This window comes from Protomyctophum parallelum (genome assembly GCF_964188405.1).
Source record: "Protomyctophum parallelum genome assembly, chromosome: 9".
NCBI classification, from domain to species: domain Eukaryota; kingdom Metazoa; phylum Chordata; class Actinopteri; order Myctophiformes; family Myctophidae; genus Protomyctophum; species Protomyctophum parallelum.
In genome coordinates this window covers 19814912-19943350 of record NC_139706.1, presented here as the reverse complement: position 1 = coordinate 19943350, position 128439 = coordinate 19814912, and the positions used below count along the sequence as shown (strand labels likewise).

The 128439-nt window shown below is 43.2% G+C and overlaps 1 protein-coding gene and 1 long non-coding RNA gene across 3 annotated transcripts; both read left to right on the top strand.

Annotated features, from left to right (window-relative positions):
- The first annotated feature begins 17439 nt into the window (after positions 1-17439).
- axl (AXL receptor tyrosine kinase) lies at positions 17440-74044 on the top strand. Of its 2 annotated transcripts, none has more exons than XM_083774052.1 (20): positions 17440-17939; positions 31212-31422; positions 32281-32381; positions 33860-34045; positions 41687-41767; positions 41908-42023; positions 47359-47542; positions 58276-58415; positions 58671-58815; positions 59537-59554; positions 61397-61526; positions 62172-62263; positions 64921-65016; positions 65874-65951; positions 66180-66272; positions 66796-66917; positions 70370-70479; positions 70873-71032; positions 71408-71544; positions 72494-74044. In XM_083774052.1, exons 1-20 carry the CDS (start codon positions 17792-17794, stop codon positions 73017-73019), a joined length of 2874 nt encoding a protein of 957 aa, XP_083630178.1. In that variant the 5' UTR covers positions 17440-17791; the 3' UTR covers positions 73020-74044. The 2 variants fall into 2 exon arrangements, with proteins under 2 accessions (XP_083630178.1, XP_083630177.1); XM_083774051.1 differs by having other exon boundaries at positions 41908-42032; positions 47365-47542.
- A 187-nt stretch (positions 74045-74231) lies between these two features.
- Positions 74232-80670, top strand: LOC310865071. The gene is made up of 2 exons (XR_014569795.1): positions 74232-78447; positions 79099-80670. It is a non-coding gene; the product is annotated as an uncharacterized lncRNA (long non-coding RNA).
- Positions 80671-128439: the final 47769 nt, after the last annotated feature.

Below are 128439 nucleotides of genomic sequence, written 5' to 3'. Positions count from 1 at the left end.
TAGGGCAATGTTTGTGTTAGGGCAATGTCTGTGTTAGGGCAATGATTGTGTTAAGGCAATGTTTGTGTTAGGGCAATGATTGTGTTAGGGCAATGTTTGTGTTAGGGCAATGATTGTGTTAGGGCAATGTTTGTGCATTAGGGCAATGTTTTGTGTTAGGGCAATGTTTGTGGACAGGATATGATATGCACGTTCCCACAGTTATTTAACAAGTGCTGGACAAATAATACTTAAATGAGAGAGACCTATAGTCTGTCTGCCTGTCTGCCTGCCTGCCTGCCTGCCTGCCTGCCTGTCTGTCTGTCTGTCTGTCTGTCTGTCTGTCTGTCTGTCTGTAGAGGCTGCTAGATGGACAGATGTTCCCTTCTGTAATAATGATAATAGACACAGAGTGTCTGATCTAGTTCGACATGCAGGGATTATAGAGAAGGACAAGTGGATTTATCTGATACAGAGAGAGAGAGAGAGAGAGAGAGAGAGAGAGAGAGAGAGAGAGAGAGAGAGAGAGAGAGAGAGAGAGAGAGAGAGAGAGAGAGAGAGAGAGAGAGAGAGAGAGAGAGAGAGATAGAGAGAGAGATAGAGATAGAGTGAGGGAGGGAGGGAGGGAGAGAGAGAGGTGGGGGGGGGGTCCAGTTCAGGTATATGTACAGTAGGTTGCATGACTATACCATAGTAATATATACATTTCTGTAGTTGGATTGGAACTAATTGACAGGTGTTAGATACTTTTATGAACACAGTGGTGAAGAAAGTTATTGGTAAGCATTTATTTTAAATGCTAAAAACACTGGTTTATTATAATATACGGATGTGATCGTAATGGCAGCATATATTTGCATACCGGAATGCCACAGGTACATCACTTTACTAATAGTTTCATTGTGATCCTTGACCCTCAAAACGTCTTATTTGTTCACTTAAGTGCAATGTTGGCTGAGATATAGTGAAAATAGATGTATTTGATTGTGTGACATTAATTTGTAGGGATGCACAATATAATCGGTAGCATAATCGGAATCGGCCATAAAAATGCCATATCGGTATCGGAATGGTCTCAAAATAATACTGATTATTTCATCGGTTTTCACCTTTTTTTAATGAAAAATGTAAAAATGAATCAATGAGTTCAGTTCAATATAACTCAAACGTTTCTAGTACCTCTAGTCTAGAACAAAAGCCAAGTCAAATATTATATGTATTGATTGATTGAATACTTTAACAGGTTTTGGGCCAAGCCCCTTACCTAGGGCCTAGGCCTGTTTACATTGGGGTCCTCTGTATATTCATTGAATACACCCGTCATTGCTTTTTGAGCAGTGCCCAACCGCTCCAATGACTGGCCGTGTCTGTCTGTCTGTCTGTCTGTCTGTCTGTCTGTCTGTCTGTCTGTCTGTCTGTCTGTCTGCCTGCCTGCCTGCCTGCCTGCCTGCCTGCCTGCCTGCCTGCCTGCCTGCCTGCCTGCCTGTCTGTCTGTCTGTCTGCCTGCCTGCCTGCCTGCCTGCCTGCCTGCCTGCCTGCCTGCCTGCCTGCCTGCCTGCCTGCCTGCCTGCCTGCCTGCCTGCCTGCCTGCCTGCCTGTCTGTCTGTCTGTCTGGGGTACGACCCATTGACCCCAGCTGCATTTGATTGGGGTCACACACTTTTGAGCAGAGTCATTCACACTGAGCAGTATAACTATAACTGCAGCCAGTTTTTAAATAAATTAAAAACTCACACGTGTGAAGTGAGGCGTGCTCTAATCATCAACAGAGTGTCTGCACATTTATAAAGTGACAATAATTATACCCCTCTGCTACATCCTGTTCAACGCAGTAGGCCTACACCATTATGGTTTCTTTGGGGTTTTTAATTGATTTCCAATAACATACTTCGCATAAACCCAGCACATATGTTTCCACTCCCATGTTACTAGGCGTATAAGGTACATTGTGAACAGCTCACCTATTGCGATTAATGAGAAAACCAGTTGGACTAGATGAGGACTAGCTTGCACATCGATGATAGACTCAGCTGGTAAAAAGTAAATTTATAAGAAAAATGTAACAAATCAATTCCAATTCAACACTTAAAGAAGAAGAAACAGCTAGACCTTTTTCTCACCAATTCAGCTCGCACGCGCTCGCACACACACACACACACACACACACACACACACACACACACACACACACACACACACACACACACACACACATGCATGCAGTACATCACACACACAGATGCAGAATAAAGAACAAGCCTACAGTACCATATTTCCTCAGGAAGCCGCGATGGATACCTACTGCTGCGTTCATATCTGACTGATGAGACAGACCACCAGGATTTCATGCAGTAAAAACAAGGTGAGAGAGAGAGACACACACGCACGCACAGAAAGTGAGAGAGAGGGAGAGAGAGGGAGAATAACAGTGTGTTGGAGAGTGATAAGAGAGGATAAAGCCAGCTGATTTAAACGTGCAGGGTTGCGTGCTGAACGTTTAGCAGCTCTACAAGCTCACAATGGGCCGCAGGGCGACAAGTCGTGAGCTTGTAGATCTGCTTATTTTGGTGCATGAAACCGCGGCACACAGCCATGCATAAATCACTAATCCTTTTCCTAAAGCCATGCTGGTGTGAGTAGAAGTGCAGCCATAAAGCATGCACATTAACACTGCAATCTGGATCAAGTTTTCATGAATACAATGTTACGTTATCTTATCTGAACCCTATAGAACACTAAACCTGGGTGATTTTCACCCGGGCAAATATATTTTATGGAATATATTAGGAGTGAAATATCATATGTGTGACGTGTCTGGGTAGCGGTGCCGGGAGAGCTCTTGCCTTTGGACCACAAGTTAATGATCCCATGCAGGCACCGCCAACGGTACATTGTACATTTGCTTACAGACCTGTCAGAGACTTCTATCTATATGACTCTGAGATACCACTTTGTTGACACTGACAGTTGTCCGAATCTTAGAGTGCAAGACAAGTAGAACCTTTTCAGGTGCATTCATCACAATGAAATCTTTCTTCCCTCTCTCTCTCTCTCTCCCCCCTCTCTCGCACGCACACACGCACGCGCGCACACACGCACACACACACACACATACACACACACACACACACACACACACACACACACACACACACACACACACACACACACACACACACACACACACACACACACACACACACACACACACAATTAAGCCCCCCGGATATGCAATTGCTACATATGCTGGTCCCAATAGCTTGTGATTAAATCTCCTTTTGGAGCCATTTGTCTCCTCTGTGTGTATAGTGAACGTATGACCTCTATACACAGGGATCACCAGATTAACCCCTTAAGCCCTGTATATATATATATATATATATATACTTTGTTTTATGACGAATAGCAAACAAAAATTATGACAAGATAAGTACAGTACATAAGCCAAACCTCTACCAAAGTGTAGTTCACCCCCAAAATGACTAATTTTCTATAATTTACACACATCCCATGAAGCCTTGAATTCATGGTGAATTCATGTTTTTTTTGTTTTTGTCACATTCCTATAAGCCAATTATTTGATGATCAGCTGCGTCTCAGTAGCTGCGTTTACATGGACACCTTTCTTCCAATCTGATTAAAATAAACCCGATTGAAGGTTTTGGATCAAGTGTTTACATGGGGCAAGTTCAATCCGATCAGGTGTTTACATGTGCCCACTTTTAATCAGGTTAGCTGTGTGTATAATGAAATCAGACCCATCTAAACAGAGTGGTGATGTACTCAGGGGCAGCCTTAAGGATTGGGAGGCCCTGTTCATGACATCATAATTTTAATAATTAATAATTATTATAAAAATAAAAATAAATAAAAACTTTTTTCCATTTTTTTGTCAGTGTCTCAGCGCTACTAGTGCAGTGAGTGCACTACTTTGAAAATGTGTCATCTCCTTGTTCTGTGTGGACCCAGTCTGGTGTGGCTGTATGTCCAGAACTTGCTGTTTGTGTGGAGTGGACACAGGTTAACCTTGAATGACTTTGTGTTATTCATTGTTGCCAACTGTTCTGATTTGTGTGTTCCTGTTACCTAGGGGTTTATTTTTATGGGAGGGGGTGTTACGGCCCTATGTGGCCTCATATGGTGCGTTAACCCTCTTGACTGATTCCTGTGATTTCTGTGCCCTATATGGTGATTGGTGGGTGGAGTCGAGTCGAGATTGGAGGAGTGGCTTGGTGTTTGGAGACACACCTGGGCCTCATCTCCTAATCAGCCAGCAGTATAAAAACCTGTGTGGAACACCACTTCAGCCTGAGTGCTTGATAAGTTAACTTTAATACTGAGTGTTTAAAGTAAAGACAAGGGAAGCTTGGTAGGGGTGTGCTGCCATTTAATTTAATCCATTGTTTTTTATTTTGTTTGTTTAGTTAGGGAGCTTAGATTGTCATTTTTGTTGTGTGAGTGCCATAGCTTAAAGGCTCATACATAGTCTGGATTTTCGGTGGTTAGGTGACCACCGAACTACAACATGACGTCACGAGCCGCGGTGAAGAGCAAACCACCGCCACCGCTCCAGCCCTTCTCTCTGTTTTTACTCGCCACCGCTCAACGTTATTTCAGCTCCGGTGGTCAGCTCAGCCCCGGAGCGATGGTCACTTCACCACCAAAGGGTGGAGTTTTGTTTGTTGTTTTGGCCTTGGCCTCCCCGATGATATATGCTTTCCCTATTGACATTCACATACGTGTGTATGTGGCAGCTCCGCCCACAGAGGTTGTCTTATTAAAAATATATATATGAGGGGGAGGTATGTAGGTGCGTGCGATAGTTATGTCACACTATCAGTGTTTATTTCATTGGCCCGTTTGACTGTCAAGGGTTCAGCCTCCAGGAAGAAACCCTAAATAAATAGTTAATACACCATTGCACATAAAAACAACTCCAGGGTGTCTAATGAAGTATACTGTCACCTCATAAACACATGAAACCGGAACCGATCCAGAGCCTGTCTACAAATACAAGTCTTTATACACACTATGAAATGGGAGGACACTCTCACAACCTGTGAGTCACAGGAAAAGGCACCAGATGTCGTTCCTCCCGAGAGCGTACAAGCTTTACCAGAAGTAATAGAAACTTTTTAGCATTGTCTGATAGTTGATTATTTGTATTTTTATTTTATTATTTTTAACACCTCTTGTGTCTGAAAATGTAGGACACATAATAATTCATATTGTTTTACGCAATGATGTTTTTCAAATAAACTTGAGCCTGCAGGGCTGTCTTAATCTCAATAAGAATCCTCCAAAGTCAGAGTGCCTTGTGTATTAATCAGAATTGCATAGAAGCCCGCTCCCCGGGACAAATGTTTACAGGTAGTTACTATTTAAGTGCACCAGAAATGGAGAATAAAAGTCAGGCTCACGCTGCCAAGGACTCCCTGCCATGAGTGTTCTTAATCCTCCGCTGCCTGGTCAGTCCGGCACTGCGGCACCTGCCTCTGGACTGTGTGTCACTGTGCGCCTGCGTGCATGCGTGCGTGCGTGCATGCGTGCGTGTCTGTGGAATGTGACTTGGGTTCATGTATGATTATTCTGATTAATCTGATGTTCAGGGTTTAACTACATTTTTGTGATTTGAAAAGTGATTACAGCTTTGGGTCTCTTCAAACCTCAGTAATTAAGGGGGATGTGGTGTAACATTACCTGGCTGAACACATTACTGATGATGTCAAATTCATGTGCCCCGGATGTCTCTTGCAAAGTTGCACACACACATGCACGCACAGGTCCCCCCATGCAGGCAACACTCTAACAGGCAGACAATGACGTGTGAATGCTCTCCAGTTGGACTCCAGTATTTGTAGGCGTGCAGCGCAGCAAGTTAAGTGAATTCGGAGGGAATGCTGTTTAGCTTTCAGCGGGAACCAGTGTCCTATAAAAAGAGGAACGAACTGGACTTGAACTACAAAGCTGTGGTTTTCCTTACATGACAGGCAACTTGAGGCAAGTCAACAAAATGGTGAGTAAGTCGCTGCTGAATGCTGATTCATACTGTATGTACGCTATATGCATGTAATGTGTGCATGTGTGTATAATGTATTATAGGCTATACAACTTGAAATACTACATGCAGGTTCAGGGAAGTGGGTTTAGTTTACAAAATAATAATATGGCTTCACTTACCAAATGAATTCCAGCAATTAATACTATGATCCATACTCTCATCAACTCTCTCATTTCAACCAATCAGATTGCTTCCTGCTACAACGACCTGTTGTATAATTAAGCAATATTACACGAGAGGGGGTGGTTTAACGTCATTAATGCATGCCTGTGATGCTGCAGAAAGGCAGCACAGAAGTGCATTAATGACGTTAAAGCCCCCTAAAACTAAGATAATCACTAAAACTCTGATTTTTTTAATGACAGATAGGCCTATAGCTATTACGACCACAAATATTCAAAGAAACTAGCTAGCCTAGCCACCGAGTCTGCTGCACTCTCAGAGCGATTTATTTGTTTTGATTAGGTGTTCCATCATGGCCACTATATTTCCACACTCACTCCAGAGGGCCACATTGCATATTTCTGTCATAGCAAAAATTGCCGATCTACAAGCTCTGCAACGCGTATAACTAAAGTTACAAAGTAACTTTGTTACTAGTTACTTTGTAGATTTAGATTATTATCACAAAACATACATTAACCACTTCAGCCCATATACATTTCGACCATTTGAAAATATACGATCAACAAGCTCACCATGCAAGCATTGCAAGCTTGTAGATCTGCCTTTTTTTAAGATTTGTATACATTTGAAAACTTGTGATACGCGACATTCTGTATAACGACTACTTTCTACTTTGGTACTTTAAGTACATTTTGATACCAAATACTTTCGTACTTTTACGCGAATTTGGAATAACCGGACATTTACTTGTAACAGACTATTTCTACATTGCAGTATTTATACTTTTACTTAAGTAAAGAATGTAAGTACTTGACCTGCACCACTGCTTGCAGGAAACAATGACCTCCAGCAACGAGCTCCTGCAGCAGCACCTCCTTCACGCTGATCCTCGGCCTCCGCAGCATGCTGTCCACCTCCTCCAAGCCTGACTTCTACAGAGGAGAAGGGGAGACAGAGGAGCAGAGGGGGTAGTAGGGGGAGGCGGACAGAGGGTGGGGAGGTTTCTTTTTAAGGAAACTGATGGGACTTTACCGTTGTATATTAAATCTCTGCTGGATTGGAATCCTAACATATAGGACACGCAACTGGCCTCTTTTTGTTTTAGTGCCCCAACCACTTGGAATGATCTACAGCTTAAATGAAAGTATACCTGTTCTCCCATGATTGCAGACCTAGTAGGCCTACACACAAATGCCTGCAACTGCTTCACACCTATGGGAAGGTTTCTGTTTTGTTTTGTTATTGATGTGAACATGACATTGTACTGCAACGTATCTCGACGACACTGCAAATGAGGGCAACCTCAATGTCTTTCGAGAATAAATGAAGGTTTGGATGAATTCATGAAAAGTAGAGGAGAGGATAATCCTAGCAATAAATTCCATCGATTACTTAATCCACCAGAAAGTTCAGTTCTTAAATCAGTTCCTTGGCAACAAAGAAAGGGAGCATGAAGAATAGACAAGAAATTATTATTTGTCAGGTGAAAGAAGTGCTCATGTCTCCGTTGTGTTCTTGGTTCTTTTTTCTTTTTTTTGGTCCCATGATTAAAATTGTTATTTTAGCAACGTGTGTCACAACCTCGTGCCTCGCGGCCATTGTTTGCGTTTGTTTCCGTCGTTCTGTGCGTGGTTCAATGACTGTGTTTTGTTGTGCAGCTGTTGTCACTTTGAGGCTGCGGTGGTAAAGCTTTCTCTGCTATAGGTTCGTTAAGAGTTAGACTTGGCACAAACACTTAGAAGGAGACCTGGTCCACACAAGTGTCGGACAGTTGAATGAGTCTGTCAACGTCTGTTCTTTTTTCTGAAATAAGTTTTCGGCAAGATTGTGAAAATAATATCCATAGACTTGTGTGTGGAACTGAACTGCAAGTAAGCTACAGTGAAGAAACTACAGAGGTCACTGCGTTTTGTTGTACAGTGTTTGCTGATAATGGATACCTAAGCTGCAGCAAAGCCTAAACAGCTATTTACTCTTTGGCAGAGTCTATACGTGCATCAGTTACAGTATGGATCACAATCAGTGTAGTAATGATGTGCCGCCGAGTGACTCGGACACTGGTCCTGTCCGATACGCTTTCATGGGGGACGGAAAAGAGGACTTCTCCTCTTGGTGCAGAGGCTTTGAGATAGCTGTGAGTGCTGCTCCTAATTATAATGAGCACAGTTTGACTAGGATGCTGCCTACATGCCTGGGTGCTTCTGCTTTAGCTTACTGGAACAGTCTATCCACCACAACAACGGGTGATTACGTAGAGGTGAAAAGAAAATTGGAAATTATTTTCAGATCCATCCGCCAGCCTGATGAAACAATTAGCCTACGGAGTTTGCTGCAGCAATCGACATTTTGTGGAGTAAGCCTTTCCCTCATATGGACAAAATGCCAAGGCCAAAGAAAGGTTCCAGAGGTTCATTCACGGAATCCAGCCATGTCTTCAGCTGCGTTGTTACGAGCAAGGCATGAATACAATTGAAATGCTTTATTGTTCGCATTGGAGCTTGAGAAATCTCTTTGCGCCAATTGCGTGATTTCTTCACCTGACACTCTGCAGTATTTCCCACAGACACCGGGCTTCCCCGCGGCCTCTCCTCTGACCCCTATTGGGTCCATGTCTGCCTATTACGTTGGTACCGCGGACCAATTAAGATCTTTCTTAATTGGTCCGACTCGTCCGAGGACGGCAGAAGATCTTTCACGTATGGATCGACTTGAGCTCAAGGTCCAGCGCATGCAGCAACGAGAGGAACACAGCAACAACAGGTCTCATCTGCAGAGCCCCACTGATCATTATCCCTCCTCAGGGATACCCTGCACCACCCAAAGAAACGACGGGGGGGCTTTTTGACAGGCCAGCCCCCACGCGAAATGGCCCCACACAGGAAGACTACGAACAACGTGCCCGCTCTCTGCAAGAGCCAAATGAGTCATCTGTGTTCTAATGACACAGATGCAGTCACTCAATAGAGGAAGTGTTCCCAAACTTTTAATTTGACTCCACATAACGATTGGCTATATTTTCACAATTTAGGTAGAAATTTGAAAATTTGGCCAATATAGTTTGTTGGTGCTATACAGTGGTCAACAAGGCAATAAAAACAATCAAATTAAAACACACGATTAATAACACGACAAGAATTAAGTAACAAAAACAAAACAGCAAATAGGTCAGGTAGACATTTCACAGATCAAAGTGCAATCGAAATAAATACGTTTTTAGCAACTTCTTGAAAATGTCGGCAGACTCTGCCTTCTTTATAAAAAAGGGGGAGGGCATTCGACAGTGTGGAAGCAACCACTACAAATGCCCGGTCTCCCTTAGTTACCAGTTTAGTCACCGGAATTTTCAAAAGGCCCTTATCTGATGACCAGAGTGATCTTGAATTCGTTTTTGAAAGCAGAAGGTCTGAAATGTAGAGAGGGGCCAGCCCGTGTAATGCCTTATATGTGGTTAAAATAAATTTGAAGTTGATTCTGGATTTGACGGGTAACCAATGAAGTGCAGCGAGTACCGGTGTGATGTGTGATCTGCGGTTAGTGTTTGTAAGGATCCTGGCGTCTGTGTTCTGTATTAACTGTAATTGGTGAATAGATGACGCGGTGAGGGAAGTATAGAGTCAATTACAGTAGTCGATTCGGGAAGATATGAAAGCATGAATAATTTTTTCTAGGTCTTGAGTGGAGAGGAGTGCACAGTACTGCACAGTAGTGTGAAGCCCTATTGAAATCGCAATGATTCTTCATTATTCCCCCAAATGAATTGCGTTTTTGAGGCGCTAAACGTACTTGAAAAGTTGCGGAACTTTGCACACATCACAAGTGGCAAAAAATATGCCTATTTTAATCGTCTCAAAAAGGGGCGTGGACTAATGGCTCAATAGAGCCCCCTACAAAAGTTTGTGCTGGAAGCCCCACAATAAGATTTCACATACATGTATGAAAATTGGTACACACCTGTATCATGTCCATACCTGGTACATGGTACCATGGTACATACCTGTACCTAGCAGCTAGGAGGAGTTGGCCTGACCGTGTTGACAGACAGTATACCCGCGCCATGTCAACCACACAGGAATGAGCAGGTTCAAGCTGACCTAGGGCCTGAGTAGAATCTAATTAAAACCAACATGGGTTTATGGGCATATGTGACGATCCAACCAGAAATATTTTCCTACAAAAAAGATAATGTCAAATGTTAAAACGGGTGCTATGGCAATGTATATATCATTAGGTTCCCAAGTTGCATCGTTCCCAAGTAGGTCGGTGGCCGACTGCGACGGGCACGTACAGGTCTAGTCAGTAATGAATTCTGCTCCTTTAAATAGGCTGTCTCTCCACGTCAACTCCCTTCACTCTCATTCGCTGCAAGCTAACTCACTCACGCCCACATTCAATCAGGTGGTCCTTTTAAGCAGCACTACTCTGTGTTCAGTAGTCTACATGCCAAGCTGACTCTGGTTGTTCAAATGTCAGCGTTCAAATCCCCTCCACCTCCCCGGACTCCTCTCTGTGGCATTTGTTCTGTAATGGGTGATTCTGTGATTATAAATGTGATTTATGGATTGTACTATGTGGTATCTAGTTGGCTTGTGCCTAAGTATTAAGATTATAAAGATCGCTTTGGGCCTTTTGACTGCCAGGGACATTCCCACCCATTTCCCATGATCGCGGTGGTTTGACTCATATGGATATACTTACATTCTATACTTACATTCTTGCTTAATGTAAATCGCTCTGGATTAAGAGCGTCTGCTAAATGCCTAAATTGTAAAGAATCAACTGACTGAGAGAAAACGCTAATGTTACTGCCGTCCAAATATTCAATTTTTTTATTTAGGCTACAGTTGTGATGACACAAAGACCTGACAATATCGCTGAGACAGTTTATTAGTGTGGTTTCCCCAACAGGGCAACTAGACTATAGTACTTTACTTGTAAAACTTTATTATTTACTTTCTAGAGTAACCTTTTTTTGGAAATGCTACTCCTCCCACAGTTTGGACGGCACGCACTTGACTTGAGCCATATGGCAAATCGACCGGCTTCATCGGGAATGGTGTGCTTGCATTTTGCTAATAGAAATGTTGTAGAGTTTAATTGATTTACCCATTCTTGACATTATTCCAGTGTCTCAGCCTTAGTGGTCGCTTTCTCGCCTTTAAGGCGTATTACTGGTACTATATGTGGTATCTAGTTCTGTTATGGGTATCTGTGATTATAATGTGTTTTATGGATTGTATGATCATATGATATGCACAGTATCTATGTGGTATATGGAATGCATGTTGTTGATGAAATGTCTTTATCTTATGCTCTGCTCTGGGGCTTGTTGTTGATATCAGAGCTGTGTCTCGGGAAACAGATAATCTGGGATATTTGAGCAGAGTCACACCGCCATACTAAATGCATTAGCTTTGCAAAAAATGGTTAATGGTCAATCTGAGCTGAAGAGTCTTACTGATTATTATTAACCAGACTATTGTTATTGTGACACTTTATTTTTCCTCCGGAGTAATCGAATAATCGAATCGAGTAATCGAATAATCAAATCGAGTAATTGAATAATCGAATCGAACTTTCATTGTGATTGGCCGAGCTTTGCATAACGTTTGTAGCAGCTAATTGGCTGTTGTTGGTTATGTAACCAATCTATGTTTTACAAACAGACTATTCCGGAGTAATCTAACTTCCGCTGTGATTGGCCGAGCTTTGCATAACATTTGTAGTAGCTAATTGGCTATTCCGGAGTAATCTAACTTCCACTGTGATTGTCCGGGCTTTGCATAATGTTTGTAGTAGCTAATTGGCTGTTGTTGGTTACGTAACCAATATATATTGTTTATACAATCGTTTATAAAGACATGAGTTCCATTGAAGGGGCAGAAGACCAAAATATTCAAGCGTTATAGAAGTTTTCAAATTAGGGAGGGGCCTATGTAAGCGACTGCGGCAAACACACTTTGCAATTTAAAAAAAAATGTGACTTTTCTAGTTATTATTATTACTTGCGCAAGCAGAGTGTGCAAGTAATGTTTTTTGTCGGGTGCTCCGAAGCGTATGTCCCGTGGCAGCGTATGACGTAATGATTAATTTGTGCTTGATATGGTATTGGTTTCAGATTACATACATGTATACAGTACATAGGGGCATTACCTTTAATCCACCCAACACTGAGACATATCATTATTACGTCACCATCGAGAGCCAGTTATACCCTGGCATTGGTACATATCTTCGTCACGTCATATGCTGCTACGGGACATGATACGCATCAAACATGTTCGAATTTGGGATGGATTGGACATTCCGTTCGTGATTTGTGGAATTCTTTGTAAAATAGGCCCCTCCCACTAACGTTGGACGACGATTGAAACGCAGTCCGATAGGTCCAGAGATCATGTGTACCGTTTTCTGTGACATTCTGACAAAACCTGTAGGTTTAGAAAATAAAAGTGTGTTTTGAAGAAAATTCTAAATGACGGAAATTATTCAAATCATTTTGATTTTACGACCTACGGTTCAAGAGTTATAAGCCAAAACGTAAAGTAGGCTGTTATAGCGCCACCATGAGGCCGACCGATATAATCATACGTTAATTATTTTAGTAATTATTATGAACATCCCCTCCAAGTTTTGTAACTATAGCGCTTACGGTCTCCAAGGAAAAAATACTTGAACGTGAATTTTCGCATTTCCCATTCATGTCAATGGGGACATTTTAATGCACGAATAAATTCATATCAATTAAACTATACAATATTTCTCTTAGCAATGAGCAAGCACACCATTCAAAACTGTGGAAGGTGTAGGTTACTCCGTAAAGAATAATAAAGTGTTAGAATCACAATAGTCTGGTTGACTGGTTAACATTAACATACAATACATGTCAACCAACACAGGGGGGCAGGAGTGTGCTTAACAAAAAAATAAGTTTGGCCAACCTGTTTTTCAGCTTAGCTCCCCTGGGTTTTAGTGGAGCCAGTGCGTGTGCGTGTGCGTGTGTGTGTGCGTGCGTGTGCGCGTGCGTGCGGAGTGGGAGTTGGCTCCAGCAACAAAGGCAGAGCTGCCTTCCTCATCAGGTAGCCAAAAGGAGCACAAGTGTCTTCTCAAAAGGAGGCTGACCTCAAAAGCAACAGGTTGCTTGCAGTGAAGCAGATCATAACATAGAGTAGACCCTACACAGGGACATATATGTTGAGAGCCTTCAAATAATACTGGTCTTCTGCAATAGGCTAATAATAATTAATATGCATAGCTAAAGTATTTCAGTTTTGGTGTGCAATATGAACTCTATACACTTTGATTGATTGATTGATTGTACCGACAAAAATGCATATACATGAACACATATGAGCATATCTGTATTTCAATTGTGGTCCTTTAGTTGCCTGGGACCTTCCCACAGGGCTCTACTATGGTGAAGACATTTGATGTTGACATCAAATGTCTTCACCCTGAGCTTGTAGATCTGCTATTTTCTGCCAAATCGCCCGCAGAATAGAGGATTTGATAAAATTGTCATGTAAAGACAGTTATTAGTAAAATATGTAATATTGTCCATGTCCAATCTGTATGGAGGTAGAGTATGTTAATACAATATAAGATAACTTAAACAATCTGTATGGTGGAATATTAATACAATGTATTTTATACAATCTGCATGGTAGAGTATGTTGTATTTTGTCTCCCTGTTCTTCAATTGAGACGTTTAGATTGTGTCACTTATAGACACAGGATCTGACCCGAATTTTGACCTGATGGTCAAGATTCAATTTATCCCCTGAGCAAGCAGGTATAGGCTCTATTAGCTCAATGGTAAAAATGTCAGCACTTGCACAGGAAACCGGGTTAAAATCCAGGGCAGAAGAGGACATTTACATGCAGTGTTAAGTCCATAAGTCCATGTACAGTCATGTCAGCATGTCGTGTAATTGCTTTATGTTTGGCTGCCTCCTTGCATGAACCTTGTACTCGCTGATAAAATGTGTGTGATTCTCGTCAAAACAGATTCCAAGATTCTCAGACCCACCCACCCATCCATCCATCCCCCACCACACACCAACAGAACAAAAACACTCACTCCCTGGGGGCCATCCAGCCCAAAAACTTTGTGTTTTTGGGAGTCGAACACCCCTTGGTCGCAAAACAGGATCCCTAGACCCCCACCCCCCTTCTCTCTCTCTCTCTCTCTCTCTCTGCTTCTATCTTAGGGAAGCAGTGAGGGCTCCATTGCTCAATCCCCTCTATTGAAATGGGGAGCAGCATACAATGGGGTCTTTCTGAGTTCCCTCCTCTGTCTCCATTAAAGAGCCTGGGAACATAACATGGTCTTAAAGGGACAGTGGTGGGACCTGTGGGGGTCTCCTCCCCCTCCTCTTCTTTCCTCCTCCCACTTTAATAAAGTCTCCCATCAGTTTCATGGGAAAAATCAAGGATTTCAATTAATCAATTATTCATGAGATTGATCTGAATTGAACTGAAATATACACCGCCATACGTATATGACACCGTCGGTTGACGAAAATAGCAGATTTTTAAAGATCACAAAACAGTGCATTCAAAAAGTCTTGTTTCCTCATTTCCCTGAGTCATGTCCAACCCCAAAAATAGCTGCTTTTACAAGCTCACAACGTGTTGTGGATTACGAGCTAATAAAATAGGCTCTCTCTTTTTAGCCTGTGACACCGTTGTACGATGACGGTACACAGGTGTGTACACAGGTCATATAAATTAGGAACATTAGGAACAAAAAAAAGCCTTAAAGTATTTGGCTACTATAAAATTATTATAATAACATCTCTCTCTCTCTTTCTCGCGCTCTCGCTCTCTCTCCTGGTGGTGCCACCTGTCTTGCAGTGTCTTCCATGTTCCAACTTGCCTCAGAATCCCATCATCTCAGATCACAGACTAAACAAACCACAACAACAGTTGGCTCCCTACCTCTGTTGATTTTTTCATTTGTTTGATTTTATTTAGTACAGAGTTCCCAGTGGTGTCTATCTAAAGGTGAATTCATCTTATGTAGACATTTTTAAATTTCAACTCAAGACTCACCTCTTGACTCTTGCTTTTAGTTGAGTTTTAAATAATATGTGCGTTCCTACTCTGTCCTGACTGATTTGCTGCATGTTGTGTTTTTATTTTATTTTTTCTCTATGTTTTTATACTTTTATTTTGTTCTTTCCCATTGTTCTATCATTTTAACTACTTGGCTGTGTTTTATTGTATTCTATTTTTGTGTCCTGCCCTGTGAAGCACTTTGCGCTGCATTTATGTATGAAAGGTGCTATATAAATAAAGTGTATTATTATTATTATGTCCACTTCAGAATCAAATAAGTGATTTCATGGATTGCATCAGTGTGTGTGTGTGTGGGGGGGGGGGGGGGGGGGGGCTGTTGCATGCCAAAGGGGGAAGCGTGGAATGCACCACCTCTAGAGACACATTCTTTGTACACATGCAGTCAAATCCAGACTGTTAGTCCAACTCATTTTGGATTATATGTGCTGTCAAAGAAGACCAGGCCAAGAACCTCTCTCGAAACAAAAATGGTGCTAAAATAACAAATAAGGCTCTTTGTTTGGCTCATAATCAGGGTGACCTCTTTTGCTGCTATATTTGGCACCTATCTTAAAAGGTGCTATGTAGCACCTAAAGGTGATATATGGCACCTTTGCCAGTTGGTGATAGTTTAACCATTAGAGTTACCTAAAAAACAGTTGTCCTCAAACAGTTTCATGTCAAGGACCCCACATTTTAATAGATTTGTTGACAGAGCCCCCCGAAACGATCTTAGAGTTGTTAGATAGACAAGGTGGTCCCTCTTGTAAACAAGTGTAATGCTTAATTGGGTCATCCACTCACAGTTAACAGTCTTTATATTGAGTTTGTGCTTGAAATGTACTGTAATTCTGCAGACTTTTAATAAATATTTCAAATTTCAGTGTGAACTGACAATAAAGTACTATATCATATCATATCACTCACTTTTTTTTTACTAAAGGAAAAGTATAAATAGGCCTAATGAAATATAGAAATACTATAAGGTCCATAAATGCACTTGAGTAAAAGTATTGGAACCAAGTACTTAGAGTACCAAAAGTAAAAGTACTCATTATGCAGAATGTCCCATTTCCTTTAGGCCTATGCACATCTTTTTAAAATAGCAGATCTACAAGCTCACAATGAATGTAGTGGAGTAAAGTACAATATTGTGGATCCGAGATGTAGTGGAGTAGATGCTTAAATTAAAAATATATATATCTAACTGCTCCTCACGCATTAGGGAGAATATTCACCGATTTCAATGCAGTCTAGTAGTATAGGATCTAAATATCTACATAAGTATTGAATCAAGCATCTTAAAAACTGTCTGGGGTGCATGCACCACAAGCCAGAGTGGAAGTTAAAATGACTGCAGAGGAGTTTTTATAGTGAAGGATTGATTGATTGAAATATGTATTAACAGTTTGCAGAATTACAGTACATTTCAAGCACAAACTCAATACAAAGACTGTTGACTGTGAGTGGACGACCCAATTAAGCATTACACTTGTTTACAAGAGGGTCCACCATGTTCAATTCATAAAAACATTTAGAGACGTACAAATAGACACTTCTATTAAGTTCTATATAGACAAAGATCAAAACAGGAATTCATCATAAAGGAGGTAAAAAAGGAAAATAAACATATACCGTGGGGGGAAAAGGAGGGGGGGCGGTGTGTGGGGGGGTTTACTGCCCCTTTAACTTGTACAAGCAACTATAGCCTAGCACCCAAAACACCACAAATTATTTACTTAATTTGATAGAAAATCATTCTAATCAAAACGAGTGGACAATTTCCCATTCCAACAGGACAATACTTGCTGAGGTAATTAGTTATTTGTGAAGAATGTGAGTGCAGTCAGCAGCCATGGGAGATGTTTACAACAGGTTCTGACTGGGGATGTCATTAAAAAGGAGAGGGATTTGTCCTGAGACCCCTGGGGGGGTTCTCACATCCTCAGAGAGAGAGAGAGAGAGAGAGAGAGAGAGAGAGAGATTGATTGATTGTAGGCTACATTACATATTTCTTATTGTGGTTGCTTTTTATTTCACAATTAGCCTACATTATGTCACACACTAACACTGAGACCCTTTTAACTGAATGGAATTGAAATTAATTCAGACAGGGGGGACACAGAGGAGGGGGGGGGAGGGAGCAAGCGGAGTGGAAAGAACTCTTGAGTCGAGGAATTTTTGAGTCCTGCTGGAAGAACTGAGAGAGAGAGAGAGAAAGAGCGAACAAGAGTCTTCAGGAGTAATCAGAGGGAGAGTTAAAAATAATACTCCAGGCAGTTCAGAGAGAGCAGGTCTTATTATTTCAATGACTTTTAGTTAACAGAGCGCCCGGACAAACTTTTTTCCACGAGCGCTTTCCTTATCTGAGCTTTTGCTGTGCTGTTTTATGACTATTATTGATTCCGTACGCTGCGGGGCGGATTAACACAAGACAAGAACCCAATACCCATCCATCCGAACTCGACAGACAACAAGAAGAGCCTGAAATACCTGAGGAGCCGCACTCGGCAGAGAAGAGCTCTGATTTGTTTAGCCTTTTCTTTGCGTTACTGTTGAGATGCGGTGATGAAGCCGTCAACAAGGATGGATTATAATCATAACTTCATCAAGAATTTACGGGCGGAACGTTTAAGAAGCGGGACTACTATGTTACTGCTTCTAGCAGTCGTGCTGCTGGCTGGTCTGAGATCTGTGACTGCTGGTAAACTGACAGGTACGTTACTATGTTTAGGTACGCCAGTGTGATTTGAATTTGAGTCTGGCTTATTAGCCAATAGCCAGGCTAACGTTTAGGTGCACTTTACACCAAATGTTGTGCCCGTCGTACACGGTACACTACACCCCCAGTCCCAGGGGTCCTTTGGGGAGGGGGGGTCCAGGGGGGTCCCTGGAAAAGTATATCCATTTAAATGTTTGCTATTCAAAAAAGCAGATCTACAGTACAAGCTCGCATGCAGTGAAGCAGTGTAAATGTTTGATATTTCTTTGAAAATGTTTCATTGTTTTAACACAAATCGACTCTTCTGGGGGTCCCTGGCTCATGTATAGGGGTTCTTTTCTTTTCCTGCACTCACAAAAACAGTTTTTGGTTTTTTATTTCTCTCCCACCTACCTTTTCTAATGAATTGTAAAAAGAAAAAAAGTTTGAGAACCACTGACACACACACACACACACACACACACACACACACACACACACACACACACACACACACACACACGTAGGCTACACAGCCTACTCCTTGTTTCCCTGGGAACTTTATTGTTTCATCTGTGCGCAGGTAGCTACTATAAGAGTACAACTTTATTTTTTCCTCATTACTCATTTCCCTGAGTCACGTGACATCTAACTCTGGAATTGTACAAATGTAACCAAAATATCATAAATTTTCAGTTTACACTCTCAGAGTTGCAGAAGGTTAGGGTCCATATTTGATTCCATTGGTAAAGCCCACTCTAGTTAAATTATCACTGTGTGTGTGTGTGTGTGTGTGTGTGGGGGGGGGGGCTGGTAAAAACGTGAACATTTAATGATAAAACTGCGTGATGAGCAATTAGTGAGCTTTGTTCTCCACCCATTAAATCAATTAGCTCTGGGCTCGTTATAGAGCAACCGCTGCAAAACATCTGGGCAATTTAAAACTCATAAAACCCACACAGTGCCTGCACTCACAAAACTGTTTTTGTTTTTTCTCTCCCACCCACCTTTTTTTAATGAATTGTAAAATGCCAAAAAAACAAACAAACAAAAAACTAGACAGGGGTGGAAAAAAATAAACGGATGCATGCAAGGAGCCGGGCTGAAAGTTTTGTTTTGGGAATCTGTAAACTGTGTTTTTGTGATGCTGTGGATGCTTTGACTGATTGGCTCAGTGATTCTCAAACCTTTTTCACTTCAAAGACCCCCAAATGATACGGATTTGTGGTCTCTGGGACCCACCGCGATCTAAGCATAATTATGTTTTATTGTTAGACCTGATCTTGTTGTTGATTTTGTGCTGCCATTTGGTCCTGTACTGGTTCCTTTAGCCTACTACTGGCCAGTGTATACTCTATGTATGGATACAAGAGAAAATTGTTGTGCATTCTCTTTTACTTATGCATGTAACAATGGTGAAGCTGATCTACTCTACTGTATAACTCAGCTGGGGACCCATGGAACTTCCTCTAGGACCCTTGTGGGGTCCCATACCCCGGGTTGAGAACCACTGCTCTAACGGAATTTACTGCATTTTATTCAGTTTGATTCTCAGGTTAATTCCAGTGTATCATGTCCTTTTAGAGGATTTAGAGTTCACTCCTAGAGCCATTTCACTGCGCCATGACCTTTTGAGATCAGGTGTGTGATTTCAGCCTTGTTGAGGCCTCCACCTGTTGGGGGGCCCGTGGTGGTGGTCATGTGTTTTTATCATCACGGAGATTCTCCTTCCTTCTGATCTCAATGCACAAGGGATGCATGCTTCATGAGGGGCCACGGACAGACAGACCCCCAGTCCCATTCCCCCTGGAACACAACACCATGTCTGCTCATCTCTGCTACAGACGAGGAGATGGAGGCACTGACTGTACAAAGAAACACTGCTCCTTTTTTAACTGCTTCTTTTAGGGATGGTTGAATATCGTCTCGGGGTAGAAACCTCATCATGTGCAAAACTGTTACTTTACAGGATTGAGGATTAAAAATGAGCAAAAGTGGCAGATCTACAGGCCCAAAAAAAGCAAGCTTTCGAGCTTGTGGATCTGATACTTTTGATGCTTTTATGTGACGCTGTGGTATGATCAAGTAGGGGGTTCATTTATGAAAAAAACACAACAAGTTAGAATATGGAGATAAGAGGTTTCTGGCCGACAGTGGCGATATAGAAACACTGTGGTACAAAGATCCCGTTCAGCCCCTGTAGGCTATTCTTTAGACTAGATTCTCTACTGGATGTTGAGCTTAGCTTGTAGTCTACACTGGTTCTATAGTCCTACTGTATATATTTGATAAAGGTGTATAGGGCACTTCTAACATTCGTACGACAAATGGTGACAATAGCCAATGCCTCACAACGTGTCTTGGCTTGTGTTATTGTGTGTGTACGCACGCACAGACACACACACACACACACACACACACACACACACACACACACACACACACACACACACACACACACACACACACACACACACACACACACACACATTTGAAATGTTTATTTATGTCCACATAATGAGAAGTACAGGAATACCTTGTACAAAGGACATAAACACTGCCAGTGCAGTTTGACAGTAGGAGAGCAGCCAGTTACAACGTGCATGGACGGCAAAGCATCGTTACATACAGTACAGCTGACATGTCGAACACAGGGCAGCAGACATAAATCATGGATAAAGGAAACAACGCCTCCTCCAAATTGAGCGGCTTCCTATAATGGCTGAAACTGAGCAGTACCTCTGCTCAGTTTCAACTGAGCAGAGGTCAGGAGAGCCTCTGCTTGGCTCTCCTTTTGGAAAGGCCGGCCATTTGTAAGCCCCTCACAACCAACTTATGCACATGCCCTAGGCTGCCAAAGATACAAACTAAAAGTTAACATCTGTAGCCTAGCTGTGAGATGGTCTGCACTAGAGCTGCTGATACTTCAGCACTTTGGTTAGAAAGGCTTCTTCAAGGCTAAGTCAAAGGTACAGCCGACCTCGAGAATTAACATCTCTCTATGGTTTTCATTTACAACAATGGCATCAGGGGTGTTCGCTGAAATGTTAGTGAACACAGAATCATCATTACACAGGTTAAACATCCTCTGCTTCACAGTAGAACGCTTATGAAGCATGATGGAGGACCTGAAAATGGAAGAGATGTCTTTCAATATCAAATCCACTATTCTGTCATTCCTACTTATGTAGAGGACCCTGTAAACATGGCAACCATTTAAGATGTGTGACATAGTTTCAGCTATTTGTTCATGGCCGTGATGAATACAGTGAGGAGCATAATTGCCTGGAAACCAGATGGAGAGATTAAGTTTAGAAGGTAGAACCTGTAATCTCACTTTCAAAGTAAAAACAACAATGCACTTGACTCATCAATGACAACATTTTTTAACACAGAGACCCCTTTTTCCACCGGTTGGGAACCGGTTCAGTTCAGAAACAGTTTTTAGTCCATGAGCCAGACCTCCAAAATGGGAACGTTAATATGAATTGAGTGGGCAAAACCATACCTATATTAAATTGTTTATAGGATCAATATAAGTAAATTAATGTTATGATAACCCTTCCACAGTAGTAGCTTTTTCTTTTTGCATATCTTCCTATATAATGCCTAATTAGCGTATTTTCATTTTTAATATTTGTAATACAATACATGATGTATTATCATTATCCTCATTGTCTTTGTGTAAGTAATCAACTGGGCAAGTTTCAGGGTGATAACAATTTAATATAGGTATGGTTTTGCAGACTCAATTCTGTGCTCTGGCTCATGGACTAAAAACCAAAAAAGAACTGAACCGGTTCCCAACTGGTGGAAAAGGGACCAGAGTGAGAGACAGAATGGTCCGCAGCAGGAAGACATGCAGTCTTTCCTTGTAATCTCAACTCAGTCCAATGTCACACACACACACACACACACACACACACACACACACACACACACACAGAGAGAATGTTTTCGAGCGCGAGTCAGAGCCATGATTCAGACCAGAACAGCAGCATGATGGATGGGGGTAAAGGGGGCACACAGAGTGTGGGGGGGGGGGTCGGGAGGAGAGGGGAGGTGGCAAAATGTCTAGCGATGAATCCCAAGAATGGCATGAAAAGGAGGGTGAATGGAGATTGTTGGGGGAGGGGGAGCCCTATGTGTGACCTGAGTTATGCGGCTTTAAAAGGCAGAAAAGATAAAGTAGTGAGTGTGCGAGTGGGAGCAAAATGCAGGGCCTGTGTTTGGATGTTTCGGGGAGGCCCTGTGTGTGTCTCTTCCACTGACATTTAACATCTGAGGACTGGCTAGTGGCTATGCTGTGAAAGACAGGGGAATAGAGGGGAAGAAAACAGAGAGGAGAGGTGAGAGAAGAGAGGGAGAGAGGGGGGGGGGTGGGGAGAGAGGGGAAGAAAGTGAGACCTTAGGGGGGAAATTAGGGAACAAAAGAGTTTAGATGGAGCAGTTAAACTGCTGTGAATCACAAACGCACGCGCGTGCACACTCTCTCTCTCCCTCTCAATCACAACCTGTCCTATCTAGCAACGTTAGCGTTCTTACAAGAGCTCTGGATAGTGAATGTGTAACTATGAAAGAGACAGAATGTCTGGTATTTCTTTCTGTTTCTTTTCTTTCAATTCTTTTCTTCTCAAAGAAATCAGCCGAGCTTAAAGGCAGTGGAAAGAAGAGAACAAGTTTGTTTTTAAACAGCCAGGAACAGAGCGAGAGAGAGAGAGAGAGAGGCGCTGGAGCAAAGAGTCAGAGTCGGGCCTCTTGGTTTATTGCATGCTCCCAGAGCTTGTGTGTGTGTGTGTGTGTGTGTGTGTGCACGCACAGTCGCACACGCACACGTGCATGATTGAGTGTGTCTGTCCGTCCATGCGCTGGCACGTCTATCCCTGCACACATGATCATGCTACACGTTACCAGGATGGATTGCACAGATTAATGTTCCATACATCGGTATGGAATGGACTGCTTTTGGCCTTGTTTGAATTTAACCTAAGCAATTGTCCCTGTGTTCCTGCAGATCTACAAGCTTGTAGATCTGCTATTTTCAGCAAATGCAAAAGCAGTCATTACGACGGCATCAAGGCCCGCCAAAATACATTTTAGGTGACTAAAATATAAGTCCTCCATGGCCAGGCACCTCCTTATCTCTCTGACCTGCTCCAGCCGTATGTGCCCAGCAGGTCACTGAGATCCACATCACAGGCTTTGCTGGTTGTTCCTCAGACAAAGCGGAAAACCAAAGGCGATCAAGCCTTTGCAGGTTTTGCCCCTGCCTAGGCTATGGAATGAGCTTCCACTCCACCTAAGAACTGTGGACTCTGTGGACATTTTCAAAGGACTGTTAAAAACTCACCTTTTTAAACAGGCCTTTCCATAGCCGGCCTGGTTGAATGTTGATTGCTTTATTTTTACTCTACTTTTTTTTCCTATTTGTCATTTGTCTATTTTGTCTTACTTTATTAATTACTTAGTTCTTAACTTGTTTTATTGACTATTGACTTGTTTTCATTTTATTGTTGTTAAAGCACTTTGTGACTGTAATTGTCTGTGAAAGGTGCTCTATAAATAAACTTTACTTACTTACTTACTAAATCAACTGCAGATTTAGTCGACAAAAGTCTTATTATATTTAGTTGAATAAAACTAGACTAACATTCCAGGTGACTAAAATGTGACCAAAACTAAATGAAAACTATTCAAAAGACTATGTCTACAAATCAAAACAAAATGTGCTGTCAAAATCGACACAGGTTCTGGAAAACCTCAGTACACCTCATACACAACAGCAATGTACTACTAGAGCGTCGCAGTCCCGCCCCCCGACGAGGGCCCAGGAAATAATTCCCCGTTCATTTTCCCCATAGACTTTTCAAAAAGTATTTATTTAAAGACGTTTACTCCGTGGACAAAGAAAGCCAACTCTTGTTGTGACAAATCATGACAATAATAAACACAATGTTTTGGGCAGATCAAATAATTAGTAAGAAGAAGAAAACACATTTTGTTTCGTTTTTCTTCACCTAGAATGCACAAACTTTGGGAGAATGGGATCTCACATCCCAAGACACGCTCAATGTGATCGTCTCCCCCCAATAATCACGTATTAAAGGGCAGTCCCATAGCATGTGCATGTGAGTGCCTCCTCCTCCTGGCACTAACAGCATGTCCAGCAGTTTCGCAATTTTGCTACTGTTTAATTTGGAGGGGGTCCAAAAAAATGTATTTAGGATCTTGAATTGGATAAGTCTGGTTTTACGTTAATACGAATACAAATCCAATCATTGCAATGTGAAAGCTAGTCTCTCTTCTATACCTGGTGGATCAGTCTGTGTTACGCCTTATTCACACGTATTTACGCACCTCTGTCGTGCACATACCCAGCAGACCTATCCTATGAGCTCACAGCGCATTGCAATGCCACACGTTGTGAGCTCATCCATAGATCTGCTATATTTTCCACGTGTGGCACTTGGCGCGCCGACTACGCATAAATCAGTCGCGGTCGCAGAGAGCGGCGACCGAGTGTAGCTGAATGAAGTATGTGTTTATATATGACACACACAGAGTCGGGGTGACACGAACCCTCTGGGGTCACAGGCAAAGGGGTCACAGGTCAAAGGTGGGCCATGAAACGGGCTCGGAGGGCAAGGCTGACAAGCTTGAGAACGTCTTTACAGCCACCGCCGTCTCAGTGAAAGAACCTCTATGCTGCTCACTGACTCCCAAGTCCACACATATGCCTTTATCTGTCAGTGATGCCTATCATCTGTGTGTATGTACTGTATATTAAGAGTGTGTGTAGCCTACCTGTAGCTTTTCCAGTGTTTGTTAAAGGAGCACTTTACTTTTTAACATTATCGTCATATAATTTGTCCTCGGTCTGTGTGGAGTTCAGAACCCTGTGACATAATCAGTAGGCATTATAGGTTTGGTCATTTTATTTCAAACATTATTATTTCATGATGCAAGAATAACTGCTTCTATTCTGCATGGGTCATTTCCATCAAGGGAAAGGCTGTAGATTCTAATTACCGGTAGTATAGACCAAATCTGAGAGGATACGGTTAAAAATTGGTGATGTGCTCCTTTTGAGTTCCCCTGGTCTTCCTGTGCGTAAGCCTGACTGTCCGGGGCAAGGAGCTATTGGCAGCATACGTGGCCGGTTAAGACTCACCCGTGGCTTCCACGTGTGGTTAGGGTTATGGTTAGTAATGTCAGATTATTGGGACGTCAGACTAAGGAGGATGAGTCCTCCTATATTAGATACATTACCTGTGCTTGGTTTCCAGTCTGGTGGGGACTATGGCGTTGAACTCTGAGCTGTAATCTATAAACTGCATTTTCACATATAAGAGTTCCTTTTCTCCAAGTGGCAGAGGGCAGTGTGTGGTGTAGTGTAATTGTCACTATGGCATCGTCTATGGCAAACATTGTGGAAATTAGCCAATCTACCAGCTCCCAGCACCTCGCATTGCGAGTGCTTGTCAGGGTCCCTGGATCTGTTTGGCCTGTAAGCAAATTGGTGGGTGACAAAGCGCTGTTAAATCAGCTCTGACATGCTTCTCAACGTAATTCCAAGGAGGTATTGAAAATATCGCTAAAGATGCCTGATACTGTACTGTGTTGTGCATGGTCTAGTAGTCTGTACAGTACACCCCCCCCCTTCCCTCTTTTGACAGTGGACGTATGTACGTCTGTGGGCCTTGCCAAGCAAAGAAATGCCTTACATTGCTCTGAGATGCCGTAAACGACTGTAAAGATTAAGGAGATATTTATACTTGTCATATTTTGGAATCCCACGCATACTAACCTCCTGTCTGGGACATTGAGCAGATGTCCATTTGGTTACATCCGTACGCTCTCAGAGTTAGAAGACTCAATTCAAGGCAAGGCAAGGCAGTTATAGCGCCACCTTGAGGCTGAGTTGAAATTGTTCATGTGGCATTTTGTCCTCGGCCTAGTGGGAATGTGCGTGCACAATTTCAGGGAAATCACGCGATGTGTTCATGATTTGCAGCATTTTGTTTGAAACTGAGCACTCCTGTGAACTTTGGAAGCCAATCTTAACCAATCAGGATGGAGTCTGAGAAATCTGAAAGACCCGTTTCGTTGAATGGCTCTAGAGAGACTGTGTACTAATTTGCGTGATGTTTGGACAAAATCTGTAGGTGTACTGTGAAAAAACTTGTTTTGCACAAAGCGGCCTCCTGGTGGCGCTATAACAGGCCGTTCTGGAAAGTTTGGGGCAGAGGTTCATGGTTGGCATCCAGGGAGTGTGTGCAAAATTTGGCATCGACCGGGTTAACGGTGGCTGAGATTAGCTGGTCACGGACGGACGGACACACGGACACACGGACGGACGGACGGACGGACGGAGTGCAAAACATACTCTCCCCATGCCTTCGGCTGGTGGAGACAATAAGAGTGGCAGCAGACCTGCAATTTTTGGGGAGTTTGTTAAAAAACTTAATTCTGCTTGGCGACTTTATTTTTTGGTTTAATAAGGACTCAGAGAAATAAGGATATGACTTGCAGGGGAAATAAGGATGTGACTCAGGCCGGGGAAATACGGAACCAAACAGATTAAATTACCACTGAGCATTTCGCTGTGCAGTGCTCATCATCACTGCCGTCTGATTGAGAGACATCGGGGACTAGAAAGGCCTGTTTGGTGTGTTCCCACTTCCCACCCATCTCGACCAATCAGACGAGGCGTCTCTGTGCAACAAGGAGCCATTGTCCCGCTATCAGTCGGGTCCTCCTCTACAAACGTCCTATCAGTCAGGGTCAGGACACAGGGGGAACATCAGTCAGGAAGCGTTTATTTGATACTGGGGAAAGAATTTGAGTTGGAGGTTATCAAAATCGTTAAGAGCGGAAAAAGTGGAAAGGGTTTAGAGAAGTGGATTTTTCTGTGTGGATTTAACTACTCTTGAGAATCAAAGGTGCAAATTGGTCTGTTTAACATTATGGTCCCTAAGGGGTTAGTTCAGATTTCTGGACTTAAAGCTGTAGAAAATACTTTCCATTAATATATAATAATAATATCTCAAACTTATATAGCGCTTTTCTGAGTACCCAAAGACGCTTTACGGGGGGGGGGGGGGCTTTACAGAGGTAACAACAAAAAACTACTTTATTAGAAAAACAAAAAAACACTAAAAGCTAAAGAACAATAAAAGACAGTGAAAAGGGTTATCTAGGGAAGGCAATATTGAAGAGGTGGGTCTTGAGGGCGGGTTTGAAAGTTTGGAGGGTGGGGTGCCTTAGGGAGGGCATTCCACAGGGTTGGGGCAGCAAAGTATATAGTGGTTGTAAAGGTATTAATTGATTGCCTGAGTCCCGTGGGAGTTCTCGTCTGGTTTTGGTGAATATTAAGTAGTTCCGTCTACTTTGTGGGGGGGCACTGCCGCACTGGGGACCATGCATTATAAATAAATGAATCCACAAAAATAGCGTCATTTGTATATTTCTACCATAGTGCAACTTTCGTTCAACCTTGACCCCCCTGTCACATGGAACTATAGGTTTGTGCTGCTGCTGGCGTAGTGATACTGGTATCCCCTTTTATGCCCATATATGGAGTTCTTTGTCAGGCATGCCCAAACATGGAGTCTATGCAGATGTCAGAATGATGTCGGAAGTCGGTGGGACGAAGCCGTATTTAGGCATGCCTAAATATGGAGTCTGGCCCGGGCAGAGGCCATGTGATGTCAGCTGTGGCCCGGGCAGAGGCCTTTTGCTGCGGTTCTGGACAACCGTGGGTCCGACCGACTCCACACTCCCTGCGGGGGTGTGGAACGTGTGTGTCGAATTTGAAGTAGGTGGGGCGAACGGTTCTCGAGTTATGTGGATTACAGACGTACACATATACAGTACACAGACTTTTGCACACAGAGGTGCATTTATAGTTAGATATAATCTATTGATTGATCAATATATATTGATTGTTATGGAAGTCTGACATTTAAACCTTATATCGTCTCTGTCGGGTGGAAACCTCATCTCCAAAACTGTTACTTTACAGGATTCAAATTCAAAAGTAGCAGATCTACAAGCTCAAAACACGTCGCTTCTCGCTTCGCACCATGTTTTCGAGCTTGCGACTTTTGATGCTTTTGTGTGACGCTGTAGTAGATGAAGTACAGCATTAATTTACGCAAAAACCCAAAATTACAATAAGGAGATAAGATTTTTTTAAATTATTATTATAATTATATTTCACATACACGTTTCATACTAGGCTACAGCTTGGTTTCAGATAACGTTCTGGACTGGTCTGGATGTGTTTCCATACGCTACGGCTCCTCTGTTTCAGATAATGTGGGCCCTGCTCATGGGAGGTGGTACTAACCCCTGAGTTTTGGGAGTTTTTCTTAGAATTTGTATGGCTCTGGCATCCTCTTGAGTTAGAACACCTTTAAAATCTAATATCTTTATAGTTAGATGTCAATGGATCCACAGGCACATGCCAAAAAAGATTGCCATGCTCCTTTAACCCATTTACAGTATACCTGAGGCCGAAGTTTAACTTGTATTTTTCATTCAAAGTACTATTTATCATCATCATGTTGCTATACATTGTTGTTGTTGGGTGAAAACCCAGTAGGCCTACTGTATGTAAAAAATCTTTCCTTTATTATTATTTTAAAAAACGATAAAAAATAGTGAAGCTCTGCTTGTAGATCGGCTATTTTCCCTACCTTTGTGCGACACTCTCGTGTGATTAAGTAGAGCTAATTAATTTATGAATCTTTGGAAAATGTGAAACACATTTTCTGCCTGACTGTGACGATATACAGTAACAACTAAAATGAGTCATGACACTGATGAATTCCCAGATTGAAAGGTATAACAGCGTCTAATAGGCATTCCATCCATGTCTAAAATGGTGAAGTAACGCTGTGTAGACTGAGCAGTGTGCGTGAAGCCGTGAACCCAGAGTACTCTGTCCTGTCCTTATCATATCAGTGTAACATCAGTGAGTGCATTTTTACCACCACAGGACGATGAAGTAACTAGTTGAAAGTTCACAACCGTTTGCTTCCCGGTTTACTTCTAGGATGTTTGGGACATTTATGAAGCATTTATTAAGCACCATAACAAGCATTAGTGAGGACCAGTTACACGAAGATAAGTTGAAAATGGGTGAAGTGGTCCTTTAATCAATTAAGGCAGGGGTTTTCAACAGGTGATCCGTGGACCACTGGTGGTCCATGGAGGTGTTGTGCATATTGCATGTGGTCCCTGCATTTAGTAATGTAGGATTTGTTGATTTAAAATAGAACAAAAACAAACACACAAACAAACAAAAAAAACGTTCCACTAGTTGAGAAAGCGTGAACTGAATGACCTGGTGACCTATGAATGATGACTGTCCACTCCATCAGCACTGTGTGTTGCTGAAACCACACTGAATACATGAAAAGAATGGGATGAACCAGCACAGCTGAATGAGTTCTTCCCTCTACGTAACATAGAAGGAATTGTGCTGGGAGAGCAGGATGAGTGGACATGGTGAAAAACAAAAACATGTGAGTGACTGACGTGTCATTAATTAGAAGCCAGCTCAACTTTTTGTTTTGCAGCTGGTCATGCAACGTGTCGCACAACGTGTCACACGACGTGTCACACAACATGTCACACAACATGTCACACAGTGTTAACCCATTGTCACCTGAGATCAGATTCTAAAAATGTCTTCTACATCCGGACAGTTTTCTGAAAAAGCTATGTTTCTATGTCAGTCGTTCTTCGATTTTTCAAAAATAGCAGACCTACAAGCTCGTAGTGCGCCACTCGGTGGCGCGCTATGGGCTTGTAGATCTGCTATTTTTCAATAGCTAAAGCATGACATAATAACCAAAAGGGGTTCCCGCCCAAAATGCGTTTGACAGATTTATTTGATACATAGTTGCATGCTCGTGTTGTATGCCGTAAATAGCAGATTTACAAGGACACAACGCGTCACATCGGTAACGCGTTGAGAGGTTGTAGATCTGCCAATTTACTGAGCACAACTGAGGCTTCAGGTGCCAGTTAGAAGTATCTTCATGTTGTCATGATGGCTTCCGTTGAAAATGACGTGCAGCCTGTTGCTTTGTAGTTGCAACTGTTCTGTATTGATTGGCCACGGCAGCAGTCAGGTGACCATGCCAGTGAGTACTCCCTCCCTGGCAGCTGAGCCTGGTCAGATGCTTTTCCTTTACTGATGATAATGTTTTGTTTCTGTTGAACTACTGTACTTCATTGCCATTATCATACACTAACGTTTATTCCATTGCTTCGTTTTGTTTTGAACCTGTACACAGTGTACAGCAAGTTGGTTGACTTGGTCATGTTAATTGTGCTCTATAAATCAATAAATATATTAGGTTGAGCAGTGGGGGGGGGACATTAAGCACAAAGCCTATAACTGGAGTTTCACCAAATGCAGACTTTAGCTTACCTTCAAGTCAAGAAATAAACGGGTAAACCAGACTTATTCTTAAAGATTAGTCATGGAAAATGTGAACCTTGTTATCTCCTTGTTGCCAACACTTCTCTGGCATCATGTGACTGATGGGTCTAGTTTGGTCCTCACCGAGGGGGTTTCACAACCCTCACCGTGGGGGGGTTTAAGTTGCTACCAGGGGGTCTCCAGCTAAATGACTGATGGTTAGGACCAAATGCCACTTATGGGTCTGTAAAATGGTAAATGGTGCATTTATATAGCGCCTTTATCCAAGGCGCTTTACATAGATTGTGCATTACATTCACAACCGCCGACCCATGGATCATTGGACGACCTGCTCTACCTCCTGAGCCACAGTCGCCACAGATCTGTAGATCTTAGAGGATAGTAAATGGAACCGAATGGACCCCATTGTACTGTATGCTCTCAGAGTTAAACAAGGGATACTAATGACTTTCTTTCTATCGATTACCTACCCCAGGGAGACTTGAATTCATAGATATTTTTGGTGGTTCCATATGGATACACAAAGGTGACTTTGTGTCTCCGTATGAAACCCACTGCTGGTCATCAAATTATTGGCTTTTGAATGCAAAAAAGAAAGACAAATGTTTTCACTTTCACTTTAATTATATATTGGACAATTCTTTTTTAAATCACATCCAGTATTACAACTATTATTATTTTGTTGTATTGAGTACTGAGTGAGTGGCAACCAAAACCCTTGACTAAACCCTGCGGATCTCACAGTGTATAGAATAGAAAGAGGACAGCGCCGATATCGGCAATGTGAAATTCCCTCCAAATTCACCGACACTCCATTTCTCTCTCCACAGAGCTGGAGTTTGTGCGGAGCCCCACCACGGTGGTCTCCTCCCTGGGCAAGCCCGTGACGCTGCTGTGCAGCCTGAAGGGCCACGGGGGCGAGGAGGAGGACCCGCCCGACGTGCTGTGGCTGCGGGACGGCCAGGCCCTCGACTACGCCGACACCAACCAGGTCCAGTTCCCCGTGGACGGAGACCGCTGGATGATCATCAGCACGCTCAGGTTGGGGCCGGATGTTCTGTTCTGTTAAATTTTTTTTTTAAGATATTTTTTTGCGGCTTACGCCTTTTTATTGATTTTTTAAGGGACAGACAGTAGGCTGACAGGAAACGGGAGAGAGATGGGGGGATGACATGCGGTAAAGGCCGTGTCGGGTTCGGGAGTCGAACCCGCGGCACACCGCGACTGGATCACCAGTCCGGTGCCCAGACCGTTACGCTACGGCCTGGGCCGTTCTGTTCTGTTCTGTTCTGTTCTGTTCTGTTCTGTTCTGTTCTGTTCTGTTCTGTTCTGTTCTGTTCTGTTCTGTTCTGTTCTGTTCTGTTCTGTTCTGACTGACTGACTGACTGACTGACTGACTGACTGATAGTGTTAAGACAGAGGTCATTTCAGGACATGATGATCCAGTAGCTTGCAGGATAGAGACGGTGCATCTTTCAGACATGTCTCTCATGGTTTTTTTTTATTTCATGTTTTGGTAACAAAATAAATCCTCAGCATCCATTTGTTCCTTGTTTCCAAGACTCCTATACTTATTTCTAACTCTGAGAGTGAATTAAAAAGCAAGGCTTTTGCACGCGACAGGTGCATAGGAGAAAGACAACCAAGTGACCGACTGAAAAAGGAATGGACTCCTCACAGGGTCCAATAGACCGAAACGGTGCTGTTGTTCCCATAATAAACTATTCCACTGCATTTGAAGACAGGTGTGCAGGAGTTCTTCTCCTTTTTCACTAACTCTGTTGAGTGAACTAATGGTATCCCAAATGTCCTGTGTCTCTGTGTGTGCATTTTGTCTGTCTGTCTGTCTGGCTCTCTGGCTCTCTGTCTCTCTCTCATGGTTATGTTGTGTCCATGCAGGATAGAGAAGGTGCATCTTCCGGACATGGGCTCCTATCGCTGTGCTGTGCTGTCAGAAGAACACCAGACACTGTCTGACACGGGGAACATCCAGCTGGAGGGTGAGCAGTGGATTCATCCAACACGCACTGCCACGCACGCACACACACACACACACACACACACACACACACACACACACACACACACACACACACACACACACACACACACACACACACAAAATGGACAAAATGAACAACATACGTGGAGGCAAAGGTTATGCATATCCATCCTTGTGGTTTACATATCTGGTGTTTTGAGCTATTTATATACTGTAATTATGACATACCCGCGAGTTTTGTAAGCTTACTGACAATAGGGCTTAAAAATTTATCCTATATAAAATAAATAATGCCTCAATTTGTCATACATCTTTGATAAACACACTTGGGGGATCATTGCAGAAATTTGGACCGTTCTATCGATCGCTGTATTGTTTACTCCCTAACATCGGCCACAAACCGGTGGGATGTTGTGTTATATCAGCGATGTGTGCCACTCCTCACCACATCTACATCAGTGGTTCCCAATAATCTTTACGTCAAGGACCCCCAAATTGACACTTAATTAGCCCGCGGACACCCATTTGAAAAGATTTGCCAGCAACCCCCATAAGAGAATATTTTTACGGCTCTCAGGACCCTCAGTTTGACATGCATTAGGCTACGGACCCCCATTTAATGGTATTTCTATCTCTGGGACTCCAATTCATAAATTGGTTCCATTTGTACACTCTCAGAGTTACAGACCCATAAGGCTCCATTTGATTCCAAACTATCATTTAGCTGCAGACCCCCTGGAACTCCCTCAAGGACCCCTGGGGGTCCCAGGAACCCCACTTTGGGACCCCACTTTGGGAACCAAATCACTGTTAGAATGAGAACCAGCTGCACTATATAGACCCCCAGGACCAGAACCTAAACCAACCCACTGAGGGGTGTAGCATGACACACCCCACGGAGGCAATCATGAACATAAACATACACACTCCATTTACATGAAGTCTGCTCCAGTCCTGTGCTGACCAGTGCTTCTCAAAGTGGGGGTCCTTCAGGGGGTTCCAGCCAGGGAGGGTCCCCTAGCTACATCTGGAACCGTTTAACCATGTAGGCACTATTTCAGAAATAGCTAAAATAGCCAATCTACAGTATGAGCTCACATGTTATGAGCTTTCAGATCGGCTTCTTTAACTATTTTGGAAATGTTTTGGCCTATGTCATGCTCAAAACAGGTTAATGTCGCTATAATGTGGCCAGCTAGAAGGTAATCCACTGAGAATGGACTGTGTAACAATGACTATTCAAGCGCTGGGCATAAAAGGGACACAGACAGATGGGTGGAACGGGTACAACAGGTATTGCATAGCCGGGTGGGGCATCTCCAACTTCCATCGTTTCCGACTCAGTGCTCTACAGCCGGGCACCGGACACCGGTCTAGTAGTACGTATCAATTTGGGGGTCTTTCCTTGACATGAAACGATTTTTGAGAACCACGTATTAGTGTTTAACCTGTCTGTGTTGTGTTCCGTTCTCTCAGGTCTGCCTCACTTCTCGGTGGAGCCCCAGCACATGTCCGTGGTGGCCAACGTGTCCCTGGGCCTGCGCTGCGTGGCCCACGGGCCCCCCGATCCGGTCCGGGTCATCTGGCTCCAGGACGGGGCCCCGCTCAACACTCTCACGGACCCAGTGGCCCTGTCACCCTCCACCCTCAACATCACCGGCGGTAAGTGACTAATGGCTTTCACACACATGTCACGTAACACACTGTTTCACATTACTCAGGGAGGGGTGGCGGTGGGCTCAGGGGCAGAGTGGCCGGATGGTAACAGCAAAGGTTCCCAGTTCAAACCCGGGCTTCCCCAGAGTTAGTGTTGAAGTAGCCTCGGAAACCCAGACGTTTTTATTTCCAGGGAGAAAAAGAAAGGCTGGGTCCGAGTCCGCTTCAATTCGGCATAGAATTGCGCAAACGTCGATCACTCTGCCTGCTGATTTCTGATCGTCTGCACCTTTGTTAAATTGACGCACACCCATACACACACACACACACACACTCCTCTCTCTCTCTGTCGCTTTAAATAATTAGTCTCATGTCCACCAGCTGCGCACAGTTTCTCCCGGCGGATCCTGCCGGGAGCTGCCTATGCCATAGAATGCATAGGTGAGTTCCAGGCTAGTGTTGAAGTGTCCTTGAGCAAGACTCTGAACCCCTAATTTCTCCTGATGTGCTGTTTGGTGCCTTGCATGGTTTCCGCCACCATCTGTGTATGTATGTATGTGTGTGTGAATGCGTGAATGTAATGCACAATCTCTGTAAAGCGCTTTGGATAAAGGCGCTATATAAATGCACCATTTACTCATACTGTATTGCTGTTGTCGGGCAGAAACATTATCTCCCATATTTTTACTTTGTTGTGTTTTTTTTTTTGTAAATTTACACCCTACTTGCAGATCCACAAGCTCGAAATGCGGCGCAAAGCTATGTTTCGAGCTTGCAGATCTGCTACTTTTGCTATTTTTTCATTAGAATCCTGAAAAGTACCAGTTTATGGACATAAGGTTTCCACCCAACAGAGACGATACATGCACTACAACACAACCGTTTATACACACAGTAAACTGTGCTCAGTCTCAAAGGTGCTGTAAGTGATATCTTGTGGGTTAAAACAGAACATGAATTGTTAAAATGTAATGCTCTACGTTGTGATATTACTCTTTGATTCCCAGTAGTACAGCGGCTAACAGCCATATTGTGAGAGAACCTTTCACTTGGTGATACAAGCGTGAAATTTGGCATGAACATGCCTCTGGGTCACCTCTTTAACTTTTTTAACCGAGCCATCCAAGAATCCAATATGGCGGTGCTATTTCAAGATGGCCGCCACATCTAAATGTTAGACTATGTCTACATTTCTTACAAATTTTAGGAAAATTTTCACCATTATAGATAGATAGATAGATAGATAGATAGATTTTTTTTATTTTTTTAATATATTTTGTTTTATTCTTTATATTTTATTTTTATTTTTTTGTCATTATTTTTAGTTTTCATACTGAAAATGGTAGCATGCTAATGCTACCATTTTCTAATGCTAATTAGCATGTTAGCATTATCATGTTAGCATTAGCATGCTACCATGTTAGCATTAACTTAGCATTAGCATGCTACCATTTTCAGTATGAAAACTAAAAATAATAACAAAAAAATATAAAAATAATATAAAGAATATAAAAAATAAAAATAAAATAAATAAATAATAAACTATCTATCTATATATAATGGTGAATTTTTTCCTAAAATGTGTACAAAATGTAGACATATGCTAACAATTAGATGTGGCGGCCATCTTGAAATAGCACCGCCATATTGGATTCTTGGATGGCTCGGTTAAAAAAGTTAAAGAGTTGACCCAAAGGAAGGTTCATGACAAATGTCACGCTTGTATCACCAAGCGAACAACCGTTCCAATGATCTGCTATATTGCACGAATTTTGTGTGCGTGTGTACATCTGTAATCCACGTAACTCGAGAACCGTTCGCCCCACCGACTTCAAATTCGACACACACGTTCCACACACCCACAGGGAGTGCAGTGCCCGGTCTCGAGTCGGCCGCACCCATGGTTGTCCAGAACCGCCACAAAAGGCCTTTTTTATTTGGCGGCCATCTTGAAAAATGACCGCCATATTGGATCTTTCGTTGGCTCGGTTAAAAAAGTTAAAGAGGTGACCCAGAGGCATGTTCATGCCAAATTTCACGCTTGTATCACCAAGTGAAAGATCGTTCCTATTATCTGCTGTACTACAGGGGGTCTCCCTGTCCCCAACGCACATTCATCAGCTTGTTTTCTAATTCCAGAATTTTGTCTGCTCGTTTATTTGTATCATCACTTGGTCACCATCGTGTGCTGTTTCACAGACTGACAAAATACACGCATGCATGCAGCCATGGCATGCACACAGACTGCAGGAGCCTGCAGTAGAGAGACTAGAGAAACATAGCTACAGTAGCTGTCTCAAGCCCCCTTATTTTACCTCGAGGAGCGGTGGGCTGAGTCAGAAAGAAGAATGGAATTAGGGAAGGAAGGAAGAAGAGATAGAGTGGTTGCGTAATAATGATCAAGGGTCCGGGTCTGACTCACTACAACAGGTTGTCTACTTCTGCTTCAACAACACACACACTCACTACTCTGGAATGGACAGCTGCACACCAGCCCACCACACTCCCGCACACACACACAAACACACGCACGCACGCGCACACACAACCACACACTTCTTAGGGTCAGTTGTGGCCAAGGCTCAGGGACAGGGTCATTTATCAAGGCTACAAAAAGTAAATAATTTATTTTACAATTGTGCAGTTCAGATGTTCTGCACAGTAGCATATGTTTACATATTATTGTCTTATGTCATATAACCACCACATGAAAAATAGTGTGTGCAAAGAAGGGCATGACCAAAACATATGTATATACATGGCAGGGGCCGAGCGACATTTATCACACAGGGGATCAATATCACCATATATTTTGGATAACCTCACTTTAGTGAAATGTACACAATGGATATTTTTGCATTGGATTAGCCCATGCCTTGCACAAAAGGAAGAAGAATGGACAAGATGTAAAATATCTTCCCAATCATCACCTGAGATTTCTTCTCCCAAATCCTCTTCCCATTTATTCTTAATATTTTGTATTGAAGTAGACTGCAAAGAGAAGATACAATTGTACATAATAGATATTATGCCCTTTGACAATGGAGTTACAAAGGAATCAACCTCTGTGGCCTCTGGAAGGTTTGGAAATGGCAGGGTTAAGGCTGCGCACAAAACTGCGAACCCAGATAGTTTGACACCAGTGGGGAGCGATGCACACGCGATAAATCTTCTATACACGTAACATCCAAGAAGACAGACAGCCTCTGTCATGACTCATGACAGGTACTGGCATCTGACTTTCATCTTGTTTATGTCCTCCTTGTGGATCTCTGTCTCTACCACATGATGCAGCAAGACACGGCAAGCACTTTGTGTGGCTTCTTGGACATCAATGACTACTTTTGACCTGAGTCCTTGGCTGTCTTCCAACAATTACAGCTGTCACACACACATTAGATCACAACGTTGTGCAATTCACTTTAAATGCAAGGACTTTTACTTATAACAGAGTATTTCTACATTGTGGTATTGCTACTTTTACAAAAGTAAGCTTCCACCTCTGGAGTTTACCCTCAGTAAAAGTCCACCTGTGTCAATTTGTGGCACTCGCTGAGTCGCTAGATACTTTCGTTTTCATCACAAGCGCTGATACGGTACGGCGAGGTCGCGGGTAGGCTTGGGCGATATTGATTTTTGGATATCGGTATTGATACCGTGAATAATATCGCGATTATCGGTATTATCGATTATCAGCCTTTTTAATTTGGCTGGAACCCGAAATGCTGCCAAACAGCAGTATTTCCAGATGTTTTTTTATGAACCAACTTGCTAGGACTCGTTACTCTCACCGGCGCCATGTTTTGTTTACTTTCCTGGGCGGAGGCGGTCCGACAACGCTGCTGTCGCCTCGTTGCCGTAATTCAGCGTCAGTGCCAGTCAATGCATGGACACTAAGTTATTAGGCAAATTATAGTCGTTTAAAATGAAATACTTGTAAATTCATCACACAGACACACACATACAGTTATGTAGATGTTTATTTAAAAGAAAATCCATATTTACATGACGGTAAAATTATGATATTGGGTATTATTTTCGATATTATTCGATATTCGATTTCGATATTATTTATATAGTCCACGATATTACCGATATTGATTTTAAATATCGCGATAAACGATAATATCGATATATTGCCCAAGCCTAGTCGCGGGGAGTTTTTATTGAGCTCCTAAAACATAGTTGTTTTGTATGATCATCTCAATCTGAGCTTCAATTCCGAGATAAATGCCGCTAAAAGATAATCGCTAAAGATAGTGTGGACGGAAGTCCTAGGCGATCTAGGACTTTTATAAAAGGTCGTCCAATGTCGCCCTAGGCATAGAATGAGTTTAAGACTGAACATTTAAATGTTGTGCGACCAGGTTATTTCATACTGGCAGGCGACATGATCTCATAGACGTCTCCTATAGTGACCGGTGATGACACTCTGTCATCATCGGATGTTGGCTCCTCTGATGGAGTGAAAGAAAAAAAAAAGAGGAAGGAAGAGCCGACACAACGGAGAGTGGCACAATCGCGTGTGAGAGAGAATGTACTTTTTGCGATGGCATGCTCGTCCAGGGCTCGTGCCCTCTGTTCTTTTTCAGGCCACCACACTCCACACAATGGAGGCATGCTCTCCTCAGCACGGCAGTGCCGCACAACACACTGTGTGTGTGAGGCAGGGGGGACACTGTATGTGTGTGGCAGGACTGGTAGTGTTGGGATGTTATATAATTGTGTGTGTGTGTGTGTGTGTGTGTGTGTGTGTGTGTGTGTGTGTGTGTGACTGTGTGTGTGTGTGTGTGTGCATGGAATGTGGTTTTCAGTGTGTGTGTGTGAGTGGCCCTGTGAGTCACCATATCTTGAGAGAGGGACTCATTCACTTGTGAATGTCAGCGTGTGTCAGAAGGTTCTGCTCCCTGTCGGAGGCCCCAGGCCTGTTCACCCCGAGCCAATAATACAACTGTTCAACTCTGAGAGTGTTCAACTAGAACCCGTGAAGGGTCCATTGACGCGACTTTGAAAGAGACTCTCAGGGTTACAAATGAATAAATTAACCTTTACTACTGTATGTAGCCAAGTCAGTATATTGTAAGTTGTCACTGTCGGGCAGAAACCTATACTTCATCACACGGAAGCATCAACAGTCGCAGATCCATAAGCTCGAAACACGTTGCAAAAGCGACGTGTTTTGAGCTTGTAGATCTGCTACTTTTGCTATTTTTTTAAATGTACATCCTGAAATGTCACAGTTTTGGACATAAGCGGCTTCCACCCGACAGAGATATAATTTCGGTGCACCCACACATACACACATTATAGACAGACTTGAAGACTCACCTCTTCAGAGTCCACTAGCACTTGACCTAGTTAGTAACTGTATGATGACCATGCAGCCTTACAGTGCCTTGGCCTTGTTCTCATGTTTGTGCTACTTTCTTTATGACCATGAGGTTAAAATGTAATTTAGATTGCATGTTATTTAGATAGGTTCATTGTTTACCTGGTAGCCTATAGTGTCTCTGTAAGGATTATTATTGTGAAAGTATATTGTTTACTTTAGACTGATGCTAGGTTATTGGTTTACCTCTGATCTAGTTTACTGAGGCACTGCACTCTGTTAATTTGCATTTTATGTTTGTGTTTGTGTTTACCTTGCTAAAAGTGTTAATTTTCTAGATGTTCTAGGCTTCACTCACACCTTCACATCTAGCATACAACATTGTTGCATGCTAGATGTAAACAAAGGGTAGGTGTGAGTGAAGTCGTACTCAGCTCTTGATAGAATGACTAAAACCATTACACAACCACTAAACACATTGCATTTTGAGGCTGTAAAGGTTTTGTTTACGTTGGTAATGTGTGCAAACATAGTAGTGTGAAACTGATACGAAAGTTTCGAATTGCTGCATGGGGGCCTGGAGGCACAAACCACATATAGGCTCTAATGCACAGTGACGGCGAGCTGTGGGTCTGATTTCCGCGTCCCCGACAACCTTTGTTGTGTTTCACCGTTCACCGTTTCCAAATAAAGGAAAATAAAAGCCACCATTTTTTATATTGAATGTGAATAATATAGCTCTAATGTATGTGTTCAAAGTAAGTTAACCAATCCTGGATTGGGGCCTTTCTAAGTTGGTGTAAGTTATATTTTCGTAACGGGGGTCTACGTGTCTCCCCAGGTCTTTAGTGGAGAACAGAAATGCGTTTTCAGGTCGGGATGCCAATTGTATCCATCCAGGATACAGGATAGGCAAGTGAAATTGGAAGTGTTTGATGAAAACATAAAATGAACGGACACATTTGGAACCGGAACACTGTCAAATTGAAGCTGTTTAAATAGGTTCTCTCTACTGATTGGATGACATGAAAAGTAATTTTCTGTTGAACAGCTAAAATCTAGTTGGGAAGAGATGGGAAGATCCCTAATACTGAACAAACACTATTATAGCAATGATTACTATCGGAATATAGAGCGGAAAAAAAGAACCCCCCCCCCCCCCCCAAAAAAAATAATATTAATTTGGCGACCCCGAGGGGGGTCGTGACCCCAGGTTGAGAACCCCTGACTTACAGTACATTTTAATATGACACTGTCAACAAACATTCTGTTTAGATTATTTTACATTTCATACAGAAGGAGATTCCATGTGCGTCAGAGGAAAATACACACAAAGATCCATCCAAAATATACACCATGGAGTCAGCCTCTCCACAGATGAAAGAGCACACCTTCAAAACGTTAAAAATAACCAAAAAAATGTCAAGGTTGACAGCTGGCTTCCATTTCCAACTAGGGATTATTCTCCCACACAAACACCCTTGTATCAACATAAAAGCATTAACGCTAATGCTAACCATAATGATCATAGATAAAACCCTCTCGCCCTTAACGGGACACTGAACTTTCTCTGAATCCTGTAGCCTGTGTGTGAACTGTGAACTCTTAATGTCAGCGCTATATACGCCCGGCTCCAGTTGCTGAGTCGGGATTTTGAGTTTAAACGACACTTCGGGGCTTTGGTTTTCGCACCTGTGTGTCTGTTCCGTTTTGTCTGGCCCAGGTATGAACAAGATCGGTAAAATGCCCCCAAAAAGGCAACCCTCAAGCTCGCAACTCGTTGTGACGTGATGAGCTCAGAGAGCGACTATTTACGGCGCACGTCGACAGCCACATACGATACGGCGGCATATTAATCTGGCTCTGTTCCCAAAACTGGAGTTGCTGTGTGAGGATTTAAGAGTTTCAGGGCTTTCCTGTTCTATGTTGTGACTCGTTTTCTTTTTCTTTTCTTTTTTTTTTGGGGGGGGGGGGGGGGAGCAGGTTTGAACGGGACCAGAAAATATAAAAAAGATTACTGTATAATATGCTCACAACACGTTGCATCACTTGTAGATAGGATGTTTTATGGCACTGTACAATTTTATGTAAATTATATTTTCATTGTCAGCAGCAGTGGGACAAATACAGCATGGTAAAAGATTTAGCAACAGAAATGTCTTGGGTTGTGAAGCAAGAAGAACCCAGGCCTTCTAGCCTGGCAAATAACCTACTGAATTATGAAGCAATCTGTCATGTGTAGGCTACCACATTCATTCATATGTGTGTGTGACGTGTGTTTACACTTTCAATTCAACATATCCAATGTGTGTACGCAGGTTTGAACCGGACCAGCACCTTCTCCTGTGAGGCTCATAACGACAAAGGCGTGGCCACCTCCGCCTCCGGGACAATCACTGGTAGGGGTCCTAACACGCTGCTTCTCAAAATGGGGTTTCCGGGGACATAATAATTCATAATAATTGGTGGTTCTTGTGTTGAGTTTATTTATAGGATTGATAATACTGTATATCCTATACGTTTCTATAATCCCCTCCAGTTCTCCCATCCGGGCCTCAGAACCTCAGGGCAGAGGAGATCACACAGAGCAGTCTGCTGGTAGCGTGGCACCCTGGCTTCGGAGGAGACTACCCCATCATCCGCTGTTCTGTTCAGGTGAGACGCGTGAGGTCGACTGTAGAGGTAGAATGTAGAAGTAGAGGTAGAGTGCTTGCCATGAGACAAGTCTAGATGTGCCTTGGGATTATTCTGATGACCTCACATTATCATATACTGTACCTGATAAAAGGTTGAGTCGCTAGTAGCGGTAGATTTAATCATTCGGCCACACTCCCAAAATACTGTGTCTCAAAGAATAGGGCAGGAGCCTATCTCCTGTTTCTGTATGTAGCAACATCCCCCAGCCATGATGTACAAGTAAACCCCCTGGACATGACGCTAGTATGTCGCAGGGACTTGCCCAGCTGGGGATTGCCCCTAGACCTCCAAATCTCAGGTCGGACACTCTAACCACAACGCCACTGAGCTAGTTTACTGTGCTTTATATGAGATGAATTTGTTACCGTGCATATATGGGTATCTTATTATTGTGTTGGGTTTGTGGCTGGTTGAGCAAGTGGGCAGAATAGAGGAGTATCCATGGAGTTTATACGTAACAGTCTTCCATTCCCTATACCCGGGTAAAATAGGTCTCCCTCCCCAGGACCTCGACCATGGCCTAAACCCCATAGTACTTATTTTTGTGTTTTATAATGATAAACTGTAATACACACAAGGGGCGGTGGTACAGTATATCCAGATTATGGATGCTGTTGGTATGACTCGAAGCACAGTGCCATAACCACGTAAACCCTATATACTTAGTTGACCGGAATCCCCCCCCTCCCAGGCTCTATACTAGGCCCTTTCCTGTTTTCGCTCTACTCCCAAATATCTTCGCTCAGAATAGACGATCTACACAAGCTCAGCAATGTGATGAGTTGCGATGCTATTGTGTTGCTAGCAACACATTGTGTTGCTAGCCATAACCTATAGCGTGGTATGTTCATTATACGGTGAAGAACATCAACGCATTGCAACAGGTACATTCTCCACGTATATTACAATGTTATGTACAGTATTCCGTGTGATGGGGCCACTTTTACGGGAGAGATTATTATTATTATAATTTTTTTCTTTAATGGGTACCTCTTCTTGGCAAGCACTTTAAACAACACATCACTCTATGGATCTATAAATGGGGCCCCCCACTCTCCACTGAGCATGACCTGAGCTTTGCCACGGAGGATTCTTGGAGAGAAAAGAGAGCTTTTCTTCTCTTTATGCCTCTTTCTTTCTTTCTTTCCTTTAACTCTTTGTTGACCCCTCCCTCCCTCGCTTCGCTTTATTCACGGAGCGGAGGGCTCGGGTTTCACTCTGGGAAAGCGGCCTTGTGCGCTAATCTGATGTTGGACCACTCCCTCTCTCTCTCTCTCTCTCTCTCTGTCTCTCTGTCTCTGTCTGTGTCTCTCTCTCTCTGTCTGTCTGTCTGTCTGTCTCTCTCTCTCTCTCTCTCTCTCTCTGTCTGTGTGTGTCTCTCTCTCTCTCTCTCTCTCTCTCTGTCCTTTTCAGTGTATTTGTATTGTATACCTGGGAGGACGTCAACATTTCAAGACAGTGATTTCATGAATGCCATTTTAAGAACAAAGATAGTTTTCCCCCCGCAAAATAGCAGATCACATTGGGACGTGCAAAGCGTCCGTTGAGCGCTGTGGGCTTGTAGATCTGCTATTTTCCGGTGCACGACACTAGCGCGCAACTGGAAAAACGTGTAACTCAGGCATTAACTCTATCTCTGTAATCCCTGAACCAAACACTAAATGTCTAATCCTAAACCTAACCCCAACCTGAATCTTTCCACTATACTCCACTGGGGACATTTTGTCCTCAACGGGTATAGTAATCCAAAAACACACACAAACACACTGTCTGTCTCTGTCTCTGTCTCTGTCTCTGTCTCTGTCTCTCTGTCTCTCTGTCTCTCTGTCTCTCTCTCTCTCTTTCTGTCCTGTCCTGTGGCTGTTCAGCCGTGTCACTGGGTTGTGCGAGAGGAGAGGGAACATTATTTTCTCCAGGAGAAAGGGGAGCGCTGCACCGCGATTCAGCAGCACCACCCCAAAACGTCTGGTTCTAATAAAGCCGCCCCTGATGGAGCCCTCCGCCCGTATACCCCCATGCTGCTGCTGCACCCCATCCCCCCAACACACGCATGCATGCATGCACGCACACAGGGGAATAAGCCAAGAGGCCAACTCTGCAGCAGAATGTGGAGAAATGTTTGAATTTTAATGCGTCATTGTGCCGTTCAGAGGAGTTTATTGTACGAGTCCGACCAGAAGAAACGGCAAGAGAAAGACTGATGAATAAGACTGGAAATAAATGGATGGAAGGAAGGAAAGAAAGGATCCTATAGGAAGACAAAGCATTACACTTTGTTGTAAGACTGTGTCGGGCACCAAGAAATAGCTGATCTACAAGCTCATGTCCCGATGTGGATGCGACACATTGTGAGCTTGCTGATCGGTTATTTGCGGTCTGTGACGGTGTTGTATAATGGGCATAAATTAGGCATTATAAGTTGAAAGAAAGATAGTACGTTCAAATATGTAGCAAATATGTATGAATACAGTACATATGGTACGAGTAAAGCTTCTTAAAATGGTGTAGGCTGAAGCCAAAGCTTATTTGACCTACCCTATTTGAATACAACACAACATCACATTATCAAAACGGAACAAATGAACATCGACATACCTCCGTAATTTGGTTTAACAAAACTGAAAACAATTGATGAATACAGAAAGACAGAAAGAAATGGTTGAATGGATAAAGGAAAATAAGAACAGGAAGGCAGAAAGCGTGAGCATAGCAGAACAACAGGCAGTGGCAGCAGGTACACTGTACAGTGACACAGACTGAGGGAATGCTCTGACTGGGTGACTCACTGCTGGGAGCTTATTACATTAACCGGGCCTGTTTACTGGCTGGACGCTGATTATCTGAGTCAACCATGACTCCTCTATCTGACTGACACACACACACACACACACACACTCCTCATTCATAAACATTCCTCGGTTCCGCTAAAGAAAGCTGACCAGCTCTGCTGCTATAAATGTATCCACTCCCGGCCTCAAGACATTTATTTTTCTCCCTGCGGCAGACCATTGGGTTCGATCACATATCTGGCATTGGTTTGAACACAACTGAGTGCGTTATTGTTGTGTTACTGTAAACTGAGTATAAAGTATGAAGTAATTGAATTATGCAAGTTCGTATCTGCCCTGTAGCAACTTTTGTTGACGAAGCCTAAAAGCCAAATGCAATTATGTGACTGACAATTGTCAAGTAAAATAGAAGAATTGTCACAGCCCTACTGACCAGTGTGATGTGTTGTATCAACCCCGCCTCTCCATAGTCCATACCCACTAGTGGGCTGTATTTTGCGTGTCTTAAGTACCAGGTCTTATTACTTAACTTAAGACCTGGAGACGTGATCAATGCCATTTGGCTATTCTGAGTGGCCAAAGGGCATTGACCACGCCTCCAGGTCTTAAGTTAAGTAATAAGACCTGTTACTTATGACACGCAAAATACAGCCCGTCTTGATTTGTCCTGCATAGAGGAATCTTTGGTGCCCCCACCAGAAACACCTTTTAGCCAACCCCAAAATGGTAAGATTATAGAGAATATTAAGTTAATTTGCCTGTTCATTTGACAATCAACAAATCAAGATCTACGAGCTCACAACGTGGCATGAAATTACACGTTGTGAGCTTGTAGATCTGCTGTTTTCACTGTTTCCACTGGTTACTTCTTAAACATGTTTCTTCCTAATTTATGGAATTTCTTGAATAAATAGTTTTTTATTCATGAATTTTTTTTGAAACGATGATAATTAAAAACAAGATATAGGAAACCAAAAATCACACCCGTGTGAAGTGAGGGGCGCTAATATATTAAGATGTTTATTAGGTGATGTAATGGAGAAGTAAAACAAACGGTGCCAACACAAACATTAAACGCCATTAACAAAGAGACAATATGATGTAAAGGACACATTATGACATTTTCCCTTCATTGTCAATCAAAATAAAGGGACCCATACAAATGTGTCCACGACCCACACATGGGTCATGACCCACAGTTTTGGAACCAGTGCTTTAACCCATTTTGGGCGGGAACCCCTTTTGGTGTTAGCATCATATTATGCTTTAGCTATTGAAAAATAACAGATCTACAAGCTCATAGCTTGTAGGTCTGCTATTTTAGAAAAATCGAAGAACGACTGACATAGAAACATAGGTTTTTCAGAAAACTCAGGATTTAGAAGACATTTTTAGAATCTGATCTCAGGTCAGAATGGGTTAAGATAGTGTCAGGGCATTCCTCATGTTGGTGACAGAGCAGCAGCAGCAGAATGAAAATGTTCACATGTCTTTTCTAAATGCAGAGTACCAGATCATGGTCGCTCCCTCAGTCCCTCTAGTGTTGTGGCTGTGGGTGTTTGGTTAGGAGGGCACTGTCCCTTTGCTTAACGAGTAATAATAGCTTAATTTCAAGCATAATGGATGTTTTTTTGCTGATCAAATAGTCGGACATCAAAGGAAAATGCATAAATGTATACCTTATTATGCCAAACAAGGAAACACAGACTCATTGCCTTTTATTGTTGTGCATAGTCGCAACGCAGACCATTCATGTTTACTGTGCCTATAGACTCTTGAGATGAAGCAGAAAACACAATTGAAAACGACTTTCACCTGTGATGTTTTTAAAGAAAGATGAAACAGAAAAGAACATTGAAAACAATCGTAAAAAGAAAAAAAGTCCGGTGTGCGTGTGGCCGCCGGTAGCTGTGTTGTGATGAGTCAGACCAGCTGAGAACAATGAGTGCAGACTGGAGTCCCTTCATGTGGTTTCTCGGCGTCGTTACTGACGGACGCCGAGCTCATTTTCTCCCTTGTGTGCCTCTTTAAACCTGTTTACCGCTGAGAGAGAGAGCGTTCTGCAGAGGCAGCAGGTTTCCGTCTGTGATGATTCGTTGATGACGCCGCGCTTTCTGCGTGCGTGTGCACCTGGCTGAGCCTGGCTCACATCCACATGGGAAAATGAGTGTGAAGCTGAGAAATACGTCTTAAAACTGCATTCTGCAACTAATTCCGTTGTGTATCTGACTCTGAGAGTATAGGCAGTTGGTTCGGGGAGTAGACAAGTAGCCCTGCCTGAGGTTTATAACCTCATGCAGGGATTTTGTCTTCTATCAGAGCAGGCGAAGTTTGGGCATCCCAAGCAGGAAGACCCGTGGGTTCAAATCCCGCTGGGGGTACTCAGTACTTTTACCACAAAAGTACAAGTGAAGGTTTTCAGATATTTACAAGCTTGTTTCACAAACGGCACAACCATAGGCTTTCTCTTTATGTATAATGTGATTATCTCTGTGCTCTCTCAGGCCAAGCACTCTGGGGACTCTGGAGACCAACTGATTCACAACCAGAACATCAACGTGCCCCCCGCCAGGCACCTGGTGGACGGCCTGGCCCCCCACCGCCTCTACGCCGTCAGAGTGGCCTGCCACAGCAGCCAGGGACCCTCCGAGTGGACCCCCTGGCTGGAGCTGCAGACGCAGGAAGGAGGTAGGAGCAGTGACCACTGAGGACCACTTACGTGTGTGTGTGTGTGTGTGTGTGTGTGTGTGTGTGTGTGTGTGTGTGTGTGTGTGTGTGTGTGTGTGTGTGTGTGTGTGTGTGTGTGTGTGTGTGTGTGTGTGTGTGTGTGAGAGATATCATATGCCAATATGCAACGTGCTGTGAGCTTGAAGATATGTATTTTTTGTTATTTTTGAGCTTCAAGGCTGCGTGTAACTTTACTACCCCGGATTTGAACCGAGTTTCTTGCGAAAGTACAGATTTATTTATTTATTTAAATGGTGCTAAATGGTGCAAATGGTGCCTGCTTGTTCAGGGGATGAATTGAATGTTGACCATGAGGTAAATTCAGACATGACGTGGAACGGTGTGGAGCGCTTCCTGCTCCGTTCTGTTGTTGTGGTCGGCACTACAACAAGCGATTACACAGTTTTAAAGTGGATTTTCATGACAAGCAACCAGGGGGGCAGTCAGACAGATATTTTGTGAAGCCACTAAGGAAATCGTAGTTCATATAATGGCCTGTTGTGGTGCTGTCATTGGACCCAGAAAAACCCATAGCCCCATAGAAGTCCATGTATTTGGGCCCAACTTCACCTAGATTGTATTACCTTAATAAACATGGTCATGAATACTTTCTGCTTCCAGTCACTAGTTTAAAGTCTCATTTCTAATGTCATAATATTCTTTTTGGAAAATTATGGTCCCATTAATTAATAAAATGACCATAAAGTCGCGTATATTCTGAGGGGCGTGGCTACCGTTACAGTCTATGATCGGGATTCCCCTCCCACTCGAGTCAAAATAAAAACCAACGGAGAAGAAGGGGGGAAGTCCCGCCTCGTTGTCTGGGCCAGCCAATGGCCAGCTGGGCCAAAACGGAGCCAGCCAATGGCCAGCTGGGCCAAAACGGATCTAGAAAGATGGCGACTTACAGTGCAGGAATAACAGGCTTCATTTTACGTCCATGTTAGACCCGGGGAACGCTTTGTCCATATTTTTTACAGTCTATGCAAGCAACTCAGCGGTCGGTACAGTTCAAAGGTAACTTTAAACTTAGGCAGTCTAGCCTAAAAGACGGCCGTAAATGGTCTGCAGTTAACCTGTTAACACCTTGAGGGCCCGGGCCTATTTAATCCATTAATAAAATGTGCCCATCGTCAGCAAGCGCCTCTAGGCTGTAGAGCGATGCGATCAGTTTTCATAGCACTAATTTGACGGAGATTATCAATCTCTGTCTTGGGCACATGACCGTGCACTTGAACTTGATGGTGATTTACGTCATGGGCCCCGATGGTGTTAACATACTCATACTGTACAAGTGCTTATCAGGGTGGGGGGTCCTCAGGTCAAATATGATTATTTTGCTGGTCACGGCCTGAAGAGGTTGAGAACCACTGGGTTAGTGAAGAGAGAGACAGGAAAGATGGAGAAAGAGCTGGACGGTATGCCCGGCCTGTCCGGGAATCAAATCATTGGAGTCGCTGCTGTCAGGCTTTAGATCCTGTGTGGTACTAACCGCTCTATCGTGTTCTTTTTTTCTTTCTTTTTTAATGATTCGCCCAAAATAGGGACACTGCCAGCCAGGGTTAATGTGGTTCAATGTTACAAAACCTAGCCCGGCTGTCTGTGTTTCCTTTTTTGCCTGGATGACAGCGCCTGGCTGGACTCTTGACTGTGGCTTTTAGAAATACCAGGCCAGGTTTTTAAATGTAAACGGTCGACGAGTATGTGTGCTCCAGGACCAGGCTGGTATAGAGAAGGGAGGGAAGGACTGACCCTAGATGGAGAATTTGAAAGGTTGGGTGGGTGGGGCTTGGACTTGGGACAGGCTAAAGCCCCAGTTGTAATTACTTGCATGTGGGTGTCGCGCAACTGAAAGATAGCCGATCTACAAGCCCACAGTGTGGTGGTCACGTTGTGGGCTTCTTCAGTTATTTGCCGCAAAGTACAGTACGTAGGGATTTAAGAGGTTAGGTCAGAGTAACATACTGGCTGCGAGTTAGGAGAGTGTGTGGAAGGTGGGTGGGAGCTGGAGAGGGCCAGTGAAAAGTGGGTGGGGGGTGGGTGGAAGAGGGAGCGGGTGTAAGCTTTCTTGAAAGGCCCTCAGTTTGGGACTGGCGGTAAAAAAAAAAAGAGAAAAAAAAACTTTGTCAGGCTAATGCCAGTAATGCTAGGGCTGCAGTCTGTTTGGGTTTTGAAAACCTGAAGGGAGTTTTTTCCATGCCAACTCATGCTGTCTCTATCTGTGGATGAATGCAACAGGAAAAAAAAGGGCTAGACCTCTATGGTATACACTGAAAAGAGTCCTCAACCGCTGCCTGGCGAGCGATGACGGGATTTTCCGTACATTTGCGTATTATACAGTAGCCTATGATGAACAAGAGATATTTCAGGACAAGCTTCTCTGCTGTAAACAGAGGCAGGCATAGGGAGAAGTGGAAATCGGAACAAAATGGCTGAAATGGAGAAGGAAAGGTGTGGTTTGAGCAGAGAAGAATTAGCCACTTCTCCCTGGGTTCCAAGAAGAAGAAGAAAAGTTTCTGTTCTTGATTTGGCTAAGTTTCTAATCTGATCTTTATTTTGTTTTCAGAAGGAATACTGTTAATAATGTCAGATTGTGTCATTTAAAACAATATTGTCTCATCCTATCCCATCAAGCTCTCCTGGCGCGTGTCCTTTCAGCTTAAAGTGAGGTAATGGGGTGAGGATATGAGATAAGAATAAGAGATAAGGAGGGTCAGAGAGGGAGAGAGAGAGAGAGTTTATACTAAGCTAACCTTTCCATATTAATGTGTAACTCTTTCTGACAGAAAATGCACAATTTTTATAGTTTCCACTGCAGATAGCGTAAGCTGCAATGTAACAGCTCTGTTTACACATCTCTTTAGTTCCAATACATTTTACATAGATTGTTAGGTCCCACATTTGCTTTGGCAATGTAAACATTTTTCATTTTTTTATTTTTAGAGAGAGAGAGAGAGAGAGAGAGAGAGAGAGAAGTGCTGGAGTATGACTCGTCTAAAAGCATCTGTCAAAGCGTCAAGTGCAATTCTATTAAGATTTTCAATATATTCAACACTGATAATCAAGATATGCTGTATTGTGCGATATCACAATAATGGATGATGTTATTGTACATTATGTCATAATATGTATGATATTAAGTTTTGGGTGTTGCCAAAGCCAATATTGAAGAGTGCATGAGTGTGTGCGTGTCCCATTGGCACGTACGTTAAGACTTTCAATATATTCATCAACATTGATTGTCAGGATATTTCTGCAATATGCGCCATGCAGTAGTACATGATGATATTGGATATCATAATATTTATACTGTAGCGTGGGCAACCTGATATTAAGCCGGGGACTACCAGGCGTCCTCAGTGATGCTCACGTGTGCCTTCACGCTTGGAGAACATGTCAGTCAGTCACTGCTCAACATTTTGTACATCATCTCAGAGACCCCCCCCCCCCCACCACCCCACTGCATGCCGTTCTCACATCCTTAAAACTCTACAGAGGAATGTATTTCCTGCATGCTTTGTGAGACGAGCTGGACCTCTCTCTCTCTCTCTCTCTCTCTCTCTCTCTCTCTCTCTCTCTCTCTCGTGCATGTTCACATCTCTCTCTCTCTCTCGTGCATGTTCACATCTCTCTCTCTCTCTCTCTCTCTCTCTCTCTCTCTCTCTCTCTCTCGTGCATGTTCACATCTCTCTCTCTCTCTCTCTCTCTCTCTCTCTCTCTCTCTCTCTCTCTCTCTCTCTCTCTCTCGTGCATGTTCACATCTCTCTCTCTCTCTCTCTCTCTCTCTCTCTCTCTCTCTCTCTCTCTCTCATCCACCATGCATTCCTCTTTCTGTCTTCTTCTTCCTCCTCTTCTTATGGTGACCCGTGGTTCCACTTTCCAGGAGCCAAAAATAAGAGGAAGGGAATATAGCCCTGTGAGACACTGTGGGAAAAACTGACAGAGAGAGAGAGAGAGAGAGAGACAGACACAGAGAGAGAGAGAGAGTGAGTGGGTGGGGGAGGGGAGGAGGAGGAGGGGGGGATTGAAACAACAAGCAAAGTGGAGCCAGCGATGGAGACAGCCTGTCATGCTCCCAATGTAGATCAGTGGTTCTCAATCAGGGGTCATCAATATGGCCGTACACGGACACAATGTGTCCGTGGCAGAGACTTGACCTTGACCTTGCACGTGGCAAACTTTAGATTTTCTGTTTTACACACCATTATTATGCTCTTATTTTGATCATAAGACCCAGTTACTGAATGCAGTGGCGGATAAAAAAAAATCTGGGGGCTCCCAGCAAAGTTGAAGTAGGGGGCTCCACCTGCATGCTCGCACAAAGCACGCGACGCCGGCAGGCGGGCGGCAATGCGGCGGATGGCGGGTGAACGGAATGTCAGCTCATTTTGTATGTCTGGGGCAAAAATGGAATTTTGACAAAAATGTCCACCACATTCCAGCATGGCGAGGACCCCTGTTCTAAAACCTTGTCACGTGAATGAAATAAAAGGTGTCCTCTCTCTCACACAGTGCTGATGCTGTTCATATGGAGCTCCTCAGCACTCTGCAGTTGGAGCCAGCATTGCCATGTCTGCTTATTAGAAGCGAGTTTGGGCTTGTTTTTCTGTAAAGTCGCTTATATATTGGTAAATATTGGTATAGTTGCAGGTTGCAGTTTTTTGCGAGTAGTTGCTTATTTCGCCTTGCTTGCTAATGTTGTTTAAGGTTCTGAAACATTTAATATGGATCGGAAAATACTTACGCCCATACAAGTTGTTGGTATTTAAAATATTTAAAAAACATTCATAATTCTTTCTCTTGGATTGTGAGCTTGTAGAGCGGCTATTTTCAAATACATGTTAGGCTTGTTTTGGTAAACCAGGTTGCTTCTTTCTCTTGCAAGATCTGGCAACACTGGTAGGAGCAGTCCATCCATCCATCCACAGAGTGTTCAGTAGGAGAATGGAAAAGGTTAATCATCACTTAGCCACACAGCTGACTCATAATTCCACGTCTCTCTGAAACTAAACAAGAGGAACGCAAAACACATCTGTGTGTGTGTGTGTGTGTGTGTGTGTGTGTGTGTGTGTGTGTGTGTGTGTGCAGTCTGAACGAAACAAAGGACAAAGGCCCCATCTTAAAGTAGCTTCAGAGATGTAGTGTATCTGTGCGACGCAATGAGTACAATATGTACCGCAGTGGTTCCCAAACTTTTTTATGTCAAGGGCACTATCTCTCTCTCTCTCTCTCTCTCTCTCTCTCTCTAGCAGGCAACAGTGCAGCACTATCTCTCTCTCTCTCTCTGTTTCTGGCACAACAGCGCCACTTTTGTCCCTACTGCTACTCATAGTCACACAGGTTAACACGGACATTGCTCATAGTCACACATATATGTTAACACGGACATTGCTGTTCCTTGGAGTGGTTGCACCACTATAAAAAAAAGCTTGTAGATTGGCTAGTTTTTGCTCATTTTGTGCGACACTCTTGCATGAATTTATGAATAGTTTAAAAGAGATGAGAGGTTTCTGGCCGACAACAGCAGTTTGTATAACATGGATGAGACCTCCTAAAATAGTTGCAGAGCTTTCCCTTCATCATCATGGGAACAAACTCTGTCGAAAAACCCAGATGCTTGGAGGAGGTGGATGTTTGGCCACGATGATGTAATGCAACACATGTGTACACTGTATACACACACACACACACACACACACACACACACACACACACACGGAGAGAGAGAGACACACAGACGCGTTTGCGTCACATTTAATCCATTTAATACCAGTGGGGGACAGAATGAAGAAGTGAACATTAAACAACAGTGTCTCATCATGCTAAATCGTGTCCTGTTGATATTAACCATATTGAAACATATCCTGAGACGGCCAACGGCCAAGAAAAAGTACTCCTCGGAGCACAGGTCTCCACCAGGTCAGGTTATTGTGGGCCAGCAATGTTCGGAATGCACCAATCAGGATGGAATATGAAGAATATGAAACATCTATGAATCTATAAATGCGCCACATCTCTGTACAGTATGTCTGTAATCTGTAATCCACGTAACTCGAGAACCGTGCCTGGTGTCGAGTCCGTCGGCGGAACCAGCACAAAAGCCTCTGCCCGGGCTATGGACCTGATCACCCCAATATCTCCATATATGGAGCTGGCCTGTTCACAATGATGGTTCTGACATCTGCATAGACTCCATATGTGGGCATGCCTGACAAAGAACTCCATATATGGGCATAAAAGGGACACAGGCATAATAACTGGGTGGGGCATATACATTTCCAACTTGCATCGTTCCAAGTAGGCCAGTGCCCAACAGGCACCTCTCTAGTAGAGTTAATTTGAGTTGATAGCGAGGGCCCTATAGGTCTGTCTATCTCATTCTATATGGCTGTTTTATTTATTTTTTGAGCGGTGCCTAACCGCCTCAATGACTGGCCGTGTCTGTCTGTCTGTCTGACGACCCATTGACCCCTGCAGCTGATTTGTGGTCGTCAGCGGTGTTGTTGAGCAGCCTGCACCGCTTAGTTCACACGGGTCTGATTTTTATTATTAAGTATTGTAAAATATTGTATGAGGAAAGATTTTACAAGTACAGTAAGTGATGTATTCCATTGATATTTTATAATAATTTTATTACTTTATGGTTATCTAGTCCTACATGGTCAGTGAGACACATTTACAGATTTAAAGCCAGGCGTTTCTTCGGGCGCCCTTTTACCTGTGCCAGGCAAAACTATAAAAATCACACCTGTGCGAAGTGAGGGGCGCTCTTAAGCAATATTACACGAGAGGGTGTGATTTAACATCATTAATGCACGCCTGCGATGCTGCAGGAATGAGCCCGCAGGTCGAGTTCCAAAAGCAACACAGAAGTGCATTAATGACGTTAAACCACCCCCTCAAGTGTAATATTGCAATTATACAACAGTTACCCTTAAAACTAAGAAAATTGCTGAAAAAACATATTTCTTTAATGACATTGCTTCCTCGAAACGACCTGTTGTATAATTATCATTATACATAATTTCATGAACGACTGAAATTATGTGATTGATTTAGCCGATTTGCTCGGCTACATATGACGTACATTTTCCCTTCATTGTCAATGGCATTTAATGTATGTGTTAATGTACGTCATATTCGGCGGACATTTGACCTAATTTCTCCTTTCATTGTCAATGGCAATTGAGACGTGTGGGTACAAAAGCTGTATATAGGAGGGGCTAGCGCCCCTCAAAAACTACAAAATGCGGACCCTGTGACGTGGCCCTTGAACGGAAATATTAGCAGACGTCGTTTCCGTCGCTTGAATTGGCCCTTCACTAGCATGAAACACGCTAATCTGCTAACCGGAGCCTCGCTCTAATTCTTTTATTGACCTCCTAACATCATGCCTCACCTCACATGACCTCATCTGATACTTGCATGTTGGCTTATTTTAACTTATTTTAAAGATGGCGGCTCCCTATGTAACTAGGGAATAGGTAAATATAGGCTAACATAGATGAGGTTATAATATAAAGGTCGTAACACGTACACGGGAACTATTGCTTTGTGCTGTTGAGGACGGAACAGAAACTGCTGTAGCTACGAAGTGGTTTCACTGTGAAAGACAAAGGAAAAAAAAATTAACACTTTCCTCTTTTGCTGCAGTTCATAGATCATGTTTGCGTATTTCTTTTTGTACCGTTTCCCCCTCCAAACTTCTTACTTTCGGCTTAGAAAGATTTTTTTTTCTTTTTCTTTTTTTCAACATTTCAACATTCAGCGTCTTGGTTCACTTGAAGTCATTACTCTGTTTCTGTGAGAAGAAAAAAATGCAGAACAGGCAACGTGAGAGAGACGAGAACTAGGGGGGAGGGGGAGAGGGAGGGGGAGGGAGAGAGGGAGAGAGGGAGAGAGGGAGAGGGGGAGAGAGAGATGATGCACACAGAAAGAAAAACACAACGATCGATGGATGGATGGATGGATGTTATGGGGGTCGTTTTTGTTGCCGTTGGCAGTCGGTCCTCACCGGGGCCACATGTGGAAACAGTCAGCCAAACACTTCCAGATAACATCATCCATAGAGAGAGAGAGAGATGGGGGGTGGGGGGGGGGGGGCAGAAAGATTAAGAGGGAGAGAGAAGTAGGCTGGGCCATGTTTCCCAAACTCACATTGACATTGTGTGTGTGTGTGCGTGCATTTTTCAAACTGTTCCTACCATGGTATTGTAGTTCTTCACCTTATTGGTCCAAAGATTAATAAACGGCGTGAGGGGGGAGGTATTTGTTGCAAGTAAGCAACAAAGACCATGGAAATAATTACGGGAGAGGCAGACAGACAGACAGCATTGTCTCTCATGTTTCTGACCTAATAAAGCCAAAGTGACTCCTCCACACTGCTCACCACACCATGCAGGCTGTCCTTAGCTTCCACACAGCCCACGGGCCGACGGCTGTCAAAACAAACACACGCCTGGCTGACCCCTCAGCCCGCCGGGCCGGCCCTCCACACTGGGCTGAGGATCAGCGTGTGTCATTCATACTCCCCTCAGACAGTGGGTGTCGCGTGCTGCTAATTCAACCATGTGTTTTTGAGCACACATTTTAGTTTTCTGAAAAAGCTATGTTTCTATGTCAGTCGTTCTTCGACTTTTCAAAAATAGCAGACCTACAAGCTCGTAGCGCGCCACTCGGTGGCACGCTATGAGCTTGTAGGTCTGCTATTTTTCAATAGCTAAAGCATAACATAATGCTAACACCAAAAGGGGTTCCCGCCCAACATGGGTTAAGACTCTTCAGTTTAGGATTAACCATAACCATTTATTGCAAAGCTATTACATTTCGTTTGGCGGAGTGGCTCTGATCATGTGATATTACAGATTAGGTGGAGGGAATTTGAACACTGACATCTGAACAACCACTGTGTCAGCCAGCATGTAGAGTGAACACAGAGTAGTGGCTGCTTAAAAGGACCACCTGATTGTATTTTGTGCATGAGTGAGTTAGCTTACAGCGAATGTGAAGTAGCCTCCTGCCTTCTGTATCTGTAATGAACTATTGCTGTGCTGGATTTCAGTGGGGCATGGGGCTAAATAATTGTTCAGACACTGCAGTGTTCTAACCTGACTCCGCCAGATTGCGGCAGTATTGAGTTCACAAGTTCCCTCCTCCTGCCTGCACCTGGGCTCTCTCAAGCGGAAATGATGAACCGGAAGCAGCGGGACAAACATCTCCGTAATAATTTTGTGTTGTAGTCTTGCTAGGTTGTGTTTACATTTGCGCTGTGGCACAGCTTCAATATGTCACCAGTCTCGGCGTTGATCCCGCCTCTAGCGGCCGCATACAGCCGCATATCGCTCCGACCTGAATTGGTTCGTAGTACATCGTCTCGGGCCCGAGAGAGACCAGACTCTCCCTTCTGGCAGAATGCAAATGTTGTCCAGCAGGGGGAGTGGTTCCACCAGGCTCGCAGTGTTCACGTTCACTCTCTCATTAGAAATTGATAACAGACTCCAATCTGCTCCTAAACAGGCGGCCACCTATACTTCACACAGATACGGGAAGTAAACCGTTAAAGAGCATGTCTTTCTTTTTGAGTCTTGGGTATAACTCATGGCATGATGGGAGTTGCGTGACGATGCGAGTTATTTTTCAGCAAGCGTCACCGTCTTACTACGGAAATATAAATTAGGCTTAATTTATATTTCTGTAGTACGACGGTGACACTTGCTGAGTATAAAGTTAATACTCTATGGACCTGTCAACATTCCTGAATGTTTTTCCTGTTCTTGTTATCAGACTCCTCAGTATTATTGTGATTCATCAGGCTCCAGTAAAGACTGTGCACAGGGTACACAAATAAGCTGAATGACCTGTTCTTTGTCCTTTTTTCAGTTTTTGTGTATTTCTTCCCGCCCGGTTCAGTGGGTTATCTGTGAGGGATCAACCCAGCACAGTTCCTCTGTTAGTCTGGCGTATAGCCCAGGTGATTGGAGATCTCTGCCTCAACAGCCATTCATCTGGGGATCCATCTAAATTCAATGTGGAGCCAATGCAAATAGACTCTGGCTGCTGCTGCTCCCTATTGTGTGAAATTAACTAAAAACATGTTGCGACAGTGTCCTTATTTTAGTTTATTTTTAAACTATATTCGTTTTTTTTTTAACTATTTTAATTTTACTTATTTCCGCACAGTCACAAAGTGACTGTGGTGTGGTGTGTGTTTCAGTGAGTGGCTAGTGACTGTGGTGTGGTGTGTGTTTCAGGAGTGGCTAGTGACTGTGATGTGGTGTGTGTTTCAGTGAGTGGCTAGTGACTGTGATGTGGTGTGTGTTTCAGTGAGTGGCTAGTGACTGTGGTGTGGTGTGTGTTTCAGTGAGTGGCTAGTGACTGTGATGTGGTGTGTGTTTCAGTGAGTGGCTAGTGACTGTGATGTGGTGTGTGTTTCAGTGAGTGGCTAGTGACTGTGGTGGTGTGTGTGTTTCAGTGAGTGTCTAGTGACTGTGGTGTGGTGTGTGTTTCAGTGAGTGTCTAGTGACTGTGGTGGTGGTGTGTGTTTCAGTGAGTGTCTAGTGACTGTGGTGTGGTGTGTGTTTCGGTGAGTGGCTAGTGACTGTGGTGGTGTGTGTGTTTCAGTGAGTGGCTAGTGACTGTGGTGGTGTGTGTGTTTCAGTGAGTGGCTAGTGACTGTGGTGGTGTGTGTGTTTCAGTGCCAGACAACCCTCCAGCCAACGTGAGCGCCGTCCTGAACGGCACCGACGTGTTGGTGGCCTGGAATCAACCTCCTGGCAAGCTCAATGGAGACCTGCAGGGATACCTGCTGGAATACACCACTCCTAACACCGAGCAGGTACAGTGGCAAGAAACCTCTTATCTCCATAACGTTTTGCGCCTCAGCGCCATTGTGTGTGTGTGTGTGTGTGGTGTTGCTATGTCTGAGCACAACCCATTGACACCTGCAGCTGATGCTGATTGGGGTCGCACTCAGGTCACACACACACACACACACACACACACACACACACACACACACGTATAGTTGCACCGCTCAGTTGTGGGTGTGATTTTCTTTTAATGTGAATAGATTTTTTTCTTTGGTTGACAGATTCTTCTGGACACGGGATTGGACACAGAGGTGTCAATCAACCTGTCCCTCCCCCTGTCCAACGTGTCGTTCAGGGTGTGTTCGTACACGGGGGCGGGGCAAGGACCCTGCACGCCCATTCAGACCCTCACCCTCATCACCCCCGGTGAGTGTCTTCATCATTCACCTTCCTCACCTGTCCACAGGAGGCTAAAACCCAATCTAATAACAGTAATAAGTTCATTAACACAATCAAAATCAGACCCAGTCCATCAACTTGTGAAACAAAAGTAGACATAATCCCATGACCTTGACCTACTCATACGCTGAGTTGGCGGTGCCCAGGATCAAACCCATGACCTTGACCTACTCATACGCTGAGTTGGCGGTGCCCAGGATCAAACCCATGACCTTGACCTACTCATATGCTGAGTTGACGGTGCCCAGGATCCAATCCAATCCAATACAACTTTATTTATAGAGCACATTTAAAAACAACAGAGTTGACCAAACCCATGTGCTCAGAGTCCTCTACCAACTGAGCTATCTGGACACTATGCCATAAAAATAAAACAATTAAACAATTAAATGAAAGATGTCTACATAGACATAGAACACTGTTTGTTGAACGTCAACATTTGAAGGCCATAATTTGAAGGTTTATTTCATCTTCAGGGGAAACAATAGGCATACTGAAATAGATATCGCCTTCCCTTTGATGTCAAAGTCATAGTTTTGAGATGTGTTTAAGCCAGGAGCTCACGAAAGAATAAGTACATGTTTTGTTTTTGTTTTGTTTTTTAGTACTTTCCTTTTCTCTGAAATGGAAGTGGTAATCAACCTGAAAACAATAAACCATAATGTTATTATCTGCTTCTTTCTTTCAGGAATGGAGAAGTCTAGAGGTGAGTAACAGATGATTCAAGTGATACTCTCTCTCTCTCTCTCTCTCTCTCTCTCTCTCTCTCTCTCTCTCTCCCTCTCTCTTTCTTTTTCTCTCTCTCACTCACACACACACACACACACACACACACACACACACACACACACACACACACACACACACACACACACACACACACACACACACACACACACACACACACACACACACACACATTTGAAATGTTTATTTATGTCCACATAATGAGAAGTACAGGAATACCTTGTACACACACACACACACACACACACACACAGTGGAAGTGATCTCACATGGCAGAAGCACTTCTCCTTCTGCTGTCTTTAAAACCGCTACTTCCCTTCATATGAATCTCCAGGAGAAATAAGGGAAGGAAGAGAGAGAGAGGAGAAGAGAGGATGACTGCTGGGAGAAACTGAGATGAAAGGAAGGGGGGGATGGGGGGGGGGGGGAGTATGTCCTCCATAAATATTTAGGAGTGACTGAGGCTCTGTAGCATCTCTGTTTGCTTAGTCTAATAGAGTCAGACGCACTATTCACACCACAAGAATGAGAGAGAGGAGAGGATGGGGGGATGTTGTATGTTTGGTAGTAGAAGCAGCGGGGCTGGAGATTGAGACAAAGTGGCAATGCACATTGCACACAATGGTTTTGTTGACAAAATATAGCATCAATACAATGAAAGACAAGGGGCCCTGTTTTAGTCAGTGCTAAACCCGTTATGCCTAACCTTCCTTTTTTTCCACTATTTTAAACATTTTTAAATTGTTCAACTAGCCGATCTACATCAACACGTTGTGCTGTAGACCGGCTATTTGAACTATTCAGAAATGTTTTTCAAAATAGTAAAAAAAAAAAAAAAAAAAGGCAAAGACGTTTAGGGATAAGGGGTTTAGCACTGACGAAAACAGGGCCCCCGGGTTCAAACATCCAGGTCTTAATTCGGCCTCCAATGGAGAAGTGCCATGTCCAATCTGCCATGTCCACTGTAGGAACACTGAATCAGGACAAGGTGCTGTGATTGGTGTCATGGATATACAGTGTACACATTGCACGCGAAGGAATGCCAACTCAGCACAAGTAGTAGTCCGTTTACGGTTCATTAAAGGGGCATGAAACCCTATAGGCTGATTTTGCCCTTTGTTTTCCACTTCAGGTTAAAAACTAATGCAGGGTGAAACACGGCAGGCTGCATAACACTGACCTTACAGTACACATGTAAGCAAACACAGCTGCAGCTAATCAAATTAGTATGGGACTATGGGTTTCGTGTTGGATTTGAGGTGTGTCAATACCGTCTATCATGCTTGTAAATTGGCATGCCCTTGGGCTCTAGACACGCCTGTGTTTGGTGCAGCTGTGTAGCTTGCTAGTCTGCAATGTTTTCTACTGTGATACGTTCGTGTGCTGCTCATTGCCGTGTCTGAAAAACAGTACCTGAAGGATACTACCATGAATGCTGGCATTCTCATGCTTTGAATGATCATTTAGAGTTCTGAACCAATTCATTTTCAGTGGAAACAGTCTGAACTTGTTCAATATAGGCGGCAAAAATTAACTGAACCGGTTCAACCCCAGGGGAAAAGAGGCCTGTGTGTACAGCCTACTACTCATCTGTCCTCTCCTCTCTCTCTCTCCACCGTTATCCTCTATTGTCAGCGAAAGCTTTTCCCCACAATAACAGAAAACAGAAAAACACCCTACAGTATAGAGCCCTGAGGGATTCCGGTCATCCATATGGGGTTTACGTGGTTAAACGTGTGAAGCACTTTGTGCCGGTGAAAGGTGCACTACAAATACAATGCTCTCTCTCTCTCTCCCCCAGGTCTGTCCACGCCCCCGGCGTTCTCGTGGCACTGGTGGTACGTGGTGATGGCGGTCTCCATCGCCGTGGCCATCGCCGCGCTGATGGCCGTCTACGTGGCCAAGCTCCGGCGCAAGGAGACGCGCTTCGGGTGAGTTCAGTGGACTGTTTAGTTACTGTGTCTCTCTTTCTGCTGAGCTGTGGCCAAACCCAAAGACACAGAGAGAGAGAGAGAGAGAGAGAGAGAGAGAGAGAGACATGTTTTCAAGCCACAGCCTTCCATGCATTCTTATGCATTTGGATGGCATAAGAAGACATCTGTTTGAGAAGACCAAACGCCACCATTAAGACATTCTTTCCAATTAGGGTGTAAAGAGGCAACTCTTATACAGCTGTGCTGTGGCTCTGCTACAGTGAAGAGGGATTGCTTCTTTATTTACTGTATACACTCTAAATGCAAATAGTGCTAAATATCACTAAATGTTTATTTGGCTTGTAACCATAGGGAACCTATTATACTGTATATACTGTATATCACCTACCTTAAAGGTTCTATGTAGCAAATTCTATAGTTAGCTGGCAGCGAATGAGAGTGAGGAGAGTTGACATGGAGAGAGAGACAGCTGATTTAAAGGAACAGAATTAATTTCTGATAGAGAATGAAGGGGGGATTATATATTAAACCTTCTGCCTTCCGTGTCTCAAGGAACTATCGCTTGGCTGGATTTCTGTTAAAGCACCACAATTAAAGGACCACTGAAGAACTAATATTGTCTGTGTCTGTGTGTGTGTGCAGGGAGGCATTCGAGCCCATGATGGAGAGTGGGGAGATGGTGGTACGGTACCGTGCACGCCGCACCTACAGCCGCAGGACCACCGAAGCTACCTGTGAGTCCCCTGTCTCTGCATGTCTGTCCCAACTGTCCCCCCTCTATGGCAAGACATGTCTGTCCCTCTATAGTAGGACATGTCTGTCCCAACTGTCCCCCCTCTATGGCAAGACATGTCTGTCCCTCTATAGTAGGACAAGTCTGTCCCAACTGTCCCCCCTCTATGGCAAGACATGTCTCTCCCTAGATAGATAGATAGAGATAGATAGATAGATAGATAGATAGATAGATAGATAGATAGATAGATAGATAGATAGATAGATAGATAGATAGATAGATAGAGTATATGTGTCCCTCTGCCCCTATAGCAGTAATGCTGAATTCACACCAGTGGTGTCAACAGTGTCATTGTGTCAAGTATTTTCTACCAAAGTACGTTATTATTATTTTATTCAAGAAAAAAAAAAAAAAGGTAATTTATCCATGTGTAACTGAGAGTGCGGTTACATGTGTGCACTCTTTTATGTACTGATCAGTGTTATGTACTGATGGTATTTCAACAGGACCGTCCTTGGGTTGGTGTGTTTTTTTAAAAGTTACTTTTCTTTCGTAGGGAAAGGGTTACTGTAAATCTGTTCCCCACACAGCTGTGAAAACAGCCGGGTAGCGACAAAGTCAGAGCAGCTTTAGCCACAACACTACACCTTCTATATGCCAGAGAAGTGGCCTTTTTATCTGCCTGTACCATCATCACATTGAGCCTTCATGCAGGCTAAATGCACTGGGAGCCCCACGTCTCACCCTGTGAAATCTAGTTTAGAGTGTGGTGAACTCAATAGATACAGCTGGCGGAACACGCACGTTTCTAATAGCTTTTTTAACAATAGAACAGCCACTTCTTTTTCAGAACATTGTCCTCACAATGTCTTAACAGTATTTCTCAAACTCTATACTTGCATAGCCATTTTACTCACACATAATAGTAATACAGGTGCACGCACGCATAAACAGGCACACACAGCTATGGGTCTTGTCAGTGTTTTTCGCCTCAGCTGAGTTCTTGCTATCACAGACATGAATACCTGTTCTGGCGGCGCACCAGGGGTCACGTTTCAAAGAGCTCCCAGTCACATTCAAGTGCTGACACTGTCCCCCTTGTGTGTGTGTGTGTGTGTGTGTGTGTGTGTGTGTTGTGTATCCACAATTTGGGGCGGGCCTCATTCACAAGCCTGGTCTCGCTGACCGCCATAAAGGGGCCAATACGAGGGAGAAAATGGGAGAGAAATAATAATGGAAAAAAGGTGAAAAGTTGGACGGTAACATGAGAAGAGAGAGAGAGATAGTGATCATGTCTGTAGATGCAACGCATTGTTTTCTGAAACTGAAGCCCAGCCTCATTTAGACTCCACCACCATGTCAATCACTCACACTGTACGCTCTACTGTATGTCCTACTGCAGGGCTATTCAACTGGCGGCCCGCGGGCCAAATGCGGCCCGCGGAGCGCCCCCTAGTGGCCCTTGGAAAAATAATTGAAAAAAAAAAGAAAAAAAAAGTTTTAAGAGAGAAAGTTACAGGTATGATGTGCGCGATATATAAAGTGCTAGATTATCATAATGACAGTAATCAGCCATAGTTGTTTCTAGGGGTGGGGGGCGAGGCCGCAACCCGCAATTTTATTTGCGCACGCATGAGACTGGACCATGGTCTTATTCAAAACTTATTTATTATTACTTATTATTTGTGGACCTTCAGCATTTCTAGTTGAGGACCCCTGGCCTACATAGATCTTTGTGTTTGAACACAAAATGCATTTGTAGAATCCAAAAAAATCTGCGCTTCGCACGCACGCTGTGCGGCCCTCCACACACAATCATTCTACAGTTGTGGCCCCCGACCTAATCTAGTTGAATACCCCTGTCCTACTGTATCGGGGATTCAAACCTGGGTCTCCAGTGTGGTACTGTAGACCCACACCCAGAAACATCCAGCGCTCAGCCAAGATGCATGTAAAACAAAACAAAAACAGAAGCATGCTTACACGGTGCATATTTACCTACTCATTTGGGCTGAATGTTTGCAGCTTCACGAAGGAACTGTAATTATTGTCGGAGCCAAATAAACACAAAACAAACATTTGTCATTTAGAAGAACAGTTGTACAAAGTCAACAACATCGGACTCAACATTGTGATTTCATAACGTATAAACTGTACAGCTGTGATCTGTTTAGTTCTGACCGAATCCCAGATGAATGGATCCTAAACAGCTGTGCAGAGGAGGCACATGGATTCTAAACCTATTTATTTACTTACTTACTTACTCACTCACTCACTCACTCACTCACTCACTCACTCACTCACTCACTTACTTACTTACTTACTTACTTACTTACTTAGAATAATAATAATAATAATAATTTATTTATGCATTTTACACTTACATAATGTTTGTGACAAAGCTGTTGTTTCAAAATATTCTTGACGCTAGGACCCTGTGTTGAATTTGGAGTGGTACTGTAGGCCTGCCTCTCTGTTTTTGTTTTGAACTGAATTCTGAGATATACACAGCTGTTCTAACTGAACAGAGAACATCTTATGACTTCAAAACTATCAATCATTTAGCTGGGAGCCCCTGAAGGGTCCCTGGACCCTATGACCATAACCAGTGATCTATAGTCTACTGACGTTCTGGTCCATTGTGTTTGTTGTCTTCAGTGAACACCCTGGGCATCAGTGATGAACTAAAATCGAAGCTGCAGGACGTGATGGTGGACAGACATAAACTAACCCTGGGAAAGACCCTGGGAGAGGGTAAGTTTAGTTCTAAACCTGTCAACAACAAAAAAGGGCGTTGGTGTTAGAGCAAAGGGACATTTAGGTAGAGGTTTCAATTTGTGTTGGGTAGTTGCCTTGCCAACTATGCCAGTTGCCAAGTGGTAGAAAAATACTCTACGTATTTCTACGTATTTTTTGGCTCACATTACAACTGAACATGTGTGCTGTAAACGCTCTGACAAAGGCTCTTTGCAGAAAGTGTTTGTTTGTGATGTGAGCCCTAATTCATATGTTAACATTTTTGTTGACTTGAAGTTTGAGGTGTGCTACCCATTTTTATATTTTCTCACCAAATATATCTACATGACGCAAACTCTCTACCAACATGTAGCTTTAAGTCCATGTGCAGTGGGAAGTATGTACCTACAGTACATTAGGTACTTATACAGTATGTACATATATGCATATGTATGTATCCATAACATTTGTCAACATATTAGGCATTCCATTTCCTCACTTGTCTTTGTTCTATTATTTGTGTGCATATGCGTGTGTTTGCATGCATTCTGCTCATCTCAAGTAATTTGCACCAGAGTCTGTCAGCAGATTCTAAGCCACAGTGAGAAAGGCAGCTCCGAAAGGCATGCCAGTCGTACCATTTAGACCAGTGGGTTCAGCTCCCGCCCCACTGGTCCCGGGGACACGCATTGAAGTTGGCTTCCACTTGGGAGTCACTTCCAGCTGGTCAGCATGTGAATGCTGTAGAAGTGTAGTTGTTTGGTACAATGGCGGTCTGGGACCCCCATGAGCAGAGAGTTAAGAACCGGTTGCTTTAGAGAGTGTGCCAGGCAGGAAGCGTCTGAAACATTTGTACGTTTGCTTTTTGTTTGCAGGAGAATTTGGCTCCGTCATGGAGGGACTGTTGACCCACGAAGAAGCTATGCTCAAAGTCGCCGTAAAAACCATGAAGAGTAAGTACTCCATAACAATGAGGATTGTCACACTGTCTATATACAATATTTGAAAGCATACTACGGTAAACACCAGTTCATGAAATTCAGCTGTTTGCAGTTCTCAGTATGTCTTTCAGAAATTATTCCTTTTAACACATTCTAACCACCATATAAGTTTAAACAAATAGCAACTGATATTCCTGTTAGATATCAACTAGTATGTAAAACAACTCCTCTCCTCTTCAGTTGCCATTTGCACGCGCACTGAGATGGAGGACTTCCTCCGTGAAGCAGCCTGCATGAAGGAGTTCGACCACCACAATGTCATGAGGCTCCTGGGTGAGAGAACAATGCCTTTTGTTAGGACATTGTAAAGAAGCGTACCACCTATGTAGACGTGCTGCGGCGCGACAGCTTGGCTGACAACACTGAAGAGCTCAAGAACCTGCTGTTGGATAGGAAATTGTGGAGGGCATGCAGCGTTCCAGGAATCCCGAGTTGGTGTTGGCTAGACCTCAATCTCGCAGCAAACTGGATTGTTAAACTGCAGTTCACAGCAATATCATTTCAGACAGAGGCAATGTTGCAGATTAGTTAACTCATCACAAATTAATGTGACACAGGTGTGCACCTACAGCTATCTCAAGGTACAGCATCAGTATTGCTATTGACAGAACATTGGCATTTGCCTAGCTTGCCTGTGCAAAACAGCCCTGGTCAACACTCATTCCAATCATAAAACATAACCAACGTAATCGTGTGTTTTAGTTTCTCCACCATCATATCTGACATCATGCATTCTTTCATCCGTCTGTGAACCAAGGCTCAACTTATGATATCTGAACAATGTGCGTGTTGACAGGTGTGTGTCTGCAGACGGTGGAGAGCGAGGGCTACCCCTCCCCCGTTGTCATCCTGCCTTACATGAAGCATGGAGACCTTCACAGCTACCTGCTGTACTCACGCCTCGGAGACTGTCCTGTGGTGAGTGTCTGCTGCACCCACGCCCGCACGCACGTCTGGGACACTATGCACCGCATCGCGACACGTTGTGAGCTTGTAGATCGGCTATTTTCAAATGGCCGAAATGTACATAGGGCTGAAGTAATGATAATGGTAATAAGTAATTAGAGTAACTAAAGTTTTTATATATTTGTAGTGTAGTAAAAGTACAACATTTTGATCCGAGATGTAGTGGAGTAGAAGTAAAAGTATTGGAAATTGGAAATTCTCAAGTACAAATACCTCAAAATTGTACTTAAGTACAGTACTTAAGTAAATCTGCGCGCGAGTGCACACATACACACACACTCACGTGCGCTGAAACGCGCACAAACACAAGGTGCACATCGTATCATCAGCATTCATGTATCTATTTGTTCTTTTGTCATGACCCTATTTACCTGAGTCATGTCTAACTCGGTGAGCGTACAAATGTAGCCAAATGGACCTGTTACAGTACATTTGTACACTCTCTGAGTTACAGATGGATTACAAATGGATGCATTAAGAGTGTGTCAACAGAATGGAATCCGAACGTCAACATGAACGTGAATGACTTTCTACGCCGTAAATCACAGAGTGTTTCTAATTTATCCATGGATGTGAAAGTGAACTGTGAACCGGTTTGACACGTTCAGAGGTGAATTACCTACTAACTACACAGTACCCACCCGTAACTCTGTGACAACACACACTAAGCAAACAGAGAGAGAGAGAGTACTGCTGTGATTATCACTGATGAACTGCTTATTTGTAAGTTGTGGTGGAAAGGATAGGCTGCAAGTACAATGCCGTGGTACTTAACATCCACTCCACTAGATCTCAGAGGCAAACATTATTAAGTCATAAATGATGGTGTATTTATTATTATACTGTAGGTTAATCTTTCGTTTTAACACCTAAAATGAAATAGAAAGAAAGGAAAGATAAAGACCATTACTGCATAAAAGTAAGTAAGTAAACTATAGCCTACTATAACTGCAACATTGTCGAAATTGCCAAATAATATATCTAAGAAAGAGGCAGAGAGCGTGTAGACTGCTATTTTCATCATACTTATCTGTGGAACCGAGTCAACCTAAATTGAAAGGCTCAACTCCTTCAATCCCAAGTGCTTGTCAGTGTGGTGGATCCCCAGTTTAAATAGGACTATTTGGGGGTAACAGCCTGAGAAGGTTGAGAACCTTTGGTTCCTATTAGTATACACTGTATAGTACTAGTAAGACGCCTGAGGCTGAGAAGCGGGGCAAGGTCGCGTGCACGCATCCGCCTCATAGGCGGCAGACTGCGAGCACTCGCGCTTTGGCATGGGGGGTCAGATCAACATGGAATAAATTCTGTACTGGCCATATAAGGAGCGTGCGTGTCTTGAGTGTACAGGGTTTGATGAGGTCAGATCAACATATGCTCCATACAGTATATAGAGATCTAAGTAAGGGTGGTAGCGGGGACATTCTCTTGAGTGTACAGGGTTTGATGAGGGCCCAGGTAGGGCCGGGCCTTAATTTTCGGGCCAGTTGAGAACTCTAGTTTTCGTCCGCTGCCGGGGCAGGCCCATCTAGAGTTTGAAATTTGAATGGACAGGTCAAAAGGGGGACATCGAAGAGGAAGGATGGATGGATGGGGAAGGATCAACATATGGAATGTCAGAACAGGTTCTGAAATATATCCATATATGGAGATCTAAGGGTTTGAGGTTTGAGGTCAGAATTGTAGAGTTGCTGGCCAATAGTGATGACATCAGGGATCTCCATATATGGGCTTAACTGCGACAGCAGGTCGCATTTACTATGACATCAGGGTCTCCACATCTCCATCCCTGATGATGTCACATGATGTCACGAGACCTGGGCACCATATATGGTGCCCAACACACTAACTGACGGGAAATGCTCGATTCCATAGTTAACTGCGACCTTTGGTCGCAAATACTATATTTGGATGCAGATACTTTACTTTTACTCCAGTAAAACCTTTAAATAGATTATTTCTACATTGTGGTATAACTTCTGAGTAAGCCTATACTACATCTTCCATCCTAGTTTGTAAGTGGGGTGTTACTACAGTACTAGACACTCAAGTACTACAGTACAGTACGCTACAGGTCCCTTAAGAGCTCTCTGGGTGGAGGAACAGCAGCCAGATGAAAACAAGGCGTCCACATACTGCAGCATGTTGAAATGCTTCATTTAGGGCCAAATGTTTCCAAAACCACAATAGTGTAGAACTCTGTGACTCCCTGTGGAACGGACTGCACCATGTATAAGAGGAGGAGCAGGGGTGGAACGGACTGCACCATGCCGACTGGAGCGGGGGAAGGGGGGTTACACAGGCTTCGGGAACGATATGGTTCTGGCCCAGTCTCTTCTCCACTGTGGGCCTGTACACTGCTTTGTTTAGTAGTGGCCTCACATACACAGGTGTTCTAGTGCCCCCTGGTGTACAAAGGACATTACAACATGTACAGTTTGGTGAATTCCCACAGTAGGGGAAACAACATCAATAATCAATAATGACAAAATTCAACATTATGTCACTAAGTATTTGTTGCAGTAATGCTAACGCTCAGCAGAAATATGTTTCTCAAACACCACCAAAAGTGCTGAAATGTTACCCCATGAATAGGGGTTAGCGTTATCTTTTTAAAGGAGTCCTGTAAATCCATGTATTTTATTTGATCTAAATTTATTAGGAATAGTCGCATTTGAGATTAGAATCTCTTTTGCATGGGAGAGCTGTCCATGCAAATGCATCCAAATCATAAAACTAGAGCTGGGACTCGATTAAAAAAATTAATCTAATTAATCAGAGGCTTTGCGATTAATTAATCTAGATTAATCGCATTTTAATCGCATATCATTATTTGACCCGACAACAGTGAGAAAGCAATTTTTTCAAATGGATTTTGGTATACTAGTGAATCAATGAATAGTGAATACATACGTTTAAGCAATAAAACATTGTTTTTGTAGTAATAGGGGTAATAATTCTTTATTGAATAATTGCACACAACTGTGCTGTAATCCACGCTACCATCGGATAGCCTTTTAAATCCTATTTCCAATTCACGGGGACAAGCAAAGTGATCTCAGCGGCTTCCCCCAGTCTGGTGAACTGTCTGCGGTGTCTGGTGGTGTTATTGTCTGAAGAGGACACGGACACTTGGTGCGCAGGTCCGTCTGAAAACTGTCCAGTGACAACGTTCCGCGGTGAAAAAAATAGTGCGATTAAAATGCGTTAATTTTTTTAATGCATTAATTTTTCTGTAGTTAATTAATCGTAATTAATCGAAATTAGTCCCGGCCCTACATAAAACCCATGCATGAAATAACTTATAGACAAATGAAGGTCTCCCCATGTATTAGAAGGACAATATCGGTTAGTTAAGATAAGTGAGGTTAAATGAGGTGGTGTGTGTGTTTGTCGTCCTCTAGTACCTCCCGTCTCAGATGCTGGTGAAGTTCATGGCGGACATCGCCCGGGGAATGGAGTACCTCAGCTGCAAGAACTTCATCCACAGAGACCTGGCTGCCAGGAACTGCATGTGAGTCACACGATCTCCTACTTCTGCTATTTGCACTTCCTCTGTTCTCTTTCTCTTGCTGCATGGTTCCTCTTTTGTTGACCCAGGACAGTATTCCTCTCCTCTCCTGACCCATATCGCTACGACTGAGATTGAGACAAAAAGGAAGGAATAGTCAAATGAAATTGTAGATCAGTAATTCTCAACATTGTTATTTTATTCTCAAAGATACGTTCAACCTTGTAGAGCTTGTTGATCAATTATTGTATTGTATTGTATTGTATTTTGTTTGTTTATTTATTTTTTGGTGGATCGACTTTTATTCATTTATTTTTAAACTGTTTGTTTATATATATGTCTTCATAATTTCATAAGTGCGTAACAGTAATGTTAATGTTGTGTTGTGTGTTGCAGGCTGAACGAGAATATGAATGTGTGTGTGGCAGACTTCGGCCTGTCTAAGAAGATCTACAATGGAGATTATTACAGGCAGGGTCGCATCTCCAAGATGCCTGTCAAGTGGATCGCCATCGAGAGCCTGGCCGACCGGGTGTACACCACCAAGAGTGATGTGGTACGTGTGTGTGTGTGTGTGTGTGTGTGTGTGTGTGTGTGTGTGTGTGTGTGTGTGTACACCCTTTTCATTTCAAGGACCCCCAGTTTGAAATGTATACCATTTGAATACTGCTACAGTATGTATAAATATGCAAGTAAAGTACAAATACTTGTAAATTGTACTAAAGTATAGTACTTAAGTAACTGTACATCGTTAATTTACACCACTGCAGACAAGCATTGTACTATGGCGCCACCCCATGGCTCTCTGCGTATACCGCAACAACAAACCTATTATCTCAATGTATTTCCTCCGCTTTTTTTTCATGTAATTTCTCTCTCTCTCTCTCTCTCTCTCTCTCTCTATCTCTCTGTCTCTCTCTCTGTGTCTTAGTGGTCGTTTGGAGTGACCATGTGGGAGATCGCCACGCGGGGCCAGACTCCGTACCCCGGCGTGGAGAACAGTGAGATCTATGACTACCTGAGGCAGGGCAACCGTCTCAAGCAGCCGCCCGACTGTCTGGACAACATGTGAGTCTGAATGCTTTCACGTCCAGATCACAGCTACAAATTGAACACTCAATCACATGAAACTTTGATTTGTTGTAGTGCCACGGCCCTGCGAGGGGGTTGATCCATCACTGATTTATTTTACACTTCTTTCCAGAAAACCACGAAAGGAACAATGACATATTTCATTGTTCCTTTCGTGGTTTTCTGGATCAGAAAATGTGGCTTTTACTTTTATTTAGGTATTTGCTCTGTGAAGGACTCCTAGTAAGCTAACTGGCACACTTGAACACTCAGCCATCATGACCTTCTTCTTTTCTAACCCAACTGAGCAAAATCCTGGCCTATTCATCAATTGCCGTGCAGGTGTTGAATGAAACACTTTCTTGTAAATATCTAATCCCAGGCAGCACCTCTTCCCTTCATTCAGCCTTTTCAAGGAACCATGCAAATATTTGTTAGAGATTACATCTTTGAAGCCCTGCACACCCTTACGGGTTAATGTTTAAATTCTCTCACATCACAAACAAACAAACAAACACTCATATTGTGACTCTTGTGCTTGTATACCAGAGTGAATGTATTATAATTGACTAAAACTGACCATTTTAGTTGAAAAGAACTACAATATTACAAAACTTTTCCTGACCTATTGGAACATTACACTAAAGACACAAAAACATTAACATTATTATACTACAGATATTCTACTTCCTTATGATTCTCGATAACAATTATTTTTTGTTGTTTGCTTATAAATCGCTCTGGATTAAGAGCATCTGCTAAATGCCTAAATGGTAAATTGTAAACTAGACTAAAAGTAAAGGCCTTGGATTTTTAATTTAATTTAATTTAATTACACACAACAAACTAAACTTATTGAAAACGAAAATAAAATAAAAAGTCAAAATGTAATCAAAACTAAACTCCAAACTCTAAATGGTCTTTTTCTGTGTGCGCTTGCCTGCAGCTACTCGCTGATGTTCTCCTGCTGGCTGCTGAGCCCCAAGGACCGGCCGAGCTTCGAGGCGCTGCGCTGCGAGCTGGAGAAGGCCCTGGACGACCTGCCCGACACGCAGGACCCCGACGAGATCCTCTACGTCAACATGGAGGAGTCGTCGTCCTCCTCGGAGCACCTGCACGGGGCCGTGGGCGGGCGGGAGCCCCTCGCCGGCCCCTCGTCGCCGCTGTGCCTGAAGGCCCTGGACGCCGCCGTCACCACGGTGGAGGTGCACCACCCCAACCGCTACGTGCTGTGTCCGCAGCACGAGAGCAACTCGGCCCCGCCCCCTTCCCGCGGCGGCGGCAGCTCCGCCCTCTCCGACTCCGTGGAGAGCCTGGACATGCCCGTGTCGTCGTCGGCCGCCACGCTGCCCCTCCCGCCGTCCTGCCGCTCCACCCCCGCCGCCACGCCGGGCCACACCCCCACGGCCGAGCTGCTGGAGGACCGGGAGCTAGGGGGCGGGGTCTCCTCCAGGAAGGTGCCCTGGCAGTGACGGACCCTCCCCCCCACACACACACACACAAACACACAAGACAGGTGGATATGAATGAATGTGTGTCAATCACAGTCAGAACCTGATCATTCCTTGTTGGTACGCTACGCACTCCGACCAGCCCCGAAAATACATTTTGCACATTTTTTGTATGTATACATGCGCACACACTCGTGCACGCACGCACGCATGCACACGCTCACACACACACACACACACACACACACACACACACACACACACACACACACACACACACACACACACACACACTTCCCAAGGCATTCCTTCCTTCCTTACAAAGGAGCACATTACGGACGTCGAGTGTGTGAGATTTTGAACGGGTGCCGACTGCAGCCAAGTGTTTTAAAGACTGACGAGTGTGCTCGCTTGCACACACACACACACACACACACACACACATGCGCGCGCACACGTGCACACACACACACACTGCAGCACAATCAGACAGGACAACCCCTTGCCGTCCATATCCAGACTGTTCCCATCTACTTGCTCCTCTGCAATCTCTGCTTCATTATATCCTCGCACTACGATGTGTCGTGAGCTTTGTCGCTCTGCTATTGTCACTCTTTATATATTATGTTTGCCAATGACACGCCCCAAAATGGAACACCAAGGTTTAAAGTGGTCAAGCTGTCAAATCCCAAGTGTCCTTGAACTCGTACAGTGGAATGGTATCACCATACAGTGGGGATCCCCAAATGACTAGAAACCGATCGTTTCTTACCCGAAAGTACAGCTCTACAGGCTAGTAACAACACCACGTGTCACATCTTTGGCAAGCGACAAAGTTCATTGATTGTATCCAGTAGTGGCAGAGCGATATACAATATACAAAGAATAGAAGAAAACAACATCAAATTACATTTGTGTACAGCGTTCGTACGTCTGTAATTGACTTTCTCTTTTGATATATTAACAAACAAAGACGTGGGGAAAATGTCTCCGATCTGCTGTCACCAGATCAATATCGATTGATGGTGATCTGATCATTATACAAAGAAACAGTGCACATGATTTGTTTACAAATCAGGGCTCCATGTTTGGATCCATGCAGTGGTCACGGAGGTCAGGGGTTATGGCAAGGTCAGGTGGAGAAACAGGTGTCATGGTGAGGTCACCCCTCACCTCCGCCCTTCCTTCAATGCTATACACTGTAAAATGTGTGAGTGTTCATATAACTGGTTATCATAACCATTTGTGCGATATTGGAGTTACATGAACACTCAGGATTTTACAGACACACAGTCACAATATTGTGTTAAATATAAGTGTCTACTTTTACACATTGAGTCAAATGAACACTGTGTATGTATGACTCCAGTGCAGTGTTACTATACATTTGGTTTATATTTGTTTTGTCGTTTTGTTTTTTGTACACCCTTTGCACTAATGTTAACATGTTTTTTTTTTCCTTTCTTTCTTTTTTTACATCATGTACGTAATGTTTTGTATTTTCTCATGTATTACTTTTCTGTATGTATTTCTTAGTCGGACTGGTCAGGACTGTAAAATGTATTCACGTGTTTTTTTCCAGTCCTGTCGAAAGGTTGTTTTGGGAGGATGAAAACAAGCCGTTGAGCGATCGCGTTGATCGTTCGGCTCATTTCTGATGATTTTGTTTTATGTATTTGTTCCACCCCCCCTAATTGTGAGACTGCGTTATGACATCAGCCTGCCTCTGTAACTGTTGTTGTATACAGTGAAATCCTCAGTTTTAAAGCTGCAATCCACCGTGGTGCAACCGGCTTTGTCGGGGGTCTATTCGAACACAATGCACACAGAATAACTCTACTTCCGGCCGCTTCCCTACTTCCTTCACAGGTGTTACCGATGATACTAATAAAGGCTCTGTTCCATTTAGTGTCCACAGACACAGACAGGCCAGGGAGGAGGGCTTGTACAGTACAGTACAGTATGTACAGCACGAGTACAGTATTTAATTTTCAAGGACCCCATAACTCTTGAGAGTGTCCAAAATGGACCCTTACAAATGGACCGTTTGTACACTCTCAACACTCTCGTACAGGGCCATTTAGAACCCACTCAAGGACACTTTGAGACCCACTAGCAGTGTTTCCAGTGAGCCAACAAGCACAATAGCAGAACCCTGACTCTGTTTGACCGGAAAGGAACAGATGCTTTTGAATTTGAATCCTGAAAAGTTACAGTTTTTGGACATACGGGTCTATGACGTTGGACGATATGTCTAATCAGGAATTTAAACTTGTTTCGGCTTAGTCCGTAGCTACATTTTTATTCTCGATTTCTTCTCGAGAACCGTCCAATTGATGGGAACAATGTCGGAACAAAGTGGGAACTGGGTCGGATCGGTGGTTGTCCACAAAACATCAATAAATCTGTGAATCTCCATATGGAGCACACTGATGTCACGTAACATACAAACACTGTTACGCTCTGGATTGCAGCTTTAGTTTTAACTCTGAGAGTAGAAATGTTGTGCACTCTCACGCTCATTTGTACCCTTACAGGAGTTACAAATGGACAAAATAACCCTGAGGATTGTCCTAGCTCATACAAATCTCATACACTGGAAGGTGTTTGAGCAGAGCCAAATGGATTGTAATTTCACAACCTCCAAATGCTCTATAGTCTGGAACTACACCTTCCAAAAGCCGAGAACAGAAGCCGTTATCTCTTCGTCATTACCATTCACGAAAATGTCTTCCTTTTTTTTTTCCCTGCACGACTGTAAAGATGAAACGGAAGTGGGACGGAGGCGTCACAACCGCTTTATCCTCATTTTCAGAGCTCCCCGTTTTCTCCAGAGTCCAGACTATATGACGGAAGCGTTTTGAAGATTGTGGGAGTACACAGTCTGGCTCGCCTGACTAAATTACAAATGGATAACATAATCCACTGAGGATTTTACTGTGTGTGCTTACAGTACAGTATAGAGAGATGTCCGTTTATTTGAATATATTTTGTGTAAATAGATATCCTTAAGGGGACTGAAAACGAGGACTAAACAGAAAGGGAAACGCAAGACATTCAATCCACTGCCGTCGTTGACTTCACCAGCTGCTCTTTTTTCCTCTCTCTCTCTTTGTCTTTTTGTATTTCTTTCTTCTTTTTTGCGTCACACATGCACTTATTACCAGTGGTGGACAGTAAAAGTGTAAAGTACATTTCCGTGAGTACTGTACTTAAGTAAAATGTTTCGTATATCTGTACTTACTCTAATCTTACTTGAGTATTTTGTGTTTTGCGATACTTTTCACTCCACTACATTTCAAAGACAAATATTGTACTTTTGACTCCCTCCCCTACATTTATAGGAAGGGGAAATGGGTACATTATGAATTAACCACTATTTCAAATATTATAGTAAAAATAGCAGATGTGAGCTTGTATCTGCCATTTTCACTATTATTGAAAATGTATTGATTGAATTTTTGGAGAATCTTTGAATTATTATTGGAAAATGTCAAAATTTCAATAGGCCTACAGCAATGCATTGATATTAACAATAGAATGTACTTTGTAATTTGTAGATTTGAATACTTTGAATATGTCTTTAAAAATATGTAAGCTACCTTTGAATACTTTTTTAAATACTCTACAGTACAAAGTACTGTAGAGTACTTCGTCCACCACTGCTTATTACTCTTTTTCAAAAGAATATATTGCTCATAAGTTAACGCATTTCCCCTTAGGGTTTTACTGGGTCACATTCCAGCTCACATGTTTGCGATGGTGCAATGTTTAAGTTGAGTCAATGCAGTATACACACACACAACACATTGGGGTTCTTCAGTTTGTAGTGCCTCTTAGTGCCTTAATGCTAGTATTACCATGGGGAGGGGGGGTGTATTCCTTGGCCTATATATCCAAAAGGTACTTCATTTGAGCCTAAATACACACGGTGGAATGTGTTGAAATTCACATTTTCTGCATTGTTGTTGGTACTGTAACGATTTCATTCAACGCAGTGAAAGAACTGTGTTGCACTAGAATAGGATCATGAAATCCATTCCAAGACTGAGGTACTTACTGGTCCTATAGACTCTGTAAAGATAATGGACAGAAACCACAAATAATTTTAATAAAGTAACCTGTTAAAAAAAAGTTTATAACGAGGCATCAAGAAAAGTGCAGATTGGACAATTAAATAGTTTCTGTGCATTCTCTTCGGTTGTGGACATGCCTTTGGGTTCACTTCTATTGTCTCATAAAGGGCTAAAATCCGTGATGAACTCAGACTTTTGTTTGATGTGTACGAGGCCACAGACCCACTATTTGACACCTTTTTCTTTTGGCCCAAGTGGGCCCAAATCTAAACTAAATCAAATTGGGATCCATTTGGTTACAGAGCCGTATAGGGGTATATGTGCTTCCTAACTATCAATCATTTAGCTGGGAGACACTTTTTTAATTTGAAAGTAAACATTTTGCACATAATTATGTGTATACAGCACTATCCTCAGTGTTAATTTAATCCCATACAAACTGTCAAACTCTGAAAGGTGTTTGAGCAGAGCTAAAGGGATGTTAAAGGACCACTTTTCAACCTATCTTCATATAATTGGTCCTCACTAATATATTCACTAAATTTTTTTTTCTACTTGATCTGTGTCTGATAGGAGGGCTGTTCAGAAACCCGTCCACCAGTGACATCATCTTTAGGCAGATTATTTTTCCTAAACAAGATTCAGGAATAGAAAGCCTGCCGTTTCTATTCTCTTAGCTTGGATTCCCCATTGAAGATGTCACTGGTAGATGGGTGATCTGAACTGCCTATGAGACACAGACATTGTGGTATTTCATCATGATCATTAGTGAGGACCGATTATATGAAGATAGGTTGAATAGTGGTGACTTAAGTGGTCCTTTTAATAAGGGAGTGTTACAAATGGATAAATGAACACAGAGGATTGTACTATACTAACTGCAACCTTATGTAAGCTCAAACCTTATTCCTATGCTGTGTGATCATGAATTTGAAACTATACATATTTGTACAAAGTGCCTTTCAAAGAGAGCCAGTATTTTTCGTATAATGTAAAAAATGTGTACGTTTTTCTTTTTTTTCCTGGTGCTGCATATAAACTCAGTAAAAAAAAACTAAAAGAAAATGTCCATATGGAATCATTTAATGTATCTTTGTAAAGAAATATGGTTCTTTTTCAATTCAACCAAATGCTTCTGTTTAGAATCGAAAACGGTTTCATATGGAGCCCTTTTCCCTTCAGTAATGCTTCTATTCTGTGTATAATACAGTTGTAGCCATTGTTGAAATCCCCCCTTTTTTACTGCAGGCTTACTGGAATACTGTTTCACTCAGGTTGTGTCGCAACTACTTGTTGTTTGAGAATCAGCAATTGACACGTTTGTGGTGAAGTATGTTCACCACAAACGTATGTCCCTGTCCCTGTTCACTGAGGTGCTATTTACACGAGGATGGTGTTCATATAAAACGTCAAAATAAAGTATCGTTTGCTGCTGTCATTTAGACGAGAACCGTGTTCTCAGGAGGTGAAAACGCAACAAAGTGAAACTGCCTCCCAGAGTGCAAATCTTTGAGAACGCCGTATCCTATGGTCTCCATATAAACAGGCAAAACGGTGAATCCGCAAAACTTATGACTTATGACAAAACTTATGACATCATGGCTCACGTTGGCTCACAGTTTATTACATTGATGCAGAGCAATATCATTATGATATATTAATGGAGTTCCTGAACAAGCCTCCCTCCTCGCCTACAAAGTGCTGCTCATCAGCGATGTTGAATGTAAAACCATGATGTAAATAAAAAGCCTTGTGATAGACGGCAGCCGCGGCAGCAACGTTTATTTAATAAATATATATAATCCCTTGGCGCGCCCAGAGCAGTGTTGCGCCGCTTGCGTCTTCTTCTTGTGTGGGTGACCTGTCTATTTGGCAGCCCGTTATCGCCACCTAGCGACAGTATAGCATAATAGCACATTATATCATAACTTGTGCGTTCTCGTGTAAAGGGTAAGAAAAAATGAGAACGCAACGGGACTTTGACGTGTTATATGGAGATGGTCGCCGTCTAAAAGAGGCCTGAGATTTGTCGCACTACTTGAAAGTAGTAGTAGAACTATAGCAGCAGCACCTACTGAACAGGGAACCCAGATGGCGATTCTGTGAAACTGTTCCGTGTTAGCGTACATGGAAACGAATGCAGAACCTGTGAAAATACATGTCACGGCACGGTTTACTTGGTTCTTGTAGTGCAGTGGTTCTCAAACTTTTTCAAGGACCCCCACATTGATTGTGTCTGGCCTCGGAACCCCATTCGAGAATGGTTTGTGTCAGGGACCCCCAGAATTTTTTTTAAATCCAAGATTTTAAAAGAATGTTCCAAAACAGCACATGTACTGTACAAGCTCAGAGTGCGGCACAAAGTGACACGGTATGAGCTTGTATATCTTCTATTTTCATAGAGCCGTGGTATAGCACATTTTGCTGGGGACTCCCTGGAATCCTTCCAGCAACCTGTGGGGGTCCCATGAAGGCCCCACTTTGAGAACCACTGTTGTAGTGGGAAAAGAGCCACAAGTCTGGATCCTTTTTGAAGCCTGTATTTGGGCCTGTTGCAGTCAGTATAGGAAGACATGGTTAACATACTGGTCTGAGGGGCTTATTGTCTGTATCAGCCAAGAATGCGGGGGTCTATCCCTGTTACAGAACCCCTGGGAGATGGATTGCTGAGGTGGAGCGCCACACCTACCATCAGCCCCCGCATGACGTCTGCTTGGGTGCGGACACACAGATTTCCTGGAATTGTATCATTTAGATATGATAGATAATAAAAACAAATGCCATTAGCTATGGTAATCTGTTGCTGGATGACGTATTGTGAAATAGCACAAGTTGAACTGGTCTCAACTTTTTTATGCACAGTGTTGCAATGTTTCACCGCAGAGGTTGGCAGCCATCATGGCTAATTCAAAAGCATAAAAAAAACATCTGTTGATTTTTTATTCCACATAGCAAATCTCAGTGTGAACGGAGCATTGAGCCTTCAAATCTACCCTTGAGAAAAGCTCTTTGCTAAAAGAAGAGTTGATTTATGTTTTTCCAGCAATCATAAGTTACAGTAGGGCCTAAATTACCCTGGCAAGCAAGTCTGATTTATATTTCGTCATACAACGGTCTCACACACCTATACAATTACGATCTACACACTCACAAGATGCGGCACATTGTGAGCTTAACGAGTTCAATGAGACATATGACAGTGTTGTTTCACAGTAGAATAATAATAGTAGAATATGTGTGTGTGTGTGTGTGTGTGTGTGTGTGTGTGTGTGTGTGTGTGTGTGTGTGTGTGTGTGTGTGTGTGTGTGTGTGTGTGTGTGTGTGTGTGTGTGTGTGTGTGTGTGTGTGTGTGTGTGTGTGTGTGTGTGTGTGTGTGTGCGTGTATAGTAGACTTACTAATGCAGGATGTAATATAAATATGCTAATAAGACACAGGCATTTTACTGATGGCTACAACTGTACAGTACATTGGTCTGGGTGGGCGCTGTACTATGGTCAGATTTAAATTACCACTGCCATGTTTTGTAAACGGATATTTTTTTTATGTGATATAAACTTTCAGTATTTTGTATATAAAATAAAGTGAGTGTTCTCTGCTTTGGAGTCTTATTTAAACAAACACCTGCACTACAATGCGCTATGATGGAAAAGAAAACGCATACAATGTAATAATGTGTTATGTTCCAAAGCTGTGTTGTTTTCAACCCAAGCAATGGCGGAATTCGGACAAGCCCCGAAATACCCGTTTCATTAAGAGTTAAATCGGAAAACCATCTTTGTCATTTTAGATTTTTTTAGAGGGACCTGGACTTATGGCATATGGGTCTGGCCCGTGAGAGGTTAATGCTGACTGATGCAGGCCTTCCCCCAAATGTAGTAGCTACAATTCAGGGAGCGAGGGCCCAGTCTACAAGGACTCGCTATGACACAGCGGGTCTTTGAGCAGTGGTGCTCACAACAGCCCGCTCAAATAGTTCCCTATCAGGCATCAGTAGTCAACATCTTGACTTTCCTGCAGGTGTTCCTAGACAGGGGTCTCGGTCTCTCCTCAGTCAAAACCAACCTGGCAGCCATCTCAGTCTGCCACGTGGAGTTCGATAACCAGACAGTATGGAAACATCCTCTGGTAAAACAGTTCGTGAAAGGTGTACGAAGACATCACAGGGTTAATAAATCCATAGTCCCATCATGGGATCTAACCCTGGTCTTGAAGGCTCTAGCCACAGAAACCTTCGAACCACTGTCAACAGTAAGTTTGAAGATCCTGACATTAAAAGTGGCCCAGCATTCCCAGCATTCATACCTAAGAATGCTCTCTCAGTGTGTGTACCAGTTGATTTACAGGCATTCCTTCCACCCCCCTCCTTTTGCGTCTGAGAGGAGACTAAACTGCCTCTGTCCAGTGAGAGCTCTGCGCACTTACGTGGACAGAACGGCACCCTTCAGGACAGAAAACCAACTGTTCGTGTCCTGGGGTGCGAGAACCAGAGGAAAACCTGTCACAAAGGTCAGTATCTCCAACTGGATAGTGCAAGCCATCCGCCTGGCTTACACTAGTCAGGGAGTGGACAGTGGAGCCCCCACAAGCACTGAGGGCCCACTCCACAAGAGGCATGGCAGCATCCTGGGCACTCTACAAGGGTGTCCCAATCCAGGAGGTCTGACCACAAAATCTCCTGGTTACTTCTTACATTCGGTCACAACTGAAACGCAGTTTACAGAACAGCAGGGATTAGTGGTAAGTATCTGACAAAATTCACACCAAATAAACACAAACTATAATGGACTTTTATATGCATTTTAAGTTCCTATAGGTGACATAAAAAAGATTCCCTGATCACAAAAGATCAGGAAAAAACTTCCCAACCTCCCATACAATGTCACTATTTAATTATTAATTCATATTAATATAACATTACCAGCCATTAATATGATATTAGTTCTTTATTTAACCGAGTGTATGCCAAGAACGCGGGACCTCGTTCTTTTCTCCACGACCCGCCTGTGCCAAAACGAGGGAACTTGTCTTTCTTTAATTTAATGTAATCCAGCAATTAAAAAACCCTAACCCACACTTAATTAGTCCCTGTTCTCCTCAAAATGAGACAAACTGCCAACTTTTAGACCACATAAAAGTCTTCAACATTGATCACGCTAAGACAGTGAAACCATCCCGCGACGATGCATAGCCTAGAATAAAGATTTGGCTCAAATATGGACGACTATATCACTTCCGGGGCGGGCGGAAGTGACCCGTCTTGTAAGTTGTCATACAGGAAGAGGAGGATGAAGAGGATTACCCAGGAGAAGGGCCACCCCGATGGGGAGTATGACGGGGATGAATTGGATGACCTTCTAAGCATGGGCTGCTGGCGTACGACCAGGGGACGCCGCATGGGGGTGGCCCCATCTCCGGCAAAGCCAGCCAAACCTTTGACTGCTGATATTCACAGTTTGACGTAAGACAGTCAATAAAAAATAACAATTACTTGATTACAGTATTCCATAATAAGTTTGTTTTGGCCTTGCATGGTAGCATGAACGTTATGCACCTCACTGAGGCATGGACAGACTCAATCAAATCAATCAAATGTTATGGAGAATATTTATTTTTAGCCAATGTAAAAAAAATACCACAAAATATCAGTACCATATATCATTTCTGATTGGGTGTGCAGAAATTTAGAGCATCTGAGCTCTGTTTGCCATCAGTGCTGTTAACCGACAGCTGGGTGCTGTTGGAAATTGGTTTACTGTTGGTTAAAGAAGGAGAAGATAGATAGATAATCTGATGGCATAGTTTTCTATGCATTTCGGGGGGGTTATTTCGCTATATGCAGCGCATGCAGGGATGCCCCCGCATTAGGCCCATATATTCGTCCTGCCCACCCTAGTGGGCCAGGCTACAACCGGCCCTGTGGTTATATGGTCTCTTGTAATTTCTCATATGCTAATATATAACTAGTAGTAGCCATCATCATCATCATCATCTTTGTTGGGTGGGGGGGGGGGGGGGGGGGGGTGTCAATAGCATTGCTATTCAGATGTATTCAGTCAGTAAGTAGGCCTATTAGAACTGTGTTCTTTGGGAGTGCAGTCTAATTAGCAACTTTGTACAGCTGTGAGATGATAACACTTATTCCACACTGCAGAACATTTAAACAAACATGTGAGAAATAAAAAAAACACACCTGTGTGAAATGAGGGTCGCTCATCATTCATCATCTCATTCCGGCCAATCACAATTACATCAGTGTCTGAGCAAATAGGCACATCATGACGATGTAGAGAGCACCCCTCACTTATTTTGTTATACTATTTAATAGGGCCTAAGTGGTATTTATTTTCAATGTGTGAAAAAAAGTGGTCAGTGTGGTTACTTTTTTCTTCCTGGATATAATGTCTGGGTTTCCAAGGCTAGTGTGGCTGCAGAGTAAAGCCACCATGTGCTAAAGGTGTAATCACAGAGCTATCTGGTCGTAGGACAGTGTCTACAAGAAAACATAAGTGGGTTTCAGATGAGCCGATCTTAATTTGTTAACTGGACAGCGTGACAATGAATTGAACATTTTCTGTAAACATACAACTGGACAGTGGACAGCAGTGAGACAGCATTTGACAGCCCTCCTGGGAGTTGCACCCAAATCCCAACATATAGCTGGCATGTACTACCTACCAGGGCTTTGTTTGCTATGTCATCATCGCTACTTACCATCACTACTTGCTGATGTGACTAAATACATTTAAATAGGGAGGAGTAACCTGTGTTGCAGTGGTTGAAAACTAACCGTCCAAAGCCTCAACTCTAAATATGACACTAGTTGGCAACAGGCTGAACACACAGCATCCACAATCATGTACACTACATATAAAGGCACCTACACATGTCTCAAATAATATGAATACACACATTCAGTACACCCTAGAATTAAGAGCAAACAAGAACATGGCATTTAATATTTAATAACATTTTCTCTCTCTGGGACGGCAATCTGGACTATATTTTAAAAATTGCCTGGTTAGCCATCATCTTCAGGTGAATGGCCCATTGACTTGTGATTAATGGCTGAAATATTGAAATATTATAGAGAACATTGATTGGGGTCAGGGGACCCCCAGGGGTCCTTAAGGGAGTTCCAAGTGCCGTGGTCCCCAACATGTGTTAATATAGCATCAAAATCAACAAGCCACTATAAATTATATACTTATGTGAAAATAGCCGATATACAAGCTCACAGTGTTGTGTGAGCTATAGGGTGGTCCCCCAAAAAACATGTTATTATAGCATCAAAATCACCCATTTGAAAATAGCCGATCTAAGCTTGTAGATTTGATTATTAGGCTAGCATGGACAAGCATATAATTTAGTGCCCAATATAAAATCCCAGGGTGATGTGATCTAATAATCAATCCTTAGGTTATTATTAGGCTAGCATGGATGGACACATGATAGCACACAACTTAGTACCTATTATACAATCCCAGGTTGATCTAACAAATCAGTCCTGTGTGATCACCAACTCACCAAAACTTGTCACATTAAAAACGTTTGATGGTGTATTGATGCCACGTACAGTGAGGCTCACTGTGTGAGCTGCGTTAGCGTCACGCTAACGTCGTTAGCATGGCCTCCCTTGGCTCAAAGAGGACCTAATAAAAAGCAGGCAACACAATGTTAAATTAGTTTATAATGGGCGCGTTCGGCTATGCGCACCGGGAATGTGGTCAGTTTGTTGAGTGTGGTGGGCGGTGACGTCACAGAGTGCGTTCAGTGTGCCTTATTTACGAACGACCAGTTACAACACACCATTCACACTGAGCAACCCTACCCTGAGGGTAGGGTTGCTCAGTGCGTGCACTCGGCACACCCGGTGCGCAGCGCACTGGATTTTCGAACGACAACGCACTGAGTGCACTGAATAAACGAACGACAAGAGAGCACACCAGTGCGTTCAGGGCGCATTTCCGAACGCGCCCATGTTACATGTTCCAACAACAAGGCGGCGTACCTCTGTGGTGACGGTCTGCTGTGCTCGCTCCATTGCAACTGCCTACAGCCTGCACTTATATCACACATAACGGTGGAGATAAGTGCCGAAAATGTCTTAAAAAACACAACACCTAAAATCGGAACGTTATATGGGCATATCAAGCACCAACAGACCGTCAGAATTTGCTCACCAGACCTATAATTAATTAAAATAGCATACATTCCCATTTCCCAGTCCTCCTCCCAGTCCTGAACGGGCGCAGCCATCTTGGTTGGCCTCTGAGGTGAGGGGGCGGGGATTTAGTCAATGAGATTCAAAATAGGCTCAGGAGGGTGGTAGACTGGTGAAACCACTCCCCCTGCTGGACAACATTTGCATTCTGCATGGAGGGTGGGGCACGGTCGGAAATACCGCACCGGAGCGCACTATTTTATTTATTCTGCTATATTTGCTGATCTTAATTTAATTTTGGCCTACAGACAGAATAACCCTGAAAAAAAAAAAAAAAAAAAAAACCTCACTCTTAAACAACACAGATGGTAGACTTAATCTACATGTTAATTTCACTCGTCCATATGTTAAAATGTTATACTTTCAAAGTTTCAAAGTGTTTTAGCGGTCAGCTGCTCGGTTGCTAGGCTACAGTGCGCAGTTCAACATTGGCCACGCACACAGCACCTGTGTTGACAACAGTTTTGACCAATGAGCGGGACTCATTGCTCATGTGCCAGCCATGTGCCAGCCACGCACACGCTGATTCGCTCTGCACGGGTGCCTGTCAACCTATCACGAGCTTGGGTGCGGGAGGGGGAGGAGCAAATAGTCAGGTCCGAACGCACAGTGTCCAGAAGTTCAGAAGACGTCGCGCCACCACCCTGACCAGCATCAACCGCAACACCTGTCCGCAACTGACTCGTTTCTCGAGACAGACCGTTGACTAGTCTGTCCCGGCGCTGTTTTTCCTTTATTTTTTGACGATGGGCTCTCAGATTGGCAACTGATCGACGACACGTCAACTTTAACTGGACGGTGAAAGAGCAAGGACCAGTCGCAACGGCTCGTTTTGCCAGCAGATGGCCCTCCAAGCTTGGCGACGATCACCACTATAGGCCCGGGGACTCTTTTGGATAGTTGGATACCTACATTTCGGTTTTTTTAAGTTGTTTTTATGTATGTAACTATGTACTATGTACTAGTCTGTCTCGGCGCTGTTTTTCCTTTGTTTTTTGACGGGCATGGGCTCTCAGATTGGCAACTGACCGACGACGCACCATGACCGTCAACTTTAACTGGACGGTTAAAGAGCAACGGCTCGTTTCGACGGTTTCGCCAGCAGGGGCCTCCAAGCTTGGCGACGTTCACAATCACCACTAGGCCCGGGGGACTCTTGGATACCGTTACATGCATGCAGGATTGCAGGTAGATGATTTATTTTAAGAATTAGGCAGAATCATTACGTTTCGTTTGTACTTGGTTTCTCTGTGTGTCGTGGTGTCCGTGTTTGTGTGTTTAGGGTTTGTGCTGGTCAGAGCCATAATAGTATTGCTAGTGCTGGTTAAATTGCAAGCAATTTTGGCCTGTTTCTGGCTCTGTACGAGGCCACAAAGCACCATCGATTTTTCAGTTAATTTGCAGTCTGGGAAACTGTTTTGATCGTGTCATTTTCAGCTGTTGTTAACCAGCTAGTAGCAACTGTCATGTTGAATGCGTATGTCATCTGATGCTGATATGTACATATTGTCCCCGCGACCTATTTAAAACTAACGTCCGAATTGATATTTTTTTCAAACACAGAGATTAGGCTATGTTAATGTCAGTTGTAATATGCTAACGTAATGTAGCCTAATGCTAACGTAAAAGTACACAATGATTTAACTAGATGCGGAGTATTTTTGAACGATGGGACTTGGCGCTTACGACCAATGAGAGTGACTCATTTCGCGATTACGTCACGGGCGGCCAATCACAACAGTCCTTTTCCGGGACTTTCCAGAGCCTTGGGAGGACTTTCCAACTGTCATGGTGTGGCCTTCTTCTTTCGGCAGTTTACTTTCTGGCTTGTACAGCAACGCTGCTCGTACAGTGAATGTTAATGATTTAGGGACTACTCGTTTTACCAGTGGAGGGCGCTAAAGTTCTGTAAGTAATGCAAAATGAAACATTTAAGTTCATTATTTTTGTGTGTTATTTGTCCCATTAGAAAGACGCTAATAACGGTAATGGTTGGTTGTCTGTTGGCATGGTTAAATACGTTGTGGTTGGTTAAAATCTTATTGAAGGTTGGTTGTACATAGTTAAGGTGTTGTTGAGGCTTGATTGATGAGTCATATTTCCCTTATTATGCATAATTTAACATTTCGTTTTTTTCTTTTAATCTACATAATTAATGTTTTATGTTATTGTATTAGTGTTATATTAGGCATACCATATTCTGAATTACCAAAAAGAGGACACATGCGCGTGTGCACGTTGTGCATGTGTCGTGCATGCGCTGTTCAGTTTGAATTAAATTCAGATGTCAAAATAATCTATAACAAAAAAGTTATGCTCCTAAATTTGATCAAAATTGCTCTATATTAGTTATGTATTTATTTAAAGCAGTGGCTCTCAAAGGTGTGATCCAGGACCCCTCGGTTCCTTGAGGGGGTTCCAAATGGACCCATTATAGGTCTGTAACTCTGAGAGTGTACAAATGGAACCAAATGGACCCTTACAGGTCTGTAACTCTGAGAGTGTACTAGTACAAATGGAATCAAATGGGACTCTTAAGGGTCCATTTGGTTTTACTCTCTGAGTTATGGGGGGTCCTTGAAATTAAAAAGTTTGAGAACCTGTATGCAATGGCTTATCTCTTGTAAAAAGAGAGACCAGCCTATTCTCCAAACCATCATATCTTATGCTTTGCTAGGTTGTACAAAATAATATTGGGTCAATTTAATTTGCAGGAATCGCCTCGCGCACAGCTGCCTTGTCTGTGTTGTTGACATGACATGGGCTTGCAGGACAGAACTTTTATTTGTGACAGACACATAGTTCCTTTGCAGACAATACAATCTGCTTCTCATTGGTCAGTCACAAAGTCAAAGCTAAGAAAACAGTAGCCTATATACTTTTTCTGCATGTCAATGATGAGATAGTTCTTTGTTTGCTCAATTTAGCAGACGAGCTCTCACCCCGTAGAGCTGTTTTGTGCTTTGTAGTTTCGATATGGGCTCGTAGATCGCTGGCACCTTTATTTGCCACAGATGCATACGTTCCTGCTTTGCAAACAGTGCATTCTGCTTCAGATTTGTCACGGCCAGGACGAAAACACGGATACTTTTTCCGTAAATCATCTGTGAAGTTGCATTTTCGTTTCGGCATCTTTCTCTTTCTCTCTCTCTGTACACTGAGTGACACACACACACACACACACACACACACACACACACACACACACATACTGTGACTGCATGCATGCGCTCGCCTCCAGTTAGTTTGTTTAGATCTGCGCATGCACTCCGCCTCTCAGAGTGCTTTGTTCGGGCGCGTTCAGAAATATCGCACCAGAGCACACTCGCCTATTAGTTTGCATTGTAAATACACGCTACCCTCAAAAGTTAAAACCCCGGTCATTTGCAGGATTTTACAAAAAAACCCCGGACAGCCCGGACAGCCTCCCAAAAGAGGACTTGTCCGGGCAAAAGAGGACGTATGGTAAGCCTATGTTATATGCTGTTACTGTCATGTGTCGATTGTATTTTTATTAGGCTATATTAGGGTTGTTACTGGTGTTAAAAGTGCAAATCAGGTTTTCAACGTTTTTTTCCAGGCTAAGGGATTAAGGACTCCATGAAGTTGCATAGTTGCAGGTCAAACCTTTCCATAGATTCCATAGACTTGTTTGACAATGACAACACTATTATTGTGTGCTGTTAAATTGTTTTCAGTAGCGTATTGTGTTTTGCACTTGCTGTTTGTAATGTGTGATCTCCAGAAAAAGGGAAGACGAATGATGGAAGGAACTGAGTGAAACGCTGATGTGAAGTCTGTGGACATGAAGCTGGGGAGAAGCCAAATTTTCTGTGCACGGTAGGTACGAAGTGGGTAAGGTGTATAATCATGTAACAATGTCCACTTAACTGTATTGTTTTCAGTAGAATATTTGATTGTGTTTTCCCGGGCTCTTTGTAATGTCACTGCGTGATCTTATAATCATCTCGTTGTGTGTGTGTCATTTTACAGGTAGAGGCTGAACTCCAGAAAAGGGGAAGACCAATGATGGAAGGAACTGAGGGAAACGCTGATGTGAAGTCTGTGGACATGAAGGTGGACATGAAGCTGGGGAGAAGCCGAGGTATCAGTTTCGATCTGGAGGCATTGGGAACATTTCGTTCCATCAGAGGAGGTAAGATGATGGAATTACATTTTCCCAAGGCCAGCGATAAATTCAGACGAGCATTTTTGCCCTTCCCCCAGCTCGCCCACTGGTAATGTTGAGAAGAATGTTTCCTGTCATTCCTACATGCGCTTCATTTTCTGTGTACGGTAGGTATGAAGTGGGTAAGGTGTATAACATGTGACAATGTCCACTTAATTGTATTGTTTTCAGTAGCATATTTGATTGTGTTTTCCCGTGCTCTTTTTAATGTCTCTGCGTGATCTTATAATCATCTTGTTGTGTGTGTCATTTTACAGGTAGAGGCTGAACTCCAGAATAAGGGAAGACGAATGATGGAAGGAACTGCGTGAAACACTGATGTGAAGTCTGTGGACATGAAGGTGGACATGAAGCTGGGGAGAAGCCGAGGTATCAGTTTCGATCTGGAGGCATTGGGAACATTTAGTTCCGTCAGAGGAGGTAAGATGATGGAATGACATTTTCCCAAGGCCAGCGATAAATTCAGACGAGCATTTTTGCCCTTTTCCCGTGCTCGCCCACTGGTAATGTTGAGAAGAATGTTTCCTGTCATTCCTACATGCGCTTCATTTTCTGTGTACGGTAGGTATGAAGTGGGTAAGGTGTATAACATGTGACAATGTCCACTTAATTGTATTGTTTTCAGTAGCATATTTGATTGTGTTTTCCCGTGCTCTTTTTAATGTCTCTGCGTGATCTTATAATCATCTTGTTGTGTGTGTCATTTTACAGGTAGAGGCTGAACTCCAGAATAAGGGAAGACGAATGATGGAAGGAACTGCGTGAAACACTGATGTGAAGTCTGTGGACATGAAGGTGGACATGAAGCTGGGGAGAAGCCGAGGTATCAGTTTCGATCTGGAGGCATTGGGAACATTTAGTTCCGTCAGAGGAGGTAAGATGATGGAATGACATTTTCCCAAGGCCAGCGATAAATTCAGACGAGCATTTTTGCCCTTTTCCCGTGCTCGCCCACTGGTAATGTTGAGAAGAATGTTTCCTGTCATTCCTACATGCGCTTCATTTTCTGTGTACGGTAGGTATGAAGTGGGTAAGGTGTATAACATGTGACAATGTCGACTTAATTGTATTGTTTTCAGTAGCATATTTGATTGTGTTTTCCCGTGCTCTGTTTAATGTCACTGCGTGATCTTATAATCATCTTGTTGTGTGTGTCATTTTACAGTTAGAGGCTGAACTCCAGAAAAAGGGAAGACTAATGATGGAAGGAACTGCGTGAAACGCTGATGTGAAGTCTGTGGACATGAAGGTGGACATGAAGCTGGGGAGAAGCCGAGGTATCAGTTTCGATCTGGAGGCATTGGGAACATTTCGTTCCATCAGACGAGGTAAGATGATGGAATGACATTTTCCCAAGGCCAGCGATAAATTCAGACGAGCATTTTTGCCCTTCCCCCAGCTCGCCCACTGGTAATGTTGAGAAGAATGTTTCCTTTCATTCCTACATGCGCTTCATTTTCTGTGTACGGTAGGTATGAAGTGGGTAAGGTGTATAACATGTGACAATGTCCACTTAATTGTATTGTTTTCAGTAGCATATTTGATTGTGTTTTCCCGTGCTCTTTTTAATGTCACTGCGTGATCTTATAATCATCTTGTTGTGTGTGTCATTTTACAGGTAGAGGCTGAACTCCAGAATAAGGGAAGACGAATGATGGAAGGAACTGCGTGAAACGCTGATGTGAAGTCTGTGGACATGAAGGTGGACATGAAGCTGGGGAGAAGCCGAGGTATCAGTTTCGATCTGGAGGCATTGGGAACATTTCGTTCCATCAGAGGAGGTAAGATGATGGAATTACATTTTCCCAAGGCCAGCGATAAATTCAGACGAGCATTTTTGCCCTTCCCCCAGCTCGCCCACTGGTAATGTTGAGAAGAATGTTTCCTGTCATTCCTACATGCGCTTCATTTTCTGTGTACGGTAGGTATGAAGTGGGTAAGGTGTATAACATGTGACAATGTCCACTTAATTGTATTGTTTTCAGTAGCATATTTGATTGTGTTTTCCCGTGCTCTTTTTAATGTCTCTGCGTGATCTTATAATCATCTTGTTGTGTGTGTCATTTTACAGGTAGAGGCTGAACTCCAGAATAAGGGAAGACGAATGATGGAAGGAACTGCGTGAAACACTGATGTGAAGTCTGTGGACATGAAGGTGGACATGAAGCTGGGGAGAAGCCGAGGTATCAGTTTCGATCTGGAGGCATTGGGAACATTTAGTTCCGTCAGAGGAGGTAAGATGATGGAATGACATTTTCCCAAGGCCAGCGATAAATTCAGACGAGCATTTTTGCCCTTTTCCCGTGCTCGCCCACTGGTAATGTTGAGAAGAATGTTTCCTGTCATTCCTACATGCGCTTCATTTTCTGTGTACGGTAGGTATGAAGTGGGTAAGGTGTATAACATGTGACAATGTCGACTTAATTGTATTGTTTTCAGTAGCATATTTGATTGTGTTTTCCTGTGCTCTTTTTAATGTCACTGCGTGATGTTATAATCATCTTGTTGTGTGTGTCATCTTACAGGTAGAGGCTGAACTCCAGAAAAAGGGAAGACTAATGATGGAAGGAACTGCGTGAAACGCTGATGTGAAGTCTGTGGACATGAAGCTGGGGAGAAGCCGAGGTATCAGTTTCGATCTGGAGGCATTGGGAACATTTCGTTCCGTCAGAGGAGGTAAGATGATGGAATTACATTTTCCCAAGGCCAGCGATAAATTCAGACGAGCATTTTTGCCCTTCCCCCAGCTCGCCCACTGGTAATGTTGAGAAGAATGTTTCCTGTCATTCCTACATGCGCTTCATTTTCTGTGTACGGTAGGTATGAAGTGGGTAAGGTGTATAACATGTGACAATGTCCACTTAATTGTATTGTTTTCAGTAGCATATTTGATTGTGTTTTCCCGTGCTCTGTTTAATGTCACTGCGTGATCTTATAATCATCTTGTTGTGTGTGTCATTTTACAGGTAGAGGCTGAACTCCAGAAAAAGGGAAGACTAATGATGGAAGGAACTGCGTGAAACGCTGATGTGAAGTCTGTGGACATGAAGGTGGACATGAAGCTGGGGAGAAGCCGAGGTATCAGTTTCGATCTGGAGGCATTGGGAACATTTCGTTCCATCAGACGAGGTAAGATGATGGAATGACATTTTCCCAAGGCCAGCGATAAATTCAGACGAGCATTTTTGCCCTTCCCCCAGCTCGCCCACTGGTAATGTTGAGAAGAATGTTTCCTTTCATTCCTACATGCGCTTCATTTTCTGTGTACGGTAGGTATGAAGTGGGTAAGGTGTATAACATGTGACAATGTCCACTTAATTGTATTGTTTTCAGTAGCATATTTGATTGTGTTTTCCCGTGCTCTTTTTAATGTCACTGCGTGATCTTATAATCATCTTGTTGTGTGTGTCATTTTACAGGTAGAGGCTGAACTCCAGAATAAGGGAAGACGAATGATGGAAGGAACTGCGTGAAACGCTGATGTGAAGTCTGTGGACATGAAGGTGGACATGAAGCTGGGGAGAAGCCGAGGTATCAGTTTCGATCTGGAGGCATTGGGAACATTTAGTTCCATCAGAGGAGGTAAGATGATGGAATGACATTTTCCCAAGGCCAGCGATAAATTCAGACGAGCATTTTTGCCCTTCCCCCAGCTCGCCCACTGGTAATGTTGAGAAGAATGTTTCCTGTCATTCCTACATGCGCTTCATTTTCTGTGTACGGTAGGTATGAAGTGGGTAAGGTGTATAACATGTGACAATGTCCACTTAATTGTATTGTTTTCAGTAGCAAATTTGATTGTGTTTTCCCGTGCTCTTTTTAATGTCACTGCGTGATCTTATAATCATCTTGTTGTGTGTGTCATTTTACAGGTAGATGCTGAACTCCAGAAAAAGGAAAGACGAATGATGGAAGGAACTGCGTGGAACGCTGATGTGAAGTCTGTGGACATGAAGGTGGACATGAAGCTGGGGAGAAGCCGAGGTATCAGTTTCGATCTGGAGGCATTGGGAACATTTCGTTCCATCAGAGGAGGTAAGATGATGGAATGACATTTTCCCAAGGCCAGCGATAAATTCAGACGAGCATTTTTGCCCTTTTCCCGTGCTCGCCCACTGGTAATGTTGAGAAGAATGTTTCCTGTCATTCCTACATGCGCTTCATTTTCTGTGTACGGTAGGTATGAAGTGGGTAAGGTGTATAACATGTGACAATGTCGACTTAATTGTATTGTTTTCAGTAGCATATTTGATTGTGTTTTCCCGTGCTCTTTTTAATGTCATTGCGTGATCTTATAATCATCTTGTTGTGTGTGTCATTTTACAGGTAGAGGCTGAACTCCAGAAAAAGGGAAGACTAATGATGGAAGGAACTGCGTGAAACGCTGATGTGAAGTCTGTGGACATGAAGCTGGGGAGAAGCCGAGGTATCAGTTTCGATCTGGAGGCATTGGGAACATTTCGTTCCATCAGACGAGGTAAGATGATGGAATGACATTTTCCCAAGGCCAGCGATAAATTCAGACGAGCATTTTTGCCCTTCCCCCACCTCGCCCACTGGTAATGTTGAGAAGAATGTTTCCTTTCATTCCTACATGCGCTTCATTTTCTGTGTACGGTAGGTATGAAGTGGGTAAGGTGTATAACATGTGACAATGTCCACTTAATTGTATTGTTTTCAGTAGCATATTTGATTGTGTTTTCCCGTGCTCTTTTTAATGTCACTGCGTGATCTTATAATCATCTTGTTGTGTGTGTCATTTTACAGGTAGAGGCTGAACTCCAGAATAAGGGAAGACGAATGATGGAAGGAACTGCGTGAAACGCTGATGTGAAGTCTGTGGACATGAAGGTGGACATGAAGCTGGGGAGAAGCCGAGGTATCAGTTTCGATCTGGAGGCATTGGGAACATTTAGTTCCGTCAGAGGAGGTAAGATGATGGAATGACATTTTCCCAAGGCCAGCGATAAATTCAGACGAGCATTTTTGCCCTTCCCCCAGCTCGCCCACTGGTAATGTTGAGAAGAATGTTTCCTGTCATTCCTACATGCGCTTCATTTTCTGTGTACGGTAGGTATGAAGTGGGTAAGGTGTATAACATGTGACAATGTCGACTTAATTGTATTGTTTTCATGCGCTTCATTTTCTGTGTACGGTAGGTATGAAGTGGGTAAGGTGTATAACATGTGACAATGTCCACTTAATTGTATTGTTTTCAGTAGCATATTTGATTGTGTTTTCCCGTGCTCTTTTTAATGTCACTGCGTGATCTTATAATCATCTTGTTGTGTGTGTCATTTTACAGGTAGAGGCTGAACTCCAGAATAAGGGAAGACGAATGATGGAAGGAACTGCGTGAAACGCTGATGTGAAGTCTGTGGACATGAAGGTGGACATGAAGCTGGGGAGAAGCCGAGGTATCAGTTTCGATCTGGAGGCATTGGGAACATTTAGTTCTGTCAGAGGAGGTAAGATGATGGAATGACATTTTCCCAAGGCCAGCGATAAATTCAGACGAGCATTTTTGCCCTTCCCCCAGCTCGCCCACTGGTAATGTTGAGAAGAATGTTTCCTGTCATTCCTACATGCGCTTCATTTTCTGTGTACGGTAGGTATGAAGTGGGTAAGGTGTATAACATGTGACAATGTCCACTTAATTGTATTGTTTTCAGTAGCATATTTGATTGTGTTTTCCCGTGCTCTTTTTAATGTCACTGCGTGATCTTATAATCATCTTGTTGTGTGTGTCATTTTACAGGTAGAGGCTGAACTCCAGAATAAGGGAAGACGAATGATGGAAGGAACTGCGTGAAACGCTGATGTGAAGTCTGTGGACATGAAGGTGGACATGAAGCTGGGGAGAAGCCGAGGTATCAGTTTCGATCTGGAGGCATTGGGAACATTTAGTTCCGTCAGAGGAGGTAAGATGATGGAATGACATTTTCCCAAGGCCAGCGATAAATTCAGACGAGCATTTTTGCCCTTCCCCCAGCTCGCCCACTGGTAATGTTGAGAAGAATGTTTCCTGTCATTCCTACATGCGCTTCATTTTCTGTGTACGGTAGGTATGAAGTGGGTAAGGTGTATAACATGTGACAATGTCGACTTAATTGTATTGTTTTCATGCGCTTCATTTTCTGTGTACGGTAGGTATGAAGTGGGTAAGGTGTATAACATGTGACAATGTCCACTTAATTGTATTGTTTTCAGTAGCATATTTGATTGTGTTTTCCCGTGCTCTTTTTAATGTCACTGCGTGATCTTATAATCATCTTGTTGTGTGTGTCATTTTACAGGTAGAGGCTGAACTCCAGAATAAGGGAAGACGAATGATGGAAGGAACTGCGTGAAACGCTGATGTGAAGTCTGTGGACATGAAGGTGGACATGAAGCTGGGGAGAAGCCGAGGTATCAGTTTCGATCTGGAGGCATTGGGAACATTTCGTTCCATCAGAGGAGGTAAGATGATGGAATGACATTTTCCCAAGGCCAGCGATAAATTCAGACAAGCATTTTTGCCCTTTTCCCGTGCTCGCCCACTGGTAATGTTGAGAAGAATGTTTCCTGTCATTCCTACATGCGCTTCATTTTCTGTGTACGGTAGGTATGAAGTGGGTAAGGTGTATAACATGTGACAATGTCGACTTAATTGTATTGTTTTCAGTAGCATATTTGATTGTGTTTTCCTGTGCTCTTTGTAATGTCACTGCGTGATCTTATAATCATCTTGTTGTGTGTGTCATTTTACAGGTAGAGGCTGAACTCCAGAAAAAGGGAAGACTAATGATGGAAGGAACTGCGTGAAACGCTGATGTGAAGTCTGTGGACATGAAGGTGGACATGAAGCTGGGGAGAAGCCGAGGTATCAGTTTCGATCTGGAGGCATTGGGAACATTTCGTTCCATCAGAGGAGGTAAGATGATGGAATGACATTTTCCCAAGGCCAGCGATAAATTCAGGCGAGCATTTTTGCCCTTTTCCCGTGCTCGCCCACTGGTAATGTTGAGAAGAATGTTTCCTGTCATTCCTACATGCGCTTCATTTTCTGTGTACGGTAGGTATGAAGTGGGTAAGGTGTATAACATGTGACAATGTCGACTTAATTGTATTGTTTTCAGCAGCATATTTGATTGTGTTTTCCCGTGCTCTTTTTAATGTCACTGCGTGATCTTATAATCATCTTGTTGTGTGTGTCATTTTACAGGTAGAGGCTGAACTCCAGAAAAAGGGAAGACTAATGATGGAAGGAACTGCGTGAAACGCTGATGTGAAGTCTGTGGACATGAAGGTGGACAAGAAGCTGGGGAGAAGCCGAGGTATCAGTTTCGATCTGGAGGCATTGGGAACATTTCGTTCCATCAGAGGAGGTAAGATGATGGAATGACATTTTCCCAAGGCCAGCGATAAATTCAGACGAGCATTTTTGCCCTTCCCCCAGCTCGCCCACTGGTAATGTTGAGAAGAACGTTTCCTGTCATTCCTACATGCGCTTCATTTTCTGTGTACGGTAGGTATGAAGTGGGTAAGGTGTATAACATGTGACAATGTCCACTTAATTGTATTGTTTTCAGTAGCATATTTGATTGTGTTTTCCCGTGCTCTGTTTAATGTCACTGCGTGATCTTATAATCATCTTGTTGTGTGTGTCATTTTACAGGTAGAGGCTGAACTCCAGAAAAAGGGAAGACTAATGATGGAAGGAACTGCGTGAAAAGCTGATGTGAAGTCTGTGGACATGAAGGTGGACATGAAGCTGGGGAGAAGCCGAGGTATCAGTTTCGATCTGGAGGCATTGGGAACATTTCGTTCCATCAGACGAGGTAAGATGATGGAATGACATTTTCCCAAGGCCAGCGATAAATTCAGACGAGCATTTTTGCCCTTCCCCCAGCTCGCCCACTGGTAATGTTGAGAAGAATGTTTCCTTTCATTCCTACATGCGCTTCATTTTCTGTGTACGGTAGGTATGAAGTGGGTAAGGTGTATAACATGTGACAATGTCCACTTAATTGTATTGTTTTCAGTAGCATATTTGATTGTGTTTTCCCGTGCTCTTTTTAATGTCACTGCGTGATCTTATAATCATCTTGTTGTGTGTGTCATTTTACAGGTAGAGGCTGAACTCCAGAATAAGGGAAGACGAATGATGGAAGGAACTGCGTGAAACGCTGATGTGAAGTCTGTGGACATGAAGGTGGACATGAAGCTGGGGAGAAGCCGAGGTATCAGTTTCGATCTGGAGGCATTGGGAACATTTAGTTCCGTCAGAGGAGGTAAGATGATGGAATGACATTTTCCCAAGGCCAGCGATAAATTCAGACGAGCATTTTTGCCCTTCCCCCAGCTCGCCCACTGGTAATGTTGAGAAGAATGTTTCCTGTCATTCCTACATGCGCTTCATTTTCTGTGTACGGTAGGTATGAAGTGGGTAAGGTGTATAACATGTGACAATGTCGACTTAATTGTATTGTTTTCATGCGCTTCATTTTCTGTGTACGGTAGGTATGAAGTGGGTAAGGTGTATAACATGTGACAATGTCCACTTAATTGTATTGTTTTCAGTAGCATATTTGATTGTGTTTTCCCGTGCTCTTTTTAATGTCACTGCGTGATCTTATAATCATCTTGTTGTGTGTGTCATTTTACAGGTAGAGGCTGAACTCCAGAATAAGGGAAGACGAATGATGGAAGGAACTGCGTGAAACGCTGATGTGAAGTCTGTGGACATGAAGGTGGACATGAAGCTGGGGAGAAGCCGAGGTATCAGTTTCGATCTGGAGGCATTGGGAACATTTAGTTCCGTCAGAGGAGGTAAGATGATGGAATGACATTTTCCCAAGGCCAGCGATAAATTCAGACGAGCATTTTTGCCCTTCCCCCAGCTCGCCCACTGGTAATGTTGAGAAGAATGTTTCCTGTCATTCCTACATGCGCTTCATTTTCTGTGTACGGTAGGTATGAAGTGGGTAAGGTGTATAACATGTGACAATGTCCACTTAATTGTATTGTTTTCAGTAGCAAATTTGATTGTGTTTTCCCGTGCTCTTTTTAATGTCACTGCGTGATCTTATAATCATCTTGTTGTGTGTGTCATTTTACAGGTAGATGCTGAACTCCAGAAAAAGGAAAGACGAATGATGGAAGGAACTGCGTGAAACGCTGATGTGAAGTCTGTGGACATGAAGGTGGACATGAAGCTGGGGAGAAGCCGAGGTATCAGTTTCGATCTGGAGGCATTGGGAACATTTCGTTCCATCAGAGGAGGTAAGATGATGGAATGACATTTTCCCAAGGCCAGAGATAAATTCAGACAAGCATTTTTGCCCTTTTCCCGTGCTCGCCCACTGGTAATGTTGAGAAGAATGTTTCCTGTCATTCCTACATGCGCTTCATTTTCTGTGTACGGTAGGTATGAAGTGGGTAAGGTGTATAACATGTGACAATGTCGACTTAATTGTATTGTTTTCAGTAGCATATTTGATTGTGTTTTCCCGTGCTCTTTTTAATGTCACTGCGTGATCTTATAATCATCTTGTTGTGTGTGTCATTTTACAGGTAGAGGCTGAACTCCAGAAAAAGGGAAGACTAATGATGGAAGGAACTGCGTGAAACGCTGATGTGAAGTCTGTGGACATGAAGGTGGACAAGAAGCTGGGGAGAAGCCGAGGTATCAGTTTCGATCTGGAGGCATTGGGAACATTTCGTTCCATCAGAGGAGGTAAGATGATGGAATGACATTTTCCCAAGGCCAGCGATAAATTCAGACGAGCATTTTTGCCCTTCCCCCAGCTCGCCCACTGGTAATGTTGAGAAGAACGTTTCCTGTCATTCCTACATGCGCTTCATTTTCTGTGTACGGTAGGTATGAAGTGGGTAAGGTGTATAACATGTGACAATGTCCACTTAATTGTATTGTTTTCAGTAGCATATTTGATTGTGTTTTCCCGTGCTCTGTTTAATGTCACTGCGTGATCTTATAATCATCTTGTTGTGTGTGTCATTTTACAGGTAGAGGCTGAACTCCAGAAAAAGGGAAGACTAATGATGGAAGGAACTGCGTGAAAAGCTGATGTGAAGTCTGTGGACATGAAGGTGGACATGAAGCTGGGGAGAAGCCGAGGTATCAGTTTCGATCTGGAGGCATTGGGAACATTTCGTTCCATCAGACGAGGTAAGATGATGGAATGACATTTTCCCAAGGCCAGCGATAAATTCAGACGAGCATTTTTGCCCTTCCCCCAGCTCGCCCACTGGTAATGTTGAGAAGAATGTTTCCTTTCATTCCTACATGCGCTTCATTTTCTGTGTACGGTAGGTATGAAGTGGGTAAGGTGTATAACATGTGACAATGTCCACTTAATTGTATTGTTTTCAGTAGCATATTTGATTGTGTTTTCCCGTGCTCTTTTTAATGTCACTGCGTGATCTTATAATCATCTTGTTGTGTGTGTCATTTTACAGGTAGAGGCTGAACTCCAGAATAAGGGAAGACGAATGATGGAAGGAACTGCGTGAAACGCTGATGTGAAGTCTGTGGACATGAAGGTGGACATGAAGCTGGGGAGAAGCCGAGGTATCAGTTTCGATCTGGAGGCATTGGGAACATTTAGTTCCGTCAGAGGAGGTAAGATGATGGAATGACATTTTCCCAAGGCCAGCGATAAATTCAGACGAGCATTTTTGCCCTTCCCCCAGCTCGCCCACTGGTAATGTTGAGAAGAATGTTTCCTGTCATTCCTACATGCGCTTCATTTTCTGTGTACGGTAGGTATGAAGTGGGTAAGGTGTATAACATGTGACAATGTCGACTTAATTGTATTGTTTTCATGCGCTTCATTTTCTGTGTACGGTAGGTATGAAGTGGGTAAGGTGTATAACATGTGACAATGTCCACTTAATTGTATTGTTTTCAGTAGCATATTTGATTGTGTTTTCCCGTGCTCTTTTTAATGTCACTGCGTGATCTTATAATCATCTTGTTGTGTGTGTCATTTTACAGGTAGAGGCTGAACTCCAGAATAAGGGAAGACGAATGATGGAAGGAACTGCGTGAAACGCTGATGTGAAGTCTGTGGACATGAAGGTGGACATGAAGCTGGGGAGAAGCCGAGGTATCAGTTTCGATCTGGAGGCATTGGGAACATTTAGTTCCGTCAGAGGAGGTAAGATGATGGAATGACATTTTCCCAAGGCCAGCGATAAATTCAGACGAGCATTTTTGCCCTTCCCCCAGCTCGCCCACTGGTAATGTTGAGAAGAATGTTTCCTGTCATTCCTACATGCGCTTCATTTTCTGTGTACGGTAGGTATGAAGTGGGTAAGGTGTATAACATGTGACAATGTCCACTTAATTGTATTGTTTTCAGTAGCAAATTTGATTGTGTTTTCCCGTGCTCTTTTTAATGTCACTGCGTGATCTTATAATCATCTTGTTGTGTGTGTCATTTTACAGGTAGATGCTGAACTCCAGAAAAAGGAAAGACGAATGATGGAAGGAACTGCGTGAAACGCTGATGTGAAGTCTGTGGACATGAAGGTGGACATGAAGCTGGGGAGAAGCCGAGGTATCAGTTTCGATCTGGAGGCATTGGGAACATTTCGTTCCATCAGAGGAGGTAAGATGATGGAATGACATTTTCCCAAGGCCAGAGATAAATTCAGACAAGCATTTTTGCCCTTTTCCCGTGCTCGCCCACTGGTAATGTTGAGAAGAATGTTTCCTGTCATTCCTACATGCGCTTCATTTTCTGTGTACGGTAGGTATGAAGTGGGTAAGGTGTATAACATGTGACAATGTCGACTTAATTGTATTGTTTTCAGTAGCATATTTGATTGTGTTTTCCCGTGCTCTTTTTAATGTCACTGCGTGATCTTATAATCATCTTGTTGTGTGTGTCATTTTACAGGTAGAGGCTGAACTCCAGAAAAAGGGAAGACTAATGATGGAAGGAACTGCGTGAAACGCTGATGTGAAGTCTGTGGACATGAAGGTGGACATGAAGCTGGGGAGAAGCCGAGGTATCAGTTTCGATCTGGAGGCATTGGGAACATTTCGTTCCATCAGAGGAGGTAAGATGATGGAATGACATTTTCCCAAGGCCAGCGATAAATTCAGACGAGCATTTTTGCCCTTTTCCCGTGCTCGCCCACTGGTAATGTTGAGAAGAATGTTTCTTGTCATTCCTACATGCGCTTCATTTTCTGTGTACGGTAGGTATGAAGTGGGTAAGGTGTATAACATGTGACAATGTTGACTTAATTGTATTGTTTTCAGTAGCATATTTGATTGTGTTTTCCCGTGCTCTTTTTAATGTCACTGCGTGATCTTATAATCATCTTGTTGTGTGTGTCATTTTACAGGTAGAGGCTGAACTCCAGAATAAGGGAAGACGAATGATGGAAGGAACTGCGTGAAACGCTGATGTGAAGTCTGTGGACATGAAGGTGGACATGAAGCTGGGGAGAAGCCGAGGTATCAGTTTCGATCTGGAGGCATTGGGAACATTTCGTTCCATCAGAGGAGGTAAGATGATGGAATGACATTTTCCCAAGGCCAGCGATAAATTCAGACAAGCATTTTTGCCCTTTTCCCGTGCTCGCCCACTGGTAATGTTGAGAAGAATGTTTCCTGTCATTCCTACATGCGCTTCATTTTCTGTGTACGGCAGGTAAGAAGTGGGTAAGGTGTATAACATGTGACAATGTCGACTTAATTGTATTGTTTTCAGTAGCATATTTGATTGTGTTTTCCTGTGCTCTTTTTAATGTCACTGCGTGATCTTATAATCATCTTGTTGTGTGTGTCATTTTACAGGTAGAGGCTGAACTCCAGAAAAAGGGAAGACTAATGATGGAAGGAACTGCGTGAAACGCTGATGTGAAGTCTGTGGACATGAAGGTGGACATGAAGCTGGGGAGAAGCCGAGGTATCAGTTTCGATCTGGAGGCATTGGGAACATTTCGTTCCATCAGAGGAGGTAAGATGATGGAATGACATTTTCCCAAGGCCAGCGATAAATTCAGACGAGCATTTTTGCCCTTTTCCCGTGCTCGCCCACTGGTAATGTTGAGAAGAATGTTTCCTGTCATTCCTACATGCGCTTCATTTTCTGTGTACGGTAGGTATGAAGTGGGTAAGGTGTATAACATGTGACAATGTCGACTTAATTGTATTGTTTTCAGTAGCATATTTGATTGTGTTTTCCCGTGCTCTTTTTAATGTCACTGCGTGATCTTATAATCATCTTGTTGTGTGTGTCATTTTACAGGTAGAGGCTGAACTCCAGAAAAAGGGAAGACTAATGATGGAAGGAACTGCGTGAAACGCTGATGTGAAGTCTGTGGACATGAAGGTGGACATGAAGCTGGGGAGAAGCCGAGGTATCAGTTTCGATCTGGAGGCATTGGGAACATTTCGTTCCATCAGAGGAGGTAAGATGATGGAATGACATTTTCCCAAGGCCAGCGATAAATTCAGACGAGCATTTTTGCCCTTCCCCCAGCTCGCCCACTGGTAATGTTGAGAAGAACGTTTCCTGTCATTCCTACATGCGCTTCATTTTCTGTGTACGGTAGGTATGAAGTGGGTAAGGTGTATAACATGTGACAATGTCCACTTAATTGTATTGTTTTCAGTAGCATATTTGATTGTGTTTTCCCGTGCTCTGTTTAATGTCACTGCGTGATCTTATAATCATCTTGTTGTGTGTGTCATTTTACAGGTAGAGGCTGAACTCCAGAAAAAGGGAAGACTAATGATGGAAGGAACTGCGTGAAAAGCTGATGTGAAGTCTGTGGACATGAAGGTGGACATGAAGCTGGGGAGAAGCCGAGGTATCAGTTTCGATCTGGAGGCATTGGGAACATTTCGTTCCATCAGACGAGGTAAGATGATGGAATGACATTTTCCCAAGGCCAGCGATAAATTCAGACGAGCATTTTTGCCCTTCCCCCAGCTCGCCCACTGGTAATGTTGAGAAGAATGTTTCCTTTCATTCCTACATGCGCTTCATTTTCTGTGTACGGTAGGTATGAAGTGGGTAAGGTGTATAACATGTGACAATGTCCACTTAATTGTATTGTTTTCAGTAGCATATTTGATTGTGTTTTCCCGTGCTCTTTTTAATGTCACTGCGTGATCTTATAATCATCTTGTTGTGTGTGTCATTTTACAGGTAGAGGCTGAACTCCAGAATAAGGGAAGACTAATGATGGAAGGAACTGCGTGAAACGCTGATGTGAAGTCTGTGGACATGAAGGTGGACATGAAGCTGGGGAGAAGCCGAGGTATCAGTTTCGATCTGGAGGCATTGGGACCATTTCGTTCCATCAGAGGAGGTAAGATGATGGAATGACATTTTCCCAAGGCCAGCGATAAATTCAGACGAGCATTTTTGCCCTTTTCCCGTGCTCGCCCACTGGTAATGTTGAGAAGAATGTTTCTTGTCATTCCTACATGCGCTTCATTTTCTGTGTACGGTAGGTATGAAGTGGGTAAGGTGTATAACATGTGACAATGTCGACTTAATTGTATTGTTTTCAGTAGCATATTTGATTGTGTTTTCCCGTGCTCTTTTTAATGTCACTGCGTGATCTTATAATCATCTTGTTGTGTGTGTCATTTTACAGGTAGAGGCTGAACTCCAGAATAAGGGAAGACGAATGATGGAAGGAACTGCGTGAAACGCTGATGTGAAGTCTGTGGACATGAAGGTGGACATGAAGCTGGGGAGAAGCCGAGGTATCAGTTTCGATCTGGAGGCATTGGGAACATTTCGTTCCATCAGAGGAGGTAAGATGATGGAATGACATTTTCCCAAGGCCAGCGATAAATTCAGACAAGCATTTTTGCCCTTTTCCCGTGCTCGCCCACTGGTAATGTTGAGAAGAATGTTTCCTGTCATTCCTACATGCGCTTCATTTTCTGTGTACGGCAGGTATGAAGTGGGTAAGGTGTATAACATGTGACAATGTCGACTTAATTGTATTGTTTTCAGTAGCATATTTGATTGTGTTTTCCTGTGCTCTTTTTAATGTCACTGCGTGATCTTAGAATCATCTTGTTGTGTGTGTCATTTTACAGGTAGAGGCTGAACTCCAGAAAAAGGGAAGACTAATGATGGAAGGAACTGCGTGAAACGCTGATGTGAAGTCTGTGGACATGAAGGTGGACATGAAGCTGGGGAGAAGCCGAGGTATCAGTTTCGATCTGGAGGCATTGGGAACATTTCGTTCCATCAGAGGAGGTAAGATGATGGAATGACATTTTCCCAAGGCCAGCGATAAATTCAGACGAGCATTTTTGCCCTTTTCCCGTGCTCGCCCACTGGTAATGTTGAGAAGAATGTTTCCTGTCATTCCTACATGCGCTTCATTTTCTGTGTACGGTAGGTATGAAGTGGGTAAGGTGTATAACATGTGACAATGTCGACTTAATTGTATTGTTTTCAGTAGCATATTTGATTGTGTTTTCCCGTGCTCTTTTTAATGTCACTGCGTGATCTTATAATCATCTTGTTGTGTGTGTCATTTTACAGGTAGAGGCTGAACTCCAGAAAAAGGGAAGACTAATGATGGAAGGAACTGCGTGAAACGCTGATGTGAAGTCTGTGGACATGAAGGTGGACATGAAGCTGGGGAGAAGCCGAGGTATCAGTTTCGATCTGGAGGCATTGGGAACATTACGTTCCATCAGAGGAGGTAAGATGATGGAATGACATTTTCCCAAGGCCAGCGATAAATTCAGACGAGCATTTTTGCCCTTCCCCCAGCTCGCCCACTGGTAATGTTGAGAAGAACGTTTCCTGTCATTCCTACATGCGCTTCATTTTCTGTGTACGGTAGGTATGAAGTGGGTAAGGTGTATAACATGTGACAATGTCCACTTAATTGTATTGTTTTCAGTAGCATATTTGATTGTGTTTTCCCGTGCTCTGTTTAATGTCACTGCGTGATCTTATAATCATCTTGTTGTGTGTGTCATTTTACAGGTAGAGGCTGAACTCCAGAAAAAGGGAAGACTAATGATGGAAGGAACTGCGTGAAAAGCTGATGTGAAGTCTGTGGACATGAAGGTGGACATGAAGCTGGGGAGAAGCCGAGGTATCAGTTTCGATCTGGAGGCATTGGGAACATTTCGTTCCATCAGACGAGGTAAGATGATGGAATGACATTTTCCCAAGGCCAGCGATAAATTCAGACGAGCATTTTTGCCCTTCCCCCAGCTCGCCCACTGGTAATGTTGAGAAGAATGTTTCCTTTCATTCCTACATGCGCTTCATTTTCTGTGTACGGTAGGTATGAAGTGGGTAAGGTGTATAACATGTGACAATGTCCACTTAATTGTATTGTTTTCAGTAGCATATTTGATTGTGTTTTCCCGTGCTCTTTTTAATGTCACTGCGTGATCTTATAATCATCTTGTTGTGTGTGTCATTTTACAGGTAGAGGCTGAACTCCAGAATAAGGGAAGACTAATGATGGAAGGAACTGCGTGAAACGCTGATGTGAAGTCTGTGGACATGAAGGTGGACATGAAGCTGGGGAGAAGCCGAGGTATCAGTTTCGATCTGGAGGCATTGGGACCATTTCGTTCCATCAGAGGAGGTAAGATGATGGAATGACATTTTCCCAAGGCCAGCGATAAATTCAGACGAGCATTTTTGCCCTTTTCCCGTGCTCGCCCACTGGTAATGTTGAGAAGAATGTTTCTTGTCATTCCTACATGCGCTTCATTTTCTGTGTACGGTAGGTATGAAGTGGGTAAGGTGTATAACATGTGACAATGTCGACTTAATTGTATTGTTTTCAGTAGCATATTTGATTGTGTTTTCCCGTGCTCTTTTTAATGTCACTGCGTGATCTTATAATCATCTTGTTGTGTGTGTCATTTTACAGGTAGAGGCTGAACTCCAGAATAAGGGAAGACGAATGATGGAAGGAACTGCGTGAAACGCTGATGTGAAGTCTGTGGACATGAAGGTGGACATGAAGCTGGGGAGAAGCCGAGGTATCAGTTTCGATCTGGAGGCATTGGGAACATTTCGTTCCATCAGAGGAGGTAAGATGATGGAATGACATTTTCCCAAGGCCAGCGATAAATTCAGACAAGCATTTTTGCCCTTTTCCCGTGCTCGCCCACTGGTAATGTTGAGAAGAATGTTTCCTGTCATTCCTACATGCGCTTCATTTTCTGTGTACGGCAGGTATGAAGTGGGTAAGGTGTATAACATGTGACAATGTCGACTTAATTGTATTGTTTTCAGTAGCATATTTGATTGTGTTTTCCTGTGCTCTTTTTAATGTCACTGCGTGATCTTAGAATCATCTTGTTGTGTGTGTCATTTTACAGGTAGAGGCTGAACTCCAGAAAAAGGGAAGACTAATGATGGAAGGAACTGCGTGAAACGCTGATGTGAAGTCTGTGGACATGAAGGTGGACATGAAGCTGGGGAGAAGCCGAGGTATCAGTTTCGATCTGGAGGCATTGGGAACATTTCGTTCCATCAGAGGAGGTAAGATGATGGAATGACATTTTCCCAAGGCCAGCGATAAATTCAGACGAGCATTTTTGCCCTTTTCCCGTGCTCGCCCACTGGTAATGTTGAGAAGAATGTTTCCTGTCATTCCTACATGCGCTTCATTTTCTGTGTACGGTAGGTATGAAGTGGGTAAGGTGTATAACATGTGACAATGTCGACTTAATTGTATTGTTTTCAGTAGCATATTTGATTGTGTTTTCCCGTGCTCTTTTTAATGTCACTGCGTGATCTTATAATCATCTTGTTGTGTGTGTCATTTTACAGGTAGAGGCTGAACTCCAGAATAAGGGAAGACGAATGATGGAAGGAACTGCGTGAAACGCTGATGTGAAGTCTGTGGACATGAAGGTGGACATGAAGCTGGGGAGAAGCCGAGGTATCAGTTTCGATCTGGAGGCATTGGGAACATTTCGTTCCATCAGAGGAGGTAAGATGATGGAATGACATTTTCCCAAGGCCAGCGATAAATTCAGACGAGCATTTTTGCCCTTTTCCCGTGCTCGCCCACTGGTAATGTTGAGAAGAATGTTTCCTGTCATTCCTACATGCGCTTCATTTTCTGTGTACGGTAGGTATGAAGTGGGTAAGGTGTATAACATGTGACAATGTCGACTTAATTGTATTGTTTTCAGTAGCATATTTGATTGTGTTTTCCCGTGCTCTTTTTAATGTCACTGCGTGATCTTATAATCATCTTGTTGTGTGTGTCATTTTACAGGTAGAGGCTGAACTCCAGAAAAAGGGAAGACTAATGATGGAAGGAACTGCGTGAAACGCTGATGTGAAGTCTGTGGACATGAAGGTGGACATGAAGCTGGGGAGAAGCCGAGGTATCAGTTTCGATCTGGAGGCATTGGGAACATTTCGTTCCATCAGAGGAGGTAAGATGATGGAATGACATTTTCCCAAGGCCAGCGATAAATTCAGACGAGCATTTTTGCCCTTTTCCCGTGCTCGCCCACTGGTAATGTTGAGAAGAATGTTTCTTGTCATTCCTACATGCGCTTCATTTTCTGTGTACGGTAGGTATGAAGTGGGTAAGGTGTATAACATGTGACAATGTCGACTTAATTGTATTGTTTTCAGTAGCATATTTGATTGTGTTTTCCTGTGCTCTTTTTAATGTCACTGCGTGATCTTATAATCATCTTGTTGTGTGTGTCATTTTACAGGTAGAGGCTGAACTCCAGAAAAAGGGAAGACTAATGATGGAAGGAACTGCGTGAAACGCTGATGTGAAGTCTGTGGACATGAAGGTGGACATGAAGCTGGGGAGAAGCCGAGGTATCAGTTTCGATCTGGAGGCATTGGGAACATTTCGTTCCATCAGAGGAGGTAAGATGATGGAATGACATTTTCCCAAGGCCAGCGATAAATTCAGACGAGCATTTTTGCCCTTTTCCCGTGCTCGCCCACTGGTAATGTTGAGAAGAATGTTTCCTGTCATTCCTACATGCGCTTCATTTTCTGTGTACGGTAGGTATGAAGTGGGTAAGGTGTATAACATGTGACAATGTCGACTTAATTGTATTGTTTTCAGTAGCATATTTGATTGTGTTTTCCCGTGCTCTTTTTAATGTCACTGCGTGATCTTATAATCATCTTGTTGTGTGTGTCATTTTACAGGTAGAGGCTGAACTCCAGAAAAAGGGAAGACTAATGATGGAAGGAACTGCGTGAAACGCTGATGTGAAGTCTGTGGACATGAAGGTGGACATGAAGCTGGGGAGAAGCCGAGGTATCAGTTTCGATCTGGAGGCATTGGGAACATTTCGTTCCATCAGAGGAGGTAAGATGATGGAATGACATTTTCCCAAGGCCAGCGATAAATTCAGACGAGCATTTTTGCCCTTCCCCCAGCTCGCCCACTGGTAATGTTGAGAAGAACGTTTCCTGTCATTCCTACATGCGCTTCATTTTCTGTGTACGGTAGGTATGAAGTGGGTAAGGTGTATAACATGTGACAATGTCCACTTAATTGTATTGTTTTCAGTAGCATATTTGATTGTGTTTTCCCGTGCTCTGTTTAATGTCACTGCGTGATCTTATAATCATCTTGTTGTGTGTGTCATTTTACAGGTAGAGGCTGAACTCCAGAAAAAGGGAAGACTAATGATGGAAGGAACTGCGTGAAAAGCTGATGTGAAGTCTGTGGACATGAAGGTGGACATGAAGCTGGGGAGAAGCCAAGGTATCAGTTTCGATCTGGAGGCATTGGGAACATTTCGTTCCATCAGACGAGGTAAGATGATGGAATGACATTTTCCCAAGGCCAGCGATAAATTCAGACGAGCATTTTTGCCCTTCCCCCAGCTCGCCCACTGGTAATGTTGAGAAGAATGTTTCCTTTCATTCCTACATGCGCTTCATTTTCTGTGTACGGTAGGTATGAAGTGGGTAAGGTGTATAACATGTGACAATGTCCACTTAATTGTATTGTTTTCAGTAGCATATTTGATTGTGTTTTCCCGTGCTCTTTTTAATGTCACTGCGTGATCTTATAATCATCTTGTTGTGTGTGTCATTTTACAGGTAGAGGCTGAACTCCAGAATAAGGGAAGACTAATGATGGAAGGAACTGCGTGAAACGCTGATGTGAAGTCTGTGGACATGAAGGTGGACATGAAGCTGGGGAGAAGCCGAGGTATCAGTTTCGATCTGGAGGCATTGGGACCATTTCGTTCCATCAGAGGAGGTAAGATGATGGAATGACATTTTCCCAAGGCCAGCGATAAATTCAGACGAGCATTTTTGCCCTTTTCCCGTGCTCGCCCACTGGTAATGTTGAGAAGAATGTTTCTTGTCATTCCTACATGCGCTTCATTTTCTGTGTACGGTAGGTATGAAGTGGGTAAGGTGTATAACATGTGACAATGTCGACTTAATTGTATTGTTTTCAGTAGCATATTTGATTGTGTTTTCCCGTGCTCTTTTTAATGTCACTGCGTGATCTTATAATCATCTTGTTGTGTGTGTCATTTTACAGGTAGAGGCTGAACTCCAGAATAAGGGAAGACGAATGATGGAAGGAACTGCGTGAAACGCTGATGTGAAGTCTGTGGACATGAAGGTGGACATGAAGCTGGGGAGAAGCCGAGGTATCAGTTTCGATCTGGAGGCATTGGGAACATTTCGTTCCATCAGAGGAGGTAAGATGATGGAATGACATTTTCCCAAGGCCAGCGATAAATTCAGACAAGCATTTTTGCCCTTTTCCCGTGCTCGCCCACTGGTAATGTTGAGAAGAATGTTTCCTGTCATTCCTACATGCGCTTCATTTTCTGTGTACGGCAGGTAAGAAGTGGGTAAGGTGTATAACATGTGACAATGTCGACTTAATTGTATTGTTTTCAGTAGCATATTTGATTGTGTTTTCCTGTGCTCTTTTTAATGTCACTGCGTGATCTTATAATCATCTTGTTGTGTGTGTCATTTTACAGGTAGAGGCTGAACTCCAGAAAAAGGGAAGACTAATGATGGAAGGAACTGCGTGAAAAGCTGATGTGAAGTCTGTGGACATGAAGGTGGACATGAAGCTGGGGAGAAGCCGAGGTATCAGTTTCGATCTGGAGGCATTGGGAACATTTCGTTCCATCAGAGGAGGTAAGATGATGGAATGACATTTTCCCAAGGCCAGCGATAAATTCAGACGAGCATTTTTGCCCTTTTCCCGTGCTCGCCCACTGGTAATGTTGAGAAGAATGTTTCCTGTCATTCCTACATGCGCTTCATTTTCTGTGTACGGTAGGTATGAAGTGGGTAAGGTGTATAACATGTGACAATGTCGACTTAATTGTATTGTTTTCAGTAGCATATTTGATTGTGTTTTCCCGTGCTCTTTTTAATGTCACTGCGTGATCTTATAATCATCTTGTTGTGTGTGTCATTTTACAGGTAGAGGCTGAACTCCAGAAAAAGGGAAGACTAATGATGGAAGGAACTGCGTGAAACGCTGATGTGAAGTCTGTGGACATGAAGGTGGACATGAAGCTGGGGAGAAGCCGAGGTATCAGTTTCGATCTGGAGGCATTGGGAACATTTCGTTCCATCAGAGGAGGTAAGATGATGGAATGACATTTTCCCAAGGCCAGCGATAAATTCAGACGAGCATTTTTGCCCTTCCCCCAGCTCGCCCACTGGTAATGTTGAGAAGAACGTTTCCTGTCATTCCTACATGCGCTTCATTTTCTGTGTACGGTAGGTATGAAGTGGGTAAGGTGTATAACATGTGACAATGTCCACTTAATTGTATTGTTTTCAGTAGCATATTTGATTGTGTTTTCCCGTGCTCTGTTTAATGTCACTGCGTGATCTTATAATCATCTTGTTGTGTGTGTCATTTTACAGGTAGAGGCTGAACTCCAGAAAAAGGGAAGACTAATGATGGAAGGAACTGCGTGAAAAGCTGATGTGAAGTCTGTGGACATGAAGGTGGACATGAAGCTGGGGAGAAGCCGAGGTATCAGTTTCGATCTGGAGGCATTGGGAACATTTCGTTCCATCAGACGAGGTAAGATGATGGAATGACATTTTCCCAAGGCCAGCGATAAATTCAGACGAGCATTTTTGCCCTTCCCCCAGCTCGCCCACTGGTAATGTTGAGAAGAATGTTTCCTTTCATTCCTACATGCGCTTCATTTTCTGTGTACGGTAGGTATGAAGTGGGTAAGGTGTATAACATGTGACAATGTCCACTTAATTGTATTGTTTTCAGTAGCATATTTGATTGTGTTTTCCCGTGCTCTTTTTAATGTCACTGCGTGATCTTATAATCATCTTGTTGTGTGTGTCATTTTACAGGTAGAGGCTGAACTCCAGAATAAGGGAAGACTAATGATGGAAGGAACTGCGTGAAACGCTGATGTGAAGTCTGTGGACATGAAGGTGGACATGAAGCTGGGGAGAAGCCGAGGTATCAGTTTCGATCTGGAGGCATTGGGACCATTTCGTTCCATCAGAGGAGGTAAGATGATGGAATGACATTTTCCCAAGGCCAGCGATAAATTCAGACGAGCATTTTTGCCCTTTTCCCGTGCTCGCCCACTGGTAATGTTGAGAAGAATGTTTCTTGTCATTCCTACATGCGCTTCATTTTCTGTGTACGGTAGGTATGAAGTGGGTAAGGTGTATAACATGTGACAATGTCGACTTAATTGTATTGTTTTCAGTAGCATATTTGATTGTGTTTTCCCGTGCTCTTTTTAATGTCACTGCGTGATCTTATAATCATCTTGTTGTGTGTGTCATTTTACAGGTAGAGGCTGAACTCCAGAATAAGGGAAGACGAATGATGGAAGGAACTGCGTGAAACGCTGATGTGAAGTCTGTGGACATGAAGGTGGACATGAAGCTGGGGAGAAGCCGAGGTATCAGTTTCGATCTGGAGGCATTGGGAACATTTCGTTCCATCAGAGGAGGTAAGATGATGGAATGACATTTTCCCAAGGCCAGCAATAAATTCAGACAAGCATTTTTGCCCTTTTCCCGTGCTCGCCCACTGGTAATGTTGAGAAGAATGTTTCCTGTCATTCCTACATGCGCTTCATTTTCTGTGTACGGCAGGTATGAAGTGGGTAAGGTGTATAACATGTGACAATGTCGACTTAATTGTATTGTTTTCAGTAGCATATTTGATTGTGTTTTCCTGTGCTCTTTTTAATGTCACTGCGTGATCTTATAATCATCTTGTTGTGTGTGTCATTTTACAGGTAGAGGCTGAACTCCAGAAAAAGGGAAGACTAATGATGGAAGGAACTGCGTGAAACGCTGATGTGAAGTCTGTGGACATGAAGGTGGACATGAAGCTGGGGAGAAGCCGAGGTATCAGTTTCGATCTGGAGGCATTGGGAACATTATTTTCGTTCCATCAGAGGAGGTAAGATGATGGAATGACATTTTCCCAAGGCCAGCGATAAATTCAGACGAGCATTTTTGCCCTTTTCCCGTGCTCGCCCACTGGTAATGTTGAGAAGAATGTTTCCTGTCATTCCTACATGCGCTTCATTTTCTGTGTACGGTAGGTATGAAGTGGGTAAGGTGTATAACATGTGACAATGTCGACTTAATTGTATTGTTTTCAGTAGCATATTTGATTGTGTTTTCCCGTGCTCTTTTTAATGTCACTGCGTGATCTTATAATCATCTTGTTGTGTGTGTCATTTTACAGGTAGAGGCTGAACTCCAGAAAAAGGGAAGACTAATGATGGAAGGAACTGCGTGAAACGCTGATGTGAAGTCTGTGGACATGAAGGTGGACATGAAGCTGGGGAGAAGCCGAGGTATCAGTTTCGATCTGGAGGCATTGGGAACATTTCGTTCCATCAGAGGAGGTAAGATGATGGAATGACATTTTCCCAAGGCCAGCGATAAATTCAGACGAGCATTTTTGCCCTTCCCCCAGCTCGCCCACTGGTAATGTTGAGAAGAACGTTTCCTGTCATTCCTACATGCGCTTCATTTTCTGTGTACGGTAGGTATGAAGTGGGTAAGGTGTATAACATGTGACAATGTCCACTTAATTGTATTGTTTTCAGTAGCATATTTGATTGTGTTTTCCCGTGCTCTGTTTAATGTCACTGCGTGATCTTATAATCATCTTGTTGTGTGTGTCATTTTACAGGTAGAGGCTGAACTCCAGAAAAAGGGAAGACTAATGATGGAAGGAACTGCGTGAAAAGCTGATGTGAAGTCTGTGGACATGAAGGTGGACATGAAGCTGGGGAGAAGCCGAGGTATCAGTTTCGATCTGGAGGCATTGGGAACATTTCGTTCCATCAGACGAGGTAAGATGATGGAATGACATTTTCCCAAGGCCAGCGATAAATTCAGACGAGCATTTTCGCCCTTCCCCCAGCTCGCCCACTGGTAATGTTGAGAAGAATGTTTCCTTTCATTCCTACATGCGCTTCATTTTCTGTGTACGGTAGGTATGAAGTGGGTAAGGTGTATAACATGTGACAATGTCCACTTAATTGTATTGTTTTCAGTAGCATATTTGATTGTGTTTTCCCGTGCTCTTTTTAATTTCACTGCGTGATCTTATAATCATCTTGTTGTGTGTGTCATTTTACAGGTAGAGGCTGAACTCCAGAATAAGGGAAGACGAATGATGGAAGGAACTGCGTGAAACGCTGATGTGAAGTCTGTGGACATGAAGGTGGACATGAAGCTGGGGAGAAGCCGAGGTATCAGTTTCGATCTGGAGGCATTGGGAACATTTAGTTCCGTCAGAGGAGGTAAGATGATGGAATGACATTTTCCCAAGGCCAGCGATAAATTCAGACGAGCATTTTTGCCCTTTTCCCGTGCTCGCCCACTGGTAATGTTGAGAAGAATGTTTCCTGTCATTCCTACATGCGCTTCATTTTCTGTGTACGGTAGGTATGAAGTGGGTAAGGTGTATAACATGTGACAATGTCGACTTAATTGTATTGTTTTCAGTAGCATATTTTATTGTGTTTTCCCGTGCTCTTTTTAATGTCACTGCGTGATCTTATAATCATCTTGTTGTGTGTGTCATTTTACAGGTAGAGGCTGAACTCCAGAAAAAGGGAAGACTAATGATGGAAGGAACTGCGTGAAACGCTGATGTGAAGTCTGTGGACATGAAGGTGGACATGAAGCTGGGGAGAAGCCGAGGTATCAGTTTCGATCTGGAGGCATTGGGAACATTTCGTTCCATCAGAGGAGGTAAGATGATGGAATGACATTTTCCCAAGGCCAGCGATAAATTCAGACGAGCATTTTTGCCCTTCCCCCAGCTCGCCCACTGGTAATGTTGAGAAGAACGTTTCCTGTCATTCCTACATGCGCTTCATTTTCTGTGTACGGTAGGTATGAAGTGGGTAAGGTGTATAACATGTGACAATGTCCACTTAATTGTATTGTTTTCAGTAGCATATTTGATTGTGTTTTCCCGTGCTCTGTTTAATGTCACTGCGTGATCTTATAATCATCTTGTTGTGTGTGTCATTTTACAGGTAGAGGCTGAACTCCAGAAAAAGGGAAGACTAATGATGGAAGGAACTGCGTGAAAAGCTGATGTGAAGTCTGTGGACATGAAGGTGGACATGAAGCTGGGGAGAAGCCGAGGTATCAGTTTCGATCTGGAGGCATTGGGAACATTTCGTTCCATCAGACGAGGTAAGATGATGGAATGACATTTTCCCAAGGCCAGCGATAAATTCAGACGAGCATTTTCGCCCTTCCCCCAGCTCGCCCACTGGTAATGTTGAGAAGAATGTTTCCTTTCATTCCTACATGCGCTTCATTTTCTGTGTACGGTAGGTATGAAGTGGGTAAGGTGTATAACATGTAGGGCTGACCCCGATTAGTCGATTAGTCGACTAATCGATCGGGACGGGTCTCAGTCGACTGACCACCTCATAGTCGACTGAGCAAAAAAAAAAAAAAAAAAAAAAAATCATTTTTTTTTTTTTTTTTTTTTTTTTAATATTCTACAAAATATTATTATATTATTCCATTAGGTCTGGGGGGACATTAACACATTTGAACATGCTTTCTGACTGTTTTTAATCAATCTCCATGTGGTGTGTCTGTGCCTCTGTGGCAATGTGCCACAGTGCACAGTGCACAGTGCGCTGGCCTGATAGACTCCAGAATCTCAATCTCACCTGCTGTGCTCAATCTGGCTAATGACAAGCCAGGAAGCCTGCATGAATGAAGCCTCTAGTCTAGTGAAGCTAAACTACTACATAAAAGAAGGAAGCACAGAACACGCACAATGCCAAAGCCACAGCCTTTGAAGAGGACCTCAAAAGTGTGGAAACACTTTGAGCTGTTACCTGATGATTTAAAAAAAGTGAGATGCAAGATCTGTGATAAAACAATGCCATACCACTCGACAACAAGCAACATGAGCTACCACTTGCTAAACGTAAGTTCAACAGTTGACTTCCATATGTTTGACAAGACTAGGTCCACTCCTTACCCCCTTTCTTATTATTTTAATATTATATTTGTAATGGAATATTAATCAGGGGTTTTATGATTTTTATTTATTTTTAGGTACACCCACAGATACAGTCTGCCACTGCCAGCACGAGTGCAGCCGCAGCACCTGTGCAGAAGACGCTGGATTATAGGCCACCACTCTCCGAGACAAGAAAAAAACAAATTACGGCCGCAATTGCTAAATTCGTAGCGCTGGACATGAGACCAGTTCACCTTGTTGAAGGAGAAGGTTTCAAGGAGTTAATGCGCATATTGGAGCCAGGATACACATGTCCCAAAAGAGAGACAATCATGCATATCGTGAATGAGAAATACACTTCCACAAAGGCAGAGGTTTCCAAATTAATCAAAACATGTGAAGCAGTCAGCTTGACCACCGATATCTGGACTTCAATGGCCATGGAGGCATATATGACAGTTACCGCGCACTTCATTACGGAGGAGGACTGGCGATTGGAATGCTTTGTTTTAGAAACAAAGAAATTGGACGGCAGTCACACAGCAGAGCTTATTGAAGAAACACTGACAGAGATTCTTTCTGATTGGGCCATTCCACGCAATAAGGTAATTTCTATTGTCCACGACAATGCATCAAATGTCGTTAAATGCACTGATCAGCTGAATGAAGACCCGCTATGGGGAGGGGTGAAGGGAGTGCGCTGTGCAGGCCACACTTTACAGCTGTGCATAAATGTTGCGCTCAAGGAGCAAGATGCGGTGACTAAAACTATAGCTGCTGCAAGAAAACTTGTTTCTCATTTCAAGAAAAGTGCAAAGGCCACGACAGCATTTGCAGAAAAACAGAGAGGCAACGCGAACGCTGACGTGGCAGACAATAAACTTGTACAAGACGTTGCTACGCGGTGGAATTCCGCCTATATGATGCTCCAGCGCCTGATAGAGCAGAGAGCGCCCGTTGTCGAAGTGCTGTCAGATTTAAGTGTCAGTAAAAAGTCCGACAGTGCACTTAATCTCACAAAAGCCCAGTGGAGAACGGCAGAGGACGTAGTTAGCGTTCTCAAGCCAATGATAACCCTGACAGAGCTTTTATCGCAGGATCAGAATGCATCGCTGTCCGCCACTGTTCCGATGCTCATTAACGTTCAGAAACGGCACCTGGCCCTGTGCGCTGATGATAACGGGGTCATTAAAACCCTTAAAAAAACACTGACCAAGGAGATGGACAGACGATGGGATCTCAAAGATCCACTCCTGCCGAGCAGCATTTATATCCAATCTACCGTTCTCGACCCCCGTTTTAAGAAGCTTTCTTTTTTCACTGATGAGCAAAGGGCGGAGGCTTATACAACAGTGGAAAATCTAGCAGAGAGTCTAGCGGACAGGCCTGTCCGAGTGGAAAGCGATGATGATCATGACATTGACCCCGAGGTGCTGCCGGAGGAGCCTGAGCCCACCACAGCCCCCCAAAAACAGACAGAGAAGGACCTAATGGTGTCGCTGCTGATGGACAGCGATGACGAAGAGGAACAGCCAGGCGAAGGGCCCAGTGAGATGAAGGCTTATACACAAGACTACACAAAAGGAGACGTAGGCCCACTGCAATGGTGGCGAAAGAACGAGGAGAGATACCCAAAGCTTTCAAAAATCGCAAAAAGAATACACAGCATCCCATCCACCTCCACATCGTCGGAGAGGATTTTCTCCAAGGCAGGTTTTATTATAAGCAAAACAAGGAGCTCACTTCTCCCGGAAAACGCCAACAAGTTGATTTTCCTCGCACACAACATGAGAAGACTCAACAAGCGGGACCCACAACTCACTCGGTAAAAATAAAACTTGCACCCGTTGGGCCTTTTGTTTTGAATTAGCCTGATATTCGTTATGAATATAAGGCTAATTAAAAGAAAATAACGAATTCGTTTATTATTGCAGTAATATTATTATTTGTTTTTATTTTAGCAGGCTTCTTAGCCTATTCTAAAGCTATTCTTTTTTTTATTAATATTATTATTTAGCTGTTGCTGCGCAGTGCGCACCACATGATGCAATCAATCATCCTAGCAGCAGTGTGCGGCAGGCCTGGGCCCGTAAGGCCGCATTCATTTGTTTTATATGCCGTTCGAGTTGCGGACAACTGCAGTCACTTGTGAAGTTAATAAGTTACAGTTTATTTATCAGTGCTGTAAAAAGAAATTATAAATAAAAGTAGATTAACTGCTGTCAGTGCTGTGGTCTCTTTTCTTTTTCTACTGTAAAGTGTAAACCCTTTTTGAGGCGCATATGTGTTTATGTCCCCCACAGACCTAGTGGAATAATACAATATTTTTGTATATTTTTGTAAATATTGTATTTTTATATACAATTTTTTGGGGCAAAAAAAAAAAAATAATAATTAATTAATAATAATAATATTTTTATTATTATTAACTTTTTTTTGCTCAGTCGACTATTAGTCGACTAACAGCTAATTTATTCATCTATCAGTCGACTATACAAATCCTTAGTCGGGGACAGCCCTAATAACATGTGACAATGTCCACTTAATTGTATTGTTTTCAGTAGCATATTTGATTGTGTTTTCCCGTGCTCTTTTTAATGTCACTGCGTGATCTTATAATCATCTTGTTGTGTGTGTCATTTTACAGGTAGAGGCTGAACTCCAGAATAAGGGAAGACGAATGATGGAAGGAACTGCGTGAAACGCTGATGTGAAGTCTGTGGACATGAAGGTGGACATGAAGCTGGGGAGAAGCCGAGGTATCAGTTTCGATCTGGAGGCATTGGGAACATTTAGTTCCGTCAGAGGAGGTAAGATGATGGAATGACATTTTCCCAAGGCCAGCGATAAATTCAGACGAGCATTTTTGCCCTTCCCCCAGCTCGCCCACTGGTAATGTTGAGAAGAATGTTTCCTGTCATTCCTACATGTGCTTCATTTTCTGTGTACGGTAGGTATGAAGTGGGTAAGGTGTATAACATGCGACAATGTCGACTTAATTGTATTGTTTTCAGTAGCATATTTGATTGTGTTTTCCCGTGCTCTGTTTAATGTCACTGCGTGATCTTATAATCATCTTGTTGTGTGTGTCATTTTACAGGTAGAGGCTGAACTCCAGAAAAAGGGAAGACGAATGATGGAAGGAACTGAGTGAAACGCTGATGTGAAGTCTGTGGACATGAAGGTGGACATGAAGCTGGGGAGAAGCCGAGGTATCAGTTTCGATCTGGAGGCATTGGGAACATTTAGTTCCGTCAGAGGAGGTAAGATGATGGAATGACATTTTCCCAAGGCCAGCGATAAATTCAGACGAGCATTTTTGCCCTTCCCCCAGCTCGCCCACTGGTAATGTTGAGAAGAATGTTTCCTGTCATTCCTACATGTGCTTCATTTTCTGTGTACGGTAGGTATGAAGTGGGTAAGGTGTATAACATGCGACAATGTCGACTTAATTGTATTGTTTTCAGTAGCATATTTGATTGTGTTTTCCCGTGCTCTGTTTAATGTCACTGCGTGATCTTATAATCATCTTGTTGTGTGTGTCATTTTACAGGTAGAGGCTGAACTCCAGAAAAAGGGAAGACGAATGATGGAAGGAACTGAGTGAAACGCTGATGTGAAGTCTGTGGACATGAAGGTGGACATGAAGCTGGGGAGAAGCCGAGGTATCAGTTTCGATCTGGAGGCATTGGGAACATTTAGTTCCGTCAGAGGAGGTAAGATGATGGAATGACATTTTCCCAAGGCCAGCGATAAATTCAGACGAGCATTTTTGCCCTTTTCCCGTGCTCGCCCACTGGTAATGTTGAGAAGAATGTTTCCTGTCATTCCTACATGCGCTTCATTTTCTGTGTACGGTAGGTATGAAGTGGGTAAGGTGTATAACATGTGACAATGTCGACTTAATTGTATTGTTTTCAGTAGCATATTTGATTGTGTTTTCCCGTGCTCTTTTTAATGTCACTGCGTGATCTTATAATCATCTTGTTGTGTGTGTCATTTTACAGGTAGAGGCTGAACTCCAGAAAAAGGGAAGACTAATGATGGAAGGAACTGCGTGAAACGCTGATGTGAAGTCTGTGGACATGAAGGTGGACATGAAGCTGGGGAGAAGCCGAGGTATCAGTTTCGATCTGGAGGCATTGGGACCATTTCGTTCCATCAGAGGAGGTAAGATGATGGAATGACATTTTCCCAAGGCCAGCGATAAATTCAGACGAGCATTTTTGCCCTTTTCCCGTGCTCGCCCACTGGTAATGTTGAGAAGAATGTTTCCTGTCATTCCTACATGCGCTTCATTTTCTGTGTACGGTAGGTATGAAGTGGGTAAGGTGTATAACATGTGACAATGTCGACTTAATTGTATTGTTTTCAGTAGCATATTTTATTGTGTTTTCCCGTGCTCTTTTTAATGTCACTGCGTGATCTTATAATCATCTTGTTGTGTGTGTCATTTTACAGGTAGAGGCTGAACTCCAGAAAAAGGGAAGACTAATGATGGAAGGAACTGCGTGAAACGCTGATGTGAAGTCTGTGGACATGAAGTTGGACATGAAGCTGGGGAGAAGCCGAGGTATCAGTTTCGATCTGGAGGCATTGGGAACATTTAGTTCCGTCAGAGGAGGTAAGATGATGGAATGACATTTTCCCAAGGCCAGCGATAAATTCAGACGAGCATTTTTGCCCTTCCCCCAGCTCGCCCACTGGTAATGTTGAGAAGAATGTTTCCTGTCATTCCTACATGCGCTTCATTTTCTGTGTACGGTAGGTATGAAGTGGGTAAGGTGTATAACATGTGACAATGTCGACTTAATTGTATTGTTTTCAGTAGCATATTTGATTGTGTTTTCCCGTGCTCTTTTTAATGTCACTGCGTGATCTTATAATCATCTTGTTGTGTGTGTCATTTTACAGGTAGAGGCTGAACTCCAGAAAAAGGGAAGACGAATGATGGAAGGAACTGAGTGAAACGCTGATGTGAAGTCTGTGGACATGAAGGTGGACATGAAGCTGGGGAGAAGCCGAGGTATCAGTTTCGATCTGGAGGCATTGGGAACATTTAGTTCCGTCAGAGGAGGTAAGATGATGGAATGACATTTTCCCAAGGCCAGCGATAAATTCAGACGAGCATTTTTGCCCTTCCCCCAGCTCGCCCACTGGTAATGTTGAGAAGAATGTTTCCTGTCATTCCTACATGTGCTTCATTTTCTGTGTACGGTAGGTATGAAGTGGGTAAGGTGTATAACATGCGACAATGTCGACTTAATTGTATTGTTTTCAGTAGCATATTTGATTGTGTTTTCCCGTGCTCTGTTTAATGTCACTGCGTGATCTTATAATCATCTTGTTGTGTGTGTCATTTTACAGGTAGAGGCTGAACTCCAGAAAAAGGGAAGACTAATGATGGAAGGAACTGCGTGAAACGCTGATGTGAAGTCTGTGGACATGAAGGTGGACATGAAGCTGGGGAGAAGCCGAGGTATCAGTTTCGATCTGGAGGCATTGGGAACATTTCGTTCCATCAGAGGAGGTAAGATGATGGAATGACATTATCCCAAGGCCAGCGATAAATTCAGACGAGCATTTTTGCCCTTCCCCCAGCTCGCCCACTGGTAATGTTGAGAAGAATGTTTCCTGTCATTCCTACATGCGCTTCATTTTCTGTGTACGGTAGGTATGAAGTGGGTAAGGTGTATAACATGTGACAATGTCCACTTAATTGTATTGTTTTCAGTAGCATATTTGATTGTGTTTTCCCGTGCTCTTTTTAATGTCACTGCGTGATCTTATAATCATATTGTTGTGTGTGTCATTTTACAGGTAGAGGCTGAACTCCAGAATAAGGGAAGACGAATGATGGAAGGAACTGCGTGAAACGCTGATGTGAAGTCTGTGGACATGAAGGTGGACATGAAGCTGGGGAGAAGCCGAGGTATCAGTTTCGATCTGGAGGCATTGGGAACATTTAGTTCCGTCAGAGGAGGTAAGATGATGGAATGACATTTTCCCAAGGCCAGCGATAAATTCAGACGAGCATTTTTGCCCTTTTCCCGTGCTCGCCCACTGGTAATGTTGAGAAGAATGTTTCCTGTCATTCCTACATGCGCTTCATTTTCTGTGTACGGTAGGTATGAAGTGGGTAAGGTGTATAACATGTGACAATGTCGACTTAATTGTATTGTTTTCAGTAGCATATTTGATTGTGTTTTCCCGTGCTCTTTTTAATGTCACTGCGTGATCTTATAATCATCTTGTTGTGTGTGTCATTTTACAGGTAGAGGCTGAACTCCAGAAAAAGGGAAGACTAATGATGGAAGGAACTGCGTGAAACGCTGATGTGAAGTCTGTGGACATGAAGTTGGACATGAAGCTGGGGAGAAGCCGAGGTATCAGTTTCGATCTGGAGGCATTGGGAACATTTAGTTCCGTCAGAGGAGGTAAGATGATGGAATGACATTTTCCCAAGGCCAGCGATAAATTCAGACGAGCATTTTTGCCCTTCCCCCAGCTCGCCCACTGGTAATGTTGAGAAGAATGTTTCCTGTCATTCCTACATGCGCTTCATTTTCTGTGTACGGTAGGTATGAAGTGGGTAAGGTGTATAACATGTGACAATGTCGACTTAATTGTATTGTTTTCAGTAGCATATTTGATTGTGTTTTCCCGTGCTCTTTTTAATGTCACTGCGTGATCTTATAATCATCTTGTTGTGTGTGTCATTTTACAGGTAGAGGCTGAACTCCAGAAAAAGGGAAGACGAATGATGGAAGGAACTGAGTGAAACGCTGATGTGAAGTCTGTGGACATGAAGGTGGACATGAAGCTGGGGAGAAGCCGAGGTATCAGTTTCGATCTGGAGGCATTGGGAACATTTAGTTCCGTCAGAGGAGGTAAGATGATGGAATGACATTTTCCCAAGGCCAGCGATAAATTCAGACGAGCATTTTTGCCCTTCCCCCAGCTCGCCCACTGGTAATGTTGAGAAGAATGTTTCCTGTCATTCCTACATGTGCTTCATTTTCTGTGTACGGTAGGTATGAAGTGGGTAAGGTGTATAACATGCGACAATGTCGACTTAATTGTATTGTTTTCAGTAGCATATTTGATTGTGTTTTCCCGTGCTCTGTTTAATGTCACTGCGTGATCTTATAATCATCTTGTTGTGTGTGTCATTTTACAGGTAGAGGCTGAACTCCAGAAAAAGGGAAGACTAATGATGGAAGGAACTGCGTGAAACGCTGATGTGAAGTCTGTGGACATGAAGGTGGACATGAAGCTGGGGAGAAGCCGAGGTATCAGTTTCGATCTGGAGGCATTGGGAACATTTCGTTCCATCAGAGGAGGTAAGATGATGGAATGACATTTTCCCAAGGCCAGCGATAAATTCAGACGAGCATTTTTGCCCTTCCCCCAGCTCGCCCACTGGTAATGTTGAGAAGAATGTTTCCTTTCATTCCTACATGCGCTTCATTTTCTGTGTACGGTAGGTATGAAGTGGGTAAGGTGTATAACATGTGACAATGTCCACTTAATTGTATTGTTTTCAGTAGCATATTTGATTGTGTTTTCCCGTGCTCTTTTTAATGTCACTGCGTGATCTTATAATCATCTTGTTGTGTGTGTCATTTTACAGGTAGAGGCTGAACTCCAGAATAAGGGAAGACTAATGATGGAAGGAACTGCGTGAAACGCTGATGTGAAGTCTGTGGACATGAAGGTGGACATGAAGCTGGGGAGAAGCCGAGGTATCAGTTTCGATCTGGAGGCATTGGGACCATTTCGTTCCATCAGAGGAGGTAAGATGATGGAATGACATTTTCCCAAGGCCAGCGATAAATTCAGACGAGCATTTTTGCCCTTTTCCCGTGCTCGCCCACTGGTAATGTTGAGAAGAATGTTTCTTGTCATTCCTACATGCGCTTCATTTTCTGTGTACGGTAGGTATGAAGTGGGTAAGGTGTATAACATGTGACAATGTCGACTTAATTGTATTGTTTTCAGTAGCATATTTGATTGTGTTTTCCCGTGCTCTTTTTAATGTCACTGCGTGATCTTATAATCATCTTGTTGTGTGTGTCATTTTACAGGTAGAGGCTGAACTCCAGAATAAGGGAAGACGAATGATGGAAGGAACTGCGTGAAACGCTGATGTGAAGTCTGTGGACATGAAGGTGGACATGAAGCTGGGGAGAAGCCGAGGTATCAGTTTCGATCTGGAGGCATTGGGAACATTTCGTTCCATCAGAGGAGGTAAGATGATGGAATGACATTTTCCCAAGGCCAGCGATAAATTCAGACAAGCATTTTTGCCCTTTTCCCGTGCTCGCCCACTGGTAATGTTGAGAAGAATGTTTCCTGTCATTCCTACATGCGCTTCATTTTCTGTGTACGGCAGGTAAGAAGTGGGTAAGGTGTATAACATGTGACAATGTCGACTTAATTGTATTGTTTTCAGTAGCATATTTGATTGTGTTTTCCTGTGCTCTTTTTAATGTCACTGCGTGATCTTATAATCATCTTGTTGTGTGTGTCATTTTACAGGTAGAGGCTGAACTCCAGAAAAAGGGAAGACTAATGATGGAAGGAACTGCGTGAAACGCTGATGTGAAGTCTGTGGACATGAAGCTGGGGAGAAGCCGAGGTATCAGTTTCGATCTGGAGGCATTGGGAACATTTCGTTCCATCAGAGGAGGTAAGATGATGGAATGACATTTTCCCAAGGCCAGCGATAAATTCAGACGAGCATTTTTGCCCTTTTCCCGTGCTCGCCCACTGGTAATGTTGAGAAGAATGTTTCCTGTCATTCCTACATGCGCTTCATTTTCTGTGTACGGTAGGTATGAAGTGGGTAAGGTGTATAACATGTGACAATGTCGACTTAATTGTATTGTTTTCAGTAGCATATTTTATTGTGTTTTCCCGTGCTCTTTTTAATGTCACTGCGTGATCTTATAATCATCTTGTTGTGTGTGTCATTTTACAGGTAGAGGCTGAACTCCAGAAAAAGGGAAGACTAATGATGGAAGGAACTGCGTGAAACGCTGATGTGAAGTCTGTGGACATGAAGTTGGACATGAAGCTGGGGAGAAGCCGAGGTATCAGTTTCGATCTGGAGGCATTGGGAACATTTAGTTCCGTCAGAGGAGGTAAGATGATGGAATGACATTTTCCCAAGGCCAGCGATAAATTCAGACGAGCATTTTTGCCCTTCCCCCAGCTCGCCCACTGGTAATGTTGAGAAGAATGTTTCCTGTCATTCCTACATGCGCTTCATTTTCTGTGTACGGTAGGTATGAAGTGGGTAAGGTGTATAACATGTGACAATGTCGACTTAATTGTATTGTTTTCAGTAGCATATTTGATTGTGTTTTCCCGTGCTCTTTTTAATGTCACTGCGTGATCTTATAATCATCTTGTTGTGTGTGTCATTTTACAGGTAGAGGCTGAACTCCAGAAAAAGGGAAGACGAATGATGGAAGGAACTGAGTGAAACGCTGATGTGAAGTCTGTGGACATGAAGGTGGACATGAAGCTGGGGAGAAGCCGAGGTATCAGTTTCGATCTGGAGGCATTGGGAACATTTAGTTCCGTCAGAGGAGGTAAGATGATGGAATGACATTTTCCCAAGGCCAGCGATAAATTCAGACGAGCATTTTTGCCCTTCCCCCAGCTCGCCCACTGGTAATGTTGAGAAGAATGTTTCCTGTCATTCCTACATGTGCTTCATTTTCTGTGTACGGTAGGTATGAAGTGGGTAAGGTGTATAACATGCGACAATGTCGACTTAATTGTATTGTTTTCAGTAGCATATTTGATTGTGTTTTCCCGTGCTCTGTTTAATGTCACTGCGTGATCTTATAATCATCTTGTTGTGTGTGTCATTTTACAGGTAGAGGCTGAACTCCAGAAAAAGGGAAGACTAATGATGGAAGGAACTGCGTGAAACGCTGATGTGAAGTCTGTGGACATGAAGGTGGACATGAAGCTGGGGAGAAGCCGAGGTATCAGTTTCGATCTGGAGGCATTGGGAACATTTCGTTCCATCAGAGGAGGTAAGATGATGGAATGACATTATCCCAAGGCCAGCGATAAATTCAGACGAGCATTTTTGCCCTTCCCCCAGCTCGCCCACTGGTAATGTTGAGAAGAATGTTTCCTGTCATTCCTACATGCGCTTCATTTTCTGTGTACGGTAGGTATGAAGTGGGTAAGGTGTATAACATGTGACAATGTCCACTTAATTGTATTGTTTTCAGTAGCATATTTGATTGTGTTTTCCCGTGCTCTTTTTAATGTCACTGCGTGATCTTATAATCATATTGTTGTGTGTGTCATTTTACAGGTAGAGGCTGAACTCCAGAATAAGGGAAGACGAATGATGGAAGGAACTGCGTGAAACGCTGATGTGAAGTCTGTGGACATGAAGGTGGACATGAAGCTGGGGAGAAGCCGAGGTATCAGTTTCGATCTGGAGGCATTGGGAACATTTAGTTCCGTCAGAGGAGGTAAGATGATGGAATGACATTTTCCCAAGGCCAGCGATAAATTCAGACGAGCATTTTTGCCCTTTTCCCGTGCTCGCCCACTGGTAATGTTGAGAAGAATGTTTCCTGTCATTCCTACATGCGCTTCATTTTCTGTGTACGGTAGGTATGAAGTGGGTAAGGTGTATAACATGTGACAATGTCGACTTAATTGTATTGTTTTCAGTAGCATATTTGATTGTGTTTTCCCGTGCTCTTTTTAATGTCACTGCGTGATCTTATAATCATCTTGTTGTGTGTGTCATTTTACAGGTAGAGGCTGAACTCCAGAAAAAGGGAAGACTAATGATGGAAGGAACTGCGTGAAACGCTGATGTGAAGTCTGTGGACATGAAGTTGGACATGAAGCTGGGGAGAAGCCGAGGTATCAGTTTCGATCTGGAGGCATTGGGAACATTTAGTTCCGTCAGAGGAGGTAAGATGATGGAATGACATTTTCCCAAGGCCAGCGATAAATTCAGACGAGCATTTTTGCCCTTCCCCCAGCTCGCCCACTGGTAATGTTGAGAAGAATGTTTCCTGTCATTCCTACATGCGCTTCATTTTCTGTGTACGGTAGGTATGAAGTGGGTAAGGTGTATAACATGTGACAATGTCGACTTAATTGTATTGTTTTCAGTAGCATATTTGATTGTGTTTTCCCGTGCTCTTTTTAATGTCACTGCGTGATCTTATAATCATCTTGTTGTGTGTGTCATTTTACAGGTAGAGGCTGAACTCCAGAAAAAGGGAAGACGAATGATGGAAGGAACTGAGTGAAACGCTGATGTGAAGTCTGTGGACATGAAGGTGGACATGAAGCTGGGGAGAAGCCGAGGTATCAGTTTCGATCTGGAGGCATTGGGAACATTTAGTTCCGTCAGAGGAGGTAAGATGATGGAATGACATTTTCCCAAGGCCAGCGATAAATTCAGACGAGCATTTTTGCCCTTCCCCCAGCTCGCCCACTGGTAATGTTGAGAAGAATGTTTCCTGTCATTCCTACATGTGCTTCATTTTCTGTGTACGGTAGGTATGAAGTGGGTAAGGTGTATAACATGCGACAATGTCGACTTAATTGTATTGTTTTCAGTAGCATATTTGATTGTGTTTTCCCGTGCTCTGTTTAATGTCACTGCGTGATCTTATAATCATCTTGTTGTGTGTGTCATTTTACAGGTAGAGGCTGAACTCCAGAAAAAGGGAAGACTAATGATGGAAGGAACTGCGTGAAACGCTGATGTGAAGTCTGTGGACATGAAGGTGGACATGAAGCTGGGGAGAAGCCGAGGTATCAGTTTCGATCTGGAGGCATTGGGAACATTTCGTTCCATCAGAGGAGGTAAGATGATGGAATGACATTTTCCCAAGGCCAGCGATAAATTCAGACGAGCATTTTTGCCCTTCCCCCAGCTCGCCCACTGGTAATGTTGAGAAGAATGTTTCCTTTCATTCCTACATGCGCTTCATTTTCTGTGTACGGTAGGTATGAAGTGGGTAAGGTGTATAACATGTGACAATGTCCACTTAATTGTATTGTTTTCAGTAGCATATTTGATTGTGTTTTCCCGTGCTCTTTTTAATGTCACTGCGTGATCTTATAATCATCTTGTTGTGTGTGTCATTTTACAGGTAGAGGCTGAACTCCAGAATAAGGGAAGACTAATGATGGAAGGAACTGCGTGAAACGCTGATGTGAAGTCTGTGGACATGAAGGTGGACATGAAGCTGGGGAGAAGCCGAGGTATCAGTTTCGATCTGGAGGCATTGGGACCATTTCGTTCCATCAGAGGAGGTAAGATGATGGAATGACATTTTCCCAAGGCCAGCGATAAATTCAGACGAGCATTTTTGCCCTTTTCCCGTGCTCGCCCACTGGTAATGTTGAGAAGAATGTTTCTTGTCATTCCTACATGCGCTTCATTTTCTGTGTACGGTAGGTATGAAGTGGGTAAGGTG

Bases quoted from the DNA above. Each gene is read 5' to 3' on its own strand.
- axl (XM_083774051.1), top strand. From the start codon at position 17,792: ATGAAGCCGTCAACAAGGATGGATTATAATCATAACTTCATCAAGAAT. The intron at 17,940-31,211 runs GTACGTTACTAT...CTCTCTCCACAG, and splicing joins GACTGCTGGTAAACTGACAG to AGCTGGAGTTTGTGCGGAGC. The intron at 70,480-70,872 runs GTGAGTCACACG...TGTGTGTTGCAG, and splicing joins CTGGCTGCCAGGAACTGCAT to GCTGAACGAGAATATGAATG.